The 140,788-nt window shown below is 47.6% G+C and overlaps 1 protein-coding gene and 3 long non-coding RNA genes across 18 annotated transcripts; 1 reads left to right on the forward strand and 3 right to left on the reverse strand.

The window, feature by feature from the left end:
* Nucleotides 1–12,511: 12,511 nt before the first annotated feature.
* LOC309587666 lies at nucleotides 12,512–15,442 on the reverse strand. The gene is made up of 3 exons (XR_014227577.1): nucleotides 14,705–15,442; nucleotides 12,879–14,269; nucleotides 12,512–12,797 (listed from the first exon to the last, which is right to left on the reverse strand). It is a non-coding gene; the product is annotated as an uncharacterized lncRNA (long non-coding RNA).
* A 6,456-nt stretch (nucleotides 15,443–21,898) lies between these two features.
* Nucleotides 21,899–118,742, reverse strand: FOXO3 (forkhead box O3). 10 transcript variants are annotated; one of them, XR_014227768.1, is made up of 4 exons: nucleotides 116,749–118,742; nucleotides 37,783–39,217; nucleotides 25,822–26,344; nucleotides 21,899–25,712 (listed from the first exon to the last, which is right to left on the reverse strand). XR_014227768.1 is itself a non-coding variant. In XM_082307846.1 (3 exons), exons 1-2 carry the CDS (start codon nucleotides 117,340–117,342, stop codon nucleotides 37,817–37,819), a joined length of 1,995 nt encoding a protein of 664 aa, XP_082163972.1. In that variant the 5' UTR covers nucleotides 117,343–118,742; the 3' UTR covers nucleotides 21,899–25,712; nucleotides 37,783–37,816. The 10 variants fall into 10 exon arrangements, 6 of the variants coding, with proteins under 6 accessions (XP_082163972.1, XP_082163974.1, XP_082163970.1 ...); XR_014227769.1 differs by lacking the exon at nucleotides 25,822–26,344 and having other exon boundaries at nucleotides 36,125–39,217; XR_014227770.1 differs by lacking the exon at nucleotides 25,822–26,344 and having other exon boundaries at nucleotides 35,985–39,217.
* Nucleotides 111,587–113,842, reverse strand: LOC309588473. Its single transcript, XR_014227772.1, has 2 exons — nucleotides 113,008–113,842; nucleotides 111,587–112,052 (listed from the first exon to the last, which is right to left on the reverse strand). It is a non-coding gene; the product is annotated as an uncharacterized lncRNA (long non-coding RNA).
* Nucleotides 118,743–124,376: 5,634 nt separating the features above from the next.
* Nucleotides 124,377–133,992, forward strand: LOC309588193. Of its 6 annotated transcripts, none has more exons than XR_014227700.1 (4): nucleotides 124,377–126,069; nucleotides 127,347–127,507; nucleotides 129,129–129,286; nucleotides 130,644–133,992. It is a non-coding gene; the product is annotated as an uncharacterized lncRNA (long non-coding RNA). The 6 variants fall into 6 exon arrangements; XR_014227702.1 differs by lacking the exon at nucleotides 127,347–127,507 and having other exon boundaries at nucleotides 130,644–132,229; nucleotides 133,527–133,992; XR_014227704.1 differs by lacking the exon at nucleotides 127,347–127,507 and having other exon boundaries at nucleotides 124,377–124,847; nucleotides 125,888–126,069.
* The last annotated feature ends 6,796 nt before the right edge of the window (nucleotides 133,993–140,788 follow it).

The following is a 140,788-nucleotide window of genomic DNA, read 5'->3' on the forward strand; positions in this document are numbered from 1 at the left end:
GGCTGCCAGGGTTCCCCGGTGGGAGCGTCCCGCTCTGCTCCCGGCTGCTCTCGTGAGAGGAGCAGGAGCCCTTCTGGCTGCTTTGCCAAACCTGCAAAGGCTGTGTGGGTCTTGCACAAGCTTTAAGAGCCTCCACTTTTAATTCTTGCAGTTTTGCATGGGCATCCATCTCTCTCTTATTTACTCTTCTCTCACTCTCTGCCTTTCCCTCTCACCCCTTTCTTTAGAAAGACATCAGCGATGGAGACAATATTAGCTCCTAGGGAAGCTAAAGAAATTCAGAAACATAACCATGCAGTCCTTCCGTAAAGGGCACAGCCCTGCAGCCCCATTTCAACAGCCCCGAGCACCTCTGCTCTCCTTGCTGACCTGAGTATTTGGGTGACGAACTTGGGCTGGAAGCCATTTCTTAGCAACTTGCTGGGCCTTATCTGACAGCCCCCCAGCGACAGCCCCTCTCCAACAGCGTCTCCAACAAAGGCAGCAATGCAGCTTCCAGAGCCAGGTTGCTCCATGTCTGACTGGCTTGAGGCATGGCAGGAGGGTGGGACTCCGTTCGTACCTGTTTGTTTAGGCTTCACCTGGGGCCCTCCTGCAAATTCCCTTCTCCACAACACATGCAGAAAAACTTCTGGTAATCGCTAGGCAGAGCAATATGTAAGTTATCGCTCCGGCTGTGAATCGTGCAGACAGGCACTTGGTTTTATTCATTTTTCAGTTGTTTTTCCAAGCTTTGAGGAAAAATATTAAAACAAATGTAATTGCACGCAACTACAACCGCTCCTCATGGCACGCCATCGTTGGAGTTGGACCTCTGATGCTGCAGTACAGCTTGAGCCTAGCTGCAGCGCGACGTGCTGGTGGAAGGGCTGGTAACTCCCAGGACAGAGCCTGCAGGAGGGTGCCTTCTTCATCAAATCCCCGTCACCACATGCATGTGCTCCAGGACCTTCCCGTGGCCTCCTGGGAGAGAGGGCCTCCAAGTCCCCTGGTCTCCCTTGCAGCTCTTCTCTGCAGCTGCTCTGCTGTTAATGCGTCTTTCCCAAAAGGAGGGGCGGGAAGGGAGGAGAGCTGATCTGGGCCCTGTATGTTGGCACTAATATTTCCTCATCTCAACTGGAAATAGATGCAACATAAGGATCAAGCTGGCAGCACACAACTCTTCCATGACTATCTAATGCTGATTTTTCTTTTTCCTCAGTTATTTTCCCAACTGATTCACTCCCTGTTAATAGCAAAATCCACCTCCGACACCAGTTTTCACCTGCATGACTCTTTGTCTTTTACTTGAATGTCATCGTCCTTTTATTACAGCCGTTCTTGAGGTGCCCCGCTCGTCCTGCCTGGCCTCCAAACCACCTCCGTGCCAGCAATGCGTCACGGCTTTGTGCAGCACATTCCAGCAGCACGATGCTCGCATGAGCCAGGAGCGTGCCATTAATGCAAACATTAAAACAAAATTGGTCCCAAAACTCCTATTTGAAGAACTCTCCCAGATAACTCCTCCTGGCCTGAGATCTCCACCCTCAGCACTCATTGTCTCTTCTTCTTACCAACGATGCAACTCCTCTGCTAATCTATTTTGTCTCCAGCAACATCAGTTGTTTCACACTTGACATCATAGCAAATACATTAAAGTAGTCTAGATAAAGGAAATCTGGCAGATATCACCTGTCTGGAAAAATAATTGTTTTATCAAAGAGAAACATCGGGTTAGTCTGGCAGGATGTACCTTTAGTTGCATTTCATCCCATTTTTGATGTGCCTTTGTATTTTTAATTAACCTTCAAGGCATGTTCCAAAGCCCCGCATACCAGTGAGGTCAGAGTTACAAGGATGACGGTTGGCTGGATTATTTTTTAACCCTGCACAACCAAACGCATTGTAATGGATATTCCACAGTCACGGGGTCCCCCACGGGCTTGACAGATGTATAAAACCAGTTGCTATTAGATGTGCCACCTCACGTGCTGGTCTTTCGAGAACTCCTGGCCAGGCATGACCTGCACCCCCAAGAGGAACGCAGCCTGCTCTTTGAGCTTTGCTTCCTCACAGTAGCGATTCCATTTCCATATCCCTGTTCCCATTAAGCAGCCTGCTTTTGCCCCTAGGATTTGTCTTCCTTAAACAAGAACAGAGGTAAAATACTCCTTTGATTTCAGGCCATGCCTAGATTATCTTTAATCTCATTTACTGCACAGCAGCCTGACTCTGCTTTTCTTCCACTCTTACACTGAGATTTGAAGAAGTTTTTCCCATTTTTCCTGGAACGCTTTGTGAGTTTCAGCTCAGGTTTGCTTTTGACAGTTATACTGGCATTTCTTGACCTCATGATCAGGTCCTCTTTCTGCAGCCTGTGAACCCTTGTGTCTTCCCAACAGCCTTCCCGAGGCTCCCCAGGACTAACCAGAGAACTGAGTGCCACGGACACGTGAAGCAAGCAGGCAGGGTGCGGGATCCCTCACCTCCATGCCTCTGCCTGTGCCTCCCCTGCACTCGAGCCTCCACCTTCTCTGCTCAAGCCGGCTTTGCTGAGGAACATCACCCCACTTCATCAGTTTGCCCATTGGCAAACTGAGTCTCAGATGCATACGTATTTGTGTTTATCCCCCCATTTGCTTCAAACAGTGAGAGCTACTCAGTTCAAAGCTCTGCTCTGTGACTAGATCCCTAGTAACTTAATTGCACATCAGAACAACGTCACCTTGTACGAGTTCACTGATGAAGACGTTTGTTGTTTGTCAAATAGAAGAATATCTGGGCCCTACCATTGCTAGCTGGAAACATCATCGAGTAATGCAGTCTCCTCAGATTGCCAAAGCACTGAATGAAGATATGAATAATTTCAAAAAAAGTTTTTATCTCAGCCGAAAACATGAGCAGCAGCTAAAGGAACAAAGACAAAGTGTATTTCTGACCCCGCAGCTTTGCTCCTGCTGAGTTTCAGAGGCCACGTGTGACCACCAGAAGCGCAAAAGCTTCTCAGCAAAACATTGCCAGAAACTTTTATGCTTGGAAGCGTGTGGTTATCAGCCCGAGGTGTTCTAAAGCACGGCAGAAAATGTTCCTCGCTACCTGGAGGCCAGAAGCGGGCCAAGTCCAAATGGTGTCGGAGAAGATTTTCCTTGACCAATCTCTCCAGTGCAGACGGGTGCGTGTTGCACCCTCTGCACAAAGGACTATCCGGCCTTGCCTGCATGAGGCTGGGATCAGTGTCAGGAGTCATTCTCTCAAGATCTGCACTTCATTTCACCTAACCTCATCAATTACCTCTGCCCTGCAAACCCTGCTGGATGTGTCAGCTTAGCAGTTAAAGAAAAATAATTTCTCCTCCCAAGAGCAGACACCCCACAAGTGCTGTTGTGAAGGAGAATTTATAGATTCTTGTTTTCTATTTGGTTACACTTTTGAAAATATTTTTGTCAGCGACAGCAGTTCTTTGGTGCCTGAGATGGGAAGCTGGGCCATTAGGATGGCCGCTGATGGTTCGGGTCACCAACAACTCAACAGACTATCCCTGCTCAGTTTGGGGGGATGCACAAAAATCCCCGACAGGCAGCTCCCTGCCCAGCGCAGTACTTTCCGGGGCAAGGAGAGTGAGAGAAAGAGTTTGGCCATAGAAAGAGCAGGTTTTTAGGCAAAAACACAATCAGGGTGTTGTTTTCAGACAGACTGGTGGGTAGTCCCAGGCTGCCCCACGCCAAGGGGTTTGGTGGCAGAAGGACAGGCTCCCGCCAAACATCCCTGTCCCTTCAGAGCAGTTTTTTTCCTCCTCATTCATCCCCTTTTCTGCAATTTTGAGACCACGCCATGTGTCAGAGGACTGGATCCCAATTTCAGCCCAAAGGAGCCACAGATGCACCTTGAAAATATACTAGGACTGAAGAAGCTGTGAAGTCAGCCTGTGCACCATACAGCACGCCTTATAGGATGCTATAGGACAGCAGTCAAATAAAATGTGTAAGAGGTTGTCATTGTGCTGAATCCTGGCCTTAGCAGGGCCAGCTCCTCGTCTCTCGTTCCGCGCTCAGCAGCCGGATGCGAAACAACAACTACATTGTGAAATGTCGTGGGCCTACTGGGGAGCAAAACACATGTCAATATTTTCTTCTGGTTGGATCGAGTCACGATGATTTTGCTTGACTGCATGCCTGGATGAAACAACAGAGAACACAGAGACAGGGCCAGAGCTTGCCTGTGCACTACTTTTATCTCCTTGCCTTTCCAGCGCACCCGTCGCAGCAGCATCTGGGTGATAAGTCCGTCTCTTTACAAAACAGGAAGACCGTGGGCTGGTTGCCTTCTCTGATGAGCTATAAATTACACGGGCTTTACCTGGCTCCCAGCCTGTGCTGTACGCTAGGCAAGGCAGGCACTAATGGAGGGTGCTGCAGTGGCCAGTGATAGGATAATTACTGTTATTGCATTAGGAGAGAATAGCTGAGACTTAAGAGCCAGAGGGAAAAAGAGTCCCAGGAACTGGAGCACCGAAGGCATTGCTAGCTGCACGCACACAAAGGCGACCGACCTATAAATAATCTGACCTCTTTGTTCCAGTAAAATGGCACAAGAATTAAGACCCTGGTTCAGGAAGAAACTTAAAATGCATGACTAAACTCGGCATAGCTGAGCAGAGCTATTGACACCCCAGGGGCCCGAAGGCATTTCTGCTTTGTGAGCCTTTGTGCTCACCTGGGAGAGCGGCTGCTGGAGGTGTCCCGCCAGCAGAGCTGCTTACTGGGGGCTGCGGGGAGGCGAGGTTAATTACTGCAGGGAGATGAGTGAAAGCACCTTGTGAAATTTTGAGTGGGACTTTTGAAGAATGCCTAGAGTTCGGTGAAGTACTCTTTCTCTGCTTACTAAGTTACAGCTAAAGAAAGAAACCTCTGTTAACCTCAGTGTCCTGATAGTAGTTAGCAACTGGGAAATGAAAAGCTGACACGTAAAGCAAAAATATTAGGCAAGGTGTTAGAACACAAGCTGAACAAATGTAGCCCAGAAATTTGTCAGTAAAACAAAACAGAAAAAAAAAAAAAAGAGATGAGCCAGCAGCACGGCAGTTCATCTCTAGGTTAGCTTCACGCTGCACGTGTATTGGCTCTCACCTTTGGCAAAAAAAACCACCCAAAAATGTGCTTGTTCAAATGAAAAGGCTTGTACAACACCAGGCTCTGAAGGTCCTTGGCAGCCTTGATAAAGTAAAACTAGAGCTACTTGTAAAAAAAAAAAAAATAAAGTCTTTGATGCTTGCCTGGGGTGGGGAGTAGCACCACTTACAAATTATTTTTTTTCCTAGCTCTTGATCACAGACAAAAATTCTATCTGAAAATTATTTGTAAATATAAATAGATCATAAACCTTTCCTAGCTTTTGCTTTTTATCTTTGCGGTAGAGAGAGAAAAGAACTATTTTCCTCATGCTGGAGGAGAGGAGCAAACCTGGAGAGGGTTCATGACTGACCCAGCATCGCCCACCCCACCACCAGCCCCTGGCCCCCCGTGACTGGGATCCGCAGCAGATACATGTGTCCCTGGCAAGACGTATACAGGATGGATTTAGGAGCCATTTTGTTTCTGTGGGGACGAGTAACAGGATTTGGTAAGCATCTCTGAGCCCAGTGGGGTGTCAGACTTGGTTGTGTGCTACTGGGTTAGCAGCTGGCTGGAAAAGTGATAATCCGGCAGCCTTTTTCCCAGGTGAGGGGGAAACAACAAGAAGCAAAGAAGTTATCTGCCAGAAAGTTTGCAGTGGCCATTTGGGCAACCACAGGAGGTCCAGCCACTCTCATTTGTGCTGTGAACACCTGGAAAGCAGGAGCTCTCAGGTGTGTACCCACCCCTTTTGCCTGCGTTGTGTTTTCGTGTATCTGGGGATACCGAGGGAGGGTAAAGAGACACATTTTCATATAACTACTTATCCCAACCCACAGCACCTTTCCGCTTCACTGGCCTTCCCCATGCCTCGCATGTATACATAGCCCCTAAAGCAAGCACTTTAAAAAGACTGGAAGCGCAATCCAAGTTTGCATTATAATTCTTCCTATGCAGCTTAGTCATTAGTTACCATGGAGCAATTAAGAACTAACAGGTCTAGCAGAGACAGCCAGTGTTTTCTGGTTGCTTTCTCCAAGCTCCCAGGACCATTTCAGCTGGTCTCCTTCTGGATGGCTCTCAGCCCTGTCACAGAGTATTATATGGCAGAAACTCTGCGGCCAACTATTCCGCAGCCACACATTGCGTGCATCCCGTGTTTATACTGTTTCATGCTGGAAGCCACGACGTTAAAAGCTATACCATCCGCCTGTTTCTCATGCTCCTCCCGTATGCATCGCCCTGGTGTCCCAAAGAGCCGTCAGGCTGCAGAAGAAGCCAAGAGGCAAAGTTCATCTTTTTGTTCTGAGGTAGTGCGGCGCCTGGCGTGGCTATTCCTGGTCCTTGAGTCAGGGCGCAACCATCTTTGAAATAAATAAAATGAAGAAGGAGAACATCTTTGGGCCCATATTTGACACTTGTATTCCAACACCACTTGACATTATATAAACCACGGGGATTGATATGGTAGTTATTTTGACTCATCTGTTTAACAATCATTTTATTTTAATCAATATTTATTTAACTTACCGGCTAGAGAAAAGCTCCCTAATTTCTTCATCTGATTTAATTGATGTTCGCTGACAGAATGAAGCTAGACTGGCTAAGACAGTACAAACTGTGCCGGTCGTCTTCGTCTTCGGTTTGCGTCTCTTTTAACAAGTCCCATGACTGTCGTAGAGCCAAGGCACATCTTACATCTTGCAGACGAACTGGGACCATACGTGGCTGGGACAAGAAGCCAAGAAACACACCAAAACAATAAGTGTTGACACAATAATTAGCATATTGGTTCTCAATGCAAATTACCTCTTCATACATTGTGAAACACTTCACAGTTTCAGAGGACTTCAGAGGAGCCTGTAGTTTCTTATAGGCACCACAACAATTAAATGTATGTCTTCAGCTGTAATATTAAAATACAATTCTGGGTGAAGGATCATAGAAAGAGACATGCATGTTGCACAGATAAAAATGTATGGGTACATCTACCTGATATTCCCCCTCCCAAACATGCACCATAAATTACATTCCTGAAGGACCTTTCAGGCTATGGGTGTTTCAGACCTTCTTAGAAGAACTTTTTTGCTTTTTCTTTGAAGAAAATGGTCTCTACCTTGTGTCACCTCAGTCTCACACGATGGGAGAGGAGAAGTGGCTGCAAGTTGAAGGACTGAATCACAAAGTTTAATCTTAGCCCACTACTCCACTTGTCTGGAAAGAAAAGCTCACTTTAGCATAACCTAAAAGAGACTGGCTTTCAGAGGAACTAATTTTTCAAGCCCAGTCACAACAAGGGCAGGGGAAAAAATGAACTCTCACACATACACATGGTGGAGTCACATAGAAACTCTGTTCCTGAAGTCAACACGTGGAAAAGCTTAAGTGAAGCAACGCTGCAGCTGTAACTTGCTGCCCAGATTAGTTCATACTCAGCTCTCCCTGCCAGCATTTAAAGTCTTTGTGAAATGCTAAAGTGTAAAGGGTAGCACTGGCTCTCAAGTCCAAAGTCAACTGATATTAGGAAAGGGTTCAATAATTTTATGACCATTAACAACATTAGCGACCCTGTGAGCCAAGACAAAAAGCTGCCAGCCCTTGTGCTGCAGAAAGTCCTAGAATCACCTCTGCAAGGAGGAAAAATCCCCCTCCCTTCACAAACATACTACAGTGTTGTAAAAATTAGCTAACTACCTAAATTGCAGGCTGAGGGGGCAAAGCTGCCTGCAGTGCCAGAGGCAGATCCCTTCCAGAGACAGATCTGACACCATGAAGTACCCACCAGGACACCTAGGTTTAAATGTAGATCCAGGTACATCAGAGCAGGGTGGTGAGCCCTGCAAAAGGGAGCCACTTCATCACAGTAAAATTTTAGGAACAAGTCACCATCCTCTAATGCAAGGCCCTGAGGTTCACCAAGACCAGAGGTCATACACGATGCCTTTCCCCTTTCCTCCAGCGATGCACTTTGTATGCGTTTCACCTAGATGTTGCCACATGCTAATGCTACCACACCTTTTGATGAAAAAACACCAGCTTGCAAGCATACTCAAGCGCTTCAGGTAAGGCTGGGGTGGGGGGGCTTGAAAAAGGCCATGGAAAGACCCAGACCCCCTCTGAAGAGCTCCAGGAAACAGGAGACAAGTAAAGACATTTCATCTTCTGCAAAGGCACTCAGGTCAGCTCAGGATTTGTTCAGGCTTGGTTTTTTACAGAAACAAGTTGTACAACATCAGATGCTCCCTGTATAGAAGCTCTTGAAACCATTAGCTGGTTTTGGTCAAGCATGGCAGGACATGAGGAGTTCTGTGATCACCCAGTTCCTGGGAGTTTTTGTGCCAAATATTACCCTTTCCTGGTTGTCCTGGTTTCAGCTGGGATAGAGTTAATTTTCTTCCTAGTAGCTGGCATAGTGCTGTGTTTTGGATTTAGGATGAGAATAACCTTGATAACACACGGATGTTTTGGTTCTTGCTAAGCACTGCTTACACCAGTCCAGGACTTTTCAGCTTCCCGTGCTCTGCCCGGTGCACAAGAAGCTGGGAGGGGGCACAGCCAGGACAGCTGACCCAGACTGGCCAAAGGGCTATGCCACACCGTATGGCGTCATGCTCAGTATATAACCAGGGGGAGTTGGCCGGGGGGCAGCGATCGCTGCTCAGGGACCAGCGATCGCTGCTCAGGGACCAGCTGGGCATCGGTCAGTGGGTGGTGAGCAATTGTATTGTGCATCGCTAGTTTTGTATATTGTTTTATTTTTATTATTATTATTATTATCTCTTCTGCTGCTGTCCTATTAAACTGTCTTTATCTCAACCCATGGGTTTTACTTTTTTTTTTTTTCCGATTCTCAGAAAAGAGAGGAGCAGCCGATTACAACCTGAATGATGGGCTACACCTGCTCCGAGGCCAAATCCAGGCCTCTGAGCATGCATGTCCAGAAATGAGGGGTGGTCCCAGCCCCAGGGGGTTGAGTGGCACCGTTTGAAATGGCTTTCATTCTCGTCCAAGTGCAATTCAGCTCCTCCGCTCTGCGCCCCAACAAGTCCTGGCTGTTAGTGAGAGCTGCCAGCCTTGAAAGCTGCCCATAATTGCAGGCTTTCTGCACTCTGAGGGAAAGGGGAGGGACTGGATAAAAAAACACCTCGGGTCTATGAAACACAGAAAAGGTGTCCAAGTTGGTTCAATAGCCTTTTGCGGATTCAATAAAAGGTTAATCAAATCATCTGCAATGAAAGCGAGTTTGGCATCCCTGTCCCTGGGTTAGCAGTAATGCAGAATCCTCATGCGGTTTCTTACAGTTGATGCTATTATTTGGGAAAGGCCTCGAGTACAGTCCTACAGGGGGTCATAAAAAACCCACCCCAAACCCAAAAGGCTGCATGGGCAGAATAGTGATAGAAATTTGCACTTTTCCTGCCTGTGAACATAATTCATGCAGTTAGCGCTTTATCAGAACTGATTTAACCCACTTTCTCATTTAAGCTACAGGAAAGTGAGTTCAAGTAGGTTCCTTTAACGTAAAGGACATCTTTTAACCCAGCTTTTCCTCCTGTTCATCCCACCCCCACCCAATGCTATTAAACGGCTTGAAACATGACACAAAAATACATGCCTTATCATATCGGTTGGCTTCTCTCACTATAGCAGCTCTTATCAACAGTCAGCAGCCCTATTAATGCAGTCCCCTGCAATCAGCAAGAAAAAGTAGCACTCCACAGATCTCTGATCCATCCCTTCCCAATATCATAGGCCATTTCTGGATGCTGAATAAAGAGCAGGAGCTCTTTTTATGCCAGCAGTTTGCTCCGTTACATCTGGTCTGCGTGCCCGTGGTCCATAGCTCTCACGGCTCGCCCCGTGGCAGACCCTCGAGCTGCCGATCCAGCACGAAGCTGCCCTTCCCTGGGACGCGGCTGCTGCCTGCCCTGTCGCTGCACACACCAGGTACCTTCCTACGGCGAGGCTGGGAGAGCCCTGTCCTCCTGCCCTGTGTCTCGAGCACGTATGTTTAGGGGAAGGTTTACCTGTGTAAATATTACACATACCGCACTGCTAAGTGCAAACTGCTCCAAGGAGTTATCGTAGATTTGCCTTAATCCTGTACTGCATTCTTGGGAGATGTGGTGGAATACAGCCCTGGGAAACCATTCCTCACGAACTGCCAGACTTTTTGTAGAAAAAACTGCAGAGACCCAAACCTACAGACCCTACTGCAAGGAGCAGGGCTTCAGGAGTCGAACTGTTTGGGAACTGGAAGCTGGACATCCTCACTGGGCACTAAATTTTACTTCCAAACAAGAGAAACCCAGACCCCAGCAGCTGTATCCCCATTCTTTTTAGTAGAGTTATGTTTGCCATGTTTCAGTGCTCACCGCATATACTGACAATCCCTGTACTAATTGCTTTCCTCGGGTTATTTTCAGTTCATGGGTTGTGGTACTTCATTTAAGATTCCCAAGAAATTACAAAATAATGTAAAGAAGTGTTTTCAAAACTGCTTGCATCTCCCCTCGTTCCCTCCTGAGGAGCAGAGGAGGATGGGACTGGGGTGTCCTTGAGATACTATAGTTGATCTTAGCTAACAGACTGAGAAACAGGGTCGGCAAAAACAGACAGAGGAAGGGGATTGCAAAACACCAGTGAAATCCTTTCCCTTGGGATTTCAAGTTTGGTCGGGCAGGCGAGGCTGGCAGGAGGTGAGGGGGACGACCTCTCCACTTTTGCTCCACATGAAGGCAGGCTTGCGAGGAGGAAGCCTGTGTTCTGCCAATGCCTCTTGGGCAGAGTTTACACTGTGCGCGAGAGATTACAGGCGGTTTTTGGGGTACCCACGACACCTCTGCAAAGCCAGGGCACCTTTGGCATCTTTGCAATGCCAGGGTACCCCCAGCACCTCCGCAATGCTGGGCTGTCCATGGTGCCACTGCAATGCCGGGGTACCCACAGCACCTCTGCAGCGTCAGGGTGCCCAGACGAATGCAGGACCAAGCCCTGGGAGGCCCCACCACTCGTCCATGCCTGGGGGACTCCAGCCCAGGCAAGTCCTGCTGCCGTTCCTCTGGCTACCCAGTCTCTGGCCCACCCTCAGCAGCCACCCTCCTTCTGCAGCCCCATCAGTCATGGCCTGTGGGGGACGAGAGGCGGGCAGGGAGGTGTCTGCAGGAGTCACCAGGGGCCAGGTTTTTCCCCTGAGGCTTCATGGCCCTCTTGCAGGTGGACAGGTCAGGTAGGGAGACAAAATCTCCACTTACAACTTCTGTTGCAAGACAGAAACTGCAAGGCGTGATTGTTTGCTATGAAAAATTATCCAGGGAGAAGGCTTCTCTCTTACGAAATGCACCTCCTGATCATCCTGCAGAAACCGTCCTCGCCCTCGCTTAATGCTGCCACCCCTCAGCTTTTCAGTTCTACCTTTGACTTTCTTACAAGCTTTTAGGAATGTCTCCACGCCAGGCTGCCAAGCAGCGTGAGCCTTGCTGCCTTTCCTGCAATGCGCAGTTTCAATTAGAGGAAAGCCCCAAACCCTCCCCTAGCTTCACAGTATGGATGCAAATGGTTTAGGTTTTATTGGGGCTTATCAGATGTAATTTTCGCTGATCTAGGGTCAATTTTTTTACTCACAGTGTCGGATTATTATTCTTTAATTCACTGTTTGGAAGTGTTATTGACATATAAAATGGTGAAACATAGCAGATCTTCCTTTTAAGTATTTAATCCCCATGTGCACAAAAGCAGAGAAGTTCATACTTCCCTGACCATTTCATTTCTCTGTTTCTGACATCGTTCTCCAATGCCTGCAGAATTATTACAGATGAGAAAGAATCATTCCACGGTTAAATAAAAGTATATATAATTTTTGTAGGAAAGGAGGAAAACATAGGTATTTTCATACTGCCTTTAAGAACTTTTACCAGTGCAGGAATGGTTTAAATTTGGACCAGTGAACTAGAGGTGAAAAACATGTATTGCCAAAACAATTCCTTTCTTCTAGACTCTAGTTTGCATCAAGTTGAACATTAACACCCCACACCCCCCCCCCCCAACTTGGCACAACTGTAATTTGAAAGGTGTAAATTGCTAAACAAGTGTGTGGGGAGACACTTATTTAGATATTAATTTAGGTAACCATAGGTTCTCAGTGTCCTCTGTGTGAAACAAATGCATCGTCAGGGCAATTTAGCAGTGATAAGGAAAACTGGAAAGGTTCACATTCTCTTATTTCAAAACTTTTGGCTTGATTTATACAAGCCACCGTGTCTGTCTCATGAGCATTCAGTCCACAAAAATACATGTTCATGGTGATATAATTTTCCTGGGGAAAAGGAACAAACCTCTCTATTAGGATTATTAGGATTTTATTGTTGTTTTCAAGGAGCGATTTAGCCGTGACTGGGGAGCAGGCTGTTCAGGAGCCACGCACATCACGGATTACACAACGCGCGTGAAGCACGATAGTGTCATTACCACACCTCTATTTGTTTTAAAGACACTTCCTTCTGCTTTTAGGTTGGGTCCAGTTATTCATGGGGAGCACCTGGCTCCGTACGAGGAAGCAGTGAATCCTTCTCCTTCTCCAAACACGCAGCCAGCAAGGAAGGCCAAATTTTACTCAGGGATTTCCCACCAGATCTTCAGATCAGATCTCTTATTTTCTCAGTAAAATGCAGCGCATCTTTTTTGCATGTTCAACTGTGGAGGAAAGGCCTTGATTAAACCGGTGAAGCTAAACCACCTCCCCAAATGCCGCTAAGACATAGTGGCATAAAAATCAAAATTAGAACGTACCATGGAGCAAGTAATCCGGGTTAATCCCAGCAGTCCCTGACAGTCCCTTGTGGCGCAGGGCGGGAAGGGACCAGCCATCTCCTGTGGTCACTGACCATCCCCACAGCCTGGGGACTTGCCCCGCGGCCAGATACGGTGCCTCGTCATCAGGGGGGCACAGCAGATGGGACGCAGGGTCCGTGGTCCCACGGCGTGCCAGGAGTCCTCAACACCCTCTGGTCCAGCCAGGGCAGAAGTCCTTTGCACCATGTTTGTTTGCTCTTGTTTTCTTCAGAGACCTTGAGCTGCCCACCCCACAAGCACAAGGGAGCAAGAGACTAATTTATCGCAGTTTGGAAGAAACTGCTCTAGTTTAACACATAGGTGAGGGCAGTTGCAGACAAAACAGCAGCAACGACAGGGCTCAGAGACCCCTGGCAGGTTTTTCTCCAAGTCCATGCTCTGGACAGGGCAGGCAGATAGGATCTGCAGCACCATAAATCAACAGCAAAGGGAGACTAGAAATAGATTGTGAAATGAACTGTAAAATAAACATCTAATGTAAACATCAAAAAGCAGTGGTTTGTTTTTTCTGTCTGGGAGCCCAAGTCTGGTACAAGTTACTGGCTGATTATGCCAGGACCCTGTTGGGGGGGTTTACTGCTGGCCCCGTTTCAGGGCAAGGAGGCAGCAGCCGCTCTTTGCCGGCAGGAGAGGAGGCTGATCCCACCATGAGCATACCTGCTGTCCTTTGGCACAGCCCCGTCACGCACTGGCTCGGGTGCCTGAGCTTTGCCCACGGTTCCCAGGATGGGCTGTCTGGTTGCTCCTGACCCAGAGCGATGCCCACCTGCCTTGGTGGCCTGGTAGCAGAGATGGGGCCACCCTAAATGGTTTCAGGCTGCATCTTTCTCCAGGGCCTGGGTTTTCTGATAAGCCAGTGCTCACCCAAAGCTGCCTCTCCCCGACGTGCCTTCTGGCATCCCTGCCTGCACTAGCCCTGCTGCTCATAGTCGGTGGGGCTTTGCTGCTTGCAAATCTTCTGGTCCAGCTCATCCTCCCTGCTGGGAGGGCCAACACGTGCCATCGGCGGGGGAAGCTGGCCGCCTCTGAAACAAACTTGACCTGCTGCAGGAACATCTGCCTTTTCACCTGTATTTATACTTCTGGGCCCTCAGGTTTGCAGACATCCAGCCACGAGAGGGGTCAACAGATGCCGGAGCACGTGGTGCCCCAAGAGGAGCACTTTCTGCACTGGTTTTCATCAGGAAAAGGAAACCTGCACGGCAGGGTATCTTCTCAGAGCTTCGAGTCTCACCAGGAACAGGAGAGAGCAACTTCTGTTTGCAGCGAGACGTGCCTGGAAGATGAATCGGGAAAACGTGCAGCTTCTCCAGGGTCAAAGGGAGACGCTAGAAAGCAGAAGGAAACCAAACACCAGACTTTTAGCAGGCAGTTGCGCTACATCAATACCTCCCCGGGGTCTGGGGCACACCCTGGCTCACGCGTCAACACATCGGGACAACATTACCCAATACCTGTTACACTCAAACCAGGGGGAAAGATAACAATTTGCTGCTGTACATAGAGAACTGTGCCTCAGGTAGGAAAGGGCAGAAGTCTCTGCGCTTTTTTTGGTTTTGTTTTTAAAGCTCTTTTAACTCTTTAAGGCAAGTCATAGGAGCATGAGGTTAGAACTGATCTCAGGAGATCACCCTCCTGCTCTGAGGCCAGGCCAACAAAAATCCAAGCAAACATTTTGTTCCCCAAAACACCCTTAATGAAGGAAAGTCCACACCTCTAGGAAATGTGCTAATTATTACCCTCGTGGCTAGAACATAACTTACAGCTGCTGCAGATGAAACACAGCCGTCCTCTCCTTAGTGGGCAGGAAGGGTTTTTTTAGTAGTCTTCTATGTAAAGGGCAGTTTGTGTCCCCTCTCAACCTGTTCTAACAAATAAAATCAGCCTTCTCCCCTAAGTCCTCATTCTTGCTGACTCTGCTCATTCTTGTCGCTCTTCTTCAGACCAGCTCCAGCATCCAGGACTGCCCCAGTCCCACAACACTGTGTGCAGGAGCTCAGACAGTTTCTCACCCATTATAGCCCACAACACCTTTTTTCCAGCGCTGCTGCTTGCACCCCGCTTGCCATACATGTGGCTGATCTCTCCAACCTCAGCACAGTGCTGTGCACCTTTCTCTACTGGCTGCCACCAGGTTGATTTTCCCTCCCGGTTCCTCATGGTGGCACACGGTGGCACTCCTTGTTCTGCATGAGGGCCTTGCTTAGGGTGTGGGGTGCGTGTCCTCCAGCTGCTGGGCTGGCTGACACACCGGCAGTCAGAGGCTGCTGCCAGCTTTCGGGTTTCCAGGCCCCCATGGCCAAGGGCATCCAGCCAAGGCTGGGTGGGGCGGGCAGCACGGGGACTGGGGGACAGGTGTGGCACAAGATTAGGCTCACAGGAGGAGATGGGACAGGTGGGAGGGGAGATAGCGTGCAGGTCCTGCTTTGGAAACGCACGTGCAACAGCTGATAGTTGTTGGAGTGTCGGTGGAGAACTGGTTTCTCCCTCCAGACTCCTCTTCTATGGCCACCACCTGTGGTTCTGCCAGGAGGTGGGGGGAGAGGCTGAAAACTGACACTCAGCCAAAAAGCCTGTGGGATACAGCAGAGAAATCCCCAGGGGAAAGGGACTTTCAGCCGATCACCATTTCCCAACAGAAGAGCCTGCATCCTGTAATGCCCTACCAAATAGGGCAGAGGGGATGCCGCTGAAGACGCTGATTTTAATGGGGTGAAGTTATCCACTTCCCCTACTCAGTTCACACTTTCAGCTGTACCTACAGTTTTATTATATTTTGAGTTTCGTACATTAATTTTGTGTGAAGAAGCCGAGCACGTGTAACACTTGCGCCGGGAGCTGTGCTCCGAGCAAGCCTTAGCAGGTGCCCAGGGTGCGTGGCGTTACGGGCCATCGTTTGCGGATGACTGTCCCATGTGCGGGGTACAAGGGACCCCAGGGTTTGTTTCGAGTATCGTTACCAGCTGTTGCTGAACACAGCGGTGTGCAGTGAGATGTAGGGGTCTGCACGCTTTCACTGGCACGGCACATCCCCATGCCTGGATACACAAAATTTGGGAGTAAACTGCTTAAACGCAAACAAGGTACTTCAGCAATTTGGCGTAATTAAGATTTCAGATAAGAGGGGTCAGAAGAATGAAATTCTGCTCTCTCCATTTCTGACTACATCTCCTTTGTTCAGACCCTTGTTATTATCTTATATTGCAGGTGCCAAATTCAACCCACCTTTAACATTTCTAGTACAACTTCGTCCTGAGACTCTTGGCACATGGGTGATGTCTGAGACAAGGCTAGACCAAAAAGAAATGTGTGTGTGTGTATAGATATGTCAGACAAGTCACCTTTAGATGGTCTTTCCTCAACCATGAGCTCATCCAATCTGCCCGTATGATAAATTTGACCTTTAAGTTAGTCTTGAAAGGCTGAACATGCGTCTACAGAGGACTGTCAATTATAGTGGAAAAGAAACAGATAAGCCTTTTGTTAGCTTATGGATGAGGTGATTGGCATAAAATGTTCAAATTCTGTTAAGCTTCAAGAGGATAAGTTAGCAGGATTCTTGTCTTATGGAAATAGAGAGAATCAGAGTTTGTCAATGTTATTTTGCAGATTACGGCCCAGGGAAGTATGACGGGTGACAAGGGCCAGCACTGCCGAAGGGCAGGCACCACGGCCGACTCTGTAGATGGTTGTTCTAGGCTGCATCTAGGCTGTAGAAAGCTACTTCACAATATCCATTTCTCACAGAAAGACTCAGCAGAGCACAAACAAAAAGAGATACTTTTTAAAAGAGCGAGATATTCGTTTTTTCCCCATTCCTTTGGCTGTAGCGGTTTGCTCTGAAGTGGTGTGCTCATGTCCCTTTGAGTGGCCACACCTGGTAAGATGTCCACAAAGCATTTCTACTTACCCTCAGCTCCGCATCTCCTGACCTTAGCAGACCTTTGAACACAGGCAGCAGTTCACATTGGCTGCAAACTTGCTATTCCGTGTGAAGCAATATTAAAGGTTTAGCCTACGGTAGGAAAAGGTGGGGCTGACATAGCTAGACCAGCATGCCGTGTCTTCAGACTCAGATGTAGCTGGAAGCAGCAAAACCAAGAGCGCTTCTTGCCAGCATAGCTGGAATGGAGTGAATTGTACTGGCAGCGAGCTCTTGCCAGATAACTGTGCTACCTGGGCTTCTTGCTTGTATAAAAACATCCTTAAAAATAATCGTATTCACAACTGACATGACTGACCCCACAAACATTTTAATACCTGGCCTGAGAAAAACAGAGAATGTAAAAAAGTCAGAGAATGAAAAAAAAAAAGAAAAAAAAGACTTCTTTTTAAAGGCTCATGGGGATTAAAAGTTAGGAAGAACCTTGCTGACAGCAATGGGAAACACTGGTGACTTCAGATGTGGATTGAAGAATGATTGAAGGGCATGAAGGAGGGGTTCAGGTGCCCCCAAGGCAACGTATCATTTAAAGGGTAGCATTTTATTAGGCCCTTTTCACATGCTGCCTTATTTGCCGTTCCTGTATGCTCCCATCTCTTGACATTTTCTCCGCACACACAGAGAAGCCCCCTCAGAGGCACGGTCCATGAGATGATAGGTAAGGTGGGAGCCGCCCCCCTGCTCCTCACACATGCATTTGTGTGGGAAAACCAAACTGCGAGAGGCTCCCGCTAACAGCAACATCATGGCATCGTCCCTAAGGCCCTTTCTCAAGATGGGAACAAAGCTTTGGCAAGGTAAGGTGAAGAGATTGTAGAAAAGCAAAGATATTCAGGCACAAGCTTTAAGAGGCTGGAAATGCAGCAACAGAGTCTCAGCCAAGTCCCCCAAGACCCAGCAATTTGGGGCACTTTCTGCAGACGACTTGTCACCTTGACGTCCTCTAGTGAAAACCAGAGTGAAATGGGCTCACCCTGAAGTGCTAGCTATGGATGAGCTAGAGAAAGGGAAGTGAGGCTTTGTATCTACCTGTATTAGCTACGCCAGGGTAACTTCCCACATACCTGCTCTTACTCTGTGGTAAGCTAGTTTGCAGTGACCCTTGGGGGAAAAGAAGGTAGCCCACCTTACCCGGACTGCAGAGCAAACCCAACTCGACTGCAAAGGGAAGACCCCCTGTACATCCACATCTGACCTTCCCCTGTGCTACCTTCTCCTTCCAGCTGTAGTCCTAGAGGCAGAAGCTTCGGAGCAGACACCTGAAGGCAGATGCTTTCCCCAGGAAGAGACTTTGACATCTCCTAGCTCTGAAAGCCACTATAATTTTATAACCGCTCAGGCACAGTAGAGTTTTGACTTAAATTGTGGCTTTTCCAGAGGAGTCTGCTAGGCTGAGTGACAGTGCATAGCAAAAACTTCTGTATAAATGAGACAGCCTCGCCATAAATTTTGCTTAACAGATGCACACTGAGGTTGAGAACGCAGTTTGATATTGCAAGTATGACTCTCAAGAGAAGTGTGAATGACAATGGGTTTCATTCAATGAGTAAAAGGACCGAGTTGTTTTTTTTTATGTCTTTTATGAATTACTTTCCAAGCGCTGACTTTTCTCCAGGACATTCATCCATGAACTAGTTAATGGTGTACAAGCCTGGATAGCCTTAAGTAAGAGGAGCCTACAGAGATTTAAAATAAAGTGCTGGTGAAGTATGAATTTTCTACTGAAACAACAAATGCGACATGAGAGGCTGCCCAGGCACCAGGCCCGTCGTTCGCAGCAGAGGCTTGGACAGGCTGGACCTCGCCCTTCTGGAGGGAAAGGTGTCAGGAGCAGCATCCTCTGCTGCTCCCCAGGGACGGCCTCCGAGGTGGCCGTGCCAATGCACAGCTTTCCTCCATCTTTTGCTTTGGAGGTCAGAGGTAGAGTACAGCTGTATTTTTGAATTAGCACTTTCTAACTGATGCCATCCTTTTCCAAGGTGGTTACAAACAGATCCCTTGTCCCTGCAGCAGATGAAGCTTCAGAGAGGTCTCGTGCGACGCAAGAATACCAGAGCAGGGTGCCGGCATCCGCCGTGCTTCGCTCCCACCGACGTCCTCCCCACCCTCCTGCCTCGGCACCTCGCTGCACCGGCCGCGGGGTCTTACAGGGCTCACAGCAGCCCCCAGGGCGTGAAACGGAGCCGAAGGCTGACATCCGTGCGGCGTCACGCACCACGGGTGCCGGCGGCAGCCCCGATGCCCATCAGGGTGTGCGAGGCAGGGCAGCATGCACAGCCGGTCAGCACCCCCACAACGCTAATCCCCAGGGAAAGACAGCGCTCGGGAATTGCCTTATGCTTTGAATTTCAGCAAACCCAAAGTTTTAAGGTATCACCTAAAAAAGAGTGAAAATTGGGGGGCTGGGGGTGGAATCCTGATCAGGATCGTATTTGTCTTGGTAGTTGGAAAGATTTTTATGAGATGTCATATGTTTTTACTGGTTTCCCCCCATTTCACCACGTCATTCACAGCATATAGGTATCTTTAAACCTGCATAGCATAATGTAACATTAAAAGAATGTTACAACAGTTACCCTCATTTAGGCCAATTGTTCCTACTGAATCAAGACATTTTATCTCATTTTCTAGATTAAATCGGTTCCTCGGTATGTCATTAAAGCATCAAACAATAAAAGCAGGAGATGCTTTGTTCTAATAAGTAAATGTTGTGGCACATGCAAAACTACTGGTGTCATTAGTATGAAAAGAAAATCCAAGTGCAAAAATAAAAAATCCAAGCTGGAGTTTCTGAATTTTGTCGGATATTTCCAAAGTTTTCTAAAGATTTAAACAGCAGCTAAAAAAAAAAAAAAAAGCGCTTAATTTTTTTTTTGTTCTAATGGAATTTTCTATGTTTTATGTTTACATGATAAAAGTATTTTCATTATAAAAAATTCCACAGGCAGAGCCAGTGGGAAAAGAGCTCTGTGGGCTGGGTCAGGCAAACAGAGAAGCGATGAGACACTGCAGAAGTCACTGGCAGCCAGAGGAATCTGTGCGCCAGCAAGAGCGGTATCGACTCCATCTGGCTTGGGCTCCGCTTCACCCAAGAAGTCCTCCTTTTGAACAGGGAGATACCAGTCACGATGACTCCGCCAGAAAAAGAGGTAGCCTCCCAGATTTGCTTATCTCAATCTTCGTGAAAGCATCACTAACTTCCTTGGCAGCGGTAGCCAAACAAGAGCTGTAAAACACTGTTTTCCCTGGTCTGGTTGAACTCGCAACTCAGCATATGTGGTGGGGAGCTCCCAAAATAGCTCTCGGTTGCCTCACCAGTCTCGGCAGCAGCTCGAAAAGCCTTTTGTCTTCTGGGACAACTTGGGGAAGTTTAAAACGTTTGGACTTATTTTGAAAGTACTCTGAAAGATAAGAATGATCTATTCCAAGGCCGGGTGAACTGAAGGTCGCAGCTAAGGCATTGCACAACACAACCAAGTAGGTTCAGCACAAGACTCGCACAGGATTTGATCCGCTCCGCGTCGCTGCTGCTGCCCTTGCCTAAATTCAGGTCAAAGCTGAGGCCCTTCCACCTGGCACCTCACCAGGCCAAACGCTCTCATTGTTGTCCTAAATACTGGTGGGGCGATGCCAACGAGGAGGAGGACACGGGTCCTTCGCTGCCAGATCGCTGCTGGAGAAGCCTTCAGAGCACTCAGCAAAACAGCTCCGTTTCCGAGGGAGGACAAGCGCTCTCTCACTCTGGGGATGCTAACACACACTTCGTCCCAGCCAAAGGTTGTTTTCTGACTGGATCTTGTAGTATTTCAGCCTATCTCTAGTTAGGACAAAGCCTGAACAGCTCTCGCTATGTTAAACAAAGGATATCCCCAAGCTGCTCTTTATACTGCAGTACGACGCTCCCGGGGGCTTTGCACGGACGACACAGCGGTCATCCCCCCAGAGTCACGGGAAACCCCCTCCCCGCTGCGCGTAAGGGCTCCTCTTTCTTGAAAATATCATTTGCTCTTGAAAAATGACTCCAGAAAAACATATACATCTGTGGCTTACCATCACGGTGGGAATAAGAGTTTTTTGTCGACAAGCCTCATGTTTCTCAGCACGCTCTCCTGTGCCTTGGCCAGAGCCCTCGGTATAACTTTCTGCTGAGTCAGGCTGCTGGTTTTCTTATCCCAAATCCCAAATGGGTAGTTTCAAGTACTCCAGGCATTTTTCAAAGACAGTTTGAAACCCAGCCAAGCCCACGGGGGTGTAACTCTTCTCCTGACCGATTCGCAGTGGGGCTGGTTGTCTTCCAGGACGGGCAAGCTGGGCTGCAGCTGGAGGGTGCTGTTGCCATCCCAGGGGACAAACACCCTCCCCCCCCAAAAAAAATCAAGTGAACTTTGTGATTTTTAGCAGAAGTAAATGATCCCATTGGGGGTTATTTCACCACCAAAATTCCGCTGGCTTGGCTGAAGGGTTGAAGTGCGGAGGCCCACGTAAATACGTGCTCGCAGACTCCAGCAGATGTAGCACCAGGCCCCCTCCCCAGCCTCAACCCCCCACCAGCCGGTTTCACCCGCTGCTCGGAAGCCACCCCTTTTCCAGGTCCTGCCTTTCGGTGTCTGTCCACGACACAATGAAACAGAGTGAAGGCAAATGTGCAATGTAGAGATCCATTATGCTTTATTTACATGCGTCACCACCTCTTTTACAAACTAGATTACAATTTAAAATGGAATACACAAGGCAATATCTACTAACACCAAGTGGAGTAAGCACTGCGTCTCTACTTCGTTTGGAAAGGGGCAGGTTTTGCTCCAAAACAAACTTTCTTCCAACCTCTGTGTAGTAAGGTAGTATATTCCTCCAGGGCAGCATCTTTTTTCTTTTTTTTAAATATAAAATCCTCGGTAAGACTGCAACATGAGAGTGTCTGCTTTCAAATGAAAGTACAAGATAGCCCAAATGAAAAGTATAAACTGTTCGGCTCTTCGGTATGTAAAGACGGCCATGCACGATAAGGCTGTGGATTTAATATTCTTCCAATTTACATGGCTTGAAACAAAAACAGATAAAACAGTTTTACAGATACTGTATACATATTTTTTCCAATCATGCAACTTTTTTTAAAAAAAAGTTAAACATGTGAAGCCAAATGTACAATCCATTTTTTCCAACCCATAGTAACGAAATGTATCTGGTCCCCCTTCGCAGTTGTTGGCAATTCCTAAGGTATATCGTGTACTAGAAACACTTACAGGACACCGATTGCCAAGCAATGACATCATTTTAGAGAAATACATGACCTAAAAGGTAACTTTTTGAAGTGGTGGCACAAAAATTTCTGGAGTTAAGCAGTGGTCAACTATCCAATTATTCTCAAGAGAAAATTTTTTTACAAAATTGTTAAATCAAGCCCCAAACCTGTGACTAGAAACTGCATGAATGTCACCCTTTTAGACCTTTTGCTTAGACTGAGTGTTTAAATGATACCTATGTTAATTGTTCTGGACCTTTATCTGTTTTACATGGTTTCAGAAGGAAAACTTCTAGGCATAAACACGTTCAAAGACTCAAGGGCCGAATTTTCAAAAGGTAGGTTCACCAAATTAGCCATTCAAGTCTGTATTTTGACACCTAAATAAGTGGCCCTTTGAATCTAGTGAGATTTGTTTAGCACCTCTGGAGAGGAGGGTGCTTGCTGGGCACCTCAGCAGGCGTAGAGGGTGGTGACCTTCCCCTGGGCCTGGGGGACCTGGCACCTCTCCTTCCTTCGAGAAGCGACGAGGGCAGAGCAGCTCGCCCCCCGCAACCACGCCGGAGTCCCCCATGTTCGGTGCCTGACACCAGGCACTTCTGGTTTTGAAAATTTTGGCCCCAAAAAGGAGCAACAGAAACCACACCAAACCAAACCAAAGAGGTTGGCCAAGTCCCCCCCTCTTCAGTGAGCGCTGGGATGTTCTCCAAAGCAGGGGCCCAAGGCGTCCCTGCCACGCCAACAGAAACACTTTCCTTGACATTGCTGGGAGGCAGGTTAAGCCTTTCAGCTGCTAATGCTTTTTTTTTTAAAAAAAAAAACTTCTCTGCCATTGACGGGCTGTCTCTAAATCCAGTGGTTTTTCTCCATTTTCTGAGCAGAGCGGACCATAGTTTTCTCTCTCATTTCTGCCATCGGGAGCTAGCTCCGTTGAACTCAGGGGGGCTAGGCTGCCGTAGCAGAGCAGAATTTGGCCCCGCTTGGTTTAAGCTAACGGGCCTCTGCTTGCCTTTGACAGGAACTGCATCCATACCAAGAAAAAAAATAAAATTATGGATTTTGGTCACCTTGGCCATACCATAAAGTCAGGCCTTACTGGTGCTGTCAGCGAGCTGGTCGGTGGTCTTTGGGCAGGCACCCTGGGTCTCACTGGAGGCTCACCCGTGCAGGGGCCAAATGCTGCACCCTGGCACGGGGAGCCGCTGAGTGAGCTCTGCTGGCGGCCAAAACTGCGGGGCATGGGGACAAGCCCAGCCAGAGGGCAGCAGCCGCGGAGAAGCCTCGGGGAAAGAAGCACCGGAGGGAAGTCCTTCAGCATACACTCGCATTTCGGGGTGTACCGGGAAGCTGAGAGCTAATGCTACACGCTCAGAGGAGGCTGGTGATAAAGCTCTCGACCAATTTTGGTAAAAGGTACATGCAACGGGACTCCGATAAGCAAAGAGACCTCTAGCCCAGGTGACCACTGTGCCACACAAGCGTCCTGGGTAGCTGGCTGCTGACAGAGATGGGCAATGAGCATCAGCTAATTCCAATAAATAAACTAGCCCCCATGCTGACAAATAGACCACCTCAGTGTAAAAGGAAAAGAGAAGGTTTTTTTAAGAGGCAAATGATAAACCCTTGGCTGCTTGGAAGAGTTGGTATGCTACAGGGCTACGATAACCACAACCGCACAGAGTCTACACAGTCATAACTGCGGGGAGAAACCAAGAAGTCCATCTTTACGAGAGAACGGTGTAGGGGCTACGATACAAAACCAAAACTTCCATCACACTAGGAGCTGTTGTTTCACCAATATCACCTCAGGGACCTGGGACGTAAGGAGCAAGGAAGGGCCCACAAATGCATGTGTCTCGTGTGCGTGTGCGTGTGTGTGTGCATGACTCTGCATGTGCGGCGGCAGTGGCGAGAGGGAGTCACTCCACATTGCATGGGACACGGGTCGGTGGGAACTCATGCACTGAGACTTTGGGTTAAAAGGCTAGTTTGTTTTCCTAACATCCATGCATAATGATCCATTTCTGTACATAATAAAATATATTTATATATTTATATGCATAATGCTTTTATGCAAAGAAAAAAAACTTCATATATCGCTTTGGAGAATTCTGTATACACTGTCCTATTCAGAACCTCTTCATACCGAGTTCCTATGTACCATTGGTGTCTTCCCCTCTTTTTTTGTAACCCTCCCCCCCAAGATACTAATAAAAAGTAATCAAACTTTCCAGATTATAGAGAGGATCTATACAGCACCATACCTTTTATTCATTATTATTATTAATTATTATTCATTTTACAAAAGAAAATCTTAGAAGCAAAATATATAAAACTGCCTTGTCTTTCAGTGTCATTTATCCTGTTACACTCTATACTCATATGAAAAGCCATTTGTATGATACTGTCACCTTGCCATTCCCTCTCCTGCTTCTTCTGCCACAACGGATTATACATAATGAGAAGGAAAAAAATAAGCAAGGATATGTCCAAAACAAAACAAAACAAAAGATCACTGATGCAGTAACACACCCTGCAACAACCTGTGCCTCAACTCCCGGCGTTGCCACTGAGAGTCACCTGCCAATGCCCAGCCTCTACGCTTCGCTTTTCTGCGAAGAAGTGGCGTTATTTTCCTTAATTTTCACTTTTTCAAACACATCTTTACAGGTGGCTATGCTCAACTTGCCTGGCAGCTTGGCTTATAACTCCTTACCAGCTCGCTGCGGCAGTAGCGGCAGCCCTGCTAACGTAAGGCTGGAGGGGAGCCTGCTCCAGCGGGCAGCAAACAGGCTCCTGCCTGGGCGCACGTGCGGGCAACGGCACCCGCTGTCCGTCCGTCCTCACGAGCCAAGAGGCAAACTCACGGGCTTCCCTTGTTTTGCAATCGACCCTGGTTTGACGCTTACGGAAAACAGGGGTGTACCATTAAATTTAAGGAAAGAATAAGAAAGAAACAAACCAACCAACCCAACAAACAAACAGACCACACACATCACCTCTCTCTGGAATTCAGCCAGTTGATCGGTATAACAAACGCTGTATATTCAGAAAACCCTGACGACTGAGCAGTGTTGGATTATGATCATTTCCTTGCACGTGCGCAGTACTTCAGATTCCCCAGGGAGAGAAAGCAAAAATGGTCAAAAATCTAAGGAAATCAAACTGGAGGTTGTAGGGCGGAGGGTGGGCAGATGGGAAAAACCTCCAAAAAGAAAAGCCAACTTAAAACATCCCCTAAACCATTAATATATTGAAACACCACATACTCATTGACAAGTAACTACTGTAAAGGCTACACAGTGTGTTCTCAACAGGATGGTGCTGAACATTGTCTCCACAGCAGGTGCTTGGCCATCCCAGAAAAGGAAGATTTTGCATACTTCAGAATGAGTTCAATTCCCAAAAAAAAGAGGGAAAAAAAAAAAGGAGGATCTTCAGTCAGGGGCCTATTAACAGTCTGCTTCGTTAGGAAAATAATGCAGGGTTCACAAAGGTCATAAGCTGTAAACAGTATCACTGTCCACTTGCTGACAGCAGATTTGGCAAAGGGTTCTCTCTCTACATCTCGTGTCAGTTTGAGGGCCTGGAGAGGAAGAAGAAAAAGAAGAAAAGACAGTGAGACTGCTGCATGTAGGAAAAAAACACAACAAAAAAGGCAACCAAGCAAACCTCCCAACCCAACAACAACTTACACTGACAAGCAATTTTGATTTGTTTGCACCCAGAAGCTTCAAACGTACAGCAAGGAATAAGTTGCACCGTGACCCTGCCTGAAAACGCTTCTCCCTTGCCAAGGCTTGTGTGCTGCTTTGCTGGCTTAGCTGCTCCCAAGCGGGAAAGAAAAAACCCTCTCGCCAAAGAAAAACAATGGCTAAGTCTGATTTACAGAAACCCAGTGCATCGTCTATTTGTTAAGTGTATTTCCAGGTGAAGCGCAGAAGGATCCTCCAGCTTTTCTCCATTTTTCACGATCACCCTTTCTCAGCATCACCAAAAGGCTGGACAAATCTTCCGTCAGCGTTTGACATGGACCACCACCCTTGAAGGACAACCAAAGGAGGCTGCTCAAGAGAAGCGGCGAGGAGCCACGAATCTCGGTTCGGACTTTGGAGTTCTCCATTTTCCTGCTCGTACGACACACCGTCAACAGACAGGGTCCACCCAGCTTTAAAAATGGAGTTAGGGTCCCGCTTATTCTGTAGCCATGAAAGTTCTCTGCATAGGGAAAGACACCTCGGATGCAGCAAGGAGATGACTACGAAGGGACAAGGTAAGTAGGTGAAACACTGAAAACAGATAAACATTTCAACCAAGGAGGCTAAGGGGCCAAGTTTTTACAGGTACTCCGTGGCTTAAAGATACAGGCAGGCACCAAGTAGCGTTTTGGAAAGCACGTACATTTAAACATTCCCATGAAATCCTTTCACATCTTCAGAAAGCCCACTTGGTAGCCACCTGCGTTGCTGGGCATGTCACTTCTGGCTCTGAAATGGCTTCTGAAACCAGGGCTTAGTCCCCCACACCACTTACAACCTGTTGAGGATTTTCCCCACGATGAATGATTGGTGATTTTTTTATGCAGTGCAAGAACAAGGGGACACTTGCTAAAACCAAAAAGCCATTTGAGTTGGTTACAGTCTTTACTCTCAAAAGATCCTGGTATCAGGCACCCTCATGAAAAACAGTGGATTTAGGGGGACTGCCGGATTAATCTGGACCAGCATCTCCTGCAAGGGGGATCACTCAAAGGCTGTCACGAGATGACTCTCCATCACTGCCCCTCTCCTTTCTAAGGTGACAGGCACTGATCCTATGATAACATTTTATTAAAATGACCTATTCTGATAATGCTAAATGATTGATGGAAATCTAATCATTTTGTCTCATGGTTATTAGAGCAACAGCGTGACAGCTGCTCCCTGCACCATTAGGGGAGAACTTCATTCAGCACAGCTTAGGGAGCAGACAGATTGCGCGTTTCACCCAAACAAAATTTGGCTTTAGCCTTAATTACATGGAGGGGTTTGGGGTAGACTGTTTTGTGAATAAAGGGATTTCCGACTGGATCAACATATTGATTTCTTCATTTTCAAAGGGCAAATTAACGCTAGCCGTTCGTTAATGTGACTGCCTGGCAACGACTCCATTTGGTAAGTGTGTCCTGACGGCCGTAACAAGGTCAGCAGAAGATACCCAGGCAGGCCTGGTAGCCCCTAGTAAAACCTGGCTCGTGGCTTGTATGCAGCTCAAACGAGTACATGCCCTTTTCTCTACTTCTCCTTAAAGCCTCAGCACCCGGGGGGCTGGAAAGGAGTGACCCCCCCAAAGCGCAACCTCACCCGACGGCAAGGCTCGGGTCCCACATGCCGCAGCCCGGCAAGCCGCTCGCTCTCATGCAGCCGCCAGTTACGCTGAGCGTGGGCTTCACTTCGGCACCTGCGAAAAGTCTTGCTGACTTTGAATGGAGCTATTAATTACAAGTAAATGAGTACAGAAACTCCTGATGCAAGTACCAGAGTAGTGTTTAACATTTAAATTGAAAATGTATGTAAAATATTATGCTATGAAACAAAGTGACAAGAGAAAAAAATGGAGGACGGATGATGATGAGCACCACTTGCAGAAGTGGCACTGCCCGATATTTTTTCCTGAGGACACCCGTCCTTCAGATGATAGTGCCAACCTTTAGGAGACAGATGCAAAGCTGAGGCAGAATTTGCTCATAGCAGAGCCCAACCACACAACATTTTCACAGCTCTGTTTACATGGACTTTGCAAATGGATTAAAAAATGAAAAGAAGCAGATCAAAGTCTTAACCTGTCTGCCTTCAAATTACCCCATTAAAGTCTGTAACATACCCACACTCTCGCTTTCTGTCTCGCCACAAAAAGCCTCTGTTAACCCTGAGTTAGCAGCCTGCTGCTTCACAGCAGTAAAAACTGTATCAAGCAGGGAAGCAAACACTCCAGTTACATCTCCATTTATCAGTGGTCCTCAGCCACAACTCCCCAGTGTTCCTCTCTCCCTGCACCCAAACATCTCCAGCTGCATCCTGAGCCACCACGAGGCTTTCTCCCATTCCCGACGGCTGTGGGAAAAGCTCGTCCTCTGGAGTGTCACCCTGAATTTGCAGAGGTAGACGGGGTTTCTCCTCTGGTGAGCCAGGACGATGCTGTCCTCTAAGGGCAACACGCAGCTCTCCAGGTAAAATACTCCAGTCCCCACTTTATCCTTTTTCCTGGCCTTTACTATTGGGTCCTGGTTTGGGGATAAGAGCAGCAGCAGCATGAGCACAGGGAGTGATGAAAAAAATCACAGAGAGAATGAAAAGCTGAGAAAAGAAATGTTGAAAATTAAAACGAAAAGCTGCGAAAAGAAAATGAGAAGTTGAGAAAAGAGCAGAAGTCAAGGAGGGATACAAGAAAGGTGAAGTCTAGCCAGGCTAGTGGGTTAGAGCAGAGTTTGCAAAGTTGCCACAGCAAAGGCACAGAGCCCCCTCTTATGTGTGGCATGGTTTCTTGTTTCTTAGGCTGGGGGGAACTTCCAAAAAGGGCACTATGGGAAAACATCATCTGCCTGTACTTCCTAAGCCTCCTCCTGGAAAACTCAGTTGTCCCTTGAAAGCTCCTCTGCCAAACCTGAAGCCCATTTTCAATCATCAGGGAGCGGAAAGGAAGGAGGAATTTTAGACTTTCTCCCAAAGTTTCTTCAACTTCCTTTTCTTAAGACTTTCCTCTGAAGAAAGCGAAGGCTTTTTTCTGGAGTGCAGTCTTCATAACTGCGTATGAACTTCATAACTGATAGCCGGGATCTGTCACACACGCACGCACACGCTGGAAGTAGAGGCAATTCCACTACGGCTGTTTTGAACCCCTGGGTACAGAAGCCTGGAACAAGATACATCTCCTGGACATTAGAAGAATCCATAGTACTGTATCAAGCTATAGCTTATGCAAGCATCTACGCATGTGGTTGGTGAGAACAATGACTTTAAAACAGAAACAGAAAAGGCATTAAGTGAGGGGTGAGGACAAACTCCTGCTTTGTCACGTCCCACAGACATTTTGAACCCTAGATGCTGAATCTGTTTATCCTATTTGGTGGAAGAGTGTAAAACAAAAAGCAAGTATTTCTGTATTTTCTAATTCTTCAGCTTGCAAGCAATTATGTGGGAGAGGAGATGCCCCTTTCTTTTGTCCTTTTCTCTGCCCTCCCATCCTCTACCTTGCTACTGACCAGTTAGAAATGCTACTCTTGCTTTACTCTGTGGCCGAGCTGTTGGTTGCAATTTCTCTCGAGCAACAACATTTCCTCACCTCTGTCTCACATCATTCCACCACTTAACCAGATGGCTGTCTCCCCAGCCTCACGCCAGCTCGTGCACCCTCAGAGCAGCTCTGGAGGATCATCTGCCGCCTGTTGCTTTCTCCCTTTGATTCCCAATGGTGCCAAGTACGCAGCACTGGAAATTTCTTCAGAACAGAAAGGTGACACATCGATGCTCCCCAGAGCGAGGCACAGATAACATGCGCTGGTGGTAAGTTTATCAGTAAGCTAATACAACAATCGGCACATACAGTTTTCTGTTAAAAGAAAAGTTACGTGCTCCTTTACGTAAGTATGGTATGAGAAACCGCACTACCAACACACAGCTTCTCTATACGGTGGCCTACCAAGGATCTTCTGATTTGGCTGGAAGGCTTGTTGAGTGGATTGCATCTTGAAAAATATCACCACTTAGAGGTCTGTAAAACCAGTGTTTTCCCCGGGCACCACTCCGTAATGACTCCCCAGGGACAGGAAATCCCAATAACTACTTCTACTGTCCAGAGACCGGGGATGCAAACATTTTGAAGGAAACCTGCATCCTGTAGGGACAGATGTACGTTCGATCTAGTGCCTCTGTCCCTTGATTTGTCATCGCCACCAGCAGTACAGCTTCTACTCCAAAATGGGGGTAGGCTCAAAAAGCAAGACATGATTAGGTATGGGTACAAGTTCTGCCCGCCGTTTTCACAGCTCAAGACTGAAGAATACACAGTATTGGTTTAGAAACAAATAAGAAAGATAACTATTGTGGCCAATCCTTCTATAATGACAAAATTGCAGCATGAGATTTTTTTGTTCAAGCAGAATAAAAATTAGGAATCCTGATGCCATGGCAGGTATGCCACGGTGACACCCTACAGGCTTAGTGTATGCTGCACCAGGATGGCACTGTGCTGAGAGACAACGCTGCGGTCAGGGTGTGAAGCTCAAGGGGAAAAAAGAGCTGGCAACAACCTATTTTCTTTCTAAGGCTTGAACCTTCAGGCATGTTGCAACTTCACTTTTTCTTTTCAAATTCTGCTCATAAAAGTAGATCTTTTCCAGCTCAGAATCGGGGGCAGAGAGTGAGGGAGAAGGATGGAAAGAGGAAGAACGCCGGCACAGAACTAAGACTTATGGGAGCAAAAAGTTGCTGTGCTGGTACTTGCGCAGGCACGTAAAGCACGAAAGTGTCTCTTTTCCTTCTGTTGCTGCTCTTCCACTCCAAGAAACATTGCAAAACATAGCAGACACCCAAGTATTTTGGAAGCAAATGCAACTAAAGACAGCAGATCATTCTCTCACCCTGCATGAGCTCCCCAGGACGAAAGGCTTGCCCTGAACTGTAGTGAGGTGCCGTGACTAGTGACAACGCGTGTTATTCTGATATCCCAGTTGTCTACAGAATCATAGAAAAGTCCAGGCTGGAAAGGACTCCACACCATCTGGTCCAACCTTCTATTGCAGGCAGGGCCTTAGGTTAGGTTATTCAGGGCCCTGTGAAACCAAGTCTGTAATATTTCCAGCAAGGGAGAGACCACCACTCCTCTGGGCAGTTCACTTTACCCTCATAGGTGGGTAAGGTCCCTTCTACCCATTTTACAGATGAAAAGGAGACACCCAGAGAGAAACTGGTCCACCCATGCTCACCCACTTAAAAGCAGATCAGGTTTTCCTAATGTGTCGGGACCTGATACCAAACAACCAAATTCACAGAAAATTCTGCACCTGCTTGCAAGAGGAGCAGGGGCATGCAGACTCCATATGTCACTGTGTCGTTGCCCATACGAGAAGACCATATGCTGCCACACTTGTTTTTACACCTACAGACACGTCAGCGTGCAGTTATGCTGGCTTTCTAGCACAAGCACTGCTGATACCCAACTGCTGTTGAGAACCACCACATCTGGCTGGGTTCAATCCTCTGCCCTGGCCAACAGAGAAGAGTTTAGATACACAACATCATCTCTCTACAAGGTCTCCAGGCTTCTTGCTTGACAACCTTATGGTAAATTTTATCCCCTGCCTTTTGTTCAGGGGCTGGAGGAGTGGGGTGGAAATCCTGCCAGTTATGGGTGACACTGCCACTGATTGAGAGACATCAGCCTGGGTGTTCAACACAGCTCCTTTTAGGCAGGATGCTGCTGGACTAGAGGAAGGAGGCCAAAAATACTTGCAAAATACATCTTCTGTTAGGGGTAAAGTACATATTGGCTGGAATAACGGTGCTTTCTTTTGGCACCCGGGAGCACTGGGAAGGAGACCTCTACTGTGGATCAGAAAAGGATGGATAACTACTGCCCCTGTGCAAGACCAGAGAAGGGAGCTGCTTTTTAGAGTAAAAGGTACCTGCATGGCTGGAAACATCCTGAATTATGGGTTTATAGTGATATGGAAATGTGCTATGTACTCTTTATTCTGAATGTCCTCATAGAAAGTTTCTTTTTCTCTGCCAGGTTCCAAGCCTATTTTAAAAACATCCCCCCCTGCTATGGAGTCTTCTCATTTTCCTCTGCAGTAAGTTGAAAATGACAGGCCAATAATGCTCACACAGGCCACGCAAAAGGATTTCCACCATGTTGATATAAGGCAGGACATCCTCTATCATGACTTACAAGTGGTAGAAAAGGCAAGAGAGGGAAGGTCCTTCCTTAAAACCAGATTTTCTCTACATTTGTATGAAATAAATTACCCATGAAAGCCAGGAGAAGCAGTTTGCAAAAGCAGGCAGTACAAGAGAGAAACAATGGGCAAAATATTCAGCTCAGCTGTAAAAGTGCATAAACGCAAGCCATTCTCCACTGCATCATCTGGGAAAAGCGGCTTTTTTCCGGGAGTAACCACAGACAACCGCGGCTACACAGCAGCCTCTGCTAGCCGAGCCGCGTCTCCGTCCCATTACCGCTCAGCAGATGTCCGCTCCGCCAGACTCCAACAACTGCCACCCTGCGCAGTAATCTGAGTGGAAAAGCTGATTAAATAGCCCCCGTAGACTGGACCAGAGCGGAGCGTTCTCACCACCCAGCCGCAGGTACCTGATTTAATGGGGTCAGCGTCCCCACGGACCGTGTGGGACTCAATCGGGGTAGCGCTGATGGGAGCATCCTGCTGGAGACTCTCCACCAGCGGCACTGGGTGCCCAGGGTGAGCACCCTTCCTTCACCCTCCCTCCCCAAGCCAGGAGAGAAAGGCCAGCTATTTACGTACAGTACTACTCAAATAAGCGTGCTCCTGCTGGCCTATGCTCTACCTGTGCTCTTTGGCTGTCATCAGCACAAGACTTAAACCTCTCTGGCTGTCAGTTCATCACCTTGGCTGAGCGCTGAATTGCTATGAAAAAAGATCTCGACCTTTCCTCAGCTGCATGACGTTATGTTTCTAAGAAAGATCTCTTATTACGCACTTCTTCAAGAAAATCTGTTTTTAGGGGGGCTATTTAAAAGTCTGGCTCAAAAGAAGGAAAAAGAAAAACCACCTGTAACCATCCCGGCTATCAGGCAACAGCACATCTGGGGACCAACACTGATCTGCAGCTCTAAACAATCATTACGGCTCATTCACATGAAAAAGGCGATTTGCGAAGACTCATTCTGTAATAAAACCCGCGTGCTGCCGATCCAAGGAGGAAAGCACTGGGGAGACCAGTTGATGCGGGCTGTTCTAAAAATATCAGTTTGTGCTGTCATCTGGTGAGAGTATGTCATCCTGTAATCTTGGCATCTGCAGGGACAGCAAGTTTCTGCCTAATTATTGCTGCTGAATCACATGACAAAGCATGAGGTACTAAAAAATATATCTATATAAAAACACCAACAGAAGAACACCCAAACCACAGGATCAGACCACTGTCCTGGCTTCAGCTGCTGTACGCTCACACAAGCCTGCGGAGGCAATCCTGTTTTTTACAGATCTTTTTCCTCGGTTAATAAAACCCCAAAACATAAACCCAGATTAAAAAAAATACCAAAACCAAAAATCCCTACTCCCAGAAGGAGGGAGCGATTCATCACGTTGGTGTGTCAGCTCCTGCTGCCTTCACGCAGCGAAAGCCACAGCATCCCTGCAAGCGCAGGGCTGGCCCCTGAGTGCAAGGGGCTTCGCGCCCCAGCGGGGTTTGCCCAGCTTTCCCCTCTCCTCCTCCCCAGCAGCCACGAGTGCCAAGGTTTCTCCCGTGCTGCTGGTGCGTGCCCAGGGAATGAGGAGTCTGCTCAGGGCAGGCCCTCCTTGGAGTTAATGGGATCCCTGTTCCCAGCAAAAATACATTTTCTACACAGATATTTTTGTTCAAGGACTAAACTTGGCGCGCATGATGTTCAGCCAGTCACAAAACCACCTTTCAAAACTTGGGCTGGCTGAAACAACACTTAAATGTTAGAAGCGTGCCACCGCCTTAACCACTAACCTGTTAGAAATGGAGCAGAAGAATCTGCTGCTCCTGAATTTCCTTTAGATTTTTTAAAGGCAGCCAGCCCCATCTTGGCTCCATGTAAGAAACCTGCCAGCCCTACCTCTGAGACCTCATTTTTGAAAATAAGAGAGCAGCAAGCGCAGCTACGGTCCTGAGGCTGTCAGCATCCTCAGGCAAGAAGTCCCCTGATTCTGATTTCCATGTATCAGCTTTACTGAGCAGAAAACAAGCTTTCTGGTAAAGAATAATAATAATCTTCCTCATGGCATATTGTCTCCGATTCAAAACTCCATCCAAATGGAGATCTTTTCACTGTCTAGTTCAACTTCTAAGGTGGCGTTGTAGTGAACAGTAAGTCATGCTCAGACCTACGCGTTTGTCTTTGGTATGAATTTCACCCAGAAATATGTTGAACGCCAATTAACAAATCAGCAAGTAGTCCAAACTGATACGGACTAATGAAACACCAACAGGCATTTTGTTGCGTTTCCTAGGATTCTGCTTTATCAGAGATGTTAATCATCAAACAGTGCGAACGTTACATGACGTTGCTATTAGTTCCTCGTGCACTCTACTGCTGCCGTAAGATGATGTGGGACCTAGATGATGCTAGGGTAAAATGAGTGACTTGAACTGATCTGTGAAGTATTTTACTTGTAATAATTTTTGAACAAACCAACGTGACTCCAGCACAGCTCTGTTACAGAGCCCAGAGGCATCCCGCTAAACAGCATGTTGAAATCTCTCTCAGAAGATGCAGCTCGGTGAGTTTTTCAGACGGTGAAACCAGCTCAAGAAGTTCCTGCCCTGCTTGTGCTGAGCTGTTCTCCACCCCTTGCCCGAGCCCTGCCAGCATCGCTGCCTGCACGGCACCGTTATAAACTGGATCACTGAAACAATCGAGGTAAAACCAACTTCTTGGATGAGTTTTGATGCCGGAGGAAATGTTTGCCCAAGCGGTAGCTGATCATCGGCTCCTGACTTTCCAGGCAGCAGTAAATGTCCCGATAATCTCCCCTGTCGGTCTGTTTGGGACGACTCGTTGGCGAATGCCAAGTCCCTTGGGACTCACCCGCTGAGAAGGACCACGGGGCAAAGTGCAGATCTGTGGGAACCCCGGGCTGAGAGAAGACCCATTAATTTCAAAATAAAAGGTATTCTAGAGACAGGCAAGGGAATAGTGACATCTTTATTTATTGATAAACAAGCTGAAAAAAACCAAGGTGATGATTATCTGACTGGGCGGAGGGCATATCCAGTGCTCTTGGGAAGCAGGCAGAGATAGAGGAACAGAGGCCCCAGCCCGCTTAAGAGGGAAAAATTATTGCTGAGTGAACAAAGCAAGAAAAAAGCGTATTGCTTTTCTCCTTTCTTTCTTGTAAGAGAATAAACCAAAACAAACTCAGATTTGTTTATATGCCTTAATGTCAGCCCTCTGAAAGGCTGGGCACGGCCAGCCTCAGGGGCACAGGGCCAGTGCAGCGGGACCAGGCAAGGCTCTCTCCAGGGACCGTGCGCAGGCTTACGTGCAGCAAACGCGCACAGCCACTAAACCTGCAATGGTGGTGTCTCCTGCATGGGTTTTTTCACTTCCCCTATGAAGAAACTGTAGTTGATTTTCTTCCAAAGTAAACCCCGCTCTATACCTAGAGTATGTATAAACTAAATACCTACGTATTTGGCTTCTTTCTTTTCTTCCCAAAAACTGACTCCAACGTTTCTCGTATTTTTCATAGAAAACACAGCACTCGCTATTCCCAGGTATGCCAATAACCCATTGTAACTGTTTCTGCCTGCCTGCAAAATGCACCTGGCCACCCTCGTGAAACGGATTTAGTGTGAGCAAGCGCCAGGCTGCTCTGCTGAAAGCATTCCCCAGTCCTGAAGCCTGTAAAGATTCGTTATTGAGATCATGAACACTGCAGAGAGAAGATTTTAATTCAGGGGTCCCTATTGCTACAGCAAAGTGGAGAAGTAACCAAGAAAGCAATTCAGAACGGTTGCATCTGACGTCACGCGAGGCGCCCCTATCAAAGCATGAGATCCTCAGCGCGAGGCAACCTCTCAAACAGCGCTGCTTAACAGACGAGGAAGGGTGCATGACGAACTAGCTCAGCAGAAATCATCTGCGCTTGCACCTGATACCAGAGGCACCCCGCAACAGCCAGTCCACTTGTCAGAGAGAGGGAAAGAGGCTTCCACAGATGACTGGACAGTAATCCGCCAAGGAGAGCTGTCTCGTTAATAAATCTGTCCTCTGCAATGAGACTCCACTCACACAGATGTGTCAGTTCCTTTATTCGGAGCGAGCAGCCTGAAAAAGATCACGGCGGCTACGCTTTCCGTGAATGGCACAGGCGGGGGTGAAGGGGCAGCGGCGAGCATCGGTGAGGAGGTGGTGTGGTGTGCCTTCTCCGCGCTGCCTAGGCAGGTCTCCCCGCAGGCATCTTCTACCTATACACTGCAAACGAAGATACAAAAGCAGGAGGCTGCCCTGTGTCATGCAAGGCTGTCAATAACATGTTTTTTTAGGCCCCATTTGGCAGATTGTACTGTTGGATGTTGGCCTTTTTTTTTTTTTTTCACCTCATGCAAAAAGAAAGGGTTTCTAGATCCACTGCTGCTCACCTACTGCAAAGCTTCCCCTTGAACATCTAACTGTGAAACAGAGAATGAAAACTCAATTAAAGATGAAAGGGGCAAATCAGGCACCATAAAGTCAAATGACACCAATTCCTTCTTTCCATCCTTCATCCAGAAAATAAGGAAGTTGGAAGCAAGCTGCAAACTGAAGGAATGCCTCGTTTAACCTCAGCACTGGGATACTCTACATACTACTCTGAAGTTAATAGAACACTATCAATAATTTATAGCTAACCTTTTATCCTACTATATTTTGAAATCTACTCCCTTATACTAATAAATAAACAAAGGAGAAAGGGCACTTTGTGTGGCACCTACCCTATGAGTCAGTGAATATGTACGTGTGAGCAGGCAGAGGTATGGGCAGGAGCCTGCAGAAATCACAAAAAGATGACAGAAACAATGTTTACAAGTTCAAATGCCCCCAGCCATGGAAAACAAGCAATGGAAAAAAACACATCCATCTGGAAAAAATTAATCTGAAGAGGCTAGCATTTGAAGAGCACCTATGTCAGAACCCAAAACTACAGATATTTTCTTGGTGGAGTCCAAAATAAAATGATACCCACTCCAGTCCTGGGGGGGACCAACAATTTTTGCATATTTAGAACACTAAACCCAGGACATTCCTGGGACCAGGATCCCACCTTTGCTATTTCAATATATAATTTCTCCCTTTGCTACATTTTTTTTTCTCCTAAGAAATACAATTAAAAACCCAAACAACTTCGCTAGTGTTGCTGTACCGCAGCAGCAATACAACTCTAATTCAGTCCAGATCTGCCCCAAACACCCGATCCTCAGTGCATGCACTGATCTTGCAAAGACGCTCTTCCTCCTCTCCCCTGCAGTGCTATCGCTCCACTGACCGCAAAGCCCCTTGCCCTGTCCCTAAGTAACACAGCTTGGCTACGTGCAGCATTGGCTGCAGAGAAGAATCCATCTGTTGTGACTTCAAAGGCGGCAAGCTGGAGCTCTGTGATTCCTAAAACCCACAAATATTCCACCTTGGTTTGCCTGATTTGTCATTAACATTTCTCATGCCTAAATTAAGCAGGACGCATAGCATCAGATGCGTGCTGACAGTGCTGCAGCCGAACAGCTTTTATAGCTTAGCCTCGTTTCCCTCCACACCTCCAAATGTTTCTTGGTTGCGCCTGTTGCATACCAACACATACCAAGCCATCACAAGCCAAATTAATATTATTAGTGTGCACTAACTATTAAGTGTTTGGTGCAAACTCCAATAAAACTAAGGAACCAAGTATTTTACCACATCTACAGGGCACTGACCTGTTTGCCCATTTTCCCTGTTCTCAAAGATCCTTCAGCCTGGTACCCAACTCTGTGATGAAGCCTGTTTAGCACCAGTGAAGTTCCCCACATTCAGACTGACAACGTTCTGAGCTGAGATGAGGGAATCAAAGTTAAAATCCAGCCCATCTGCATCCATGAGTTCACTGCGGATAATGGACTCCATGTCACACTCCAGGCTCCCATTGAAAATATCCAGGTCCAAGTCACTTGGGAATTTCTCGTGTCCCATGACCGGGAGGTTCACGCTAGAGGAGTACAAAGAGGAGCCTGAGAGCGGGTCAGAAAGTGTTTGCATAGACTGATTGACAGGTGACTGCTGATGTTTGGTGGATCCCAAGCTGTTCGAGTCACTCAAGCCTATGTTACTGATGGAATTGGACAAGGCACGGCTGCCACTAAGAGAAGAGCTGTGGGACTGGTGCTGGTGATGAGGCAGGCTCTGATTGACCAGACCACCCTGGCTGGACTGCGCGGCAAACGACATCATGGGGTCGTTGCGGAGCATTATATTCCTGCGGGAATTCTGGGCGGACACAGCTGTGCTGGCTTGTGACATGAGTGGGTCAGACTGTGTCATCATGACATCGCTGTGACTAAGTGCATCAGAGGCAAGGAGATCCTGCAGCGTCTGGTTGTTGTAATGAGAAATGGAAGAGAAGGTGGCCTGCTTGTTCTCCTGAATGGTCTGCATGGGTGACTGCCGGAGGGAATTCAGGGACGACGGCCCAAACACGGCGTTGTTGAAACTACTTGATGGGGAACCCAGCCCTGAACCTTTGGAACCATACGGAAAACTGGAGCTTCTCTGCATTATCCCCCCTGTGGGCGACTGCTGGGAGGGAGGGAGTGTTATATTGTCCAAGAGATCATCCATGAGGTTATCTGTCAGTCCATCGTTCAAATTCATTGTCCCAGCCATATCAGTCAACCTAGGCAACTCCACAGTACACGGTTTGTTTACTGATGGGGACAAGCTCGATGGACTACTGTACAGCATGGGAGAAAGCGGAGCGTCGTCATCTTGAACATCATCTAGTTCGGCGCTTGCCAAAATCGGTGACAAGCGGCCACTGATCGTACTGGCGTTTGAATTTGTACGGGAGCGAAAATCTGTCCATGCATCCAGCTCGTCGCTGCTGCGGGAGGTGGGGCTCCCTGGCCACTTGGAGAGCTGAGAAGGGCTGTCCTCGCTCGTCTCCTGGGCGGTCTGCAGGGCTGCCTTTTTCTTCGCTGCCCGCCCTCTGCTCTTCGTGTACTTGTTGCTGTTGTCCATCGACACAGCGCGCCTCCGGGGCGCCTTGCCGCCTTTTCCACCATCTGGATTGATCATCCACCAAGAGCTTTTCCCGGTACCTTCATTCTGCACCCTGACGAATCGGCTGTGGAGCGACAAGTTGTGCCGGATTGAATTCTGCAGGAAAGGAACAAAACAAAACGTCAAGACCAGCACTCCTCTTTTTCTGCTACCCAAATCTCAATCACAAAACCAACATCACATGAAAACAGCAACACGAATAAAAGCATTGGGCCCTCCTGGACATCAACACGGGTTTCTCGGATGGTGGATAAGGGCAGGCTGGAACGTGACTGCAGCACAGCAGCACGCTGCTGCAAAGCAAACCCCGTGCTTGCACTAGCTGTGCCTTCCTGGTGCCCATCTTTACACCCCCAAAAACTGCAACCTAAGGAAAGGAGGGCGACACAGCTCCATTCCTGCCAGCAAGAAATTAGACATTTCTCCCTTACTTTTGACTCAGGACAAACCTCTATACTATCAGCAATCTTGCCAGCAGTTCCTTGAAATAAAAACTGCAGAGACACTGCAAAAATCTGTCTGGAGGGGTAGTCACACTCATCACAGCCTCTGCAAATGTCTTTTTAATTTTTCATGGGCATGTGTGTTGTGTATTTGTTATAATAATTCTTGAGAAAACTGCAAGTGCTGTTGCTCCTCTCCCACAGGCACTCTGTGCATGACTAAGCTGTACTTTCTCTCTTGATTAGAGGCACCAGAATTACGCCCGTACCGCAGTAGCCGGCCAGCTGTCCCCTCGCTATAGTATCTTCACAGTCTTCAAAACATGATGTGACACAGTAGACGGCGGTATCCCTGTCCCTGTGAAAGCTGCTAGATGCAGAGTGGTATAAAGTTGCTGTATACAGTTGGATACCCCGTGCTGTACGAGATGCTACAAAATACAGTACTTTCAGGGGAGACCGTGCACAGTCTGCTCTTCCATATTATCTGCTTGCTCTAGTCAGCAACATCTACCGTCCAAGAACCACGTTGGTTCAAACCAATGATAATCATCCCAGAATGAGAAAGAGGCAGAGAAAACTAGCCCACAGTAGCCCTAAGTGAAATGACTCGAGATTTAGACCAAAATAACTGAGATGAAAATCCCACTCCACTCATCCTGCTGATCTTGGGCTTAAAATACAGCTCAAAGGAAGGACAAGCGAGTAGTATTTGTTAGCGAGAATGCTTCCAGGTTTGGTTTTGTTTTTTTTTTTTCCTCATGTGCAAGTCAAAAGATTTTTGGAGCTATCCCATATTCCTTTAGCAAAACAGTTGTGCTATTCCTCCAGGTTGAAGATGATCAAGTTTAAAAAGCTGCACAAGTTCTTTTGTCTTAAATTTTGGCAATTACCAGGTATATCTATAAAGAGGATAAAATCCCGTTTGTTCTACCAGCATGCTTTAAAAACACAAAGTCAACAGGATCATAGCATAATCAAACCATCCAGGATAAGTGTCCTTCATTTGCAAACCACGGAAGAAATTCCAGATTTAAATGGGCAAAGAATGAATCAATCAACAAATCATTCACAAGCATCTCGACATTTGCATCCTTAGGATAAATGGATGTTTGACATAAGTGAACTGGAGACACATTTCATGTATAAAGAAATACAGCCCAGCTTATTTTAAAGAATTCTTTTCAGTACAAAATGCCTTTTTTTCCCCCCTGTTAAGTGTTGTGGTTTTTGTCAGATTGTGAACTGGAAAACACGCCTGAAGTTCTTCTCGTACGCAGACAGCAGGCGCGTTTGTGATTATCACTTAATGAAAAGAGAAATCATATGGGCCACGGTTCAAAATAGCAACTGTTATGTTTTAAACAATTTGCACAAAACAGCAGACCAGACTTCGCAGACATACTCAAGAGAAGTTTGAGTCAGTGTCTCAGCTATAAACTTGTCCATTTCTAAGGGACTATCATGCCATCAAAATATGGTGGATTGAGTTGCAGCATAATAGTTCTTCAGTCTAAGGAAGGAAAGAGCTTTTTATTATTTAACTGATGACATTTTAACTATATTTTGAGTCTGGCAACAGTCTGTTTCTAACTTCTAATAACTAGGCGCCACTGCTTTCTTCCTCAGGTTTCTCCCAGCTGGCTGGAGAATTGCTGTTTTTTTCAAAAATAACCTTTTTTGCTATTCCAGCTTGTACTGCATCAATGCAGGTGGCTCTCACATTCATCCCCTGTGACCTTCACAGACAACCACTCGTGAGAACATCTGCGTGGGGATCTCTCCTTGCAAAGAGCCGGCGGCAGGACGAGGACAACCAGAGCCAGACCACCACACCAAGCCAGGCTACATGAGCCATAGAAGCCATGCTGTTCCCCATCTAAAAATGCTGGCTATAAGCATATACAGCACCATGACTCTTGCTAATGAAAAAAATCTTAGGAAACACGGAAAAGAAACACCCAAGGTGGCATACGCAGCATGCCACATAGCTTCAGATATAAAAACACTCGGCCAAAGCACCAGCAGCTAACAGTTTTCAACCTATGGTATTCTCATAAAATGGCTTACTTCTGCTGGTGGTAGCTGTAGTATGAAACTATCTGGCCCAAACCCATGAAAAATCCTAAATGGTAAAATTGTGAGACTGAGGCACCTTTCAGGATGAGGGCTCCTGCATGTGTGGATATGTGTGCGCACATGTGTAATTTTCTCCTTATTACATCTTTTTGCTCAGTGTTGGTATTATACAAATAATAAAAGAACGTAATAATACTTTTGCATTTAAAATTGGTGGTTATAAAAAATCCAAGCAGTTTGTTTTCCTTTACATTATGCAATATGCCACTTACGCTCCGGCTTCTGTTTTTCTTTACTTTTCTTCTGTAGGAAGATTGTTTTCTTAAGCATAATTATGGGCCAATTTAGTTTTCTGTACCCCATCTCCACCCTCTGTTCAAACACCGCCTTAAAACCCACTTCTTTCACGTAACCTCCCCTGCTAACCTCTTCAGCAACAGTATCTGAGTTTCATGGTTTCTCCTTGTGTTGGATGCTCTGCCAAATCAAATTATAGCTGGATCCTATTATCCTTTCACATGCAAGTTTTGCTACAGAAGTCACCACGATTGACAACTTGCATCAGTAAAGGCTGTTGTGCTGTGCTACCAGGCTGCAATCTGGATGGAAATAACTGTATTTTCGACCTGGTTTCTGAGCTGTCAAGGAATGTTCCCATCTGCTTAAAATATAGGAAAACATCATGGGACAATCCTTGCTCACGATCACGTGCATTAGTAATATATGACCATGTGACAAACTGCACGGAGGTGGGGAAGCAAAGAAAATATGGTTTATCATTTGAACCCGCTGCTGATCAAATTAATGGGGATTTGTCTTTGACTTATGCAGGAGACGGATTAGGCCATGATGATGGAAACATAACACATTTTTCCATGCCAAAATGCAATGAGAAACTTTAAAAGATCTATAAAGGAACTTCCATCAATCTGTCCTGGAGACCATATGTAGATGGGACAGATGCTAGCCAGGCTGCAGACACCTTGGAAAGAGCTCAGATACCACTGATGGGTACAACATACGGACTGTAGAAGAGCAGAGTAGAAAAGAAATACGATGAGCTCCTCCCTTTATTAGTGTTACTATTTATACCGGACTTGAAGAACGCTGTGCGCTCTGCTAAGAGCCAGAAGACTGAGGTTCCTGCAGATAAGATCAAGAGCATCCCGTACAGCATTGAGCCCAGCCCAGCCAGGTCCTGGTTCCCCGGGGAAGTGGTCCTGCAGGGAATAATGACCAGCCCTGGAGACGAGGAAGCCCCAGGGCAGAGGAACACACCAGGCGGGTCAGATTTGGTGTGAGCAGAGGGTGGTGCAGTGCCACAGGCAAGCAGCGCTGCTACCCTACCTTGGCTTAGGCCGACAGCATCAGGGGAAGGGGTGCAGCTGGGTGCTGGCTAGTAGCCAGGGCAGCAACACGTGGGGTGACAGCACTTTCCCCAAACTTGGGGCCACGCTCTCAGCTCTTAGAAATGTCAATCCACTGCACTGCGTTTGGTTCAGTTAATACTCCTCAAGGGAACCAGGCACATTTTGCTCGCCAAGAAAAAAGAAATCGGCTACCATGTCCTAATTACACATCTCTCTTGATATTTTGATAAGACTGCAAAGGGGTAAGCTCCCAGAGAGGACACTCAAACATTTCCCAAGTGCTGTATACCAGATTTGATACAAACAACTGCATGAGTCTCCCAGAAAGGCTGGGCTGCGCGTGATTTCAACACACTGGCCTTGGTCAGGCAACAGCAGCAAATGCTCGAGCCTTTAAACCGAGAAAATTCCCCCTGTCTGCGCCTGTTTCGGCCTCTTCCAACCCATGTTTACCTTGTGGAGCCCGTCCATTAACTCAGACACCAGCTGCAAGTACTTCCACTGCAGCACAGAGTCTTTTTTGTCTGGAAGCAACATGTGGTATCAATTTATCATCCTCAACAACGCAACAAGGAATCCACTCACTTTAAAAATAAAAAGAGAGTTGTGTAACTTAACTCTTAAAAGCCCCCGCTTTAAAAAAAAAAAAAAAAAAAGTCTAAAGATTAGCAAGATGAGGTGCAGCTGGTGGCTGCCGAGTCCAAGTTACACACTGGTCTGTTTTTATTTCAGTGTTTTGTAGCGAGTGGCTAATTCGTTATTTCAGATACTCCTAAACTGTAAAGTTATGGCTACAAATCAAAAGCGGTTGTTTATTTTAACAACGGGGATACTAGGACATGATGGGAGAAAAACAAACGCTATCTGCAGACCCATAAATGCTGCTAATGCTCAGTTGGGAGAATTATACTTTATTTTATACTGTATTAACATATTTAATGTTCTAACTTCACCATATGAAGTTGTTGGTAGCCACACGGTAGGGAAAGGCATCAGATCTAATACCACTGAAAAGAAGCCATGGATGTAACTCCAGCTTATCAGCCTCCAGCTGACTGGAGGGAGCCCTGCTTCTCCATGGCCCCGCTTGCAAACTTGAATTTCAGTTTCCAGCCTGCGTCACCTTTCTCAAAATGTTGTAGCACGAATCTCCTTTGGGATGAGCACCCCTACAAGGAGCCTCCACCAAAAATTAGACAAAAAATGAAACAAACTACTTTCTTTGCGTTCAGCTGTCGCTGAAACAGGAGGCTGCAAATAATCAACACATTTTGCCCATCCGTCCAGACCAGTGTCTGTGCCTTCTCACGAAGTAACTCAAAATTTGCTTCAACTACCAGTTTTACATATTGTTTGCTTTAAAGTCCCCAATGAGATTCAACTGCAAGTAAACAAGAAAACAGATACAGTGACTCCAAAATGACGAATAACTGAAGTTGCCAATTGTGTGCCTGTATGTAGGAATTTCTGGTGAAAGGGATTTGCAAGTCTAGGCAAGGAGATCTTTAAGAAATACCAATCTGTTGGTTCCATACAGTCATTTTCTGCCTCGCTCTGTAAGGCTGCAGTGCTGCCCTTCTCAAGAAACTTAGAAATCCGCAACCCAAAGAGGTCTCAGAATTGCTGCCTCTTTCCCATGAGCTTTTGCAAACCAGAAAAAAAAATATATATAATTTTAAAAAGTAGTGAGGGTGCTCTGGAGATGCAGAAAAAGCAAGAACTAAAACATAGGGAAAGTCATCCCACAATGCCTATCTAGGCATGTTGTACCGATACACATCTTCTTCCATATAAAACCAAACAGTATGTATTCTGGATTGTTATATTTTCCCTAAATTATAGAAGCTGCAGGGGAAAAAAAGAGCATTAAACAAATTACACACAGAAAGAGAAATCCTTCCCGACACCCAAACGCTTTCGATGCTCGATGTTTGGTATCATCTGCAAGCTCCTAAGGCGGCTCCCGCAAATCCCACCAGCTGTTCAGCAGAAGCAGGCGGCGAGAGTGCACCAGGGTCCCACAGGGGACATCCAGGAGCCCTTCGCACACGGCTGGCAAAGGCCACCGTCCTCACAGTCCTGCAAAAGGGGAGGTGGGATGACACAGGCTCAGCCCTGCCACCCAAACCTGTAGGAAAAGGGGAAAAAAGAAACCCCACAGATTTAGGGGGAAAAAGTCAGCTCAGCATCTGAAGGGTAGCTCTGTGGATTCGCCTTCTCATCCTCTCTTCAAAGGAGTATTTCTGACCTTGGTGGTAGGGGAACACCAGAAGAGGCCCCCGCTGTAATTAGCTCTCTGCCTGCGCCTCTACCCATCGTCCCCCACCCCTAGGAAGAGCAGAAAGCCTTGAGGGATATTAAAGCTCCTTGGGATAACATTTAAGTCCGGCGAAGATTTATCCTCCGAAAATGTGCTGGCTCAGATAGGAGAGCAGTACGCAGATCTGCCTCCGTCCTGCACGCAGGGCGTCGCGCCGTGCCAAATTACGACAGGAGAAGGTGATTAGCGCGGGGAAAACAAACCCTCCCTAACAACGCGCGCCTCGCTCCCCCCCGCCCCAGCTGCTCCTTGCCACAAGGGCAGGCGGCAAGCGACATGCCCGCCAAGGAGGTCTATGCCCTCCCTTTTGAAAAAAAAAAAGCATCTCAACGTGTGGAGTTCAGGGAATGGAGCCACAACTTACTCACAAGTTTTTCCTAAAAAAAAAAATTAAAAAAAAAATTAAAAATTAATTCTAGCTAAAACAACTGCTGCCTCACTCTTTGCAAACAGTGATATTGCAAATCGCTACGCTGATGTAAATAAAACTTAGCTGAAAATATACCCTGCCTGGAAATTGTCTCAGAGCATCATGCTTCCAGTTAGCAGAAAAATCTCCAGTTATTTTACAGTCAGATGTCCTCTGACCACAGGAGGACTCTAATAAATAACATTTGTTTTGCTGTGAGTAGAGCATGCCGGTTGCCGCTTATTTTTTTCCACTGGGTGTTGGGAGATGAGAAGCAGAGAGCGAGGAAAATGCTGATATTTTAAGTAATGCAGCTGCGGAGCAAGAACAAGGTTGGGTTCTCCAGCATCTTCTCTCTGCGTCAGGAGTCACGTACCCTGGCACCTTTTGCTATAGGAAGTGCTTGCCTCTGCTATGCTGACACTCTTCCATGTGAATATGGGATTTGGGAATCAGGAGACAGGCACCGTCATCGGGAGGTTGTTAAAGGCACCTCGTCAAGAGCCGCCTTTCTCATTCCCTTCCCCAGGCTTCCTATCGCGGCTGCCCAAAATTCAAGAACACAATTAATTTTAGTCAAAGGATTTAACTTAATTAAGAGTAGGAATTTACTTGAAGGCATTGATCTTGCAAGGTGCTGAATTTGTGAGAATCCCAAGGCACCAAAGCACAGGCTTGACGGGGACACGAACGCAGTCAGCGAGAGAATGGAAGATGCTGTCACCAACTGCACTTCAGCACAAGGAGTTGCATACAAAAAAGCTGCAATGGACCCACGAGGCTGGGTCGTTGCAGAGCCAGATCAAAACAGCTGTAATTTCTGTTTAGGAGCACTGTCACCAGCAGATAACATCATCATTTTTTTTTTTTTCTCATTTTTTCTTAATTGCAAGCCCCAGCATTTAAAGCATCTCCACTGTAGGAACTTTGGAAACGACACCACGCCGTATTTGTGCAGCCCCTTCAGCCGGGAATCGCTGTGTTTCTCCTCCTCCGTGCCACGGAGCCCCAAGAGAAACACAGGCACACACAACTAATCAACCCAAATATTATACGTACAGTAACTCTCATAAAAATAGCTACCACTGTCATCACAGCCCCAATCCACCAGCTGCTGAAGCTACTGGAAGAGTCCTCACAAACCTCAGCGGTCACCCAGTTAGACCTCAATGAAAACAATGCAATTTTACTGCGAGGCGGACCTCACCCTGAAGGCTTTGGGTTTGTTTTGCTAGAAAGAAGAACTAGAAGGAAAAAAAAAAAAAAAATTCCCTCTGTTTTTCGTTTCTTAGATGCAAAGATCCCAGCACAACCCTCACGCAGCATTGTGGAAACCAGAGTGCTCAATTCTATTTTTGCTCATTCTCAGCATATGGCCGTTACTATACATCAACTATTTAGAAACACATATGGGCGTTCTTTCATGCCTTTATAAATAAATGTGAGTGATGCTACTGCTTATAATAATTCACTAAAAATAGTAGCTTCCCATGGAAGATCACAAAAGCCTCTCATTGCTGAATCACCTATTATAAATCTTTATTTTTTGAAAATTTTTTTGTGGTCGTGGGTTGATTTTTTTTAACACTTCCTAAGCCTGTAAAATGCAACTAAATTAGCAATAACTTCCACTGCACAGTGGCAGGGAAAGAGTAAAATCAGTGTGCATGAAGAAAGCCTTCCAGGGTTCCTGCCTTACCGAAGTGCAAGGCTGCCTTGCACGCAGCTCCGTAAAGTGCTAGCTGTGAAATGATAGATTGTTAAATACCCGGGCTGGATTAATTGGAAGCGTTGAGCTGCACACATTAAATTGCAAATCTGGTGACAGTTACGGCTGACATGTGACTGATGGGAGGAATAGATCTGATACGCTGTCGCCTGACCGAGTTTGATCAGGCCTGAGCAAGCCCTTCAAATGCCGGCACAGGCACCCGAGACCTTCTCGCAAGAAAGCCTTCAAGCAACCTCCGAAACAGCTCCCAGCATTTCTGCTATGTAGACTAATCTGAAACAGGACCCCTCTCCTGTGCTATTTTAAGCACATAAATAGTTTATTATTGAACGAGAAGATATTATCTGATTTAAAAAAAAAAAGTGCGTTCTAAAATATGATGCGCTTCAGTTGGCAGCTGATGTCGCAAAGGGAACGGTCCTGCTCCACAGCCCCGAGCGCTGTGGGGAAGCCGGGGATGCACCCAAGCGTGACCCTCGGTGGGCCTGACCCGCTGGCTTTTAGGGGCAAAAACCCCTTGGGAGCCCCATGGGAAGGGCAGCCGGGGTGGGAACGCACAACTGCGACTCCAGGTATTCACCGAGTTACTGCAGTGCCGGTGGGTACAGGGTGTGAATTAGGAGACCAGGGATGAGTGAACAGAACAACTTGAAAAACAGGTATCTCCTCCCTCACGACTCGGGACTGGGTAGCTATGGCACCACCAATAAATACCTGCGCATTCTTCCAAACGTAATGGGAGCTGTAAAATATTAATACCTTTTGAAAGTAGAAAGTGATCAGTTTTCCTTTTGATGTATTCTGAGGCACGTTCTGCTTTCGTCCTGAGACTAAAGCATGGGTCCTCCCAAGCCTCTTCCCTCTTGGTTGCTTACGGTTTCCTAAATTTTCCTTTTGTGTAGGGGATCACATGTTAAACACTGCATTGGGGAACATATTTGAAAAATCGTACAGACTTGCTTTCTGCATACACAAACCAAGCTCATGCCGTGCCAAAATAGGTTCTATATATTTGCACATTACATTGGGGCAGCCCCAAAACCAGCCCTGCCCACAAACACCGCCGAGGCACGTGGCTTTCGTTTCCATGCTGTGATGCCCTATCTGCAATCTCCAAGTTGACAGCATCTGATTCCCCCCCGCCATGGAGAAAAGCTTTTTTACAGCCTTAAAATTTAACCCCCCTTACCCAGCCAGGGCAGCTCCAGGTCAGACCCTGACGTCCGAGCTAGCGACGCTGGCCCCCCTTGGCAGTCGGTGGGGAGAAATGGGCACTTCCAGCAGAAAAGCCTACCAGGCCATCTTCCCGTTTTCCTCTGCAAGTGCCTGATCCTCTCCACTGGTGGAGGTGGATCTCACCCTTCGCACAGGGAGGCTATGGGACCGCGGCTGCTCCCAGCACCTCCCAGGGCATGGTGGCTTCAGAGAGCTCGTCCCCACTGGTCTTCACCAAACTCTCCCTCTGCCCCTCCCGATTAATGCCAGTCTCACCTAACTCCATTTACAAACTGTTTTAGTTTTCAATAAACCTCACCTCACTTGGATGACTTGCATGTTACTGGTTTTACTGGATTTTTTAAACTTATTTTCTGTTCACTGCAGGGGTAAAATATACCTGAAGAGCTGACAAAAAGGAAGATGACACCCATTACGCTGCCAATGAATCAGCCCTTTGCTACAGCAAGCAGGACATTCCTGTTTCACATGCAACTGGCACTACCTCACAACTCAGGTAAATGCACAGGTATGAAAGTCATCTTTTTTTCTTTTCCTGTAAGCTGTTTACCTAATCCGAGAAACTAAGATCACTGTAATTGATACAATCACAATCGCAAGCGCTAAACCTTGAGCCTAAAGCTAGGCTGTGTTAAAATGCTTTGGCACTTCCCGATGCTTTGGTAGTGCCCCACCCCGACACCGGAGCCCGGATAGCAGAAGGATGAGTGGAGCCCTTTCACGTTCCCGGTTTGAACCTGTACGCGTGACTAATCCCTCTTGAAGCCAATGCTGGGGCCTTTGCAGTTGTATCGCTCAGTACATAGACATTTTTCAGAGGCAGCCACGGAGCCACAAGGGCAATGGGTTTCAGGACCCTGACTGTGCCAACAGCCAAGGTCATCACCATGTACTAGGACAAGAATTACCGACCCTGTAGGTTGCAGTCTGGTTGAGCTCCCATTGTGGGAAGGACTGCACAAGTAGAAGACACTTGCATCTGGAAGTTTACAGGCTCAACAGGCAGACAAAGAAGCCTTAATTCAATAAAGATGCTACAGAATATAAAATCAAGTGGCTTGCTTTGGTTTCATTTGCTAGCACAAACCAGCTTTGTGTTACCTGCCCTCCAGGACAAGCATCGAGGCAACTTCTCAGTACCCTGAGATGGAATCACTTCACAGACACCATCCCCTGCTCTGGAAATGTCTAAGTATTGACTTGCTGAATCAAAACCTATGTGTCTTGGGGTTGCAGTAGCTGTATGTACTCTGAGATGGCCCCCCAGTCCCTGCAGATAGGTGCTCTCTTACGGCGCCAGACTGGCAGATGAATTTCTGCTGCTCAGAGAAACTGGTCCCAGACCCCAGGTGGGTTGGGTGGACACATGTCCCATCCTGCTTTTAGGGGGAAAACACTTATGTTAGTGGAACCACACTGCTTGAAATAAGCCCTTTTTCAACACTTACGTGTTCAAGACACAAGGCAAATTTTAAAGGACAATGCTAAGAATGATGGTGCCTTTGTACATCATCATTTTCTTATGACACTGTTCACAGTATTCATAGCTCAAGAATGCCAGGCCTCCTGAGCATGCCAGGTATCATTTTCATAACAAAGGTACACAAGAAACAAGCACCTTCAAGTTGCAGCTGAACAGAGGAGGACACAAAGAAAGGAGCATTGGCAAATGCTCACGGGGATATTTACCCTCCTTCTGGGAAAGGGAGGGGACCCACTACCAAGCACCCTGAGCAATCTGTATAGATATACAGTATGTATACATTATGACAGGTCTGCTAAGACTTTTATAGTATGAACTGATACGCAAAATATAAAACGGGCTAAAACAAACTAGCTTTATGCCTTTTTTTTTTCCTTCTTTTTTTTTTTAATCTTTTCCTGTGATTAAAGTTTAGAGGAGAAACTTTTTTTTCCCTAGAAAAACAGAAATGAACCAGACTACTTTTTGGTTAAAATTAGCGATGTGGGGAATGAAAAAATTACGGAGATGGAAGAGTCCACACTTGTCTCTAGTTAGACTTTTTTCGGAGCTGGTGGAAACTCATTTTGTTTGTAGGATCTGACCATGTGCCCTGTTACGAAGTGACATTCTCACCTACAAAGGCTTTTGCATGTATCTAAATGCATACCCTATGAGCTACTTTATAGGCTTGAACAGGAATACCCTCAATGTGTAGGATTAGATATGCACCAGTCTTTGCCAGACTTTACCTTGTTGACAAGGATAAACAAGAGGAGACACACAGAAATTTCCGATTTCGTTCACAGGCAAGTTTCAAAGCTTGCAAAAGTAAATGAAAACCTTCTAGTAGTTTTGTCTCAGGCTCTCTCTGAGGTGAAAATGCACCATATTAATTATTTTCAGCAGAAATGGGTTCTTGGTGGCATCCAGTCACAGCTATAACCCCAGCAGCCCTTCAAAAGCAGAATGACAGCTGAGTCACTAATGTTAAAACAGGGATGAGAAAAGGAAAATGAAAAAGAAACTAGGCTGCTTCCCCTGAGGAGCTAAATACAGTATTTAATGGCATCTTTTTATAAGGTTAACAAATCAAATGCTTCAGCTATGAATTGTTGCCATCATCATAACTACAACTGGATGACCCTGGACAACCTATCTCCGTCTAGGTTTTTTCCTCTCGTGACACACGAATAAGGAGGAAGAGGCTGGAGGCAGCCCAGCCTTTCACCATACTCTGGGCCTTTGGGGAGACGGGTAGCGATAGCCACATAAGGTTCCAGCAGGACAAACAGCAATACTGTCAACAGAGGGGGAAGACAGTGGGAGGGAGCAGATGGGGTACTTGTCTTTCCCTGCATCTGCAGCAGCTGCCATCTTCGTCAGCTGTTGCCCCCGTAGCACTCTGCCTGCACAGGCAGGAGCAGGCAGCGCTTGGGTTCCTCTTGTTTAACTCGGGCTAAAGAGTCGTCCCCCCTGCCCCACTGCCCTTAAATGAGCGTGTCAAAAGCAATTAAAATCAAGATGGCGCGAAACCTTAAAGCTATATGCATAGAGGAGCATCTTTTTTCCAATGCTGCAGAAGTGTTGGGCACTTCGGACTCCGTGTCACTCATAAGTTGCATTTTAATAAGTTGTGTTTTAGTGAAGTACCTTAATGTAGGCATATGCCAGAAAATATCTGCCCAGCAGAACAGTAAGGACTGCAGCTGATTTTCCAGGAAACCAACTGCGGCTACCTGACAGGCCTTCTGTACTAGGAGACCCTAAACGTACTCATAAGGCATTATGGCACAACAGGGTGAAATTTTTGCTCATTTTCACCTCCCTCCTGCTGCTCCAGTGCCACGCTTGTGAGCAACGGCCCTGGCTTGGGGCTGCACCGGGCGAGCTGCTCTGCAGCTCCAGGCCCCGACAAATGGTTCCCGCTGCAAGAGCCAACAACGTAATCGCAAACGCAACGGGAGTACAGGGCGGTTCGAAACGCTGCCTCCTCGTTTGATAGCAGCTCCATAGACGGGAGAGCACAAGATACCGGCGCACAGGGAACTGGGCCACCTGGGCAGACAATTCCTGGAAAGATCACATGCACTTGGACCAACCTTCCTCCTTGGGGCCGATGCCAGGGAGTGCATGTTGGACACTGAAGGTACTGCATTTATATGTGTTTTTTTAGAGAGCCACTTTCTCTGAGTTCCAGAGTTTGGCCTAACTCAGCCCTGCTTGCCAACAAGCAAAATTTCTATTTAATTAATCCCATGCATGTCTTCAGCAGCCTCTCCCTTCAGTTGGCTTAAAGCACCCCATCCATACCTTATCACAAACTCTGGCCATGTTATTATGATTACTTTAAGTATAATCTGAGCATGATGCTGAACAGCAAGTAATCGCCGTTCTTGCATGCAAGAAGTCTGGCTGACCTCTGCAGGACTCTTCGCGGGAGAAAAAGTTTGCAGGATTGGGACCGAAGCCTGAAGACAGGGTCATCTCTTCCCTCTGCCCACCCCCTCTCCCTTGGCTCTAGCATCCAGTACATGCTGTCCTCTTCACTACTTCGATGCAGTCCTTAAGGCTTTAAGGCTTTAAACCTGAATGAAGAAACGCAGAACGAGCAAGCTCTGTGATTCAGGGGTATTTAAAAGAGGAAAAAAAGGGCAACCGTTAGGCAGAATCTGCCAGGAGAAGGAATCAGTCTGTGAGCCAACAGGCAAGAGTCCATGGTCTTTGAATTTCAAAGACTTTCAGGAAAGACAACCTCAAGATACTTTCACAAGCTACTTTGAACAAGTCACGGTTTGGTACTCTGCCGGTTTTTTCCTCCTCTCCTTTTTTCCACCTAGATAACTTTGTTTTTTTCACCTGGTGAAAGGCAAAATAACTTCAATAACTTTAAATAACTTTACTCCACCATTTATGGGCACTTACATGTCAATTAGCTCTGGACTGCTGCTACATATTGGGATGGTGTACATGCTTGGAAAAGAGTCCCTGGGAATTGTAATGCCATAAAATGCCTCGGTGCTTCAGCCCCATCCCATCGCTCTGGTACGCTAGCCAGCGAACACAGAGCGCTTTCTTCTGCCATGCCCCTTCTCCATCCCCCGCTCCGTCCCCAGAGTTAGGACATTGCTGGAACCAGGTACAATGCTGTTTGTTTGCAACCATGCATGTTTAAAATAAAAAAAATGAAGTCCTGTACAAAACCAGGATCGTAGCTCAGGATGCCTGCAATCCGGCACCCTTACACTGCCCAAAACCACAAAGCTGGAGCTTGCACATTTAGATAGCAAAATGAAGACAAAAGCTGTAAGCAATCCCATTTGCACGCAGGGAGCGGCTGCCAAGATGTGCTGGTGCTAACCAGGGCCTTACGAACGTTTGACTTGTTTCGCTCCCAGGTTTCCACCCTGAGTCCCGGGTGGGTGGAAGTCACTTGGGGACACAGGCGGGCACGGGAGAGCCCCGCACCTGCAGCTCCCCTCCCGCCGGGGAAGGGGCCAGCTGGCAGAGCCAGAGGAGGGCACAGCGTTCGGCGACTCCAGGCAAACAACCCGGCCAAGGCAGGGGGAATAAGGCCAGGCCTCTCTCCTCGGTCCCAGGCACGGATCAAGAGAGGTCAGCGTGACGCTGGGTGTGTTGGAGAGGTCTCTGGAAACCCGGGGCTCTGCCTTGCAGAGGAGCAGAGCCGGCGAGAAGGAGGTAACAGCGCCAGAGCCTAACTCCTGCGGGTATTAATAGTCGTCACATGCTTGTCAGGAGGGCATCTACCCTTTCATAAGCACACACTGTCAATAAGTCTTATCAACAAGCAGATCTGGGACACCCCAACAGCATGTTTTGCTAGGAGAGCATGGGGAAAAAAAATAATCCGCAACTTTAGTCTTGTTGACAACTGGTCCCTGCAACGTGCTGAACGTCATCTGCCAGGTACTGAATCCCCCAGTGCATGCTGACTCTTACTGGAGAGAAAAGCAACCTGCTACATCACCTCCCTACTGCTGACAACAGGACTGGCTTCGCTATTGAAGAACTTCTGGAGCTCCACCTGTCAAATGACAGCGAGCCCTCCTGTTTTGTGGGGCTTTTTTTGACCTTTTGGAAGTACCCAGAGAAAAGCTGGGGGGAGAGTCCCACCATCAGCCAAGTTTGCAGGGATGCTAGGGAGAAGAAGAAATAAACTGGCTGGGAAACATCATGGTGTCATGCTGCTGTCCTGACGCACGGATTTTCGGACATCACCACACACGCTGCAGCGAGGTCTCCACCCCAGAGCCCAAGCACTGCAATACAGGCACTTCACGGGCTCAATCACACCAGTCCTCCAGACTGGCAGTGGTTTTGACAAATGGTCTTCTTCAGGAACAGGAAAAATTCAAAGCATCCTACAGGACACGATCCATGTTCCTCCACGGCTATCCCAAAAAGTAAGGGTAAAACGAAAAGCCTGGGACAGACGTCAGCAGCTCTCAGGGGCCTGACAAGCACTGGAAAGGAGTGCTTTCCAGCACCAAGAAAAGGCTGGGAGTATCACCTTCCCCTGGGTACATAGCAACAGTTGCTAGTTTTGGCAGGCGGTGAGACGCAGTGCAAGACGTGAGGGTGACATCATTTGATTATCACCTCGCTTCCCTCGGATTCAATTGGATTCCAATAAGAAATTATTTTTAGAATCGCTACAGACAAAAGCCTCAAAAACTAATTTATTACAGATTGGGGTAGAGGAGGCTGGGGACTGTATTACTAGCAGACAAAGCCTTAACAAGGCCCAAGTATGTGGAAACCGAAACCACAGCAGGAATGACATGTACGTATTAGCAGTGAAGGTAATTAGCCTTCTGAAAAACACACTTAAAGGCGGGGTGGATTCTCCATTGCTTTAAGTTTTTGCATTTAAGGCTAGATAGTCTTCCAAAAGGTGGGATGAAGCTGAAACTGAATTTGGGATTTGCTGTTGAAAGAACTGATGGGAGCTCTGAAGCTCTTATTCAGAAGGTCTGCCCTTAAAATCTTACAGTTTGCCTGCTGCCTGTACTTGGGGAGTTCAATTCCGCTTTGCTAATACGAGCATTTACAGTTATGAAGAAAGTTAAGAATTACTAGAGGATATCATGACATATGACGTAAATACTCCAGGCAAAGCAGTACAGGAAAAAAACCAAAAGCCCTCCAAAATGTTAAGCAAGACATCCATCGCTTTTGTCCCAGACATGAGAAATTAATAACATCATGTTTTGTTACTCTGTGCCACTGGGAGCTTGAAAGCAATCTTGCCTCCCATTTCAAGTTAGCCGTGGTGTTTGTTTAGGAGAAAAGGTTCACATGACAGGCTGGAGGTTTTGAAGGAGACCTTTTGCTGAAGCGGCAGCAGCTCTCTGGAGATAAATAACTGCAGGGATTCCCAGGCAGCCGCCGGTTTGTCAGCTGCGGTTCGCTGCTTGGCGGTGCACAGCACTTCATTATGTTTATGCAACTACAGGTATTAGTATTTACAGCAAACGGCTTCTTTTTACATCCCTTACTTTGAATATTTGATATCCTTTATGAATTGTACTGTCTTGTGTTTTTTAGCTTGTCATTTAATATGCTTGTACAGTGACAGACTAATGAACTACTGACTGATGTGAGGAACCGTGTGGTATGTCACAACAACTTGTTTTGTAAAATAACAGGGCAAAGCTTTCTCTGCTTTTACAGCAAGGACAGATTCTCTGCTCTGCTTGCCCCAAATGACAGCAAGAAAAAATGCTTTGGGCAAGAAAGAAGGGGGGAAAAAAAAAAAAAAGGCAAGACAGACACAAAACTGCACTGTTAGGTTTTCAATTTGTTAAAGCCCTCGTAATCAAACCCAGGAACGCTACCCAGCGAGGGGCCCTGGACTATCACATCATCCCCAGTGCAAAACTTCTGACTGACGTAAGCAATTGACTTGTCTGCTGATTTGATTTCTACAACTCACTGCGTCGGGACGTGACCGATAAGAGCTGACTAGCAATTCCCACAGATAGGGATTTTGCAGAGCCTTGCACGCCGTACGGCGCAGCCAACTCCACCCATTTCTTTCTGCCCGTGCCACTGTCACCCGCAACTCTGAGGCAGACACACAGGACTCTCTATCAGCAGGACCATATGTGTCTGCAGAGATAGCAAAAGCCAGAGACTGCAATCATCTAGCCAAATAAACAACTTCACATACAAGAAATGACATGTGGCAGGAAAGATCCAGGAAAGGACACAGTTTAAGCCTCCTAAATTCAGAGGCTGTTGCTTTACGTAATGCCTCTAGCAGATGCAGAAGGCAACCCAATAGCCACAGATTTCTCTGCCACACAGGTTCCTATTACAGAGAAGTCAAAGTCAAGAGGGACAAACCATACCCAGAGCAGAGGAGATGGACTTCTTTGAAATTGATGCACCTAAATTGCGGATTTTTACGTGTGTAAAAGGCCTTGGATAAATACTTTGCTAGGAGGGAAAGAAGGGCAAAATGGATGGTAAAAGGCAGGCCAGCAAGTAACATGAGTAATTTGAAAATATTTGGTGGGGTAGGTGGGCAATAAATTACAAACCATCCGGCCCGTGGAGATTTATGAGAGGCTGTCTGCCAGCGAGGCCAAGCAACTCCTTTTTCTGGAGTGGGATAAGCGAGGAAGCACAAGGGGAAAGACTGAGACTCTTGTTTACAGGAAAAGTAGATTTTTAAAACCCTCAGAGAAGGCAGGACAGACTGAAGAGGAGACTGGTCCAAAAGCTCAGGCTTCCTGGAGCTACGTGCCACGAGCCGAAGGCTGTGCCGGTACCCGTGGCCATAACTGCCTCCCGCAAAGGATGCGGCACTGCTGCTGGAGGGCTGGGAGGTGCCTGACCTTACTTGCCCAAGGCCCATCACCCCGTCCTCCCCAGCAGGCCAGCAAGGATTTACTGCTTTCCCCGGGGTGTGCAGGGGTCAGCGCACAACATAGCGGTGAGCAGCGAGGGACGCGCTCCCCGGCACGGCTGCATCCCTTCGCCCTCTCCAAAAGCACCCGCCAGGGCTCAGGGACCGCACCTCTGCAGGGCGGCACCCGGGGATCCCCGTCAGCCGCTGGCGCCAGCAGCCCCACGAAACAACTTTCTCAAATCAAAATACTACTAACAGAATGTAGGCAGCATAATGTTTTCTAAAACCAATACAAAAGAGGACATATGTCTCTCCTAGCTTGGTCCCGCGCCACCACATGTTTCGGGAGCTGCTGAGGAGCCGAGATTCCTGCAAACTCGCAGGCAGGTGTCTGCTCCCAGTGAGCAGCTCCCAAACAACTGCCTCCTTTCTGCCTGGAGAGGTTTTTTTAACTGTTTATAGTTCCTTTGATCTGTTCCTTCTTAACACTGGCAAAACAAACTGGAGCTGAGGAGGTAGGATCTTCCCAGTTAATAGCTTCAGCAATTTTATCTTAATCCCCCCTGAGGCATCTTCCCAGAGTCATTTTACCAGCAGCCACTGTCTTGCCTGCCTGGTTGTTTTTAAAACTACTTTGATATTAAACCAACCCCACACAGCCCTACGGTAAACATCCCAATACTGGGGTGTACACCCTCTCCGTCCCCGGTGGGAGATGCGCAGCACAGAGGGGACAGAGGGTGAGGAAGAGCAGGGTGAGGCACACTGCCCACCTTTAGGCATCTTAGATGTCCAAGCTGGGAGTTGAGGTTCCTGAGGCATCCTGAGACTTCTTTCAGAGCACCTGAGGTTAAAACTGCCCCACTGCTCATGTGCAGCACAGAAGCACCTGAAGTTAGACCGTGACGATTTTCTCCTTTCTCCCCAAAGTTATTTCTTCCTTTGGCTTCTCCCTTTCCATCGCTAAGATTGCAAGCTCTGTCCAAGCTGTTCTCATCTCTGCATGCCCAGAGAAATAAACCAAATTATAATAATAGCATACAAAAAAGGCGAAATTTGTCTCAAGACCATGGTACTTCTATTAAAGTGACTGGAGGCACAACACTCATGCCCCAAACCAGGGGGGATGCAGGCAGGCAGGGAGGAATTAGTACTAGCAACACACGCAGTAATTCATCCGAACCAAGAGAAAGGAGCTACGGACTTTCTTCTTGCCCGTCTCAAGTAAACGACTTGTAACAGACAATAAAGGTTTCTATACCAATAAAACAGACAAAGCACTTAATACTTGTAATTTTAGCCTCAGAGAGTAAACTATTCAATCCTTCAATTTTTTTTATTTCTTTTACTTCTGAAAAGATCACTAGCTCCTCACTCTGGTGCTTCCACAGCAATTTAACAGGCATCAACCGACAAGACAACAAACTGATAAACCTCAATCCAAAGGAGAAATGTCTCTACTCTCGTTTAGAGCAGAAACTTTCCTATTCGGCTCCCTCTGAGAAAATCCAGCATAAATAAATACAGTGCTTTTCCTACTCTCTTCATTTAGAAAAAAACCACCACCACCACCATGTGATGCAGCCTCAAGGCCACAGCTTTCTAGAAAGAAAGGCCAAGTGAAAGAGTTGTTCCTGAAGAGTTTGCCTAAGTGCAGAAACAGCGTCACACCAAGCGATGAGCAGCCGGACGAGTGCCTTAAATCACACATCGCAGATGCTTCTCCGTCCTCCAAGGAAGCTAACACAAGGAAGCGCAGCCATTGCGGCCGCCGAAGGAGAGCGGGGAGGCGGGGAGGAAATACAGGGACGCTGCCACAATTTTTAGGCTGACTGTACTTCTGCCAGACAGCTCCTCGAAAAGGCAAGACCGCCTGGCCACCAACAACAGCCGGGCGATGGGTCAGGCAAACAAAAGCCCTGTATCTCTGTTCTGCGGAGGTGGAGGCGTGACTGGGTGGCTGAGCAGGCGGGAAGCAACGTATCAACTGGAAAACTACCATGAACAAAAAACCCAAGCATTACCACAAAAACATGAAAACCTGGGAGGAAGAAAAGAAGTTTCTGTGAAAATACTGTAATGGGTTACCTTTATGTGGATGACTCTTCACGCTCGCCTAGACTGAGTCACTCTGTGAACTGCCTTGTGGTCCATCCGTCTGCCAACTCCTGGCTAAACTTGAACATCCTGTGACTGAAATGAATGCATCAAAGGCTAAAGCCCCGCAAGGTAACAAGGTTTTCTTTGTCCAGCACTTCCAGATGCACCAGCATTCCCCTTACGCTAGCTCTTAGGTATCCTCTGGGTCTATATTTGGTACGTTTCTGACTTTCAGAGCCTGTAAAAAACTGGTAGACTCAGACTTTGCCTCTCACCCCACTTTCATGGACCTCCTCAATCCATCCCTCCCCACGTACCCGTGACATCAGCCCGCTCAGCCCCAGCATCGCACCGCCGCCGTTTGCAGAACGCGTAGGGCCAAGAACTTTTGTGCGCCGTGACTTGCCCTCTCACTGTTCTGAGGGCTGTCGGTGCAGACCTTACCCCAGCACGGCTGACAAAGCCTGCCCTCTTCACTTGCAAAGCATCACTACGACATGCACCATGTCTGCTGCTCCCTCAGCGATCTCCACTCCCCCCGTACCACCCCCAGGCCAGAGACGCCGCACCATCGCCTCCTTCCCACGCTGCAGCGAGCCCTCCTCTGTTCACTGGTTAGCACTTGCCTTCGGGTGCGACTTAGCCAGGGCCAAGTCTCCCTGGAAAGAGGCTTGCAGTATTTCATACAAGAGATACTACAGGGGAAAAAAAAGTACAGTTTCGGATGTGGATCTGTTTTCAATTTTTCATTGCTTTGGATATGTAATTTTGTTGCCACCTCCATAAACATTTTCAAATACTGGAGGACACAATTGCTGCAGATGAATGTGGGCACAAAAACCACTTTGACGCCATCTCTTGCAGAAAGCAAGCCTGCGTTGCTGGATTCTGCACTTCCACTGTCTGCCTACTTGCAGTTGTAGGGGGAAAAAAAAAAAAAAAAGTATTACTTACATTCCTAGCTGTCCTCCCCAAATCAGGAACAGTCTCCTATCTCTTAGGTGACAATATAAACTTAAATAATTTTTCCTGCCCTCACTAAAACCATTTTAAAACCAGTAGTCAGGAACAAAACAAACGTCCCAGCTAATGTAATGTGTATTACTCAGTGATGATAAACACTATACACCCACCTAGACTTTTCACTTGATGTGGTTGGAAACTGCTATGTAAGGTGGAAAAAGTAAGGTAGGCAGCTTTTATTTTTGGCATTTGTTTAAGAGTTTAGGCTTACTGCAGCAGTACATTTATACTCCGGCTCCTCGTGCTGCTTGCAGCCAACTGTGTAAAGGTATTTGTGGCTATTTTTTGGGGGGGAAGAAAGAGGTATCACTCCCCTGTGTCTCCTACTCCACCGCACTGCCAGGCTGCAAGAAGGGAGCGCACTGGGAAGGGACCTCCTCTTCCTCACCCCCAGAGCAGAGCTCAGCAAGGTAAAACTCTGTCTAGCCAACAAAGCTCTTTACCACGAATATCCTTATTAAACACAGCCTTATCAGAGACCAGTTTCTGCAGTCTGAAGCAGTCAGGAATTAACTCTGTCAATATTTAAAATTTCAAGCCAGGATTAGAGCCCAGACCCAAGGGGACCAGAGCAGGCGTGCGAGCCACAACACAGGCACCCGAGCGTGCTCAAGGGCTGCCTGAGCGGCCGGGGCTCAGGCTCTGTCCCCGCTGCCTTGGTGGTACCCTGGCCCCCCAAAGGGCTCGCTCCCCCAGGCTGCTGTGGCAGGAGAAGGGGGACGCCAAAACTCGCCTCTATCGTGGGATGCAGGGCAAAAGGCTGTGCCAATGCTTGCTAAGGGGTCGGGCTGAGGAAAGACCCCAGGTCCAGCGGCATCCACTGTGCGCAGAGGGCAGGGAAAGCCAGCCTGGAGGGCGGCAGACAGCACCCCACAAGTGTAGCCCGGGACTGTCGCGATGGGAGGCTCACCACCACTTCCCAAAAGGGTGCCACCAGCCAGCAAGGTGCACGGCCAGGATATAAACTCATTCGGTAGGCTTCTTTGGCAACCTCTGGCTCTAATCCCCACCCACAGGATCAGGCTATGTCTCCTGCCTTATCCACAAGATGAAGCCGTCTATCCCCGACACAGCCCTCGGGACAGGGCTGGCAGGACCAACGCCGCCTGCCTTCCCTCCAGGGTGAACCTCCGCTGGCACGGCACGGCACGGCACAGCACAGCTGCCTGCCCAGCCTGGAGAAGGCGCGAGCTTCACCCCACCACCCCGTGAGTCACAGTCTTAGTGGAGACCTTGCTCCTCCTGCTATACATATTAAAAGCTGGCAATGCTATTGATGGAGACTCCAAGAAACATGTTCGTAATACTGCGCTAATAAGGCAGCGGTGAGGCTATTGCGCCCTGTCATTAGCAATCCTGGTGAAGAGCCTTCATGCTGCCCTTTCCTACTGAAAGAAATCTCTGCAAAAAAATCAATGTTGCTGTACTGTTTTTGTCAGACCTACGAAGCTCGGCACAGAGTCCTCAGGTGTAGGTGCTGGGCTTTTGCCAGAAAAGGTCAGTCTGGGTAAGCGGTGAAAATAAACAGCATGTTACGGGAAACACTGCAGTCTGCATTTCCCCCCCCGCCCCTCAGATAATCCATTGTCCCAACCCAATATGCTGCTCCTTACATTCACTGCAACGGGGGATGCTTGCAGTGACTGGCATTGCAAAATAACAACTCACATGTCATGACATTAACCTTAATACTCGTGACTGTAATAAGGGCTATTCCAAGCCTGTAATACACTCTGCATTGCCCTCTCAACTGAAAAATGGAAGCACCTTTCCTGGGACTCACAGTATTGCTGCTAGCTCCTTTCCACTGAAGACATACAGAATTGGTGAAAAAACATACATAAATAGGTAGAATGACATGAAAATCAGAGGTTATGCCCATTAGCCTTTCCTATTTTTCCACCGGCGTTGTTAGAGAACCCAACAAAGAACTGGAAGAAAGGTTAGAAAAGTTGTAGGAAAAAGGAGAAGAGAGCCAGTTTTGATCTTACCTTCACTTGTACTGTATCAAGCCTCTTAGCTGAATTACAGCCTTGGCGCAAAAACCAGAACATGTATTATTTGTTGCATGTTAATCTACATATCAAAATCATCCACACTAATTGCTTAAGATTTCACTGCAAGTTCCTCTGTATTTCTTACTGCTCAGAATACCTATGCACCTCACAGTAAAGCAGAAGTACATTTCAGTGCATGCCTAAACTACAACAATTTTTAAACCCTTCCCCTTCCTCTGACCTTAGTACCTTTAGTAGCTTTAGTACCTTTGCAACAGGTACTAAATGGTTAAGTTCGCTACTGAGTGCTGGGGAAAATACTTCCATCGCTTTTGGCATGAAGTGCAAAAAGTCGCCTTTCTGCTTGACTAAAAGCCTGAAAAGCAAACAATGCACACAGCATACATTGTTCAAGAAGTGAGCGCAAACAAGCTTTAAAGCAGATTAGCTGTGTAGCTGTCGTGCGGGAGCAAAGCGGAGGGAACCGCCTGTTCCCACCCCAGCACCCCGGGCAGCGGGTGCAGAAATGGCCACGCAGCGCCGACGGGGATCCTGACCATTAATTGCACACACAATTTTAAATTATTAAACGTTTTAACTTACACTGATCTAAACATAACAGCATCTAGGGAAAATTAAGTTTTTATGGTGCTTATGCTATATCAAGGACTGGCTACTGTAAAGAGACAGGAAAAGATTTGAGATAGAGAGTGCAGATTGCACTATGAGAGATGTTTTCGGTTTCCTTCAAAGTGGTTCCCTGTTCAAAAACAGGCTTTGGTGTGAGCTTTTGAAACCTACTAACTATGCAAAACCTGCTATTACCTGTGTGATGGTATTTCTCCAGCACTTGCAAGCTCCTTGTGCATCTAACAGTCCGTGTCCCCCCAATAAATATAATAACCTGGGTTAACTCCGTTAATCAAATCAAAAAGTAACTAACTGAGGAATTGCACTCTGGTGTTGCAGGAGACAACCTGGGAAAAGGTGTGAGGCTCAGAAAGAGATCCCAAGGAGCAGCCATCACACACAGAGCACAGGTACGACCCAGCTTTAAAAGTCCCCGTATGCAAACTCCTGCCTGCAAGCCTCTCTCCCCAGGCTCCGGTGAATGCTACCCGAGCTAGAAGCCAGCCTGGTGTCGCAGCCCTATAGAGACACGAGTCTCTCCTCTCATCACCAAATTTAACAAACGAAGGCACCAGGCAGGGCAACAGAAAGTCCTGGCCATCTGCCTCGCTCCCTGCAGTGGAAAAATGTGACTAAAGGAGAGATGTAACGAAGCTGCCACTAGCCCTAGCATTTAAGGCTTCATTTTATTTAGCTTGCATAACAAGAGCTTTAACAAGACAAGGCCTTCACCCCCAAAAAGCACGCACCCTTTATTTAACGACTTATTCACCCTTTTCCAAACAAAATGAAGCAGCTTTCAGCGAGCCAAAACCTGTGGACAGATTTTCAGTCACCAGAAGCAGTAGTAGGGGCCTTCATTCCTACTCAAGTCAGCAGAAATCAGGTGCCTAGCCCATCCGTGCCTCCGAAATCCCCTCAGTAATAGCTTAATGCAACAAAAGGGAGAAGCAAACGGGTTTTGTCTATAGGCTGCTTCTCAAACAAAGAATACAAATTGCATGTGACAGGCTGCTGCACGAGTTTGACTGTATGTGTCTACGTGCAAGTGGAAGAGCTAATGGAGAAGTATGCCAACTTCAGAAGGGCATATTGCTGCCAGTTGTTTTTTATAATAAAAAAAAAAAAAATAAAAGGTATCCCAGAGATCCTGCAGGCCCCGTTATGCAAGACCCCTTGATTTGAGCAACCGGCGATTTGGAAGCAGCATGCACCACTGCCTGCCCAGGGCCATGGACCCCATGGGCCACACAGCTCAAGCATCAGGGCTGGCTGCCCTTGCCGGGCACAGAGCCCTAACGAGAGTCCCGTTCTACTGTCCTAAGAGCTAATGCCAGTCACCCCCCAAACCTTCCTCTTTCTCTTTACAGGCGTTCATCTTCATGTCCCAATGCACCTGTTTGCAGCAGCACTGCACCTCCGCTGCTACACCTGTGAAAGAGGTAACTGCCAAGCGGGCGGAAAGCCGCGCTTTGAGGAACACGTCCTTCGCAGGCAACGCTGCCTCAAGCAGGTCTCTTCTCCCGCTGCCCAGGCCTGTTCCTGCACTGGCCCCTGGGACTTTTTTGAGCTGCTTAGGTGGTTGCATGAGTGGGTAACCAGACCAATGTAAAAATACCCTGGCTTTTCCCCTGGTCTATCATTTTCCACCCTTAGTAGTTCCCCAGTCTAGAGAGCTGCCTGCCTACACACAGCCCCACGACCACGACGTGAGTGCAGGCTCATGTTGGGTGGCGCTGGTCCAAACAGGGCTCCCACAGTCTTTTTTTTTTTTTTTTTCCTTCCTGACAGATTTTGGCCAGATCAGCTCTCTGAACTGGCCTGCTGAACAGCAGAAGAATTGATGTTGGTGGAGAAAGGGAGGAAAGAGGAAACCACGGGGGACGTGGGGAGAATAGGGAGGACACAAGACAACCGAAGCCCTTCTGAAGAGTCAGCTCATTGCCATAGAAGATGTGGCTGCCAGAAGCAGCGCTCCTCGCTGTGCCCTGAGACGAAGCTAGCCTCAGTGAGCATGGGAACATCTCCTGGGAAATTGCAGCCCAATTGCAACCAGTTGCTTCAGATGGAATCAGTCTGACCAAGCACCTCAAATTCAAGGATTTTTTTAAAGTTTTGGTTCATCTTTCAAAAGTGGAGAAAGAGCAAAATACAAAATTTAGATCCAAATCTTCCTGTGTAGGATGCCTGGACTAAGGTAGGGGCCCAGGTCAGGCACCTGTTAATTAAAAATCTCACCTGGGCCTTGCCAGCTTCCCAAAGACTCTTCTGCTCATAACTCCCTAGCTGTACAATGGAATCGTCATTTCTGCCACCGCCCTGTATCTTCTGCAGTTCTCCCTGGGTGATAAATACTGAAGTTTGTAAACACACTGGGATTTTGATGTGGTTTTTTTAGTTCACAAAAATATTCAAAGCGACACCAGTATTTGGCAATACTGGAGAAACCATACCCAGTGAGTTATTTTCTCACGCTGAGCATTTGGGGAGAAACATCCAGTAAGGTGTTGGTGTGCTAATGTGACACCAGTTCATAAGAGCCAGCACCTTGCTCAGTTGTTAGCATTTAAAAGAGGTCGACGCCTTCAGAGGGACCCAAGACAAGTAGATGCTCCAGACTCATTGAATTTCAATTATATTTGTGCACTTACTTCCTTCAGGTTCTTCTAAAAATCAAACCCATCGCTTACACCTACAATCATACTTAAGTTTTGAAGCCTTTCTCCCTTTGTGCGCATGCAAGTCTTTATTGGGGAAAATCTTTTGTGTAGATGATTAACTTCAAAGGTACTTAAGTATTTCTTGAATTAAACACGACTTAAGCACATTTAGATTTAAGCAGGTGCTTGCCTGCTTTTCTGAAGAAAGATGAACTTAATTACATGTCTACCTATTCTTCTAAACAGGGGCCCTTCATGAATCTAGTATCACTTTTTGCATGTTTCTTTTTTTTCCATTTTTAAACAAGATGCTCACACCACACTACAGAGTTTATAAACTCAGTTATTTTTAGACCCCTATAATACTCTCAGACTGGGATATGTAAGTACAGAATATACTGACTTATTTTGAATATATTCATTTTCATCCAAAGAAAACCATTTACCCATATCCAGTTTCACTACAAATTTAAGCACTATACGATTAGCACTAATTGTTGGATATGCCATATTACTGTGTAATATGCTGATCTTCTAAAACCTTGAGTTGTAATCTTTAATAATCTGTCCCTAAACAGCAGTCTAAACTCGGCTTCTCCTCATAGTTTGCTTTACCGTATTTGACTTGTTAATAATCTTCCCAAAAGCTGCACTCAAAGGGCAGTAAAATGTAAAGATCTACGTTAAGATAGACATATTTGGATTCTTCGCCTTAGAAATCAGTAATGCTAACTTTCATATTCTAAGTAATGCTTAGATGAAAGACTGGCACTAAAGTATTTCCCAATGAAAAGTGGGGAAGTCCTTGACAGCGCCTTATGCAAGATTGGAAAAAAAAAAAAAGCACAAGCATAGCAGACATGGAATGACCACCCTCATAAACATATATGTCTAACTTCCAGTCTGAGGAACTTGTACCTTGAGTCTTTCCAAGCACGGCGCTTGGCCAGAGCACTGCTGGGAGAACCCAGGACGGGGGTAAGGCAGGGACACCGGCCGAGGTCAGCTTGCTTGCTAACACACTCCATGAAAATTTCAGCTGCACCAGAGTGGAGGTTTTACGCAGAAAGTAAGTGAAGCGACTCTGCCCTTTTGCACATCTGCAACGCAATGCACTATTAAGCAAAATTAACTGATTATGTAGCAAACACGGCAAAATGAAGCACTGACTCCTCTGACAGTGCTATCTCCTTTTTAATGAGGCACAGAACAATCTGTTACCAGGACTAGCGCTGCAGACAGTGTTTATGGTAATGGGTCCCAGCTCGTCTATTTTTTTATAGTTGAGTACGTACCACAGATGCCAGAGGTATCATACATTAACTGCTGAGCCTACGGGCGCACAATATCTGGCCATGTCATTGGAGTATTAACAAACTTGTACAGAGGACCTCCAACAGTTTAATACGTTTAATGACATCTATTCTAGTCCTCCCAATCTGTTCCAGAGGCCTCCACCTTGCCTGATAAACACTCGGTCCAACCCATTCACACCTGTGTGGCTCATCCTCCTCGGTTACCTAGAACCTTCCTTGCCTCCAGTATGTTGTGCTGGCCATGCTTAACTTATCAGGCTTCTGTAAGCCAAGGAGTGGCTGAAGAACATTACTAGGAAACCCTATGAGCAACTGCAGAATCAGCTAAACTGTGCACAAAATAGGTCACTTCTGCATTACCGAATGTACTTAGTGCAATTACAATCATAGATAACCATTCTGAACTGAAAAAAATATGATAAGGAACAGAGAAGAAGGGAAAGCCAGCAACAGCAAACATGAAGTCCTATTCCTTCACAAGAGAATGCCATCCACAGGTCACCATGCCTGGAAAAAGAATAGGCTTTAAAACGGACATGGCTTTTATCACGTAATTAAAGGCTGCAAGAAGACACATTTAGGTTTTCTAGTACTGTAATGAACATCAGAAGCAAGAGCATTAAAAAAAAAAAAAAAAAAAGAGCATTAAAGCATTAAAAATCTGTAACAGCAGCCTCTAGAAAGGAACCAGATGGAAGCTGCTACCCATGCAAGAACCTGGGTGGGAAGCCCATCCTTCCCAAGAACCCCACTGTCTTTCCACAAAGCCTCCTCATCGCTTGAAACTTCTCAGAAGAGCATGCTGGAAAGGGGAATAATGCACTTTGCAGGGCTGTTAGCCTATAAGATAGAGTAAGAAACAGTTTTCAGTTCTCAGTTCTCAAGGGGCCGCGCATCTTCGAAAGAAGGTCTCTCGAATCTGCTCCCCAGTGACCATCGACACCAACTCTTCCGCCTGGATATCCTGCTTAACATTCACACCCAACTAACTCTAGTGAACAGCCCTCGCTCAAGTGAGGCTCTTCCCCCAAGGAGCCAGAAAGTCTTGTATTAAACATACCCTGACACATGAATGTCTTGCATTAATGAAGCAGGTTGGCACAGAACGCGAAGATAACACGTGCGTTAGTGAGCATCCCTTCTTGCGCAAAGCAGTCCACAGGCTGCACTTCTTCCCCTTGCAGACAGAATCCCTTGCAATCCATTACATGTTTGAGCGTTTGCTTATGTGAAAGCGCAAATGCAACTTAACGCCTTTAAAAGTAGTAAGGGCTCTCCTTGGAAGTTGGGATTCAAACTGTTTTGAGTGAGACAACCAAGCAAAGGTGGGCCATGATGAGTACAACTCTTACGGCGCAGCATGCAGACTGACAGGAAAGCATCATGAGGTATGGGGTATTTCATGCCAATCAAATTTTTTCGTGTCAATTATCAAATTATTTCATGTCCATCAAAATTATCACTCTCCGCTCTGCTCTCAAAACACTCTCTGAACAGGCCATAAGCACTACTGAAAACAACAAGACTCCTTCATTTTCTTTGCAGCATGGTTTCTTGTGCAAGGTGAACATGTTCATCATTTAAACAAGTGGGTTTTGTAAATGAAAAAATATGTGAAAATAAAACTATTCTCATTTCTTGGTTGTTTTCAATACTTCACTTGAGAAATAGAGGTCTCAAGATTACATACAGGATAGCATTGATGCAGAAAAGGACTGTGACACTACACAAAACCATAACGAAACTAATTCTTCCATCTCCTCCGAATCCCTCTGAGAATGCAGGATATTTACATTTATCATCACCATCGTTTGACTTCCCAGCCTTGACTGCTGGCTACAGTAGTACAGTATGTACTGTTCAGAGTTGCTGAGTCAAAGAAAAAATAGCTCAAGCAATTAGAAAACAAACAAAACTGGACATTTCTTTCTCTCCCTCCCCTCCTCCTCAAATAAAACGACATCGCAGACTGTGAATCACACCGCGGCCATGTCTGTATCAAAAGCCTTGTACTTGCTATTTCTTTTGCTGTGCGTGCAGACAAGAGAAAAATGTTTCACTGAGAGTTAGTCATCATAAAGTATCTGCTGAGTCAATCATTTATCTTTGCAATGCAGGATATCTCAAGATTTCTGTTTCTGGACCGCAGATTTTTGGAGGAGGGAATATTAACTAGGGAGAGGTCACGTCGTATGTTTGATCCTAACATTTGTTGGCTTAGGAGGAGCACAGTTTTGTGTGACTTGTTCAGTTTTAAAAATGTACCTGCCAACACTTAAAGTAATTTTATTTTTACAAGAAAATCAAGAAATATAATATACTATGTTATATACACATTCTTTCTCTCTTTGTGCCTCAGTTTGGACCATATATATTGCTAACACATAAACTGGACCCCTAAAAGCTTCTCTTGGGCTGAAACTTAAAATTAACAATGTAGAAGCACCCCAAGCAGTAGGTGAACAACAGTCCCATTTAAGTAACACCAGAAAAACTAGAATGAGTTTACAACAAGTTTTCAAAACCAGCATTTAATGCATCTATAAAGCCTTTAAGCGACACGAAGATGCATACTTCCAGGTAGAGATATGCTATGGCTGCGTTGAAAGGCATGGGCGGAATGGAAAATGTATTCACTCCAACCAACCACTGCCAGTGTATTTCTCTCTAAAGAAAGCAAATGGCTGAATAATCAACTGCAAATGACTTCTGGGTCACAGCAGGAGGCGGAGAGGTTGAAACCTTGAACTACTGCTGCTGATGTATAGTATCTTTATCTCCCTGCTCCCTATGGCGTGTAGTTGCCGGTTATCTCAAAGGATGAATGACCTGCCTTGCAATGAATTATGCCTGCTTATCTTCCAGACGGGGTATACACTAAGTCATTAAGTCATCTAAGAGTATAACCCCGAGGGAATTACTAAATGAATGCGAAATCCTGTCCTGCTCTTAGCCCTTGTGTCAGGCTTCTGCGTGCTGCTGGTGCAGGCACCCGGGGAGCGAGGAGGGGGCTTGAACGTCTCTCACCTGTTGGCTACCTGTTTTCCGTGATTGACTTTTTCTGCTTCTGACGCTGCAAAGTTAGATTATGACAGAGTAATAACAGCAGCCATTTCCTTCAGAGGAAAGGGAAACGCGGCCGCCTCTGACCACCAAGATTTCCAAACCACAAACTTACCAGCTGAGACAAGCAGCCAACGTGAGACTAGCAGAGAGCTCACGGCTATCCTGTTTGTGTTGGGATAGAATGGGTTTTGTCCAGATGAAAGGGTGCACTTTTTCTGAAGAGCAGCGCATTTTTTTCAATTAAAAGAAATTGATTTAGTGACAGGATTTACAATAGGGTATCTGACAAGCCCACTGACCTTCATGCATACATACAAATGATTGAGGCTTGATGCATTCAGAGAAGCGGATTCTCGCTTGAAACAATAAAACCGTTAAACATTGAGATCACTGACTCCTGCAGAAACCAAGGAACCCCCCCCTAAGCGAAGCGTATCAAAGGAGGCTTAGGGTAAAGACTGATCTGCACAGCGAGCCTTTCCAGATAACTCCTCATGAAGTCTGGGGGATAAATAACATCTTTAAATAGAGAGGAAAAAGCATGTCTGGCAAAGGGTCACCCATGCTTAATTACAGCCTGGCAAAGCACTATCTCACCATTTGCCTGGGATGCTCTATTTACTGTCCGTACTCCCATTGCTCCTTGCACTGAGTGAGTCGCGCAGCAGTTAAGCATCTCCTTTCAAGTATTCTCAGTACCCACAAAAGAAAGCAGCTCAGCGGCATCCTTAATGAGACGGGATCACACTAGCACCTCCGGACAGCATTAAACTGTTTGGCACCCAGCCTCTAAAGGTGTTTTCAAGGGGCTGTTGCTCAGGTTTGGTTTCAGTTTCCCACTATCTGCAGCCAGGGTGATGGGCACACTCGGAGATGAGCACACCCAGAGGTGTTTCCTTGGAAGTGGTGGTGCGGCAGCCTCCATGCTCCACCCTGGCTGAACAGCAACTGAACCTGAGCTTTACTGGGAAGGAAAATAAGCAGGATCCTCTGGGAAAGAACAAGCCCGTCTGAATGGAAATCTGTGCCTTTACAAAAGGGCAAGAACAATCTCTAACCTGCCTGGCAATACCTACACCATACACGAACAAAGGATGCTCAGCATCATTTCAGCATCCCCTCCTAAATTTAAAATGATAGAATAAAAAATAATAATATTTTTTAAAAAAGCTCCGTTTTCTTCTTGACTTACAGGCTTTACTAAATGAACACCACTCCCAGACTGGTCATCCTGATAGGCTTCCCTGAATGTTACCAGATAAAAAATAAAACCTAATCCTTGCTTGAATGTTCCTGGGACGGGGCCAAGATATTTATATCTTTCCAGGGCAAAACTCAAACTAGGCCTTGCGCTGTCACTTGTGCCAAGAAAAGTCTTGCTAGGACACGGAAAGAGGAAATTGCTCCCGTTTCCATGTGGACATCAGAAAACTTTGGAAACAGAAGATGCCACACAGACGGTCTGGGAGCAAGCAGATTTCCTCTAGAAAGCTCCACACACCACCATTCTCAAAATTTTTTGGAGGACGGTTCAGGCTTGTTGTTCTTCTGTGTGTGTTTTGTTTTGGTTTTTATTATTTTTTTAAATCAGGACCTTCTACGTGAATAAAAAACCTTAAGTAATCCATGTTTCTTTTTCAAACAGTACTTTGCACCCAGAGACGTACCGGGCACCTCCGGCAGCGTGATTTTAATCTTATCTTCCTATGCATAGTGGTTTATATAAGGACTTAATTTTCGTTCTCTTATAGAACACCTGTTTTTTCACACTGTGCCTCCAGCCGCTACCATAAATGAGGAGTTAAACTGCATGATGGTGAAAAGATTTCATTAATAGACTAGCTTCTAAGCTTGCAAGCAGTCTGCTAAAGGAAAAATAAAAGCAACAGATTTTCAGTTTTAGTAGACAAGGACAGCAAGGGCTCCCTTGTTAGCTTCTATTTATGGTCCCACAGCAGATGACCTGAATCTCCTCCATACTCATCCCCCTCTACAGAGCCTATAGCTTAGATTATTCACTTCTTAATGAAAACACCACCTGCCAGATGGACAAGAGAATAATTACATTACACTTACATTAATAAAATACATAGGAGTCCCGTTTGCTGTGCACAGAGCGGTGCTTTACATCTGGATCTGTGTACAGTAGAAAGATTCTCAGAAATGGGATTTTCCTTGCTGTATTTTATGGTAATGAAGATCAAGATCTGATTCAATTGCCTGATGCAAATCCACTTGATGTGGGAAAGGCAGCTCTTGGAGTAATAAAGTGCCTTTCCTTATCATCTGAGCTCGCTGGGTTTTGTAGGCCAGGGTTCAACTATTGCATCCGCAACGCGCTGCCATTCCCACCTGAAACCCCAAGCAGACAGCAAGAGACACCACCAGGAGCTACACAGAAGGACGGAGCTCTAATGGGAGTCAAATAGAGGCAGGGACCTTATCTGAACTTGATAAAAAAGCTTTGGATTTAATTTTAGGGGTGAGCAAAAGTTCAAGCCAATTATGCCCCCATATCCCTAATATTATCCACAGCATCAACCAACAGCATGTCCTACCCTGGCGGTGTGTCTCAGGGAGCATTTCCACCTCTTTGCTAAAAGCCTCATTATTCATGTTTCTGGGAACCAGGGGCAGAGAATTGGAAAACAAAATGCCTGAACGGGCGATGTAGCACATAATAGTTTCAGCATTAAAAAGATGGCCACAGAATGAGTCACTTACTGTACGGCCACGGCTGCATCTGTGTTGCATTGAGGAGTGCAGAAAATTGATTTCCCTCCCCAGGAACGTCCTGAACTGTTATGGCTTTTATCCAGGAGGGCGAGAAGACCAGCAGGCGCTTTCTGCTGGGTGAATCCATTTCTCTCTCTCCCCAAGAGAGGCTACATCTTTAGCAAAAAAGGCTACGCTTTTAAAGTTTAACCTCCACAAATTCTGCTAACATAGACATTTCAGTGATACCATTTCTTTCTGTCTGTCCCGCTACTCCAAACAGAGGCACTTCTCTGGGGCTACTGAGACTTTTCCAACCTATTCCTAGTTTCTTGGCTCTTGTTCCCTAGATGAAGCAGAACTGTAAAAGACCCTTTGGGGACTTATCAATCCATGTTTGCAGACACTTGAGGAAACTACTGCTTGCTTTGACTGAAAACTTAAAATTCTGCCTTTCAGTTCAATGGTACCAGAAATGCACGACGTTTGCATCTCCTGGATGTCAGTTGTCCTCGCAGGGTGAAAGAACAGGAGCACAGCCTTCAGTTTATACCTGTTTCACTCCCTCTGCTACTGGGAAAAACGGTAAAGTTTCCCCTTAAAAGAACTATCGTGATTTGGGGAAGTAAGGAAGATGGAAGAAGCCCAGGGCTAACACTAAGCAACACTGCAAAAGCCTTTCACACAAGCTGTCCTGTCTTTCTGGCTGACAATTAAACGCAGATTTCCTTGAGGGAAGAAAACATCTCCATCAGTTTGCCTGAGACCTGAACATCAGTCCTAGCTGGACAACAGTCCAAGTTTCACCAGGAGCCAGACTCCAGCCCTGGATGGTTTCCATCAAGATCCCATTAAGCCTGTGCATGTGCAGCTCTCTCAGAATTTGCAAGAGCCACGTGTGTATTCAAGAGGAGATTTGGATGTTGTGTTTGTTTCTGGCTTCGTAATGGTTCTTGTATCCCTTAAATAACAGCCTGTTTTCTGGAAATTGAGTAATTTCTTAAACATGTTCACAAGTTTATCCCTCTTATCTGGCAAACAATATTGAAGCTATCAAAAGTCTGTAGCTTTTGTTTTCACGTTTGAAGACAAAAGACTGTTTCTCTGAAGACGTTGGTTAGACTGTGTACATCGGTGCTCAGGAACCTTTTTCCCTTATCATACCCACGCCTGCAGAGGTCCTGCTCCGTATGGCTCCTGCTTTGTCTCCTAGGTTCCACCGAGTTACTCTAAGCAGATGCAAGGTGTCACAGAATTGGACTAACGCCGGTGTCATGAAACCAAAAATTACCTCAGAACACAAAATATGCAAAGAAAAACTTTGCACGGAGCAGAGTTCAGGTAGCCCGTGCTGCAGATCATCTGCGATCCCAAGCAATTCCCAGTGTTCTTGGCAAAAGCAGGGTATAGATCTAAATTCCCGAACGCAGCAATGTTTATTGCACTAGCTCGGTGATTCACTAAGTACAGGATGTGCCCAATTATTCTGTCTGTTTTTCCAATCCTGTTTCATAAACTTCAGTTGCACAAGTACAGCAATACATTCTTTCTTGCTTGTCCATTAAAATTCATTTTAAGAAAGGCCTTCCGACTCAAACAATAAAATCACCAACTGGCTATATGCATGGGTTTTTTTGGGTTTGTTGTTGTAACCATGGAATCAAAAACCTCGGCTGTTAAGTGCATATATTCTGTGATACAATCGCTTTCTTTTTTGTCTCAACCTGCTGAGAAAAGTTTTGCTTTTAACTTAGGATGCTGGGTTTGTTCCAAATCCAAAAATTAAAAGCAGCAGTTCTGAGGGACACAGATATCTAAGCCAACAACATTTGGCTGCCTAACATAAAAATTAGCAGAACTGTTATTACTAAAAACAAACCATTAGATCTTTCCAAGATAAATAAAAACTTAGAATTTTGACTATCAGTCCACAAACAAAGCTCCTAATTTAGTTTGTTTGAACACCGCACCATGGATAAAATAGATACAACTTCAATTTCTGTATCTCTAAAGCTAATTTCACTATCTTAACCAAGCTGGCTGGAAACTGAAGCTTCACCTTTTTTTCCTTCTAAGATGAGTTACTACAAGTAAACACAAATCTTTCTAATGCCACTGAAATATCATCGAGGTAGCATGGCTGACAGCAAACCATACCTTGACAATGGTATGGACCATACTCAGGGCTACACGTTCGAGATTGTATGAATGAACTGTGAGTTTTGCTGTGAAAGTAGCAAAGATGACAACGTGAAAGATGAAGGCGGTGCAGGGTGCCCGTCTCCCACCACAACACAGACGCAATGTTTAGCCCAGCAGCTAGGAAATATAATGAGAGTAGTTTATACGTAATGAACCAGTTTTCACCTGGAGAGCTCACACCACCCTACTTGAAGCAGACGGAGCAGTCCGAGGGGCAGTGGCCTCCCACCAGCCAACGCAGCACCCATCGGTGCCGGAGATGCAAAGGAAACCTGGACTTCCTAAGCCTCCAGCTAGGATCACCCTGGCTGTGTCCACACGAGTGGGTGGTCCGGAGCAGTTTTGAAGCAAACCCCCGTGGCCGGCCCTCCTGTTGCATCCTGGCTTTGTTCATGGGGCGGCTCTGCTGGGCCCAAACTAGATTTCTTTCAGAGAAAACTAAATGGGAAGTTCAGCTCTGGGGATGCACCAAATGCCCTCCTGTCTTTTAACAGAGATTGAAGAATCTGAAACAGGTGGTTGCTTGGACAGATTAGAGTAGACTAGAATAGACTATTTCAGTTGGAAGGGACCTGCAACGATCATTTAGTCCAACTGCCTGACCAATTCAGGGCTGACCAAAAGTTAAAGCATGTTGTTAAGGGCATTGTCCAAATGCCTCTTAAACACTGACAGGCTTGGGGCATCGACCACCTCTCTAGGAAACCTGTTCCAGTGTTTGACCACCCTCTCGATAAAGAAATGCTTCCTAATGTCCAGCTTAAACCTCCCCTGGCACAGCTTTGAACCATTCCCACGCATCCCATCACTGGATACCAGGGAGAAGAGATCAGCACCTCCCTCTCCACTTCCCCTCCTCAGGAACATACGTATGCGGTGGGGACATTTGGCCCAAAGGACCAGACTAAATCTAGTCTGGAATAAAATGCTCAGTTTGAATACAGTGTACATACAGGAGCCTCTGCACCTGCTGCTTTGATTTACTCATCCTCTCCCACTGTGCCAAACAGCACGATAAAGCCCCCGTCCCTCAGACACAGAGAGCTGCCAGGCCAGCCAGTGCCTCTTGCTGTCTGTGCGGGACAGACGCCGACTGCCTTTTTCCTGGACACCCATATATTGCACTAAGAAAACATTTTATTCACTACTTTTGATGAAGAAGGTATAACTGACCTTCTTCGAATTCCAGATGACAAACTCACAAGGCAGACTGGACTTCTGGTTTAAGGGTGTTGACAATGCAGGGAGGATTTTATCCCCTGGTCCAGCTCCTATGTGCTCTTCTGTCAGGACTTGCACGTCTGTTGAACCCCACCACAGCAAGTATGCTGGGAGCAGTTCCCTCCTACAAACCTGCTGCATCTACACCGCTCCACGGGGCCAAGCGACACCTGAAAGGGAACTGCCATCATTTGACATGACCCATTAATTAGGCCACCCACTCTCTCCACTGCAGCACAGAAGGCGGAGACCGAGCTGCTTTGAGACACTAGGATTTGACAAAACAATGCCATCTAAAAACAGCTGGCTGGTTTGAAGCAAGCCCCCCTCCTCCTCCTCCTCCTCCTCCTCTCAGCAGAGGTTTACCTCCGGCAGCTGCCCAGCACTTCAAGGAAATTAGTGTCACCTCCCCACTTGGCGTGCGCGCCCAGCAGTCACCGGTCAGGCTTTGCAACCTCACTGGAGAGAGACACAAGAGTAAGACAGGCCAAATTAAAACCCTAAGCCCATTAATCACACCCTCATGACTTCAGATAATGCAACGTGCAACATGCACCATATGCTTATGTAGGTCTTGCCTTCAGCCGTAATCCAGATTACGGAATAAGCTAGGAGCAGGGCTGCGGTGAGAAAAAGAACCGACACAAGTGAGGAGGGACAGGCCAGGGTCACGTGAATTCACTCCCTCGACGAAAGGCAGTTATGTAAAGACTTCATACCTGAACTCAAATGGCTCGATTAACATTCCTGAAATGAAACTCATCAATTCTCCACGTAAAATGAGGCCAAAAACCGATGGCACGTACCCACTCTTTGACACGCTCAACGCTTGAAGTGGCGTTCAAATGGATCATTGCAGCTTCACAAAGTTCTCTGTGAAGAACTGCCAAAGGAGCAAAATTATGTGAAATACCACTTCATCATTCCTACGGTGGAAGCAATGCGCAATCACAGAAATGGCAGTGGAAGAATGCAGCTGAAGTAGTTCCCCTGACCTGCTGCACGGCACTGAGAAAGCTCTTCAGCCTCGCTGGTGAATTGCAGGGACCTCAGCAGCACAGTCATTTCATGCCTATATTTGCAGACAATGTTGCATGGTATTTTAAGATCTGCATTAACAGAAATCCTTTAAATAAAAAAAAAAATCAAATTAAAATTGGACATACTCAAATTACATTCTTTCCATGCTATGTTAAATATGAATTCTGTTCGGTATAACTGCAGAATATTTCACGCAGAAAAAAAAATAATTTTGAGGGGGAAATGAGCCATGTGGAGATTTACAAAGATTTAAAATCAAACGCATCAGAAAATGAGTAATCCTATTAGACCAATTGTTTAAAGTCAATGCCTTTCTAAAAAACGTGCTGTATTTCCAACAGATTCCAACCTGATAGAGGAAGGTTTGGATAAATCGATAGGGTAACCCGGCTACATGGTTCTTTCTGATCCTAAAGTCTCTCTGTGCTAGCAGCTAAACTAGAAAACACATAGCCTGTTCCCATCTCCCATGCACCAGCAGAGAGCTTTCTTAAGGGTTGCTGAAGGAGCCTGTTACCTCCCGCGGCAGTGGCCGTGGAAGACACAGCCTCCAACAAAACACCGGTGGGCCCTCTTAGTGTCAGGGCAGTGCTGCGGGCTGCCCATCACGCCAGGTCTGGGACAGAGAGGTGTCAGAAGAGGGATCTATTTCTAACTTGGCTTCAATCGCTGCTGTGACTTTCAATCCCATTACTCAGTGGGAGAAACATCAAAAGATAGATACGCACTTGAAGAAATTGCAAAATTTGTTCCACTTACATGTGGAAATAAATCTGCCACAGACCCAGATGGCTCTGGAGTCCGTGACAATGGACACAAACGGTGGGCGAGGCGGAGGAGAGGAAGAGCTGATCCTAAATATGCACGTTTTCTGGATGCACGCATCCCCCCAGCTTCCCCGAGCCACTCACAGGCGTCTATGCCAAACAGGGGTTACACTGAAGAGGAGAAGTCCCAGAGGGAAGCTGTCCCTGCAATCCTTTAATGCTTAACATGTTCTCTCAACAGCCTCAGTCTCCACATAGAAAGCTTCTGAGTTTTTGTTCTATCTCCCAGAATCTTTTTTTTGCCTGCAGATAGAGAAAGATTGTTTCTAGGTGATAAAACTGTGTTAATTCCTGCAGATCCACCTGGCAGAAACAGCAGGACACTTCAAACTATGGGGTTTGCATGGAAGACATTTACCCTACATGGGGCTTTAATGAACACAATAGCAAATGTCTTTTTATCTTCATCAAAGACCTGCTATCAGCTCAAAATCCCATTAGCTTAATAAAATAGAAGGAAAAAAAAAAAAGAGAGAGGGTAGGGTTGAGGACGGGGAACGGACGAGGGGAACTGCCCAGAACCTCTTGTGTATTTATAGTCCCATTCGGCCCACCTGAAAGGGCTTGTTTATGCCCAAGTGCTGGGATGCTAGGATTGAGGAAGAGTCTTCTTCTGACCTAAAGAGACCAGATTTAGATACCTGTGGTACCTAAGTGGTACCTACGTGCCAGAATGGGAAAGGTGGGGAGCGGAACGAGTTTCCTCGAGAGCACGGTTCAACCCAGCGGCGATGCGAGCTGTGATGTGGCAGACCCTCTCCTCCCTCGCCCAAGGGGTGCCTTGGGCACACACGGCCCTCGCTGGGTGCCCACACGCCAGGGGATGCAGCAGCGCCCAGAGGAGCTGATGGGGGGAGGCAGCCCCAGGTGCCACCGCTTCCCCCCAGTGAGGCCGGGAGCGCAGAGGACACGGCAGGGAAAACTGCGGAGGCGACTGTGTTTTGCCCGAGCTCTTTCAGTTAATCTTAGATAATATGAGCGGCAATAGTAGGTAATAAACAAATGCATAAATATCCAACCCTAAGCCTCCTGAGCTCCTTTGATCATGGCGAGCCACACTGTCAGACACCTGCAACACTGCAAACCCTGCCAGGAGGCTGGGGGGAGACACCAAAAACACACCACCAAGCACACCATGCCGTATCGCAGTGAAAACTGATCTGCATTAGCTGCTCTGCTGAAAGGCAAGCCACAGAGCGGGGGAAAGGAGAGCTCGTCCTCCAGAGCCGGTGCTCTGCCTGGGGACAAACACCAGCCGGCCGGCATTCCCGTCCCACGCACACCCCGGCTGCCACCGCACAGCGTGGGCGGGCGTCCGCCTGCCCAGCCGGCACGGGCCAGCCACGTTCTCGTGTGTTTAGGGCAGAGAGGGCTCAAAGGCTAAGTATCCTTCCTGGACAGGGATTACAGGGACAAACCGTGATTTTCATTAGCAATTCCTGTGCTGCAGACTGATGCTTTCCCTAAAAATGTCAACGTGCACCATTAGAAGCATACAATGCTTCTACCCCTCCCCAACCAGTCTTGTTAATAAAGCGCAAAAGCGCACTCTTAAGCGACCTTCCTCATGCAACTCCCCCTCGAGCCAACAGTAGCCAACCACTAAAAATAGTTAAAGGTAAAAGCTGTTCCATGAAGGTCCTAAAGACGACAGCAGCAGTGCTGCGTGCCTCGAAGGAATCATTTGTCCATAACATCTCAAGCATTCAGACAGAGATGGGTAGAGAGACGCTTGGCTTAATGCTCCTTCTCCTCTCCCCTCCTTCTTGGAAAGGGTATTATGGTTGAACACTTTGGTCCAAGTACCCGTAACCGTCCCTGGCTTTAAATGCCTCTTTCCTCCAGGAATCATTTCAATGTAGGCCACTCTATTTATGCCGCTCTTCTGTAATCGGGGGATGAAAGAATATCACTTGCAAGACACGACTGCTTGGTTCACAACCCATCTCCAGGCGGTGCCAACAATAGGACTGCTTACGGCTAATCCATTTACTCGGCTTACCTGTTATACTCCCGTCCCTTTAATAAGCGCTACACGGCAGCTTCACCGAGCTCAGAAACTGCTAAGTGACCCGTAGTAACCTCCCTTGTGCCACGCACTTGGAAAGCTGTGGATCTGGACTAAGACAGAAGCAAACCAAAATTGCCATGGAGCTTCCAGCGGCCTGCCAATGAGAGGAGGCGTCTACGCCTTTCCCTGCGCGGAGACAGCGCAGGGAAACCATCAGTGGATGCAAGCGCATCCCTGTCCGTGGCTAACCTTCAAGGAACAGAATTCTGCCAGACATGACACAAACAGCAGCTCCCTCTTCAACCTCTGAAAAAAATCGCGTTACACCACACTCTGTCTCCTTTGACTTTTTTACACCCTCATGCAGGCAGAAGAGGTTCCCAACACGCTGCTGACCTTGCTGGTAAAAGGGTCTGCAGCCTCCTGCGACTGGCTCTGCTACTCCAGAGCTCATCATTTCCCTTCTCCTCTTCAAGAGCTTCAGCGCTGCTTCCCCGTGCAAAGTGCCATGCAAGGTAACGGGCGAATAAAAAGCAGCGGGAAACGGAGGCTGGAGCTTCAGTGGTTTTAGAAGAGCTGCAGCTCCTGCATCTACAAACCGTCATAAGGTATCAGCCTTCCTGCCAGGTAAACGGTTGGTGAGGTGTATGTTTGAGGCAATTTTGGAACGGGTTAATCCTTTACAGATGCAGTGATCAACATGTAACATAAGGAAAAGCTAATTTTTCCAGCACAGGCACAGCAGAGCAGGAAAGCAGATCAAGAATACAGAGAAAGGAATGGAAGACCCACTTCATTTCCACTTAAATCAAAACGAAACACTTAGCATATGTGGGTAGGTAAAGAAATCTATCTTTCCCTACAGAGAGGTCTAGAGAGGGAAGAGGAGATTTTGTAACTCTGACATAAGACATTTATTCAATTACAATGCCAAGCAAACAAAAATCCACAAAGCAAATTCAGTTAAAAAAAAAAAAAGCTAATAGTGACCACACAATTTAGTATTAAAACAAAATTTCTAACAGAAATGAACCTTCATGGAGAGTTCAGTTACAAAGACAGATACTACTGGTGTAGCTGTGGAGCAAGAGAAGAGACTCAAATACTACGAATCATCTTTGCAAACACTTTTCAGGAGGTATTAAAGTAGGTGAGAGAGAAGAAAAGGCAGAGGAGAGCTCCTGTCCCCAGTCCCGCGGAGTACAGCTGCGTGCCTAGCTACAAAGAAAGCCTCTGCAGAGGCAGGTACAGAAAGAGGGTTCTGCTCCCACAAAACTCCAGATCAACATGGGAAAAGGTCCCCTCCTACCACCAGCTTTGGCCACCCCAAAGTCAGGTGTCTGTACAAAGCTGGGGGTCACGACTGCCTCAGCTGACAGTAAGATGGGTATGAGGAATCCCCCTCTGTCTCTCCTTCCACTGACTACGCAGGGGCCACTGACTACGCATTAAGACTTGGTGCCCACCCCGTAACTGCTAAAGGTAGGGGAGACAGGCAAACAGACTTGACCTTGACATGTCTGTGCGACAACAGGACGTTCCAAGCCTCATCGTTAAATCTGAAGAGCAAAGGGCAGTGTGTGTCCTAATGAACACCTAATGTAGAGTTTTGAAATGTCTGTTGAGTAATATATTTATCCCTAATGTCTCTGTTCAGTAACCTAGTCACCCCTGTAAGTCCTTCCCGAATATTAATAAAGCACTTAATTTATTCATGTGAATTGTTATAAGACAAGATAAAGAAGTGACCAATAGTACCGAGTCTTGCAGTTCACAGTCCACAGGCTGGTTTATCCAACAGTAAACACAACCTTTGATTTAATTTCTACTTGTGATACAGGACCATCACGATAAATTCCCCCACCTTCAGTGGGACCAGCGGTCCCTCTAGCCCAGTAGCCACAAGTGGTCCATAGCAGGCATCTGGGGAAGCGGCCAAGAGGAGGGATGGCATGGGGTGACCCCTCCTGCTGCCAGCCGCTCAGGGACACTGGAGAGCAGAGATTAGATTTTCGTGTTGTAAAAAGCCCATCCATCAAGCCTGCTCCATTAACCTCTGCCTACTGAATTCCACTAACTGTATAAAATAATACTTGTTCCTTTATGTCCCATGTAAACAAAAACCTTTGAAGAAAAAAAGTTACAATTAGGAAAAAGAAATAATTTGTAGGTAAGAGCTCATTTTCCCATCAAGACTGCAGAAATGCTCTGGAGCAGACACTAACATGTGGAGTAGCAGCACTGCAGGCTACTGAGCGAAAGGAAACGCATTCGTACCTTTAGCTTCACAACCAAACTGAATTCAAAGATCCTGAGTCCCTAGCTGTGAGAAGCAGTTTATTCATCGTCTGGTGTACACAACACTTGACACTACAGAGGGCAGCTTGACTGGCCTCCGCTATACATAATTATTATTTGTTAGACCTACAATTTAGGCTGAACTAGCTTATTTCTTATCTTCAGCTACTCCTTTTAAGTATTTTCTTCCCAATGAAATCCCTCGTGTTCGAGAAACCCTCGCTACACTGCTTACAATCACTGGAATGTCCATAGGGAAGTGACACAGCTAACGATGACTGTCCTCAATTCTCCGCTGTTTCTGAGATATCAGTACTTTGTCAAACTTCTCCCCAATCATCTGGTAAGTGAAGGTCCACTTCTGCTTTCTCTTGCTCTGGGACATCAGGTCAAGACCCTGGTTTGCTCCTACAGGCCCCTGCAGTATCTTCATTTTAACTGAACTGAGCTTCCCAGCATTTTATTTTGGTGAAAAATGCTGAAACATTTCACAATAGCAGCTTTTGCTCCTTTCGCTGGACCGAAAATTTTAGTGCTTTCACTTTTTTCCCAGATTCAGGCCAAAAATGTCAAACCCAAAGCTTTCTGTGAAATGCAGATTTCTATTCCACACCACCCCTCATTGCTAGAAAATACCCCCGGACAACTGCACCGTCAGGATGCCCCCGCACGGCAAGGCTCCTGCCACTGCTTCACCCACCGACCTGCACGGGAACATCCCGAGTCCGGAGCCTGGTGTCAATCTCCAAATAACCACTATCAGCCAGGGAAGGGACGGGGGAGAGTAGAGAGAATTTTCTAACACGTGACATATTTGTCTCTTATCGCATCACCTGGCACACCTATCTAGCATATAACCCTCCCGACTCTTGGAGCAGCTAAAAACAGACAATCCTACAGTCACTCAATGCACAAATAGTCAACAACACGTACTCTCCACACCTACCAAACACAAATAATGTTTTGTAGTGCCTACAGATGGATATGGAACTAGTACCTGATGGAACAATAAATACGGTTTCAGAGAATTCCATTATTTCAAAAAGCTTAGAGTGTCTGTAACAGAAAAAACAAAAACATAACGAGCAATACTTGCATAAGTGATATTAAGAAGAGTAAAGGACTATCAGAGTAAAGCCCTAAAAGACACATCTTTCAGGGAGGATGGGAGGAGCCCGAATGATTCAGATTATCTAAGAGAAGACCAAGAGGTGACCTGGTCATATGTACCTTCCGACGATGCAAAGATTTCTGATAGCAGACATCAGCTGAAGTTAGCACACGAAAATGGAATTAAAAAAAAAAAAAAAAAAAAGAAACAAAACAGTGGCTTGACAAATTAAGAATGGAAAAGCAGTATCAAACTTATTATTAAAAAAAGGTAATAAACCACTGGAAAAACTTCCAAGAGCTTTATCATCTCAAGTCTTTAAATCAGGACTGGATGCCTTTAAAGTGCCCTCAAGCTCAGCCAGAGTTTATGGGCTCGATGCAGGAATTGTTAGATTGAATTTGATGTCCTGTATGTCACACAGACCTCAGACAATGAGCATAATGGGTCCCTCCAGCTTTAAAATCTATTAATTCTACTCTGTATGTGCTAGGAACTCAGTTACGTTTTGTAGCCAGCAAAACCTATACAAATATTATCACATTGCTGCAAAACACAAGCTAAAGAAGAAACAGTTTAAAAGTCACAAAGCCTCGCAAAAGGAGGCTTCTTAGTGCACCTTAAGACAAAAGTGCACTAATAAATTAAAAAAAAAAAATGAAAAAGACACTTTATAAAACTCATCTAGATCTAAGGCAACTTCTCCTCACATTACTCTAGTGTAACACACATTTTTTTAATAACATTTCTTGGTTAACCGTTAGTATCAATAATTGTAACAAAATGCATTCATCTATTTTCTGCACATGAATGGAAAAAAAAGAATGAAGGGAGGAGAATTTCTCTTTTCAGATCCACCACCTGGACCTTAGTTGATAAGAAGTGCTCTCTTTACAGATGCTTTATTCCAGCATGGAGAAAAAAATTTGTAGAGACTAAAATACTTTGAGTTGAGACAGCAATTTTCATTATTACCACTAGCAGACATTAGCAGTAAAATATCTTTCTCCTAAGTATGCATCCTACTTTGTGCCTGGCCTGGATGAGGGACTCGTAGTGCTAGGTGCTATATGAATGCAGAATACCAAGAGATGCTCGCTCTCTCAAACAGCTTATTTAGAGCAAGCTGTCTCTTTTCCACGTCTTGAGGAAATGCAGGTAGGTGAGAGAAACATAGTTTTCAGCAACCACAGCGGCACTTTGTGGCACTCCAACGTCTCTCCCTTCCCTGTCGTGCCATCACCTCCCATCCCTTCTCGCTATAAGGTTGAACGGTACGTGCTTACTTACACTTGTGGGTTGATTAATCAAGGCTGCTACTACATAAAATGAAGTAGATAGGGCTCCATCATATTTCTACATTAATGTCACTTCCCTTAATCCGATCTCTTTATTATACTCAATCATTAGGCATAGTTTTCAAATTTGCAGCTAATTATGAATAGAAAGAATTTTCTGGTGATTTTTCCCCCCCTAACAAAACAGAAGACAAAAAAAAAAAAGGACTAGTCTGTCTTTTTTTGAGAACAGGCTTTTTCTTAGTAATAAAAAGGATCATATGACAACAGTTTTGCAGTGTATCATGCAAGCGCTGTTGGAGTCAATCCAATTTCTATACAAGTGCTGCCATTTGGACAACAAAGCCGCCTTATTGAAACGGGTAGGCTTCATCTTAATTCTGGCACTACTGAATAGAGAGTACACACTAGCCAGCGAACAATGAACCAAGAAAAGAGTTACAAATCTCTCGTGACAACTGCACGCCAAGGAAGAGAAGATGCATTATGATAGCGTTGTTTGCTCTGCTCCTTCCCAAGACCACTTTCAAACAAAGATGGCTTTTTGTGCCCAAAACTGAGAGCTCTTTCCAGATTTTGCACGTGTATCTTCCAATCCCACCACCCATTCAGTGAGACCCTCCATTACAGCTCCACTCCTTGGACAAAGGTGAGAAAAAAGAGGTTCCCACCTTCCCACTCCCTTCCCTCTCCTCCCATCCTCACCCGTCACCCCTGTTACTTAGAGCCCCCCCTGCTATTTTCATGTTTAAGGCACATACAACCAGACTATTCTATTGTTCTGGGGAAAAAAAAAATATTTGCCCGTTATTTGATTTACATTACTTACTTCTCAGTGAAATTTAACTTCTGAATTCCTGAGATTTCCTGAAGTTTAGCTTAGTGCAAGAAGCCCTGCCTTGACCTTGACTCCTGCAAGGAATGGGGGTGGCGTGGCTCACACTGGTCCCCAACTCATCTGAGGACACAAGCTGAAACTCCCCACATGACATATTTTGACGCACCATGACATAGAGCTGTAGAAATATATGCTAAGTATATGCTAAAGTGTACAGGTGATGAGATATACATTGTTCAACAGTGTGCATTAAATCCCTTACAGAACAGGTTAAAAAATGCTGTCTCCTACCTCGTGTTCCTTTCCAACATGTATTTTTAAGTGGGAGCAAAAGCAACCAATATAACTCCACAGAGGGGGGGAAAAAAAATTAAATTTCGAAGTAGCAGAAGATCACCTGCGCACCTCTTATTCGTGCCAGCAATTCTCACGTGGCCGCGTGTGGCACTACCGAGGGGAACGCGCGCTCCTGGGCAGAGAGGGCTGGTGACTCCAGGCCTGGCTCTCGCTCGCCGCAAAGCTTTTCCACTTTGCTTTAGTTTGCATAGCAGAGAGACTCGGACTGCCTACGTGGGAGCAAACCAAATCTCTTCTCACAATTCAAGACAATTTTACCGGTGTTTGCAGTAGTTGTAGAAAACACGGCAATGTGTGTTTATCCCGACCAAGGACGATTACAGCTCTTCAGGCTGCTTGCTTATTGGTAGGGTAAATGCAAGGACACATATACACCCATATAAACATACATACACATAGGAAGATAGGACAAAACCTTGTGAAACCTGAGAAACAGGCCAGCTCAGTCCATGAGCTCCAACGTAATGAGTTTCTTAAAACCTTTCAGGTATTTACTCTGGCAAATACAACCTGATAATACATGTATTTGTAATATAAATCAAATACAGGTGCGTGCATGTTTTTTTTTAATTAAAGCTATTACAATCTTTTAAATATTTGAATATAAAGCTTTGCTTGGTACTTCTGGTAAGAAGTTCAGGAAAATACCAGCTTCAAAGACTCCCGGAGAGAAAAACTAGCTCATCACAAAATGCCAGGCATTTACAGAGAGATTTTTCAAGGACAGCAGCAACAGCTTTTTCTTCATATCCTAGTAAAAGCCACCATGAGTTGAGAGACAAACTCTTCCAGTACACCTGAAAGTCTCCTCTTTACTGTTCAAACAGCAACACCGGAAAGCAGGAATGACTTTAAATCAAAAGGCTTTTAAATTAAAGCCATTTCTGTTGCACCTGGTTTCAGAAACCTACTAATTCTAATGCTGATTTATACAAAATGTCCCTTGGAAAGGGGGGGTGGAGGGTCAAAAGCAGGACCAGTACCCTTCACGTGCCCACACATACGAGACAGGAAGGAGAAAGATCTGGCACTTTCTTTTCCTTATTAATAAATAGCTTCAAATTCTCACTCAGCAAAAAGAAATTAATTTTTTCCCTGGTGGATTGCAGCGTCTTGGCAGCAAACACAGGACGCAAGTTGAATCTTTCTAGACCGAGTCCTCAAGCTTGGATGATGTGAATGAAAACATGCGAAGGGAGTTTTTCACTCTGTGAATAACTGCATGGGAGGGAGATGAAGCAAGTCACAGACCTAGTGAGCAGAGTTGCTCAGCTCAGCCATTTTGCTGTCCGGCAAGGGATGCACAGCTTTTGTTTTCTTTGACGAAACGGGATTACCGCTCAAGGTTCTTCTGTGACTAGGAACCTGGGTCCACAGCCTACAACAACCGCCGGTCAATTGCCTCTAATCTGAATCACTGAAAGATGGGGAAAATTAAAAGCCCTGGAAGCCAGGAAATTCTAAGAACATCAGAAAGAGGTAAAGAAGTAAAAAGTCCAGTCACTCAAAGTACTCAGAGAAGCCCCTGGAGCTAAAAGAGATGTGTAGGAGCATGGAGTCGAGGCTGGGGGATGTCCTCCAGTATCGCTCGAGCAATGGGCACAGCAAGACAACAGCAGACCCGGGCTGTGCCTAACAGGTCCTCCCATCAAAAATAAATTACAAAATACGACGCAAAAGGTACCCTAAGGCAATAATCACCAATCTGCTAATAAAGGCAAAGGCTGACTATGCTCAAAAAAGCTGCTAGACCAGCTACATGAAGATCTTAACTCTCCACTGAACACTTTGCTTGAAGACCACAGCTAAAGCTGGCTGACACAAATCAGTCAAGAGTTTACCTTTCTGTCCATCAGAGCCGGTGCTCACAGTGCTTAGAAACCCATAAATACGGGTACAACACACTACAAGGGGCACGGATATCAAAAAGACAGCTGAGGTCTCCAGCAGCTCTCAGGGATCCTGAAAGCCCCACAGGAACCCGCCTTCAACTCCCAGAAAGTACATCAACACCAAGATCGTTTGGGTCCAAAGGCTCAGACTGGTCTGGGAAAAATCTCCAAGCAGCTCTTGTCTCAACTATGTCAACCTTGTTAGAGAAAAACAGCAATTTTCCGAAGAGTCCATCACAAGTTTTAACTGAGGAAAGTTGCTGATGAGAGGAGACACCAGGTCCTTCCATTTTAGAAATAAACAAAAAATGTGCTCTTGGTAAGAAAAATCTACTAACTTGCTCCCTAAAACTTTTGACCAAAGCTCTGAGAGAGGCAACCGAGTGGTGAACACAAGCACCTCCCTCATTGCTGTTCAACACATTTAAATCCATAGTTAATCACTCTGATAAAATATACCAGATCTTGGACAGTTTTACTCCGCTGCTTGTAATTTCTAAAAAAAACCAAAAACAAACAAATAAAAAAAATTAAAAAAAAAAAAAAAAAAAAAAAAAAAAACAGAAAATAAAGAACACCTTACAAATTTATCATAACAAGTGCCTAGAGAAGAGGGTTCAGGGTACAAGGCTACAACTACCACCCATCCTTCAAGCAAAGGAAGATGGAAGGCGACTGCCGTGGAGTCAACCCTGTTGTCCTTCATTCAGGTGCCAGCAATTGAGAAATGCAATGCAATTCAAAATATTCAACAAAGAGTGTTTGTATACTCTATCTGATTATCAGGCATCTTAAGATTACACTTAAGTAATCAGATTAACACTGCAAAAGGAACGAAATACAGCTTTGGCATAGGTGGGTTTTTTGTGATTTTATTTGCTGAAGTATCATGGAAGGCACAGATAAATTTCCAGCACAGTAATACTGGAAATCTCCTTCATCTGACTCAGGAATTCCAGAAAGGAAAAGACAAAAAAAAAAAAAAAAAAAAAAAAAAGCTGTAAATAAGAAGACATTTACAAGTGCCCAGTCTATTCAAGGGAACTTCTAAAGTTCAAGGACCAGCTCTTTTAAATCTTCTGCATTTGACTTTGTTTCCAGCATTATAAATTCAGCCCAACCAAGGGAAAATGAACATAGATTTAGAAAGAATTGCTGGGGAAATAAGATGAGCTCCTTTATGTTTCCCAAGTGAGGAGAGGTCGCTCTCTAAAACAATGTAAAATATGGTATTAATTTCAGTCGGCTTGTCATAACACACTGAAGGTCTGAGCTACTTTCCAGCAACACGCGGAGCCAGGCTGAAAACAATAATAATAAAAGTCCAACTCCCAGACGACGTTATTCTCGAGCACAGAGGCTCCCGACACAGAGAGGCAGGCGGCAGAGCCTTTTGACACCAAATGAGCCAGCTTTTGTGCTGCCTTAACGCGATCGTCGTCCACACACAGACGTGTCCGGCTTGACTGCAGAACCGTCCCAAGTCCCAGCGATGTCCCCTCCTCTTGTCGCTTCCCGTCTCGAGAACAGGACGCTTCTGGGAAAGTGCCCAGCTTCTTGGACAGAACTTGTTTAAGCACAGCCTAAAACCTCTCCCCATATCCAGCCGTACTGACTCTGATGGAGCAACTGTCATGCTAAAGCGAGAGTTTGTAAAATGATGCTTGAACGTGGTAACTGGAAAAAAAAAATATTTCTCAATATGTTCTCTCATTGTTTGGGAAAGTTGCTCACACTGTTCCTTAAGAGTCTGTGGAAAAACAGAACTGTGGTCCAAAATTAATGTCACATTATGACATTAACTCAATTTTCATTCCCTCCTTTCTGAGTCAGAAGACACAGCAGAACATCCCGCATTAAACCAAAAATATATGGGATAGTAGGTACATATAAGACTTCTCTGGCATAATCCTGCATCTGTATTCAGACAAAATCAAAATGACAAGTATGCAATTACAAATTAATTTTCCCTTTTTCCTGCTTAGAATCCAAATAACTCCTGTTGGGCAGCAAACTACGACCACCATGCGCATAGGGCTAAAGAAACAACCTCACACAAAAATAATCACTGGAAACAAAGAAAGGGGAGGGGTTACTGGAGGGAAAATAAACCTAACGACTGAGAAGTACCTAAAATAAGCAAGGGACTTACAAAACCGTTCTCAAGTCTGTTCCATTAAATCTGAATTCTGAAATGCTTTCTGCTGAGGAGGAACCATTTCACCTAGCATATTATGCACTGATATAATTATTAATACATCTTCATTCTGGTATGGAGAAGTAGCTCCTGATCAAAATGGCAATCAAATGCTAATGGCAACCTATTAATACTTGCTATAGGACAACGATGCACAAAACACGTGGTCAGTTGTACGTTTGTTCTGAATACACCCAATTGCCTACAACAGAATGAATTTTTTAAGATATTGCAAAGGAACCGTTCGTGTTTTTGAGTTACCTGCCTGGACTCTGCAATGAACGGAGGCTTTCGGTCACTTGGCTCGGCCTGACCCCGGCACCTCCCGCCTGAGGGAGGGCAGCTGTAAAGCACACCCTGAGAGACCGTGTCAACATCCTCCATCCTCAAATGGCCTGGTAGGATCGCTCCACACCTGGCAACGCTTGCAAGATCACGTACACAGTTGCCTCTCAACCTTTAGGATTCAAATTTTGCTGGCCCGACATGCAAGGAAGTCGGAAAACCTCCCGAAATGCGCGGCCTCCGAGCGAAACCGCTTGCACAACGTGGAAGAGGCTGGGAGGAGAGAGGAACGTCTTGGGTTTTGCTCATCTTGCAGAATACTGAACAATCTTAATTGCTTCATGTATTAGAGATAATAACGAAGGATCTGAGTTGACTCGATGTGGAAGCACAGCACTAATTTGAAATGAACTCTTGGGCTGAAAAGAATAAACACAATTGCCTAAATAAAATACTAACCAGAGGTGGCAAGGGCAGGCAAAGGCGGGAAGACCAACTGTGTCCCAGCACCATAAAGAAATATTTATCTCTAAATGAAGAGGTCTGCTTCCCCAGGTGGCTGGGGAAAAAAGAAACAGCAAGTTTCTAAAAGACAGGTTGCCTTTGATCCTCTTAATACACTAGATTAAAAACAACTTAATTTATTTTTGCCAGAGGTCTTGGGAGCATCTATATCTTGGCTAGCTTTAAAATACTTAAAAAACAATTCAGTCCCATCTCTTGCTATTTATTCCTTTAAATGACAGCGTTAGGTATGAGAGGCTAGTTCCTGCAGCCAAAAAGGTATTTAAACCCAGACATGCTATCTGACTGAAGTATCACATACATTTACAACCTTCTCTTTATGGCTCTCCAGTCCCTGACTTGGACATCTCCCCACGGGAAGAGGGGAATCCTTGAGGAAGACGGGCAAGTCCCCACCACCGGGTCTCCCAAAAGGCTGCAGAAGTCCTGGTGGACACAGCACTTGCGTCCTCAGCATCCAGCCCAACTCCCACATACCAGCACCGATGTGTTTTACATGCCAGGGCCAGGTCATCCTGGCAGCTCGGCGTGGGGGGCCTTCACCCACAAGAAGGAAAGAAAGAGCAGCCACTAATTATCGTTTTGCCATCATAAACCTTCTGGCGTTGATTTGGCTGATTTTCACATTAATTCATGCTGTTTTAAACAGGGAAGGACTCAAGTTCACTGAGGTGAGCAGTAAAGGCAGGGTGAAATATTTCCTTGGCTTCAGCTGATAACATGTAGAGCCAGCATCTGGAGAAGAAGCCTGGCCTCACAAGAAACTGCATCGGGAGCATGGCAGCCCACGATGCCTCCGTCCCCACACCCCAAAGGCTGGCCGTTGTCTGCCCTTTACAATTCGCCACCCCCTGCAGCGACAGCCAGACCCTCAGCCTTAGCCAGTGCTCCCCTAACCTCGCTGAAGCTATGCCTACATGCCGTGCTGCTGGAAGCAACGGGAGGTTGCTGAGACCCGAAATACCCAGCCAAGAGGCAGCCAGCAAGGGAAGGAAGCACCTAGGGAAAGGGGAACGGGGGTGGATATTTCATACGCCACCACGACAAAGCAGCACATACAGGAGTGAGCATATGCTGGCCCCCCACATGTCCCTATTTGTGTTTGCAACAGCGTGCTGGGGAGTACAGACCCTTCTCCTTTGGTTGCCCCTAGCAGGAGTGAGGAGACCCGAGCAGAGGGGATGGAAAGCTGCAAGCATCCCAGCTAAAGCTGCTCTGCCCGGCCTGCCAGCATCCTCCCCCCACAGCCCCCGGCAGCAGGAATACCCCTCGAGGTACAACAGCTGCTCCAAAACAGGAGAAAAGTCTCTTATCTGGCGCAGCATCGCCTCGGCAGAGGAGCCTGCGAGAGGCATGCAATAAAAACAGGGTGGTAACCATAAACTGCCGGGATCTTTTTGGCTGTGCAGAGGCCTTTCGGAGCCATAAGACAAGGCAAGGCTGCCGCCCCAAGGGACCTGGAACCGCATTTGGGCTGATAGCCACACAAGCGCACACACACAAATGGGCGCAGAGCTAGAAAAGCCAGGGGCGAAGGGGAATCACATTTAAGGACTGAAAACAACAACACGGAAAAAAACTTTCTTTCCTCCCCACAAAATCATTAGTGGGTTTAGAGTCCATTCAGTCATGGTATTTTCATGCAGGCTTTATTTAGGTAAACAAATTGCTTTTAATGAACTTCGCTAGCCCTCCCAAGCCATTCGTTAAGCGCAGGGTAACTGCAAACGTGGAGGTGACAGTTTTACTGAGAACCTTTTTCCTCTGGAAAGCTCCTTCACTTGCTGCTAGAACACAACCTGCATTTCGTACCAAGACCACCCTTAAAAAAACACTTCCCTCTTTCGAGAGAAAAAGAACACAAGCTCCAAACTGTGCTTCTTTCAGAACCAATTTCAAAAATACGAAATACTAAAACTTGGTAGCTAACACCCAGAGGGGTTTATATTCATCAGCAAGGTAAGTGAGGCTGCCTTTTCTAACCAAACCAAGCCAAATTCAGCCCGTGTGGCACCCGCCCAGCCCCTCTGCCTCCCAACAGATGGACAAACCGACTCCTTGGATGCAGCATCAACCCCTCCTGAAACCCACGGATGGCACAGGGGCTCACACCCTCTCAAAGCTCTCAAAAATATTCTGCACAGCCATTTTAAACCCCCCTCCCATTACACTTATTGAAAAGAAGGGAAAAAAAAAAAAAAAAAGACGTTGCCTCTCTGCGGTTCAGCCTTGCTGTGCTGCACCGACTTCAGGCATGCGGCAATATTTAAGACGAGCTGGGAAGGGTCCAGATTAAACAAAGCTGGGCGCGGGACGGCGCGGCGGCTGAGCCCAGGCTGCTGTACTGACCTATATTCACGCCCTGGCAGCTGAGCGGGGCTCAAATCATCTGGCCGGCGTGGGGTGGGGAGAGCAGTTGGTGAGCAGCCCATGCAGCCCAACCCCAAATTTCTTCAGAGATACAAATAAAAGATCACATTCACCTAACTAATAAACGTCAGACATGTGGCGTAGCTTGCCCTCACGCGGCAGACCTTTCGGAAGACCTCAGACAGCGCGGGAAACGCTTGGGTTGGGTTTGCTTTTGTCAGAAACCACACACGGAGTGTGGCGATGGGACCGGTGATGGGACCGGTGGTGGGGAAGGGCCTTTCATTTCCCCAGCGTCAGATCAAAATCCCACCCGGGTCAGCTTCTGCTTGCTACCTGAGAGCTGTTAAAGAGCCTCCGGAAAACGAGTTGGCTGTTTTAATCCAGTTTCAAGTGGATTGTGCTTAGATCCCAAGGTGGTAAAAGCTTTAGCGATCAAGTGGACAGGCACATACCCTCCACATAAAGCCCCGTACAACCAGTACTAATCGGCAGCAGCCATGCAGGAGAGAAGCCAAGGTCAGAGAGGAGGCTGGAAATTCAGTTACCCACTCCATTCCTAGAAGTGATTCAGCTAGATTGGACTTACTGCAAACGGGCAGAAGCACAACAAGTAGCTTGTCTTTGCTCCCTACGTTTTATGAATAAGTATTTCAGCTCCTGAACCCTTGATCTTTCTTCCCATAAAATGCTATTGCAAAAGCCAGCTCATATTTTCCACACACATGGAAAAGTATTTGCTACCCATTCAATTCCTTAAACAAACACACGCACTTACTCACCAGCTTTCTCTCCCCCCCCCTTTGCATTTTTTCTTAAAAAAAAATGCTTAAGTTTCTTCTTTTCTGGTCTTTCGTTTCAATATTACAGTATTCTTTTTGCTTGTGCCATCACTAACTTTTGGAGGGCAGCAGACGATTTCAGGATGACGCAGTAAACCATTAAAATGAATACTAGGATTTCTGCTGTTTACAACCTTATCAGAGCATAGCGTTTTCCTGTGAGATTTTCACTCTTGCAGAGCCGTTGACAAGGGAATGAGAAATTAGTAAATGCCTTGTCTGCGTTGTAATAAAATACATTTAAAAAAAAAAAAAGTCTTAAACCCCTTAAAGCACAGCAAATCGGAGGGGTGAAGGGGGTGTTTTGGAAACTGTACACGTGCAGTAACTATGCGCTACTTCCCAAAACATGCTTCCAGCCGTTATGCACAAATATTGGCTTGGAAATGAAAGCCTAGGCGAAGGGCCGGCACTAGGTGAAGCTGCTGGCTGGTGGGGCGCTGCTCCGCGGACGGCGTGTACAGGCCGTGCTGTCACAGAACGTGTCGGTCCCTCCCGTCCTGGTGTGTCACCAGCGTTGCATCACTGCCAGTGAAATAACGCAGCTGCCTCGCCGCCTTTTTTTTCAGTGACAGCGAACTTCAGCGCAATCAATCTCTGAGCCTGTGCCCAGCTCTATCACCCACGCAGGCCAGCTTCGCCGCAGTACCCTCCTTTTTAGGACCCTTCTTTTTCACCCGCCGTGGCCTCATTTGGGAAAAATAACCCTCTCGCCACCTGAAAGATGTCATGATTAAGCTTAAAGATTGGCAGCCATGTTATTGCCTGTCGTTATCCCTTTAGGCCTCTGGGATTACTGCTTTCACTGACCATTATCGGTGCGCTCCCAGGAGCTGTGCCATGTTAAATGGCCTCTCCGATGGCCCCTGCAATCCACCGCAAACCCTGAACGCTGCTAAAAGGCTCCAGCAGCCGCTGACAAATCCCAGCAGCAAAACACACGAAATGTTTCTGGGCGCTAACACAGTAGCGGCAATAGATGTGATAGGCACCGTCTTGCCAGGCTGCTGCCCTTCCTTACTGTTCAGCAAGCAGGCGGCCACAGCCACGGCCAGGTTGCCCACGTGGCTTTCAAATTGCATCTTGGTGCCCCAAAAAGTTCCTTTTTCTAGCTTTACCCACTTTTTACCCGCAGCAAACCTGCTGAGTGCTGCTCTTTATAAACGGCAGAGCTATCTGTGGCCACTGCTTATCATTTTAGTAAGTTAGCAAAGGGCACCAGAGACCACGAAAACATCTTACTGTATGGTTCAACCACAATTTTAGAGAAAACACATTCGTAAGAAAAATCCCTTTCTTCTGTATTTTTGACAGCAGAGGAAAAACCCACTTTGGGTGAGCTTTCAAGCGGGTTTCCCAAATGACAGACACAGAGGAACCATTGCTGATCTCTCCAGAGCACCTTCTTTTACTTTTGGAAATTAAATGCACTAGTGTAATGTTCAGCATCGGTTGCAGCTGCAAACACTCTAGCTGAAGCCTGCAAGCTACGTACTTGTTCAACCAGATTCATGTCATTATCTTCTCCCTTTTCCTTCGTTGTGGCAAGAGTAACAATTTAATTAGATGGGGGGGGGGGGGGGAGAAAAAGCCTGTATTATTTATAACTATAGCGCAAGACATTATTTTTAGCCGAAGAACTCTTAAGAAAGAAACAGTGCCTGGACTGATTTTCACGTACAACTTCCTGAATTTGTGATTCAGAGCCAAATTTCAGGGCCAAGTTTAATTCGGGTTTTGATCCTTTTGACCTCTGTGCGTTAGCAAGAGGTCCGGTTTTAGCACTTGTGGCTTCGCTGCTTCCGAGCTCTATAGATCTAAAACTCAAGAGGTCCAACGGCTGCAAAACCAGCGACGCTTCAGAAAAGGCAGCCTTCGGAGAAATAAAGCTGTCAACCTCCTGCGGTTCTCGGGGAAATTTGGGAGGCGGGGGAGCGCCTACCCGGGCACAACACGACGCTGATAGGAGTGGGATGTATCCCGTTACAGGAACTGTGCGCTCCCAAACAAGCGCCGGAGTCACAGGCTGTTCTGTGCCGTGCAGTGAAGATAACACCGACAGGCTTCACGCTGCAAATCCATCCTCCCCAGCAAGTTTGGGGTTTTTTTTGTTTTTTTTTTTTTAACCTAAACTATATTTGACTTCGCTGTCAAGTATTTCAGCGCAGCTGCTATTCTCAGGTTCTCCTAAAATACACACAGTAGGTACTGTACTATTGCACATATAAACATCTACCTTCCTACCGCAGCTATTTATGATTAAAATAACTTTTCTCCATTTCTGATTTCATTTCCTCTCTCCGAGCCCCGTTCCACGTTGCACAGGAGGTGCTTTCAAGACTGCGCCCAGAACCAGCCTTTAGCATGAAATAAATAAATAAAACGTCAGCCTAGTTGGAAGTTCAGAATTTAACGTCCAGTTTCCCTTTCGGGTGACCTACGACCAAGACTTGACCTCTGATGCCTCACGGTTTAGGGAAAAGAAAGGACTGAATGTGAGCAGTGGGCTGGGGTGGTGGTGGAGGGGAGCTGCCTCTCATCTGCTGTTCCCTCCGATACCACCGGTGTCGGTTCCAGTCTCTGCTGGGCTTATTACATATCTTACTGGGGCTTGCACAGGACAAGTCCTCTCTCAAGATCTGACCCAACCGCAGCTATTACGGCCAAAAATTGTGCAGCTGCGCAACAGCTACACTTAGCAGTGGTGGATCTGACTCTGTCTAAAAACAAACTCCTTGGGCAAAAAACACACATGCTTTTTGGCTGCACTGGAAGAGGACAAAACAGCAGCGTGCAACTTAACAGGCTCTTCCACTCTTCTAGGACACTTTCACGGTTCAGGGGTTCTCCACTGATGTGATGCACGACAAGGAGCCAGCGGCTCCTCTGCATTGAAACTCACAGCATCACCTCCTAAACTCACCCGTCCAGCTTGGCAAAGGGTCCTCCTCATGCAAACACACCTTGTCTCCATCCACCCTCGCAGCAGGCAAGTGTAGAGGTCAAAGTATTAACACCACAGTTACAGAGCTGAGGGGGCCATACACGGGAACATTACATTTTTAGCTGAGCTCCACGCGGCAGCTCTCTACTGCACGCAGCGGGCAAGTGGTCGGGATGTTCAGACAGATGTTCCCAGCACCTGGTCCTTATCCAAAACCTCCCTTAGAGGTACCCGTTCCCCTCAAGAGGATCTTGCTCTCAGTGCATGTATTCTTCCATAATTGAATATGTTCAAGCCCAAAGCTTCTTTTCGTCCCAAAGCTTTTGCACGGTTCATAACTTCGGCATGACATTAGCTCTGACACTTCTGGAGGGCTAAGGAAAACCCCTCCTAACTCTCAGAACCGTTACTCTGGACATAGCTGAGCAGCCTCATGCCTTGTCCATGACCGTGCTGCCTACTCAGCCAGCTATTAATAAATAATTAACCCACACTGAGGCAAAAGCTCCTTTCTGCCTGATGGGATGGGGCCTCAAGTTTTCAGCATGAAGCTCCCTTGTACTGAACCCAGTATGTCCTAGAAACCTTTCCGTGGGCAGCTGTACTCTGGATGAACAGTGATATAAACAACAGAGATTAATGGGGTTCATCTCTCGCTGTTAAAGTAGAACAAATGTAACTGCTACAAACCATTTTGAGGCGATAAGGGGTTTGGGGTGAGCGAGGCCGAACCCGGACGCTGTGACCCCATGGCGCGCGTCCAAGCACAGCCAGAGGAAGCTCCCACCGCAGGGCGCTGGGTATGAATTATTCCCTTCCTGAAGCTGAGCCGCAACCCACCCCAGCAGGTCCCAGCCGCAGGCACCAGCGCCGCAAGGCTGCATTTCGGCAGCACCGCGCTCCGCTCTGCCTCCTGTGCGGAGTCGCTTCTGCTCATTTACCAGCGCTTAAAATCGGCCGCACGACTGAAGTTGCACCGAGAGACAAGCAGCAGCTCCATCTGGTTTCAGGGGAATGCAGAGTGCGGGAAGCGGCTAGCGCTGGTTTGTGTACTTTCGGTCTTTCTCAGATGCTAAGAGAAGTTGCCTATTGCTAAGATTCTTGCTGTTGCCAGCAATTCACAACCACAGAAAAATGTTATTTACCTGGCCCCTTCCTCAGACATGATCTAACCAAGGGCCTCGTCCCACTGGAGTGGAGATGGTGCAAATTCACAATCCCAAATGGCATGTTCCCCTCCAACAACCACAGGACAGCTACCTTAATCCTGGGGTTGAGTCCAACCAAGCAGTTGGATACCTCCATAAATACACACACTCTGAACCTGTCACTTCCTTACACAATTTGGTAGTTTTCCTAAACAGCTGTTGTTTCCCCAAGAGCCTTAGTCTTCCTTCTCCTTGCTTTTAAGTTCCCCTTTATTTATATTGAAGGAATTTGCATGAGGACTTTACAGAAATTTGCACTTCTAGGATAGAGAAGTGAAATTTGTGATCAGATGCTCTAGATACCTCTATACATTAGTAAATCAGGGGGCAGAGATTAAGAGAAAACTACGTCACTACTTGTCTGTGCTGCCTGTTCGCTCTTCTCCAAAGCCCACCCGCTGCAGATGTGAGGCTGGTGCTCCTCCCGGCCTGGCACCCTCAGGTCCCCGAGGCAGAGCAGGGTACTCTTCTGGCACCTGCCCATTTAAAACAACTGCTGGATTTGAAGTCAGAGGGAACCCCCCTCCTTTGCCCTGCCCTGCCCTCAAGATCAGACTGACAGGGAAGGCTGTTGGAAGATTTTTTTTGTCCCAACTTCTGGCATGGGATCCTCTGGACATCGCATTTAACAGCCACTCTGCACCTGCAACACCCTTGGTTTCTCCTGGTCTTTGCACATAGTACAAAGTGTTGTGGCTTCTGTCTTTTGTCTTAAGGTGAGGGAAAAGTGTTTTGGCCGACATGGTGTGCAGGCCAGATCTCCCAGACTCTTTGGAACATGACATTCATTGGCGTGGGTGACTGGTCCAGACCCACCGACTGCCGGTCCATTAGAAACTCCTTTGTAGGAGAGAAAGGTGCACGTATATTGCAAAAATAAACTTACCAACATGTCGGAACCCAAAGTCACATGGTTTTCTTTTAATTTTTTTCTACCTACTTTTCACCTCTTTTTACTGAAAAAAGTGGTTTACAGATTGGACACTTGCATCAAAAAAAAAAACAACCCTCTGCTTAATAGCCTTATCTCAACCCACGGCATGTTAACTCAAGGTTGTTACCTCTCCTACCTCCTTTCCTCGCACACTGGAAAACACGGAAAACAAACAAAAACCACAAAGGGCACATGGGAAAGCTTTGATGCAGTACAGACAGGACAGATTTTCTGATTCACCTTCACTCTCTTTTCTGTTTTCCTCAGACACTAGGTGATACGTACGGGTTCTTGTATCTACACGTCTGACAATTTCTAACTGGTGTAGGCTTCAATACACGATGTGCAGCATGGAAAACAAAAGTTATTTAAACTCCTCCACCCTCCCCAAACGCATAGGAAAGCCTCAGCTGGCAGCCAGCACGCTGCAGTACTGACACTGTTTCCAAAATCTACGAACCAGCCTCCAGCGTGTATTGCTGCAGAGACGCTTACCTGCACTTTAAGTATGTAGATTTGACTTTTTTTGAATGCGCAGAAAGCACATGACGTAAAAAGAAAGCAGTTTTAACATGACACAGAGCTGCACGGTAGTGCTCCCTCCACGTTACGCAGCTAAAGCTTCAGCTGACAGCGATGGCTCCATGACAGAAATACTCCATCAAGCCAGTGCTACGGCTCTGCAAAACTGTAAATGATTACAGAATAATGCCCTGCAATCAAAGAACAAAATGCGTGCTGCGGATTAATCACTTTCCAAGATGGGAAAGGAAAGATAGGCTCCAGAGATAAATCTGGCCGGGGTGTTTATGCAAGCGTACCGTGCTCCTTAGTACTGCATGTCCCAGAAGGTACGGAGGAAGTAAACAATGCGCTGGGTGGGTGTGCGGGGGGTGTGCGAGGCGGGGGGGGGGTGTGGGTGTGCGCGCCCGCGCTCACAACCCGAAATAGGACAGCCTGTGAAAAATGCCAGACTTCCAGTTACGAAACACGGGCCTCGGAGGTCCCCCGACTGCCAGCTCTGTTGCTACTGCCCGGGAAAAATCTGTAAGAAGGGCCCGTCGAGATACAGCCGACGCTTCCCTTCGGCATTTCAGACTTCCCTTGACAAGGGCAGGAGGGTGCCGGCAGACGCCCGGGCCCTCTCCCCCAGCGCACCGCAGCAGCCGTGGACGGCAGACAGCGCGTGAGAAAGGCAGGGATTGCAAGCGCTTCTGGTTGGGATTTACTTCTGGAGGCTCACTCCGGCAACCTACGTTTTCAGTGTCCCTCCAGCATATAATCACGCTGCTTTTGGCTGCTTAAGCAATGCCAGCTTTCATGCATTCCTCGTTTTTGTGTAAACATATTTACATTTGTAACTCCTAACTGGCTTAACGCGCTACACAGGCGTTTTGAGGAAAACCCTACCAGCGCTTGAATTAAACGCAACACTCCCGACAGTCCATTACGAACACGGTAAACAACGGACCGGCTGCATCGGGGGGCTGCATTTCCACAGAGGGCTCCCGGTGACTTCAGCGACCGCGCAAGCGAGGGCTGACCCAAGGCGGGTTTCGGCCGCGCGGGCCTGTGAAAACACCGGGCTGCCCCGGCACGAAACGGCAAAGCGAAAGAGGGGAGCAGCCCTAAGCCTGACCCCGACCTCGCGGAGCGAAACCCCGCGGCTCAAAGCTCGCGCCGGGGAAGCGGGGTCGCGGCGCGCGCCTTCGTCACCTGCCGAGAGGCGCATTCACCAGCTGTTAGGTCATAAATTAAAAGCGCCTGAGCGCGTTGCGTCACAACCGCTCCGTGCCACCTGACTGCGACGGGTACGGGAGAGGCCGGCGACCTGGATTTAGACAGGGGGCTGCACGTGAAAACTGATGGGTTCGCTGGGAGGCCCCTCTGCAAAAGCTCGCCGGGGGCCCGTGCCACGGCAGCCCGAGTTACAAAGGTACCGAGTCCCCTTATCACGATTCAACGCATTACAAAAAAGTTTAAAAAATCTCCACGCGGAGAGTTTCAGTTGTCACCACCGGCTTTGGAGGAGGTCGGGGCACCACGCAGCGATTCCTCACCTGAGGATGACAATTCTACACCCAATGTGTATTTCCACGCAGGAGCTGACAAAAATTTCCCAAACCCAAAAGTGAGACACAGTGCCAGGGTACGCCCTGCAACAGTGCCGTGTACAGGGAAAACACTTGACAGAAACCAACTATTTAAGGTCCCTCCTCCCTGCAAATATCTGGCTCTGTATTAAAACCAATTAACAATAATCTACTAATAACAAGACTGTGATGTAGCTGCGAGATTCCCCTAAAGCAAAATCCTGCCAATGCTAGTAATTGGTTCGGCAGTGTGCACCAGCTCAATGGCACAGGCGTCTCCAATTCTTGGAAACATTACATCCAGTCTAATTCCCCCCCAAGGTCACCACAACCATCAGAAAATCCCCGTACATCGTGACCCAGAGAGCTGTGACTAAACAGCTGCTATCAATAGCCTGGGAAACTGAAGCGCGGGATCTGAAAGGCATCAGCCACCACCAGCGGACCCCTCAGCCAACCGAGCTGCTGAAACGGCTTGGGGAGCAGCGGTGGAGAATAAACCACAGATTTCTCTTGCAGGAGAGGAAGCCGGGCATGCCAGATTTGCCTTTGCGCTATTTGTTGCAATGCCTGTTTGCATGCACCTTATTGCGATGGAAAGCGGAGAGGCCACCCTGTTGCCTGATTTGAACTTTATCACGAAGGAACGAGGGACTCATAAACTGAACACGCTATGCATAAGCTCTTTAAAAGGTGAATATAAGGTTATTCACACCATTGAATGACTTGATCTAGCACCAAGTCCATTGGAAGCTGCATACTGACTGACAGAAACTAAGTCGCACCCAGTGAAAGCAGCAAAGGTGCCCATCCTCCCACATTCCAAGGCATCACCTTGCAGTTTTAAGCAACAATTCAGTATGAGTTTCTCGGTCTAATTCTGACAACAAAAAAACTGTGATCAGCTTCCCACCTAGATGTGGAGGCATTTACCAGAATCATTAAAGGCCAGGCGTGAAGTTAGCAGCAGAGGCAGAAGATAGAAGCAAACCGGGGAGCTACGTAAGGAAAAGGCTCTTTGTATTTTCTAGTCTAAATACACCACGACAGAGGGCACCTACTAGAGGATGCAGAATATGGTGTGAGTACGGACTGTGTACTTTCATGTCTCATATATTATCAGTGAGGAACTTGTATGTCTCCTGTCTTCTCACCGATAGGGAAGGAAAAAGGAACAGCCCCTCACCATGGAAATGAGAGCAATTACTACACGTACCATAAAATATTTTAGGGACAGCTCAGTAGCCCTATGAACTGCATAATCTCAGACACTGTTTGCTGTCTAGTTCAGGCCACACCAAAACAGAGATTGAAGTCTCTGCGAGGCTGGATCCTCCGTCTCTTACACAAATGAGCAATCCCTCTGTACACAGTATCAGTAGAGGAAATAGGACTACCCAAATGACTAAGGATTTGCACACTGACGGCATCAGGACTGCTCACCTAAGGGTGGATTAGTTAAAAAAATAAACAATGTTGTAAATTATAGGTGGTACCGTGAGCCCCACCTACACCTCATATTGTCCAATACTTCCTATTATAAAACCCTGTTCCCCATTGCTAATTGCTTTGCAAATCTGAACTGAAACTGGGATTAGAAATAGGGTACGTAGCCTGGGATAGGCAAGACATGGGAAATAAGGAATCCTGGGGAAGGGGAAAAACGTGGAATGGGGAGCTGGACAAAAAAAACCAGGCAAGCTGGACAAGGAGAGCAGATCTGGAAAGCAGGGGAGGTGGGCAGAGGGGTGGGAGATGACAGGAGAAGGAAGGAGGGATGCATGGAGCAGGACTGGAAATCTCAGGGAAGGAGGCTGGGACAGGAGACCGCAGCGGGCAAGAGGCTTGGGGAGGGGAAAAGAGGATGCGGGGCTGGGACGGTGCCCATCGGGGAAGCCCACAGAGACTGGGGAGGCGAATGACACAGAGGAGCACAACGGGAAGGGCGTATTTCTTTACTCGGCGCTGAGTGCAACAAATATGGCACAGGGCCCACACAGAGATCACGGGGGATGAGCCGAAACCCTGAATACCCCTTGAAGCATCCAGCCCGACAAGGAGACTGGGGGTGGATAGAGCGTGTGAGCTCGTTACTAACAACGGAGTCACAGCCAGCATGAGAAGTAATTTCAAGTGTTAGGGGCAACTTTATTTCTGACATTTTGTACTTCCTGAGCACTTGGCTTTTATATTGAAACATTTTTGCAGTGCAGATTTCCATATAAATGAAGTACACTCTTATTTAGTACTTCTGCTTGGCACTTCACTGAACAGTGAGAACTATCCACGGAAATACTCCAGCGATCTGCAGTTAATGGTCAAGCCATGCGAAATCCAACTTTCCTACTCACGGTCTGCTCCTGGAAAATGGGAAAGGCCAATCACTGGCATTGCTCGAACCCACCCACTGTATCGTGGCAATCCTAGGGAGAAAGCTGCTGGCCCTCACATGCCCATGCCCACCTGGAAGGATTGGTGGTTTGATACCTGATGCAGTTTCCTCCAGAAAGTAAAGAAACTATCATCTCTCATCCCATGCAGAGCTTTTTTTTTAAAAAAAGCCTTTAAAAACAAAAACAAAAACAAAAAAACCAACAACCATCCAATGAAAATGTCAAACCAGAAACCAGGCACTAAAGACCGGATAAATTTAGTAAGATGTCATGATTCAACTACAATCAAAGGAAATCCATACTTAATTTCTCAAACAACTGCTGTCATACTGTTCAAGTAAACTGTTTTTCCTTCAGGCTGAAGGGACACCAAATCCACACTATTTCTCAATTTACTACTTTTTTCCCTTTTTTTTTTTCCTTCAATTAGAGAACATTGTCATTCCACATGCTTAGTACAAGCCTGAATAAAAAATGACACGTGAGAAGCTTTTGCCAGGGTTAAGTCCTGACACAGCTGTTGGAAAAACCCAAAATGAACATTTTATCCTGGCCAAATCAGTGTTCTTTTCACTATTTATACTCTTGGATCCAGCAGCTGCAAGTGACACTACAGGTCATGCTGTCCTAAACGGACAAGGAGTCTGAGGATCCTCTCAAGTTTTGGAAGCTTGTTTGTAGTTCTGTTCTCCCTCTCAATACTTTGCAACATTGCTGCACCGATGCCAATTTGCTGCGAGTTTAAGCTGGGTACCAAACTCTGGTCAGGACGGATTTTTCAGCTAAGATTTTCCCCTTCAAAAAAAGAGAGAAAAAAGACTATTTTTCCTGCTTCCATTTTTCAGCACCATAGGATCAACACTGGCTGCTCAGTTGATAATACCCCTCTTTATTTGAAGTTATTTTTCTCCTTTCACCACCCACATTCATCTGGGACTTATTCAGTATTATTCTGCCTGACACCGGTCCAAAACAGCAAACAACTTCTGTAACGGCACATAAGCAGAGCAGACCCTAACGCAGGCGCTTCATCGTCTAAGAATCCCCTTATGTAACATCCAGCTACGTACCGAAAATAATTTCGAAAAACTTGTAAGGAGGTTAGATACAGCTGTGCCTTTAAACAGAACAACTCCTCTCTTATCAGGACCAGCATTTTACAAGCAAGGAAATGCTTCTGCTCTACTTTGGCCTTCTGTCATCAGAGAGAGGTGGAGATTTATGCCCTTTCTCCTTCTAAATTAGACTCCTTCAGTGCCCTATTTTATATTCTTCCTGACAGGTCCCTATTTTGTATTAAAAAAACCCTGCTGTCGCCGCGTTGCATAGCAAAAGACCTTTCCAGCCAAAAGAGAAAACTCCTGCCATCGAGTCAAGTGGCAAGAAGTAACTCTGCAGTTAAAACTGCGAGGATAAAATACTTTGCCCAGCAACATACTCATTTCCAGCAGGATTTGATAAAATTATAATTCACTGTCCAGAAAAAGACTAAAACATTAACCATATTATACTGAGAAAGTCAAAATAGGTCATTCAATCAGCGTTATTCCCCCTTCATTTCAAGCATAATACAAAGCAGTTAAGTAGTTTCTCTTGCAATTAGCATCATCTTTGTCTCCTCGGTGTCTAAAATACACTGGAGATATGGAGCTGCTCTGACTGCACAGCAGCCCAGGCCCTGCTCCCCACCACACTGCCTCCTCAGTAAATACACAGAGGTGAAATCCTATCTTCAGTGATTTCAACTATGATCATCTTCTCTTGTTTTTTTCCAATTCCATGGTCTATCACCTCAAATGACAGACCTTTTCCCACTGATTAAAGAGGAGCACGGATGCGCTCAGGAAGAACCGCAACATCTCCAACTGCTCACGCACGTCCCACTCCATCCTCCGACCAGGAGGACTTGCTACCTGGCAGAGCCCTGAAGAAGGTGGGCTAGAAACAGCCTCCCTGGGGATCGGCAGCGTTTTAGAGATCCTTCCTGGATGTGAGAAGTCTGACATATGCTTCAAATGCATTTTAATTTAGAAAAAAATGTTGGAAAGATTTTATTTATGTTTCTAATTAGGTAAACAGTATGCTTCTTCCACCTGCTCCAAGCTACCCCACCAGGCCCAGTAGACATCAGATGTCTATGAACATACATCAGGTTGATTTACTCCCTACTGCTAGTTCACAGAATCCTTCCTCCTCCCAGCCCCATATGCCACTACCTCATGGCCTACACACTTTCCCTCTTTTTTTTGTATGTAAAATGGCCTCACTATTGATTTTCAAATACCTTCTTAAGCACACAGCTCCCTTCCCCAGAGCTTTCTGAAAAACGGCTCCTCATAAAAGATTTCTCTCCTACCCGACGTGTGCAAACTTTCCAGTACATTTTAATCAGAAGTATTTTTGCCGTGCATGAACCAGGCTGTAAGAGCAACGGGGCAAGAAATAAATCTCAACATGCTATGGGAAGCGAGAATTACACTGTCAACATCATGATGAAAATAATAGTATTAGGTTTGGAGCTTTTGGCTGCTACACAAAGTAGACTGGAAGCCTCTGGCCCAATCCATGCAGAGCTCTGACATGATTTCCATTTGAAAATTGAAGATTTTAGATGCGGCCCATTTATCTGGGCCACATATATGGCTCAGGCTACGCAAACGCAGAAGCTGCTTGCCTAAGATTCACAAAAGGCTCCAGAGTTTTTACAGCTCCTCAGTGGCAGCATCATTCTTGGTGCCAACGCCGTTCTACAAAGGCACCGTAGGACCAGCAGCCTCCCACTGTAGGTCTTGATGAATACTTTAAGAAGCACCATTCGCTCTGAAACCTGACATCTCAGACAAATGGTTTTGAGTTCCCCCATAGAGCGAAACTTTTAAACACAACAGATCATGTTGCACAAAAACAGGGACAGCGGCTCTACGTGTCTCAGCTTACAAGCATCTCAGGACACGACTTGAACTGGCGTCACCTTCTCCTACAAATTCCTGGAAAAAAAACATTATCTGAAAATTAGTGAAGGTCCAGAGTAGTTTTGCAGAACAAACAGTAGGTTATAGGCTTTCAGGAAACCACATCACTGCTCTCAGCGCAAAACCAATCAGCAAAAAAGGTGATAATGTGGGAGCCTGCGAGAGCCTCACACAAAGACATTCTTTGTGGAGCGCTGTTCTCACTTATCAGACGCCAAATTTATGTACTAAGCATATCTAGAACTTTATATATGAAACTGATAAATCCTCCATGAAGTACTAGCAAATATATTTACACAAGATAGGGGTTCATAGCCTAACTTCACAAATACCCGCAAAGTCAGAAACTTTTGATCTGGATCAAGCCTCACATTTTAAGGTATGTTTACACTGCAGACTTCATGTGAGAAAGTGGGGCTAACTTTGGTCATAACATATCTTTGGAGAGCTGAGATATCTGCTTAAAGAGCTAGCATGGAGAGGAAAAAAAACAAGTACAGCAGGTTTTGTACAGCTCTGTACAACAGTACGGAGCGCTGACACATAACTGGAGTATATATCAAGATAATTCAGTCCACGTTCTAGATAAAACAAATATGGCCCTGGAAGTCGTGTCTTAAAATGATTTCTTTAGAATAATGTATTTATTCTTCTTCATCCTATTTTGGAAAAATGCAGAAACCAACATGGTACGGCATGAGAAAACACTAAGTTATAAGGGCAAATCACCTACAGTGTCAGAGGTGCTGGCTGTCTAGACTAGGAGAGTAGTTTGTATTAGAATATTATTAGGTGATTAATATGTTTTTAAACAAACCTTTGTTTACTTAAGTGCAACACTGTTACTAACACTCCCTGGCCATGCTCAGTCTTCACTTGGAGTCCAGGCTCAGCTGCAACCAGGATTTCAAGCACTGCTGGCTTCTGTCTCACACTACTGCAAACGCATGCTGCTGCGGCACCGTAGGAGAGCCCCACTCTGCTGCTTAAACGTGGCCTTTAGCAGGCACAAGAGTCCGGCCCCGCTCTTTTTACTTCACGTAGCCATGAAAACTGCACCACCATAAACTGGGCCGCATCCACGCCACCCAGTTTTCATTCCCACTATGAACTGCTTTGGACTGAGCAGTTGCAGCAGCCAGGAGGCAGAGGGAAGCCCAAGTGGACGTGTGCCCATGTGTTTGGGTGCTCCTCTATCTGTCCTCCCCCGGCAGAACGCTCTCTGTCCTCCTCAGCCTCCCGACTTATCTGCCGCCTCCCACTCCTCTGGGGTCGGGATAAGCAGATGTTACCTCCCTGTTCAAGTGCTGGCATCCAGCCCGGACCTGCCCTTTTCTGCTCATGCGACTCAGGAGCCAGCAAACCTACCGAAAACTTTTTTCCTAGGACTGCATCCCGCCCACTGGTCACAATCCCGGGCGTCCCCATGGCCTCCGCTGCTCCCTAGGGAGAGCAGAAGCTCTCGGAAAGCCAGAGATGGGGAGGTGGGCTGGCCCGAAGGCACTGCAAGGCTGAGGGCTGGGTTAGGAGCGGCCTCCAGGCAGACCCACAGCACAACACAAAGCATGAGGCAGCCTCAGAAGCAGGCGTCAAAGGAGAAAAACAGCACCTTTGGCAGTGCTCCTGCCTCCTGCCCTCATTCCGGAGCTCTCGACAGGATTTTGGCGTGGAGACGTCAGCACAGACCCACCCTTCACCTCGGCACGGGCAGTGGGTGAAGGGATGCAGAAGTGGCATGATCCAATGACTCACCCATGGAAACACACCTGACCACCGGCAGCACTCAGGTGTACAGCAGCCAGAGACTGCACAGGCAGAGCCCCACGCCCACTGCGGGCAGCCTCCTGCCCCCCAAAACTGGCAGGCAGCACTCTCCGGGAGACCTGGAGGCACAAGCTGCAAAGGCCCTGATGACAAGGTGTCGGTGCCACACGCCGTCCTTGCTTCAAGTGGGCCTTCCTCCAGCCCTCCGGCAATGATCTGCAGGCTGCCTCTGCCCTCCTGCCCCAACACACACCTCCCGCGCACGTCCCTTTACACGTAACGAGTGGCAACTTCATCAGCAGGGGAAAAATAATGAAGAAAAGCAAAAGAATACCTTGCCAAATAAACGTGTTCAAGTGAGATCCCTGCATTTCATCGTTCAGCTCTTAAGTACACAGCATGTTGCGATTGAGCAAGCAATCCATTCAATTCGTTAGCACAAGTCTCTTATAAGAGCTAATTTTCACAAGGTATTTCTTTACCAGTACAAATCCCCAGAAAGGCATTTCTCTGACACTGAAATCTTACAAAGGTGTTTTATATCACTAGAAGTACTTAAATAGCCTTTATTTTTAGTAGGTACCAGTGTACAGATAAAGAAAATTGCCCCAATAAGCAAAGTCCAGGCAGGACACACACACAGAGTTATTAACAAGACACCAATGCTGTTAACTCCTGACCTGCCTCCAATTCCCTGCAAAGCAGCGTTACGAGCATTATCAGTCCTTGAGCAAATGTGCAAGGCGGGTGGCCCAGAGAAAGGACTCTGGCTTTGTGGGGCAAGACTGGATCCTCCCGGACCTCACAGCTAGGCGCAGCATCGGGAGGAACCACTCTGGCAAAAAGCAATGGCGACGCAGCAACGCTCCTCTCCTCCAGCCCCACTGGAAGGCAGCTCCCTTGCTATTGCACCACAGGGACGAGGCAGAGCACTAACGCGCTCCGTCGCTTGTTCTCAGCCCCTTACGCTGCCCTGAAGTTGCTCTTCGTCAGTCCTGCAGCCTAATCGCCTCCACGCTGTATCCCCAGCCGAAATGCAGCTACACTCTGCAACGTGCCCTGCACAGTTAGGAGCCAGCCCTCCATTTCCCACAGAGGCACCCCATGCACCATGCAACCCGCCTGGCTGGTGTTAGGAAGGGAAGGAAGGAGAAGGTGAAGTAGGACATAATGTCCCTGGAGTCTCCCAAGACAGGAATGAGGAATTGGGGGATGGGGAATTGAGGAATGGAATTTTTTTTTTTTAAATATGGATATTTGGAAACTGAACGAGTGCTCTCTGCTTGTTACTCCCCTCCTCTCACAGGTTTTAGACCAATGACCTGTGACAACCCTTGCCCAACGCACTGCCCAGGAGATAATTTAGATAACGCAGCTGATGAATACAGCAAGACATAACCTGCTGTTGTTGGAGACCACGCTCCACTCCAGCGGTGGCCTGCTCTCAGCGGCTGCGGGAGCCTCGAGGGCCATCAGCCTCGGCCACGCAGAGCTGAAGACGCCTTCCCTGCAGGGCACCACGGTGCGCCCCAGCAACTCCTATGCACCCCCTCCAGCCTTGCACACCTGAGCTTTTCTTACCCCTCCACCCCAAAGAGGGGCTGAGGCCATATCACTGCAGGTCTCCAGGTCCTCTTGCAATTCCTGGCAAGCTGGGAAGCCTGGCTCTTTCTCCAGCTGCCTCAAGCAGAGGAGCAAGAGCTGTACCCACCACTAGCAAAAACTGCTTGGAAACATGCTGGTTTGCTTGGGAAAGCTAAGCCGATGTCAAATAAACGTCAAATCCACATGGGTAAGGAGTTGGTGGCTGTCAGTAGTGCGGTAGTATCCCACACACGCAACTGGAACATCGGGAAACCGGTATAGCCGTGCAGAGAAGCATGGGATACCCCATCCTGACTTTGTCTGAAGCAAGTTAGAACAAAACATCTCACTCTGAAGGAAAATCCCCTTCTGTAGACAAGCCACTTTTTAATAATAAGTGTTAAATGGACTATTCAAGCAGGTAATTAATGTTAATTAACATATGTCAGGCCATAAATTGGCTAAATGCACCTCATTTTCCAAGCTGTGTGTGTGGCAATGCTCACAAAATAGTAACAGAAAAGAACAGTCTAAGTTTGTAAAAGCACAAAAAAAGAGTAAATAAAAGGTTAAGCATAATCTTCACTTAACTCATAGTGTGCTGAGCCAGCACTACTGAAAACTGAATGACTGTGCACATTACTCGAACACTTTATTTTGTTCCCGAACCACTGCGCTACGCACGTATTGTCAGCCCCAAGAAAAGCCACATCAAAAAAACCCTGCAGCTCCCCGAGCGCCGTGTTATCAGGCAGGCCTTTATCGGGATGCTGGCTACCTGCGGCGGGACCTGGATGCACCTCCTGCCCCGGGACCTGGCGAGGCTGTGGCCCCTTTCCCGCGCCGACTTGGGAATCGCCGTTTTTCATGGCGAGGGGAACGAAAGAGCGGCGGGAGGACGCTCAGAGCTCGCCCTCCCTCCAGAGAGCCTGCCTCGAAACACGGAGGGCCTCGTGCCTTTCAAAGAAACTAACGCTGCCATTTTATAACCCTGCCCTCGGGCACGTCTTCTGTGACAGAGGTAGTAGTAAGGCTTTTAAAAAAGTGGGAGAGAAACAAGAACACGCAAAGATTTTAGCCTAAGTAACAACTTGCATTAGGAAACACTTTCAGTTTCTCCCTTGGCAAGCCGCCACTACGCTGAGACCCACTGTAATTGCATTGCAAATAAGAAACAATCCTCACAAAAGATTTTCCATACTTCCACGCAAAATAGCTGGCTGCCAAAATCTTGCAGGGCACCTTTAGGAGGCTGCCACCTAGAGAAATGCTTTGGCTGTTTATCCTCAAGTTTTCCCTTATCTCCAAGGCAATCCCTTCGGCCTCCCTTTGAACCCAGCGCACCCACCGTAATTTTCTGGGGCGATTTCACCCTCGTTCTCCCCAGCCACCCCAGGCAAGCTGGCTGAAAACAGCCCGGCCGCTGCAGGGGTGCGTGAGGGGGCTGCAGCCGCCCCAGCGCTGCTGCCTGCCTTCTGCAAGGGACGCCACCCGCTCCGGGTTTCTACTTCGTCCACGTCAGCACAAAGAGCTTTCACAAAACCACCCGGCTAACCCTAATCGCTCGCCTTTCTGAATGCACCAGCACGTGCCCAGCCTCCCCTAATCTCCCAGGATTACAGCAAAGTGGTGCAGCACCACCAAAATGACCCGAATACAAAATGGCCTCGCGTGTAAGACACGGCTTGCTTTACCAGGACAAAACCAAGCAGAAGCAGGACGTCCCGGGGCAGGAGCGCCAGGACGCCTCTCTTCCCCAGCCTGATGATAGTCTCAGACTGTGTTTGTTCAAGCCAATACAATACAGCGGGTATAAAAGCCACTACAGTGATTTAGTTTTTATTAGCATTAACCGTGTACTTTCAAACACACAAGTAAGTGTAGGAGCCAGCCTCTGACTCTCAAGCTTCCTATTTTAAATACACTCAAATATTGACACTAATAAGCTATTACAGACAACGCTGATGTTGCATGGCTGTTTTAGGTAACCTTCTGTCTCTAAAGACCTGAGGAACGCTGATTCCAGTCACAGGTCCACCCGACCGCGATACTATCCAGCATCATTCGCTGGAGGTTTCCCACTCACATCGAAGTTAAGTTTATCAGAGCCTGTGACTCTTTGCAGCTGATGACATCCACCAAGGCGATGTGTTTGTATCTGCATTTAACAAGTCCTTCACTGGAGGTGCTCTTCACTGTCAGACTGCGGATCAAACAATGTCAATGATTCTGGGAGAGCTACTCGGTCTCTCTCTCTCTCCTCTGATAGCTGTCACCTGCCGGCACGAGCTGGGGAAAAGCAAGATCTTTGATGTACATTACAGATATAAAATAATAATGTGCGCTAATATCTACGTATGTTTTTTACTGGAAAGTTTAAAAAGTCATTTGTTACTTTGATGCTAAAGTATACTCCAATGCAAGAACCTTGTTATCTAGCGGTTTCAACTTTGGGGCTGGGACTGCCCATCTCTCTACGTTGCTCAGCACAAAATTCACTTACAAATGTTACTGAGGATTTTCTTAAAGCACAACATAGTAAGGCTTTGATCAGGTAAGATGCTTAAGCAGTAAGTTTAAGCACACAAGTAATCCCAGTGAAGTCCCAAGGATCCATTCACGTGCTTAAACCCGTGCTCGCTTCGGTAGATCAAAACTTAAAATAATCAGGCTACGGTTTGTAACCCAAACACTTCTGCACAGAAGAACAAGGCAGCTCAAAATTAGGCTGGAAAAAAAAAACTAAGAATATAACAGAAGGCTGGAAAAAAATCTTCATGCTAGCAGTTAACCAGAAAACACAGTCTTTACAAAAAAGAGAGAAAAAAAGAAAAAAAGACAGCAGAGAAAAAAATGAAACTGATGCAAACTCCAGTTTTACGCTGCCACTCCTGATAAAGACACTGTGTGCCACTCCGAGGAAGGAGAAATAAGAAGAACAGAGCATGGTGTTGCTTCCTACCCACATCCTTTGCAAAAAGATGATAAAAAAAGTCCGACACATCTTGCGTATCAGCATCTGGCTAACAGATTTAGACATCTGTCTACATCGCTGGCAAATTTCTCAAGTCTTTTCAAGTCTCAGTAATTAGAGAAGAGGCTCGTGCGTTTGCTACGCTGAAGGGACTGCAGGCCTTCGGTATATATTGGTCAATAAAACACGGTAAGGAATGATGAAATGTCCACGTACAAAGTTTACAAAAATCTCCCCTTCAAAGTAAATATCCCAGCAGCCAGTATTTACCTTTCATGAGGAAGATGAATGCAACAGGTGTAAAACAAATAGGCTTCCGATATAAAAAAACAAATCAAAGCAAATCAGCTGCATGTAAATTTGGGAATCGCTGGTATCTGTGTATAAAGGACCAGATTCGTGGTCTTGCCACACTGCTCAACAAAGAGGAAAATAGTCCCCCTAGTGTACTCTTCATGTAGAAAAGACTGTTTCACAAGATAGTGCTGCAAGAAATTACAAAATAACATTATAGGAAGAGATGTGGAAGTACTTAAGCTATAGTGAAACTCGGCACCTCTACTATATACACGGACACAAAGGTGTTTCAGTTTTCTATCTCAAGATTATCGAGTGAAGTGAGTTACTGCATCCTAAATATTGGGGGGGGGTGGACGACTTGGTTTTTAAGTCAGCACACTAGTTTTGTGGCTGCAGGGCAACGGGTACCTGAATTTGGAGAGACGGGTAGATCTGGTGATCGAGGAGCCCTGTGGAAGCACCTGCAACAGCCGCCGGGCACAGTGCACTTCACAAGCTCGAAACCAGCTCACCCTCAGACCTTTTCCCCCCTCCAGTGATGATAAATACAAATACTGACCCTCCGCAAGTTTTCAAGACGGTAAGCGCATACTGAAGCAGGCGCCGAAACCCTTCCCGGTGATTCGGAAGCGTACGGGATTGTATCGAACCAGGCTGGCCGCGGCACACGGCAGCGTCCGCAGCGTGCCGGCTCTACGGCGATGCACCGTACGCGGCTGCCCTAGTTAGCTGTCAGGCAGTATTAGGTTAGCTAACGTCCCACCGGGGCCAGGGGGAGGGGGAAGCAAAGAAGATTGTTGGGGGGGTGTGGGGGGTGCATTGGGCAAACCTTATCTGAATTAGCGGAAACGTAATATATGCCTTCCTAACCACATCTGAAATATTCACTTCTGCTTTACCGCTCTAGGCAAAAAAAAAAAAAAAAAAAAAGGTGATAGTTGTAACTTTAATTTATAGCTCTTAAAATAATTGTTTTCAGGAGTATAATCCCAGCTATGTTTACGGATTACGGTATTCAGCGCATCTCACTGGAAACGGTATTAATACTTCATATATAATAATACATAAGATAATAAATCCAAGTTCTCTCCTTCCCTTTGTTTAAAATGACAATTTTCCCACTCAGTGCCAGAGCAGAGTATTGTTAAATGGGCTTGCTGCCTTCAAAGACGAACTTAGCTGTGTAAAAATATTCTAAATTAAGATAAAAGCCTTCTGATACAGAACTATCTTCTGTTCATTTAAAATCTCAGTGTAACTAGCGATCTGAAAAAGTCTGATGTGAAAAGCTGACATTAGTTCCTGAAGAGTTGTATTCATTACCTGTGAGGGAAACAAAGATGATAATAACCTATAATGTGTTTTAGCATCGGGAGACTAAGATGGAGTCTCTATTTAAGAGCGTTGCCTCTGCACAAACTAATTTACGTTCCAGCCAAGAAACTGAAATAGTCCTCTTCTGAAATAGTCCTCTTCTGAATGTATATGCCTACATTAAAAGAAACGCTAGCCCTGCTAAGGAATTATATTTTGAAGTTTTGGATGCCTGGCAAATTATTAGCTCCTGACCTCTCCTTTGCCCCTTTCAGTACACCCCTACCACCCACGCACAACTGCACCCGCCGCTAACGCGATCCAACGCCTTACCCTAACTTCCAGAGACAGCTCACAGTCATTAAAGAGGCAGAATTTTTCTGCTACCAGTGTGCTTGCATCTCCTGAGAAAGGTCATCTTAAAGGCTTGTGAGAAACTTCTGAACTAAATTATATCAGAGGAATCTCAAGGGATCCAAGTTTTTAACATTTTAATTAGCTCCAAGTACCAGTTAATGCTGCTCAGCAAAGGAATCAATATCAAATTAACAGTATAAATTGTCAGAAAAATTGTGACTGTATTAAGCATACTAATCAATGTAAGCACTTCGTGTTATGGCCCAGATCCTGCCTCTGCTGAAGCGAATGGGAGTTTTGCCACCAAATCCAGCCGAAAGAGTATCAGCCCCGTTGCTCGATAAGTCTTCGTTTGACTCGGGTGTCGAGAATTTACTGAAAATTCAGGCTATCAGATAAAAAGGCTGGATTTGTCACAGCAGCTGACATCTGAAGCCACTGCTTCTGCGTGAAACCAGACAACTTACGAAGGCACGGGCAGTCATCAGAAGATGCAACCCTTTGCCACGCTCCGTGCCGCACTTGGAAAGCCAGATCAAAATTCAACACCTCACACGGACGCAAAAGCTGTAAAAAGGATCTGTGTTTTTAAAAGCCTTGTTTTGAATTAGCTATGCCACCGATAAAGTTTGTGTTTATATTTTCCCCAGCCCGAGACAAGTCTGTCAGCGAAATGCTTCCTCTACAGTGCTCTGTTTGGAAGGTAAAAATCATACAGCTGTACTTCAGTTCCTAGCAGCAAGTCCTACTCAGGCACCAAAATATGAGACAGGGCTGCTAATACGAAAACTGCCAGAAATGCTTCACCCATACAGTATTTATGACCGATTTGCATACCGTAAGTTATCCCCCCGATCCAAAGCTAGAGAGATTCAAAGAGGAAATTTAATTTCTCTGTAACACAATAAAACTTTGCAGCAAATTCGCCTTCAGCCATCCATTCAAAAGCTCGGTCTCGGATGCTGCCAGCATCGGCCCTCGGCAGCAACTGAACCGTACCGGGATTTCCCTTTGCCAACAGTATCGACACCGGGCAGCACCTGCATTTCTGTATAGCTGCAAGTACGCGACATTTCCGCGTCTGACAGATGCTAATAAGACGGATGTGGAAAACGAGGAGAAAAAAGCAGTTCTGGAGATCACTTCAAATGTGCTTTACGTGCAGCACCGGCTCCTGGTAGGCCTTATGAGACTCTGCCTTTGAGAGCAAAACCCTGCCTGCCTGCCTGCCTGCCTGCAACGTGCTTTTGCATGCGCTAAGTAAACAAGCCACAAAACCAGATTATTTTTTTTTCTCGCTTATTAAAACGGTAGTAATCTTAGCTGCTAACTGTCGCAATGCTGGACAGAAAATGCTCGGATATAGGGGATTTATCAGTAGACGGTGCAGGAAACGCAAACCAAGCATTCCCGTGGCTGAGCAACCAATAACTCGATGCTTTGATTAACTTTATGAAGAAATGTCAAGACCCGAATTTCCCTCTATTGCCTTTGAGGAACGTGTGGGAAACCGCCGGGGTATTTCTTGATGCAAATAACAGAGTCGTTCTGTATTTGAGCTTTGAGACTCAGGCTGACCCTGCGTAAAAGCAACTCTGCTTATTTCCCGTACGAGTTACACCAAAGGTACCTATAACTTAAAAAACAAAACGAAACAAAACCCCACCCTTAAAAAGATTTTTTCCTTTTTTTTTTTTCCCCCTACTCTTTTTCTTTCCCTGCTTATGTGCTTGTGCACCAGAGAAGCCAGCTTTGCTCCAGCGTCTCCCCTGCTCCCGGAGTTAGGAGCCCTCACCGCTTGTACGCAGCAACAGAGAAGAGACAAAACTTTTCTTACGCCCTCCCTTAAAAAAATAAAATAAATAAGTAAGCAAAGGCGACAGCGCGACCACCAGCACGGCCAGCGGCAAGCAGCGCCCGGCCGGCTGCCGTCGGGGAAAGCCGCCGGCACCCCCGCCCCGCCCGCCGCCGCGTCCCCCGCGGGCAGCCCGCCCGTCGGGGCGGCGCGGGGGCCGCCGCGTCCCCGGGACCCCGCCTCACCTTCCAGCCGGCCGAGCTGTTGCTGTCGCCCTTGTCCTTGAAGTAGGGCACGCAGCGGACCATCCAGTCGTAGATCTGGGAGAGGGTGAGGCGCTTCTCCGGGGAGCTCTCGATGGCGCGGGTGATGAGGTCGGCGTAGGAGAGGTTGCCCCACGCGTTCCGCCGCGACGAGCACTTCCTCGGCGCCGCCGCCGCCGGGCCCCCGCTCAGCCCCCCGCCGCCCGCCGCCGCCGGGCCCCCCGGCGAGAGGCTCGGCCCCTCCGGGCCGCCCCCGGGCAGCGGGGCCAGCAGCCGCGCCGCCTCCTCCGGGACGGCGGTGGCCCCCGCCGCCGCCGCCGCCGCTTCTCCGCCGGCGGGGGCCGCGCTGCCGACGGCCATGGCCGAGCCGCCCCCCTCCTCCTCGTCGTCCTCCTCCTCGGGGATCATGGAGGCGGCGTCGGCGGGCGGCTCGCCGGCGGGCTTGGCGGGGCTGGCCTGCAGCTCGGGCCTCTGCAGGGGCCAGGTGCAGGAGCGGGGGCGGCTCTGCGGCTCGAACTCGGGGTCCAGCTCCACGTCCAGGGGCGAGAGCGGGGCGGGGGGCGACGCCTCTGCCATCTTGGCCTCCCCCGCGGGCGGCTGCGGCGGCGGCAGCGGGGCGCTGCGACGGGGCGGGCGGCCGCCGACCCTGCTCCTCCTCCGCCGCCTCCTCGGTGCCGACGGGAGCCTAGCAGGCGGGGGGCCGCCGGGCGGGCATGCCGCTCTCCGCTACGGGCTGGCAGGCTCCCCGCTGCACCCCGAGCCCCGCTCCCCGCGGCGATGCGCACGCCGGAGCCGAGGGGGGAAGGGAGGGAGGGGGGGAAAAAAAAAAAAGAAAAAAAGAAAAAATCAGATTAGGAGCCGGGGCCGGAGCGGCAGCGCAGGGCGGGCAGCGCGGGGCCGGGCGGTGCCGGGGGTGCCCGCGGCGCTGCCCTCCGCGCCGGCGGAGCGGCGGCCGCTCCCGCGGTGCGTGTGCGCGTTTGTTTATGTTTCACTCCATGCGGATGCAGAAGTAGCTCCAGCGGGAACCGCGCTGTATCCAGCCGGGAGAGGACGCCCCCCGCCCCCGGCGCCTCCGAGCTCGCTCCTCGTCTCTTCCGCAGATATCTTCCCTTTTTGGGGGGGCTGGCCCTGTGCCCCCTCCCTCGGCGGCAGGGCAGGGAGAGCGGTCCTTCAGATTCCGCCGAAGACTTTTTTCCTTCTTCAAAACGCTCTAAAGGGAGCCGAAGTCTTAGGATACATCCAGCTGCGTGCTAGCGGGAAAGCCTGTCACTTTGCGGTGCCCCCCAAGCCACAGGCAAGCGACCCCCCAAAATCTCACAGCCGACGGAGCAGGGGGCGGGAGAAGGCCACCCCGCGGGCTGGTCGGTTAAAAAAAAAAATAATAATAAATCCTTCTTCTCGCAGGGAAAAAGCAAACACAACGGGAACAAATCAAATCGCCAGTCTTCCAACAGGTCCAGAAGCTTTAAGCCCTCCCTAGGGCTGCCAAAGAGAAAAGGTTTTGTTCCAGCATCAACACCACATTCATAACCTCCTTGCTCCTGCTGCTGCCATCTTGACAGTTTCCCCCCCCCCTTCACTCAAGTCATTTAAAAAGCGCAGGCAGAAGCGGCAGGGAGAGCCACATCGGGAGGGGAGGGAGGCGGGGGGGAGAATCAACAGCCACCTCCACACCGGCAGAAATCGGGATCCGAATTCACGGGAGGAAGCAGCAGCGCTGCTGCATGGCTCCCGCTCCTCCTGCTCCTGCGCCTTCAGCTCCGAGGAGCCTTCCCTTTAAAGGCGAAGGAGGGGAAAGCGGCAAACCGCCCGCTCCCTCTGCGAGCAGCCGGCGAGAGGCAAGCGATCCGCCCGCGCCGAGCCCGCCCGCCGCCGCCGCAGCCCGCCCGAGCAGCCTGTCACCCTGCTCGCCGCCGACTTCCACATCCCTCCTCCTCCTCCTCCTAACAACCACCGGCAGCAACACAAAGTTATAGACACACGCAGGGAGCCTCAACCTAACCGCACGGCACGCCACGGCCCGCCCACGGGCGGGGGGAAGGAGGGCGGGCGGGCGGGCGGTGCCGCGCAGGGGCCGCCCCGACGGGGCGGGAGCGCCGGGCCGGGCCGGGGGGAGCCGCCGGGGCTGGGCGGGCTGGAGAGGCCGCTGGCACCCGGCGGGGACGGCGGCAGCCCGCCGGCCTTCCCTTAGCTCCGGAGCGGCACCTCCTCCCCGCCGGGGCCGTGCGTCCCCCGCCGGCCCGGGGCCTGACCGCGCCGCCCGGGCCGGGGGAAGGCGGCGGCGGGGGGGAGCCCTCAAGTCTCTCAAAGCGTACGGTAACTCTCCCCGAGGGTTACGTTAGCCCTGGCTCTCCGCCTTCACTCGAATTTAAAGGGCAAAACCAGACGCAGCCGCCTCACTTTTCCCTACCCCTCGTCCCTGTCAGGGCCGCCGGAGCGGGAAGCAGCACGGCCTCAGCCCTGGCTGCCCGCGCTTCACCCGAAAACCGGCTCCGGCGGCCGGCCGTGGCGGAGGAGCAGCGCGCCGCTTCTCTTCTGGCTTCTTTCCACCGGCCATCAGTTACTGGCGCGTGGCTTCCTCTGGTCGGCTTTAAATTTGGGGTCCGATGTAGTCATTTTTCGAAAACTTCCCTTCCGCCCACGGGTGGCGCGGGAGCACGTTCGGACGTGTCCACGCGTGAATGTAATCCCGCTGCCCTGCCTCCTCGGAGGCCGTGCCCTGGCAGAAAGCCCTCCAAAGTAGCTCACTTGAAGATGTAGTTAATTATGGGTTGGATAAAGAGGTGACCCACAAAGCCAAGGAATATAGAGCTATTAATATAGATGTAGTTATAAATACGTTACATAGCAATGTATACGTATCAGTTCTCACCTAGCTTTGCAACGACCTAAACTATGGACTAGATTTAGCACAAAAATAGTGGTGTCTCTGGTACCAGATCTAGACAACTGCACGCGTCGAGAAGTAGGTGTGCTTCTGAAGCATTGCTAGGTAGAATTAGCAGGCAAATCAAATTATTCCTTATTTATTTAGCATTGTAGACAAGCGACGAGATTTGAAAACCATTTGGTTTGATGAGAAAACAGAAAGGCCCTGATCCTGCATGCCTTACACGTCCTGCCAAGTAAGGGCTAAGGCCCTCGGGGTCTAGTTAGGTTTCGAATTCAAGTGGCACTCAAGTTAGGAATAGTTCGGCATGATTTTATTACAAGGGACAGCATTTCAGCATGCGTGCAATTAATCCTCAGTTATCTAAATATAGCAGGAGACACTGAATTAATCAGAATGAATGCAGGTTCGAGTAATGGAAATAATTTTCACTCCAGCTCCATTTTGGGTCACGACGTTGCGTGCCTCGCCATGGCTTTTGTTGTAACGCGGCCACTTCCAGGAATGCAAGGCAGCTCAAAAAGACACCAGCTACCCCGCAGTTGTGATGCTGGCATTCGTGCGTACGATTTAGCAGCCGGTACGGGAGGAAAACCACAGTAGCATTGAAGGGCCGGGAACCGAGATGAGAGAAGGGCGTGCACGAGGAGAAGACACGTGGTCCAACGCGGCGTCTCCGAGGAGCCTCTGCGTGTGGCTTCCAGCAGCGAGCCAGAGAAGGCCGGCTGCGAGGCTGTGGCTGACGCTCAGCCCTTTCCCAAAACCTGCTGCTGCTTGGGGCTGATTGCGACCAGCGCAGAAACCTCCTCGCGGGGCGCTTCCTTAGGTCCCGAGGTTCCAGGGAAGCGTAGCACTTTGACCTTGGGCTGGATTAGAAGCTGCAAATCTAGTCCTAAATGATATTATCATCTTTATTTAATTGGCATTGCATTACTGTAGGGGCATTGCCATTAGATCTCATTGTACCGGGTGACGGCCCTGCCTGCATGTGGTAAGAAATGCTCCACTCCCTGGCAGAATTGCAGTCTAAGTAAGGCAGGCCAGGGCGGGAGAAAGGAAATAAGTAAGTAGTAACCCTATTAAAGAGATGATGGACTGAGGCACCAAGCAATTACATGACTGTGCTGAGGTCATACAGGAAGCCCGTGTCAGGACGGAGAAATAAAACTGGATCTCCTGAGCGCCGGCCCTGGGCCTTTACTGCAAGATTCTCCCTCCTCTTCAGAATTCACTGGTGTATCAGCCACACGGCCTTTATCGGCGTAAGTCACGGTACCGGTTCTTCACATCTCCACGCAGCGCGGGTGCACCCGTGATATTGCAGTTCAGAGGCAGAGTTAAAACCACAGCGTAATTGTTCCTACACATTTTACTTGCCGAATGTGCACGCGCAAAACAGAAAGACAGAGGAGCCCTCCTTATCGCCGTGCTGTGGCTGGGCCCGCTGAAATACGGATAAAAACTGATCAAAATTGAATCTAAAGCCTGCGCGATTTTCCAGTCTCTTCCTGTAAGTACTTCAATGCCCCAAGGGTGGGTTTTTCAAAAAGGCTCCGTTTATGGGAGTTTTATCGCTGACTTCAACAGGAATAAACTTAGGCCAGCCCTGAGGCCATTTGAAAGCCTCGCTCACTCACGGTGCCTACTTAGACTGCAAGCGTTTCAGGGCAGTGCGGCGTCTGCCTCTGCATCTCCTTTTATCTACTACCCCCGCTCCAGTTTGTATTGGGAAGCCGCGTGCCTGTCGCGGTGCCTGGTCGTACGGATCTGGCGGGGTCGCAGCTACTTTGCGGCTCCGAGTCCGCTCTCTGGGCGAGCTCAGCCGTCCGGGGCCCACGCAGGACCCGTGAGACGTGGGGGGCCTGCGGCACACGCTGCTTCGGGGGAAGCGACGTTGGGACGATAGCCCTCTGGGTGGGAATCCTCGGGAGTGACTTCTGTGAAGAAGCTTCTGGAGAAGAAGGCAAAGCCAGGTTGCTGGCTTTGCCTCCCTCGCACAGGTCTCTTACTGCAGAAGCACGGTCGGAGCTGAAGTTGCACGGCGGGGGCGAGGGACCTGGAACTTCTCGTCGTTACATCGTTCTAGAAAGCTACTGTAAAGCATACCGCCGCTCAATAAAACGATGTGATACTGCGGTTACGTTACACAATGGCTGCATTGTCTACACGGACTTCACACAAACAAGCGTACGACGGGTTGTTTTGTAAGCCACCTGCAGCCCGGTCTGCCAGAGGTTTGTGCCCACTGCAATAACCCTGCCTACCCCTCCCGCCCACCCCGTGGGAGCGCGGCTCCCGCAGCGTGTTTTTTGTTCTTCCCACAGCCCCCTACTACGGCCTTTAAACACAGGCTGGGCAAAGGGCGGGTTTTGTGGCTGATGCAGAGCAACCTGTGTGCTGATTAGAAAGAAATGCCGTCTATAAGCCAGCCAATTTCATACTTTAAGACTTTAACCTTTCTGCTCAGTTTGGCTAAAACTGGCTAATGGGTTCCACAGTTATTACAGGGAGATTGTCCGACTGGCAGGTAGACACAGAGCAAGGGTCCAAATTGACACGAAGGGTTTGCCAAAGATGGCTACAGAGTTCTGACTAAAAGATTTCCCTCAAAGTGATGAACAGCAATTTAAAGATCAATTGAAGCTGGGCTTCAGCCTGCGAACTGGCTGACTGACCGCCGTAAGGGAGGGGAGGGGAAGGAAGAGGAGCGCAGTAGCAGAAGGAAACGGTGACATTACTACTGTGGGGGGAAGAACGCTTTCCTCAGGTGATCTTGGTGTTTGGTCCCCAAACTGTAAAGGCCATTAGTGTTCGTTCAGCTCCGCGTACGCCTAAACTTCAGCACCCGCTGCCGAGGAATTCCTGACCCGTTTCTGCACCGTGTGGAGTACGGCGACTACAGTCATCCACATTAAAAAACAGGATCACCTTTCTGGAAGAAACAATGTTGACAATGAAACCTCCAAAAAAAAAAAAACAACCTGGTCGAGCAAGGAGCTGTGAAGCTGAGGAAGTGGGAAAATTCAACCCTATACCCTCAAACTGTCATTCGAGTGGCCTGACGTCTGCTGAAGCTGCATTGCCAAGGCCCACCAAAAAGCTGCGCCTTGTAGGCCGAGAAAGGCTCAGCTTCTCCTGGGTAGAAGTAGTACGTTTCTACCAGTGTTTCGTACACTTAATAACAACCACAAATAGCGCATAGCGATGTTGCCAGCTTTCTCAGCTTTATTTATGCGTCCTGCAATACTGGTGTTTTCCTGAAATCCCTGTTCTTAAAGTCCCATTAAAGGAGCATCTCAGCTTCCATTTTAAACCAATAGCCAAGTTCCTGATGCTCCATGGATGCGACCCAAGTATACTTTCAGGGCCAGGAAGAAAGTAGGAAAAAAAACCCAACCCTAATTGCACATTTTAAAATCGTTTCAAACCTGATTTTTAAATTGACATTACGCCGCTCAAAAGCTTGCATCATAATTTTTGAATACTTGGGAGTACATGCGATTATTGAGTTTATATCATTAGGGTGAAATGAGTCAAACTGCTAAGATCTGGCAAGAAACTCCACCGTTTTTTATTTTTTCACATTCAGCTTAGATGATAGGAAAGGATTTCATCCTCACGACAGCAGCGTCTGTTAATGATTCAAGGAGACGTTTCATCATCTCCCCTCGCCTCCTGCCCCATCAGGACACCTCCACGATATGAATGACCTCTCCGATAGCTGTGGAGACAGGGAGACAGACAGACGGACAGCTCTCCCGCTCGGCTGGGGCTGGTCCCAGCGGCTAAATGCCGCTCTGCCCCCCCACTGACTCGTTGTGCAGCCCGGGCATGTCACTTAACCCGTCTCGGTTACCCCATACGGGCTTAATTATACCCACTTATCGCTTAATTACTCCATTATTATCATCTAACACCTTCCTTTGCCCACACAGCGGAGGGGGGAGCAGCGGCCCTGCCCGAGGACCCACGCCGGGGTTACCTCAGCGGCGGGGGGGGGGTGTGCGTGTGTGTGTGTGTGTGTAACCGGCGGTTGGGCGCCCGCCAGGGAGGGCCGCCCCTGAGGGGCTGCACGCCGCCGGCTGCTCCCCAGCCGACTGCTCACCGGCACCCTGCGCCCCGCCGCCGGCGGCAGGGCGAGCGGGGGCGAGGGCGAGGGCCAGGCCGCGGCCGCCAGCCCCGCCGAGCCCCACCGCGCCGCCGGCGGCTGCCGGCCCCGCCCCCGCCCCGCCCCTTCGCCGCAGCCCCGCCTCCTCCCGACGGCCCCGCCCCCCGCCCCCGCCCCGCCCGCACCAAGCTAGGCTGCGCCGTGCAAACAGATGATGTCATGCTCTAGAGCCGCGCGTGACCGCCGGGGCCCGCCCTCGCCGCCCATTGGTCGGCGCCTGTCGCCCGTCAGGGCAACGGCGGTTCCCATTGGTCGCCGCCTCCACCCCGCTGCCGCCCCCTGGAAAATAATAAACAATCGAGTAAAATGCGGCGCGGGGAGGGGGTGCGAGGCGGGGGGAGGGGCGGTCCCGGTCCCGGTCCCGGTCCCGGTCCCGGTCCCGGTCCCGGTCCCGGTCCCGGTCCCGGTCCCGGTCCCGGTCCCCCCCGCGCCGGCCTTGGGCGGGCTTGGCCGGGGCCGCTGCCGGGAGGCGGTGGCGGGCCGGGCCGGGCCGGCTCGCTCGCTCGGTGGGCGCCGGGCCTGCTGCGGGACCGGCTGCCGGCCTGGCCTGGCCCGGCCCGGCCCGGGGTGAGCGGCGGTCGCCGGGCCCTGGCTGAGCCTGAGGCTGGCGGGGAAGCGGCCGCTGGTGTGCGGTGTGGACGCGGGGGGTGGCGGCTCCGGTAGGGCCCCTGCGAGCCCTGCCCGGGCCCCGTCGTAGGAAGCTGCCGCCTGGCTCGGCGCGGGGAGGCTGCGGGCAGGCTGCCGGGGCTGCCTGCAGCGGCGCTGGGAGAAAAGCCCCTCCTGAAGGGCCCGTCACACTGGCACGAAAAACTGCCTTCAGCCAGAAGCTGCGGCTGCACCGAGGATCGGGCAGAGCCGTCTCTCGGTTCCCCCCGTCTCGAAGCGAAGTTGAAGCCCAGCTGTGGAGGGGCTCGCAGCCCCGCCTGAGGCCGCGGAGGTCCGCATGAGGCGCGAGGGAAGGGGACCGGGACCGGGTCCGTGCCCGTGCCTGGCAGCGGGGCCCAGCGGGCGAAGTGCCTAGAGGTAGGGCACCCCTAGGGAGAGCCGAAAGCTGCGCCTCGGAAACTGCGGCGCCGCTGGTTGTCTTCATGGGACAGAAGATGTCCCCGAGGTGGTCGTCCTGTCTACGTGGTGCTGCGCAGAGAGATGTAGCCTCAGTCCTTGCTTCCTTGGAGTGGTGCTCGCACAGCGCAGCCCGAACGTAACTGCCTTTCACAGCCCTGCTTCCCTCTGCCTGCAAACGCAAGGCACGCTTCTATAGCACAGGCTTTAATCAGGGATCAGGTGAAGAGAATGAGGGTAGCAGGGAAGAATTTTGCTTTGCTGCAATTCACAGCCTGGCCTGTCCTTTTGAGAGCAGGTGCCTACGTACAGCCTATTTCGGTTCCTGCAAAGAATTGTTTTCTCCTGTATGTGGCCCTTGGAGGAAGAAGTCCAAGCACCTCCCTCCCTCTGTTATTCTGTATCTCCACTGGTCAGAGCACTTGCTTAGGAGCTGGAGATGTGGCTCAGGGTCCTTTTCTCAGAACTTGGTGTTTTGTCCTCTGACAAACCTTCGATGTAAAGTACACGGAGCAGACTTGGAAAAGGGGACTGAACACTAAGGCTGCTCCCCTCCCTTCCCCATGGCAATGTTGTTATTGCTAGGTCACGGCCTCTCCTCGACTGCTCCCCATGAATCCTGAATTCCCCACCCTCTCCCCCAGGCAGCAGTACGGGTTCAACAGGCTGGTTGAAAATGGAGTGCGTGTTAGGCTAGCCTACCTCCCGGTAGATACTCTTCAGGCTAGCCTACCTCCAGGGTAAGATACTCTTCGGGAAGGTCAGGGGGAGGCATCTGAACCCCATCGGGCAGAAGCGGAGAGACGTTGACCTCGGGTCTCCTGGCGCGGGGGCACTGCAAGGCACACGGGGGAAGGAAGTTCCCCCTGGGGAGCTGAGAAAGGGTTCAAAGGAGCTGCTGAAGTGTTAAGCAAAAGCAGTCAGCGGCTCAGCACATGGTGGGGAAGTCGATGATAAGCATTTGCAGCTGGTTCTCTCTCTCTCTCTCTCCCACCCTGGAGGAACTGGGCGGCTGCTGACTCAGGAGCTGCATCCAGTCGGAGGAATGGGAAGGGGGTCACATTTCCTGAGTGCCTGAGACGCGCTGCAGCGAGCGATGGGATAGTGACGGGCACCTCCTACCTGCTGTCCAGTCTTGGAAGAGCAATCATGCCACCACGCTGTAAGGAGCTGGAGCCCGCTGGTATGTGTTGGATGTGCTCTGAGCAGGCTGTGCAGCTGGGGCCATGGGGCTCATCTTGCACAGAGACGTGTCTGCGCTCCGAATTCCAGCGCTGGGCTCAGGGGGAAGAGAGGCACGGAGCTGCCCAACGTGGGGTGGTTCTGGGTATGCGAAAAGCAGAATGTCCTGTATCTTGGGATGCTGACAGCCTAAAAATAAGACTCCAGAGCCTCTGGAATTGGGCATCGGTTGAGCAGGAGGTTTTGGGAGGGCAGTACTGAACTTTAATGCCTCAGTTCTGCCCTGGTCCTGCTTCTGGTATTAAAGGCCTTACATTCCTTGCAGCTCATGTGAATGTCACTTAAGCGTGCTTGGGGCATGCAATTATAGCTAACTGCCCTGCAAACTCCTCCTGGAATCTGAAAAGTTGAATTCTTCCATTCGTACACACCCTCGCCTGCCCTGCAAAATCATTTCCTTCAGTCTAGCAAACCGCTGTGTTAAAGGTGTGCATCTTAAGTTGTTCACTGCCGTTTTACCCATGGAGAGCCAATAAGAGGGAGAGTGAGACCTGATTTTGTTTTTTTAATTATTTTTTGGGGGCTGCCATTTAAGTGAGCAGACAAAATTGAATGCATGCTGAGAACTGATCTGCTGAAGAGCCTCCTGTTTCTAAATACAGTAGCTGCTCTTCATAATAGGCATATTAAGCTTAAATATATCTAGGTAGGGGTATTATAAGCCTTGTTTTACCAAAATGGATTTTTTTCCTTGGAAGTAAACAGGGAAAACTGGGGAGGAACTGTAGCTGAGGTCTGACAGATGTTCGAATACGTGAAGCTTAAAGAGGAACGTATGCTATTCAGTTTGCTCACAGAGGCTTTGTGACCTGTGTCTTCACAGTAATGATGACACAAGCTTTTTTGAATAAAAGGAAGAAATTAACTGCCTTGGCTAATTGTACCCTTGCTAGCTAGCTAACCAAGGACACCATTTGACTGTGAAAATTGTTGGTGCACCCAAATCTCTGAATATCTGAAGTGAGAGTGTTCCCATATCTGTGGGTTAGAAGGGCAATTTAAAAATCTTCCTAATTGGAAAACTAAACACTACTGCTTTAAAACAGTGGTGCACTGCTTTGAAAAATTAAGACCATATGGAACCATTTATTACTTTTCAATATGTATTCAGTCTCTGGTGCAATTTTATGTACCTGCTAATGCATAAAGTCTTTTGGAGCAGGAATAAAGCACCACAAAGCATGATTTAATGCTATAGGGTCACCAAATCTGTTTCAGATTACTGGATGTTTCAATCTGCTGAGAAGAAGGTTCAGTCCCTGAACCAATGAAGCAATGACAAGGGTGGAGGGCGGGAAGCCCATAAATCTGAAACACTTTGGAAATATAGTGCACATATCAACAAAAACTTTTAAAGGATTCAGTGGGGATATGGTCACGTAAGAGATACAGTTATGAAATAATTTATACTAAGTAACAGGAAAGTTAAAACAAAGTCAGTATTAATAATAATTAATACTTGGTTGCAATTTAAGGGGTCTTAATGAATCATGTTTTCAAACAGTACAGGCCCACATAAGCATGTGACTGTAAGAGAAAATAAGAGCAAGTAATCCGGGAGTGCACAAAAGTGCTTTTGTTTATAGTTCTGCAGTCACTGGAAGTGCCTATTCTTGTGCTTACTCGCAAACACCTCTGGCTCTTTCTTCCAGAAATCCTGTCCAAACGTTTTTGTTCTGACTTCATTAGAAGAGGACTTTGTGCTTTGGTTCTTTTCGTATGACTTCTACGAGGTTCAGTCTTGCAGTGCCCTTCCTCTGGCAATGGACTGAGATGGGTCCGATGCCTTAGCTGCTTTTTTTTTTTTTCCTTTTTTTTTTTTTTTTTGGCTGAGTCACAAGCCGTGGGGCAATCTTTGCTCTCAGGGCCTGGGCATTTTTTTCCTTTCACTGGTTCAGCAGGGACCGAGAAGAGGCCAAGGCTGACAAGTTAACCATGCATGGTCCGTGCCACCTGGCAATGAGCTCTGCAGGCAGGGGAGGCAATCTTTATGCCTTTATCATGAACCTGAGAGCAGTATAACCGTCTGGCTAGTTATGATTTAACAGAAAACCCATTTTTCATCTTGCTGTGGTGTTGTGCTTTCTTTTAAACGTCATCTGTAAAGTCTCCCAGCGAGTGGGAGCTTCAGTTTTGCTTTGTATTTCTTACACATACTGACAAAAAATTTTTCATGTGACCATGGTCCACTAGCTTACTGAAAAAGAGCCAGATTCTTTCTTAGATACATGAGCAAACTAAAAGAGTTTGTAGTAACTTTTATACTTCAGTCAAACTATTTTGTCAGTATATATTTGTCATTTATAACCAGTAGGTTGACTGATTCTTTTAAGGTTGAAATCTTACATTTTTAGAAGAGTTATTAAGCAAGTAAATTAATCTTCAGCTTTCCTGTAGCACTGAAGCTTGTTCATCACTGTTGTGCCTTCCATCATTCTTTAAACATTTGATAATCGATAGTAGTAATTTCAAATAAATTCAGATCTTTTGTTTAAAAGATAGACAGTATGCATGCTTCTTCTGGATCGACACCTTAACATGCCCTCTCCCACTTGCTCAAATTATAGCATCAAAATAAAATTCTTCCGGCAAAATGAAGCCAGTTGAATGAATACATAATTAGGATTAAGACAAATACCGTGAGAACTAATCGCTGTCTGTGAATAACTTTTATCCAGATCCCGTATCTTAGCCGTTGGAAAATCTTAAATAAAATCTTCTTTAAAGTCCTTTAAAACTTCCCTGAGAGTAGTTGTGAGTTTAGGTATGTATTCCAACTTTAACTTGTAAGTATGACTGGTAAGACTATTACTTGCCCATAGATGGCAATAGCATTACACTGCTGAAGTAGCCCCCAGCCTCTGAAATGAGGCTGTGGTGATGGTGAATGTTAACTTCGGGAATGGAAAGAAAAAATATCTTGCCTTTTTTTTTTTTGCCTTTTTTTTTTTTTTTTTCTCTTTCCTGCGGCCGTGGTGATGGGGACTGTTCTACTTGCAGGAATGTTGGGACTAATCATGTGAGAAAAGATCCTGGAGTGATGAGGCAGCATATTTCCCATGTCTGAGGTCAGGATTTATTCTGTGAAGCTGACCTTTAAAACAGCTTGAAAATGAGGAACGCAGCACCAGAGAGCAGAGCAGGAAGCATGAAATGATGTAAGATATGTTTCTTCTGCGTGTGAAATACTTTTTTTTTTTTTTTTTTTTTTTAAAGCTCCAGCTTTGTGATTCAGCATTTTCTGCCACTGACAGAATATAAGGAAGGGGAAAATTCTGTGGAAAAAAGAAATTCCTATTGTTCTAGTCAAAATCTAATAAAATATTAGCCATCAAGTATTTTTGTTCCCTTCTGTTGAGATGAGGGGGGTGGTGTTATCTTTTCCCCAAATCACTTTTCCCTCAACCTCCTGATCTGAGAACCCTGGAATGGTAGAAAAAGTGGTATTTAGGCTCAGCCTGGATGCCTCATCTACCTATAACTGGGTGACTGCTGTTTCAACTCTGACAAGTGACGTCAGGACAGTCCTGCCATGAGAAATCTTCGGGGTGCCAGTGCCGGGCGGATGTTTGATGCAGGATGGGCAGCTCAGGGACCCCCCAGGGCTAAAGCATCAGCACACGTGAGGTTGCGAACCTGTGTTTTGTCCCAGCTCAAGTGATGGGGATGCAAGACCTCAGACACAAGCCCTCCCCTCTGAGCTTTATGCAAAGTGCCTTTACTGCCTTTTCTTCCTTTTTTCTTGCCTTTTCTTCCTGGGTCCTTTCTCTCGCTGAGGCGCATGAGGCTGCACTTGCTGGAGGCTCTGCTGTGATGGAAATCTTGCCTCTCTAGTGTCGGCGTGAGCCCTTAGACCACCACTGGGCAGGAAAAGGATGCCCCAGCCTGTTGCCGCCTCTCTGATCTGAAGCTCTGCTGACCTGTCAGGAAAGAGGGCTCGGAAGGAGAAAGCGAGGGAGTCGCATCAACCTCCCTCCTTGGAGGCTGGTTCTGTGTTAAGACAGCGTTTATCTCTCTTGGTAAAGGGGGCGGTGGTGGGGAGCACTCCCAGGTAGTGGAGCTCAGCTGGGACCATGGCGAGACTGCAAAACGGTCTCTGGCACAGCGTTGGCCCAGGCTGCTAGTGCTTTCCCAAAAAATTCCCAGGCGTGGATGTAAAAAGCCTGGCTGCAGCCACTCTGCTTTGATGGGTAAGAGAGTTTAACAGCCTGGACGCAGCTGCTCTGTGCCTGTTGGCTAGGTTATCCCTATGGATGTGGTCTGGGTGTGCCTGGGGCAATCTGTGCTCAGAGCGGTGCCCTGCACAGGGGCAACCTTGCTTTTCAGTGTTGAATCACGTTACAGTGAACAAGCAGGGAGACAGCCCTGTCGTGCTTTCTCTTTACCTGCTGAGATGGCAGCACCAGTGAAGGTGGCTGATGGCTATTTTTTGGTTGCTCCAAATGCCAGCCAGAAAAAAGCCGGCTTGCATCGGCCTAAGACTCTGAATAGATTTTTTTTTTTTTTTTTTTTAAGAGTCCTAAGGGACAAGCAACTGGATATGAGCATGTACTGTATTTGTGAGACTGGCACTGGGATGGCTTGTGTGTTTTAAATTGATGTTGAAAAATGGGTGGTGGAACATTAGAGCCACACAAAATGATTCAGAGCCTGAAGAAAATGCCTTGCGATGGGAGACGCGAAGCACTCGCTCTCTCTAGCTTATCAAAAAAGACTGAGCGGGGAATTGATTATGATGGCGAAGGAACTTCCTTGGGAGAAAAATATCAGGTACTGAAAGGCTCTTTAATCTAGTAAATTATGGGACTGTGTAGCAGCAAGCTGAAACCAGAGAAATTCATATGAAAAACTGGGCACAAATTTATTGGAATGAAGGTGATTAATCAGTGTAACAAGCTGTCAGGGCAGTTGATGCGTTTTCCAGATGTGTTCGAGCCAAGATGAGCATGTTTCTGATGGATGTGCTCTAACCACAGTTAAAAGTGTGAGTGACACCGTAGTCAAGTCTCGGGCAAGGTAAGCAGGTGAGGCTTGAAGGGCTGTGATATACAAGAGGTCTGACTAACCGTTCCCAAAGGAGCTGCAAAGATCTAATGGTTCCCGTCTGTCCTTAACCTCTGAGAGACTGAGAAAAACAGCGCTGAGCAGAAAGCGGAAGGGAGGAATCAAAATGACAGCCCCGTCGCTGGCACGCTAACGTGCCCTCTGTTTCTGCAAGGATTGTTATCTTTCACCCGCTCGGGCCTCTACTGATGTATCCTAAACACCCGTCGCAAGGCCCATCCTTCTCCAGTCCACAAGCGCTCTGTACGGATTGGTGTCAGCCTCTTTCATCTGAGGAGAGCTCGAATAAAAATCCACGATGCTCCGCAGCTCACGTGATAGCTCAGATAAGTAGTTTCCTTTTTGTTTCTTGTTATTTCATCCTGGGCTTTGGACTTGCCTGTTCTCCATGCCTCCTCCTTTCCCTAGTACCCGTTTCCTTGTAGTTCCTTTGCCACCCAGCTCAGTGCGCTGTGCTGCGTTGATAATCCCTGGTGCAGTCGATCTTGGAGGCTGCTTCTTACTCATTCTGAGATCGTGTGTTCCTCATAATATGACAAAATGAACCCTCTCTTTCTTGCACAGATTTCACACGGGATGGGTACGTCAGTGATGTGCTGTGTAGATAAGAGCTTGTCAGGGACTTTTTGGTAAAGTGCCTTTCATCTGGAAGTATAAATTTGTAGATACTGTAGCTATTGACAGGAATGCACTAAGGTATCTTTGCAAAATACCTGCAATCTGTATCAAGAAAAGTGCTCTAATCTCATTTTAAAAACAAGGCTTCTCTCCCAGAAAACCAGTTGGTGGTGGAAATTAAGAATTTCTTATTCCTTGTTGCTTTTTCCAGGGTCTCAGTGCTTTCCCGCTTCCTCCCCATCTGCTTGGGATGATGCAAGAATTTTATTCTCTCAAGCCCTAAGTCAAGTCTGCTGGCTTCTCCTCGTTCCAGAGGGTAGTTTTGTACAAAGTCAGAGCTGAAACAAGGCAAATGAAGAGGTGGAGTTGCTCACCAGTTGTCATCCAGTTGTCATCAATACCCACAAGCCATTAACCTGGTGCGTGGACTCTCTGGAACACGGGAAATCAGAGCTAGAGCAGGGGTTTGAACTGAGATCTCCAAATAGCAAGTGAGAGTCCTGAGCTTATTTTTATGTGGGGGAAAAAAAACTTTTTAAGAAAAAGAAATGTTTTAAAATCTTTTTTTTTGAGGAAATCCAAGCAGTCTTCCGTGCAGTTTTCCATGCAGTTTTCCAGAGGCCCACATGCCTCTGGAAAGCAGTAGAAGTATCTGCATGAGCAAAAAGCTCCAGCCCAGGAAGGTACAGAGGGCGTAAGAAGAGTAAGACTGTAGCTGGAGAGATAGAAGTGGCTTAGCTGGGGCACCAGATGAAGTCCTGCAATGGCTGGTCTTATCTGCAAAGACTGCAGCTGGAAACAGATTCAGGCAGGAGCTGATCCAGACTATTCCCAGCCTTTGGTGAACATTCAGTTTTGGATCTGAAGGACCCATGGTTTAGGCTGAACTGAACCCATGAGTCTAAAACTTCAAAACTCTGGGGAGATGTTGCTTTTGGCCTCACTCTGTAGCTTGGATCCATTTGCTTGGATCCATCTGGCTAGTGCCAGATGAAGCTTATTCTCAGTGTCAGGAAAAGATATATCTTTGCTCTCTGGCTCAGATTAGCTTATTGTCGCCCCCCCCAGTTTATCTGCTTTTATATGCACATCCTACTGCTAAATGGGGGTAAAATAAGTGGGTAGTCCTTTTACTCGCTTTCCTTTCAGCTCATTGATCGCAGGATTCAGTCATATGCACAGTAATGTGTAATTGAAGAATGGTGGCTTTGCCCAGCTGGCTTAGATCTCACCTCTGAGCCTGTACTCAAAAAGACCTACCTATTCTGAGTGGCGTGGGAAGCTCTCCAGGGCCCGGAATGTGAGAAGTAATCAATTCTTGCAGAAACATTTCTGCGATGTCGTGGAATCCAGCCAAGAGACAGGATGAAAGTAAAAACTGTTTTCTAGGACATCCAGTTTCATTTGATTTTGTCGTGCCCATAGAACTTCTCAGCAAACGTCTGTACCCTTCCGTGTGTCGATTGTGTCCTGTGTCCTTTTGTGATTTGGTCACCCTGGCAATCCAGCTAATTTTCCAGAAAAGTCAGCTCCATCAAAGTTCATTGACTTGTTACATTAATGGCCTGCGTGCTCCTTCAGTAGACTTCAGCATCCATTGATTGCAGGTTCTTTCATGGGCTTGGACCTGTATGAGAAGAGATCTGCAGAGAGAGTTATGCCCTGGCGTGCTTGATTAGAGCTGATTTTTTTTTCCTTTTTTCTTCTTCACTCTAGCTGGACTGATCATCTTTCTTGTTTTTTGAAACACTGGGACAGCTTTTCTACGTATTACCAGGCTTCTGTTCCAGCAGGTTCTCTATAGAAGTGAAGTTTTCTGGTAAAAGTCTCTTCTTACAAGCCTCCCTTCGACACGTTTGTACAATAGTTTGACTGGAAAAAGTCTGAACATCATTTCTGCTTGTAGGCAAGACACAGAGGGACCCACGCATAGCAAGTTCATCTATATTTCCCACTTGAATTTAGCGTTTTTTAGAGCTTGAGGGTTAAGAGATATAGCCTAAAACATTAAATTAAACATGCCGCAATACTGAGCATTCAAATGCCTGGCTCATTGAATGCCCTGTGGGGTGCTTGCGCTCTATATGGGGACAATTGGGTGCCTCGGAAGAACAGAACCTGACCGCACAAGGAGCTGCTTGCACCGGCTGGCAGAGGATATGAGCCTGGAAGGGGAAGTCATACGGGGAAGCCCATGCAGTCAAGAGCTCCTCACATTTAAAAAATAATTAAAAAATAAAGATAAAAAAGCCCTAAACATGAAATGTTAACCAGAGGTTGACCTGTGTCCTTTGATATCTTCCTCACTTCTTTGCATGTGTTTTGGAGAGGACACAGTCTGCATGTTCTTGGGATACTGGCAATGGAGAGGATTGCTGCAGCTGAACCACGTGGGAGGAGGAGGAGGAGTGGAGAGACTGTGGTGATGAAGGGGTGGCAGAACAGGACTGGGGAGCTTCCTGAAGCTCTTACCCAAGCCCAAGCAAAGGCCATCTCTTTTTATAGAGGCATAGTCATGGGGTTTTCTTTGAGGAGTCCACCATAAGCCATCCTACCAGTGCTCTGGATCTCAGAGCACTGGGGTTTCAGGCTTGTTCAAAAACTAGGCTCCTCCCAGCTGGAAGGGCAGCGGCTTGTACTATTGGGTAAGAAATGAGGCTGTATCAACTCCAAATCTGTTCCAGGTGTTGTCATTTTTTGAGAGCAATGTCAGGATCCCACCGGATAAAGAGGACATGTGGCACTAAGATTCCTTCACTGAGATACAGAGAGCAATTTGTCGTCACGGCTGCCCTTGAAATTGGGTAATTCGCAGCTGCACCTGAAGTTAGGTGATTCTCGCTTTCTCATAAGGCCACTTGTATGCACAATGAGCACCCCAGAATTAAATAAAATCCCAGGCGTGGATGGCACTACTCACCAACTCCACTTGCCAAAAAGTCCGCACGTGCAGGGGCAGCAATGACTCCTCCAAAGAGCTTCTGCACCCCCAGGAAGGAGAAGGCCTCCCAGCACCGAGCCAACCTGGTGCCAACACGTGCTAAAAAGGATAGGCAGGAGACAGCGATCCAGGCGGGGATACGCCTGCCTGGGAGGTCACGAGGTAGCCATGCAGAAGCCCCAGGCTTTCCAAACACTTTCGGGGGCCCACCTGGTGCTTCACTCCAGAGCATGCGTGCCTCGTACCCGGCACTGAGGGGTTCTGTGTGGTGGTGTGGCTGGGAGGATTTTGCTGGAGCCATCGCAAGGCAGAATCTGGACGTGAGGGGAAGGCTGGGATAGGATCAAGCCATACCATGTCTACCTGAATATAAGGCAGCCCCACTTCCAAGGAAGCCCTCGCTTCCCCAAACCAAAACCAAGTAATAATTGACTGCTTGTGTATTAAAAACATAAATCTTCTGTGTCCTGGTGAGGGTCAAGTCATCCCAGCCCTGCACAAGGCTCCACTGCCCGCCTGCCCTGCACTGCCCTATACAACGGCCTCCCCATAGCCCCATGCAATCCCCCTGCTCCCCTGTTTTCATAGAATCATAAAGGTTGGAAAAGACCCTTAAGATCATCAAGTCCAACCGTTAACCTAGCACTGCCAAGTCCACCACTAAACCATGTCCTCGAGCACCACGTCTACCCGTCTTTTAAATACCTCCAGGGATGGGGACTCAACCACTTCCCTGGGCAGCCTGTTCCAATGCCTGACTGCCCTTTCGGTGAAGAAGTTTTTCCTAATATCCAACCTAAACTTCCCCTGGCACAGCTTGAGGCCGTTTCCTCTCATCCTATCCCTTGTTACTTGGGAGAAGTGACCGACCCCCACCTGGCTACAACCTCCTGTCAGGTAGTTGTACAGAGCAATAAGGTCTCCCCTCAGCCTCCTCTTCTCCAGACTAAACAACCCCAGCTCCCTCAGCCGCTCCTCATCAGACTTGTGCTCCAGACCCTTCACCAACTTCGTTGCCCTTCTCTGGACACGCTCCAGCACCTCGATGTCCTTCTTGGAGTGAGGGGCCCAAAACTGAACCCAGTACTCGAGGTTTTGTGATGGTCCTGACTGGGACGGGATACAGGGTGTCCCCAACGCCACTGCACGCGTGGCTTTTGCCTCCAGCCAGCCGCCCAGCGTGCCCAGCGCTGCTTCCAAAGGGCACTGCAGGGGCACCGAACATTTGATTTCACGCCAGAAGCGTGGATACTTGGAATCTCCTTTTTTTCAGCACTTTCTGAAAGGAATCTCTACCCGAGCTAGCACGGTATGCTTGGCTCTGTTCTCAGTCTGACGGCAAGGTGAAAGTGGGCATATTTTATCCGCTGCTTTACAGAATTACCTTTGCAGAAGCAGGTCAGATCTTTGGCGGGGACATCTGTCCCCTGGCCAGGGCCCCCTGTGCCGCGATGCCGCCCTGCCATCTTGTGGGCTTCGCCTTCCTTGCAGGCCACCGCCGCTCGCTCCTCGCAGCGTAACACGCAACCAGCACCACTCAGGCAGCGTTTGTTTTTTTTTTTTTTTTCCTCCCCATAAGTTTTTCCAAAGCAGTTTTAAAATTCGAAAGATATTAAAAAAAAAATGAGTGGGAGAAAGCCTGCGGCACCGTCCTGGGGCACACAGTCCTTTTCCTCATCAGGGAAACAACTGGCTGCAGAGCAAGTGGACGTGTTTTCAGAGCCCCGGCAGCTGCAAGTTTTGTGGGGGTCATAGGCTGTCCAGGTGTCTCCTTCCATTATCCTAAGGACAGGTATCCTGATAAATCTTTGCCAATCTAGAATTTTATAGCCCCAGCTCGCTAATTTTTTACCACTGGAGAGCCCAGTGTATGCATACTCTGGAGAAGACGAGTGAAGGAGAACAGGGCATGCATTTCAACTGAAAGTGCTACCGAACCACACAAATAATGAGCGTGATTTACATGAAATTGCCAGCTCGGTGCTATCGAAACACCCCGCTGAAGAGAGAGCGTTGCTAGTGCTTGCACGTTGGCATAGGAAAGGGTGAGGAAAAAGAAATTCTCTCCCCTGTGGCAAGAGGAGAGATCCCAACGCACGGTGGAGCTAGACGATGGCGTATGGCGTGCCCAAGTACAAAGGTATTCCTGCAAAACAGGATTAGGCACTAGCTTTCTTTTCTCAGAGTCAACCTTTCATGCTAATTTACTGCTTATCCTCTCTTAGCCCGGGTTCTCCATTTTCCCTGGATTATGGAACAGCGGTGCCTCAAGTCACTTAAAACACAGCACTGAACTTGTCTGTTGCCGCTGATTGATTGATAGTAAATGCACCAAAGTTAGGGGAGAGGGAGCCACAAATTCTGACTGCGTGTCTAGCCTCTCCCTTCATCAGGAGCATCTCAGCCCAAGTGAGACAGCAAAATCTTCCCAAGAGCCGTAGCACAACAGGGCTTTGTGCACCCCCCCTTGCACAACCATGGGAGAGCTGTGGAGTGAAGGCAATGGGAAGAGGGGAGCTTGTGTCTGGTTTTAAGCCAAGAAATGGGAAGCTCTGCTGAAACACCCCTCCCCACCCCGTTTTTAGCCTCTGCTCACCCTGTTACATGCAAGACGTGAATTGAATCATCTTCCCGCTGAACAGACTGGAGGTGCTAAAGCCCAGCTCCTCCTTTGTAGGGACTTACCTTTCACTTTGGCCAGATACCCAAGTATGTTGGAGGACTTTGACCCAAGGGCTGAGGCTTTTGCAACTCATTTCTCGCTTGGGACATAGGCAGGAGCGTGTGGCATTAACAGCCTAATGGCTTCAGCTCCAAAGGAGCTGGCAAAGGTGTTCTCAGCCCAGAAAGTTCTTCTGTTTTCTTTCCAGCTGTAGCAGTTGATCAGAGAAGCAGGTGGTTTACTAGTTGGTCGTGCTGTCCTTGCAAACCTTGTTCCTCTTTCACACCAAGACACTTAGCCTTTGATTCATCATCGCCTTCTCATTTTGGAAAAACTTGAAGTTAAAGAAACCCTTGACCAAACAGAGGAGAACCGCAGGGCTGCCTGGATGCCAAAGTGAGGTGGCAGATGGTTAAACAGGAGGCAGCTGGCTGTCGAGCCTTTGAGTTTCACAGAAGGAAGAGCTGAGGTGGAGGAGTGGGGCTGGGGGAAGAGGGCTGGAGGGGTGCCAAGCAAGGGCAAGCAAAGGGATGGCAGGCGGGTCCCCATTCGACACAGGGACACTAGTCCTCAGGCTGAACAGGAAAAGGCAAGCTGGCGAGGACAAGGGCACAGCTTTGTAATGGTACAGGGGACCCCTGGAAAGACTGTAAAATGAGAACAATCAATTAACAAGCTGCTGTGGCTTCAGGAAAGCCATTATAGGCATACTGGTGTAATGAGCACATCTGATGCACAGAAGCGATTTAACCTTCAGCCTTGTGCCTTCTAAAGCACCTCTGGGGCACTGGGTAAGGCTGTTAATTATTAGGGTCAACCTCAGCAGACGGAGGTGTCCTCAAGTATGCACTGCTGTGATACACTCAGATAATTTCTCCATTATGTCAATAACTAATTTGCTAAATTGTTCAAGAATTGACAGATTAGCGACCGTTAACCAAGCCTGAACTCATGGCTATGGGAGCAGTTACAGGCCACAAGGACTGCGAAACTCATTCATAGGTCCTTGAGTACACACATATATATAGAATATACACAGACGCACACATATATATACACACTACTGTAACAGCTTGGTGTCAGCCGTTAGTAAAACAAATAACCAGTGCGTATAAAAAGCCTAAGTAGACAACGACAGACATTGGCTTGAGCAAATGTCTTGATGTTTGAGCACTGTCTTCAGGTGCTCTGAGAGCAGAGGATGAATTCAGTCTGACTTTTAAAGAACTGTGTATTGAGAAATTGTAAATGAACAGAATCGCAATCAGACCAAAATGCCAATTATATTTACTACCAAAAGTGCACAATTTATTTTTCTGAAAAAAAAATATTCCATACAGCAGACATTTAATGGATTTGATAAGCCATGACAGATCATAGAATCATAGAATTGTTAAGGTTGGAAAAGACCCTTAAGATCATCAAGTCCAACCGTTAACCTACCACTGCCAAGTCCACCGCTAAACCATGTCCTCGAGCACCACATCTACCCGTCTTTTAAATACCTTCAGGGATGGGGACTCAACCACTTCCCTGGGCAGCCTCTTCCAGTGCCTGACTGCCCTTTTGGTGAAGAAGTTTTTTCTAATATCCAACCTAAACCTCCCCTGGCACAGCTTCAGGCCGTTTCCTCTCGTCCTATCACTTGTTACCTGGGAGAAGAGACCGACCCCCACCTGGCTACAACCTCCTTTCAGGTAGTTGTAGAGAGCAATAAGGTCTCCCCTCAGCCTCCTCTTCTCCAGGCTAAACAACCCCAGCTCCCTCAGCCGCTCCTCATCAGACTTGTGCTCCAGACCCTTCACCAGCTTCGTTGCCCTCCTCTGGACACGCTCCAGCACCTCGATGTCCTTCTTGGAGTGAGGGGCCCAAAACTGAACTCAGTACTCGAGGTGCGGCCTCACCAGTGCCGAGTACAGGGGCACCATCACCTCCCTGGTCCTGCTGGCCATGCTATTCCTGATACAAGCCAGGGTGCCATTGGCCCTCTTGGCCACCTGAGCACACTGCTGGCTCATGTTCAGGCGGCTGTCAACCAACACCCCCAGGTCCTTTTCCGCCAGGCAGCTCTCCAGCCACTCCTCCCCCAGCCTGTGGCGTTGCATGGGGTTGTTGTGACCCAGGTGCAGGACCTGGCACTGAGCCTTGTTGAACCTCATGCAGTTGGCCCCGGCCCATTGATCCAGCCTGTCCAGGTCCCTCTGCAGGGCCTTCCTACCCTCCAGCAGATCGACACTTCCACCCAGCTTGGTGTCATCTGCAAACTTACTGAGGGTGCACTCGATCCCCTCATCCAGATCATCAATGAAGATGTTGAACAGGACCGGCCCCAACACTGAGCCCTGGGGAACACCACTCGTGACCAGCCGCCAGCTGGATTTGACTCCATTCACCACCACTCTGGGCTCGGCTGTCCAGCCAGTTTTTAACCCAGCGCAGAGTGCACTTATCCAAGCCGTGAGCAGCCAGCTTCTCCAGGAGAATGCTGTGGGAGACAGTGTCAAAGGCCTTACTAAAGTCCAAGTAGACAACATCCACAGCCTTCCCCTCATCCACTAAGCAGGTCACCTTGCCATAGCAGGAGATCAGGTTAGTGAAGCAGGATCTCCCTTTCATAAACCCATGCTGGCTGGGCCTAATCCCCCAGTTGTCCCACACGTGCCACGTAATAGCACTCAAGATGATGTGCTCCATGACCTTTCCTGGCACCGAGGTCAGGCTGACGGGCCTGTAGTTCCCCGGATCCTCCTTCTGACCCTTCTTGTAACAAGTCGTTCACTCTTATGCTGCAAGACAAATCTCATTGCTCTTATTAATACAGGCCATATAATCTTTTGTACTTAAATGCAAACATTTTTTTCCAAGCACAGCCTATGAAGAGCCGGTATATTTGGAAACTGCAATACAGGTAGGTAGGAAATCCCGTTGATTCACAAAGAGGTTTTCTTGTTTTGTCTCAAAGCCAAGCACGACTGGAAAAGCAACTGTCCTAAGCGGAGCTGCTGTAAAGGGGCGCAGCGCTGAAGGCTTTGCTGCCCGAGCCAGCACACCGGCTGCACGCAGCTTGGGGAGGAGAAGGGAAATGGCCGCGCTACTGTGTCAGAGCATTACATGTGTCTGGGCTTACCTGCCTGCAACTCCTCTGGCTGGCTGACTGCCTGCGTTAAATCAAAGGAGGCCAAGGAGAGACAGGAGAGAGGAGCAAATGAAAGAATCATAGTGATAAAGCCTAATACCGATGGGCCTTCAGGGGATCGGTGGGGAGCGAGGTACTGGAATAAGCGCTGCCGGCCAACTGCCAGAAGAGTGACAAGCTGTTTTTCCAAGGCCAGTGATGAACACAGAAAGATATTAAACCCTCCCCCAGGATAGATG

The sequence above is a fragment of the Platalea leucorodia genome (genome assembly GCF_965183815.1).
Source record: "Platalea leucorodia genome assembly, chromosome: 3".
Taxonomy (NCBI): Eukaryota; Metazoa; Chordata; class Aves; order Pelecaniformes; family Threskiornithidae; genus Platalea; species Platalea leucorodia.

Excerpts from the sequence above, each read along its gene's own strand:
- FOXO3 (XM_082307846.1), bottom strand. The coding sequence starts at position 117,342 with ATGGCAGAGGCGTCGCCCCCCGCCCCGCTCTCGCCCCTGGACGTGGAG. Across the intron at positions 39,218-116,748 it reads ACAGCTCGGCCGGCTGGAAG|AATTCAATCCGGCACAACTT; the intron begins GTGAGGCGGGGT and ends CCTTTCCTGCAG.